General features: G+C 42.7%; 6 protein-coding genes across 14 annotated transcripts; 2 read left to right on the top strand and 4 right to left on the bottom strand.

Annotated features, from left to right (window-relative positions):
* Positions 1-7,182: 7,182 nt before the first annotated feature.
* Positions 7,183-29,047, bottom strand: YPEL2 (yippee like 2). The gene is made up of 4 exons (XM_050908761.1): positions 28,747-29,047; positions 10,003-10,046; positions 9,105-9,213; positions 7,183-7,659 (listed from the first exon to the last, which is right to left on the bottom strand). The coding sequence occupies exons 1-4, from the start codon at positions 28,861-28,863 to the stop codon at positions 7,570-7,572; spliced, it is 360 nt and encodes a 119-aa protein (XP_050764718.1). The 5' UTR covers positions 28,864-29,047; the 3' UTR covers positions 7,183-7,569.
* A 21,985-nt stretch (positions 29,048-51,032) lies between these two features.
* GDPD1 (glycerophosphodiester phosphodiesterase domain containing 1) lies at positions 51,033-67,729 on the bottom strand. The gene is made up of 10 exons (XM_050908758.1): positions 67,594-67,729; positions 62,946-62,988; positions 58,568-58,703; positions 57,834-57,879; positions 56,386-56,504; positions 55,645-55,734; positions 54,436-54,569; positions 53,686-53,745; positions 52,763-52,814; positions 51,033-52,128 (listed from the first exon to the last, which is right to left on the bottom strand). The coding sequence occupies exons 1-10, from the start codon at positions 67,727-67,729 to the stop codon at positions 52,006-52,008; spliced, it is 939 nt and encodes a 312-aa protein (XP_050764715.1). The 3' UTR covers positions 51,033-52,005.
* An 801-nt stretch (positions 67,730-68,530) lies between these two features.
* SMG8 (SMG8 nonsense mediated mRNA decay factor) lies at positions 68,531-75,120 on the bottom strand. Its single transcript, XM_050909212.1, has 4 exons — positions 73,272-75,120; positions 72,471-72,616; positions 71,184-72,059; positions 68,531-69,624 (listed from the first exon to the last, which is right to left on the bottom strand). The coding sequence occupies exons 1-4, from the start codon at positions 75,118-75,120 to the stop codon at positions 69,427-69,429; spliced, it is 3,069 nt and encodes a 1,022-aa protein (XP_050765169.1). The 3' UTR covers positions 68,531-69,426.
* Positions 75,121-75,329: 209 nt separating this feature from the next.
* On the bottom strand, positions 75,330-80,540 carry PRR11 (proline rich 11). Of its 2 annotated transcripts, none has more exons than XM_050908757.1 (11): positions 80,489-80,540; positions 79,743-79,854; positions 79,175-79,328; positions 78,470-78,592; positions 77,914-78,168; positions 77,674-77,772; positions 77,040-77,149; positions 76,867-76,926; positions 76,680-76,776; positions 76,128-76,192; positions 75,330-75,738 (listed from the first exon to the last, which is right to left on the bottom strand). In XM_050908757.1, the coding sequence occupies exons 2-11, from the start codon at positions 79,850-79,852 to the stop codon at positions 75,693-75,695; spliced, it is 1,119 nt and encodes a 372-aa protein (XP_050764714.1). In that variant the 5' UTR covers positions 79,853-79,854; positions 80,489-80,540; the 3' UTR covers positions 75,330-75,692. The 2 variants fall into 2 exon arrangements, with proteins under 2 accessions (XP_050764714.1, XP_050764713.1); XM_050908756.1 differs by lacking the exon at positions 80,489-80,540 and adding an exon at positions 80,257-80,303.
* Positions 80,541-81,212: 672 nt separating this feature from the next.
* On the top strand, positions 81,213-95,141 carry SKA2 (spindle and kinetochore associated complex subunit 2). 2 transcript variants are annotated; one of them, XM_050908759.1, is made up of 7 exons: positions 81,213-81,245; positions 88,844-88,933; positions 89,731-89,907; positions 91,228-91,314; positions 92,719-92,758; positions 93,655-93,787; positions 94,531-95,141. In XM_050908759.1, the coding sequence occupies exons 1-7, from the start codon at positions 81,213-81,215 to the stop codon at positions 94,655-94,657; spliced, it is 687 nt and encodes a 228-aa protein (XP_050764716.1). In that variant the 3' UTR covers positions 94,658-95,141. The 2 variants fall into 2 exon arrangements, with proteins under 2 accessions (XP_050764716.1, XP_050764717.1); XM_050908760.1 differs by lacking the exon at positions 81,213-81,245 and adding an exon at positions 81,741-81,759 and having other exon boundaries at positions 94,531-95,139.
* Positions 95,142-96,454: 1,313 nt separating this feature from the next.
* TRIM37 (tripartite motif containing 37) lies at positions 96,455-127,517 on the top strand. Of its 7 annotated transcripts, none has more exons than XM_050908749.1 (25): positions 96,455-96,594; positions 98,233-98,334; positions 99,696-99,736; positions 100,807-100,923; positions 102,177-102,264; positions 103,123-103,245; positions 104,605-104,728; positions 106,679-106,746; positions 108,954-109,078; positions 110,463-110,513; positions 110,950-111,031; positions 112,581-112,657; positions 113,133-113,312; positions 114,053-114,167; positions 114,396-114,608; positions 115,011-115,147; positions 115,854-115,951; positions 117,407-117,607; positions 119,731-120,042; positions 121,621-121,749; positions 122,738-122,924; positions 123,607-123,725; positions 125,430-125,543; positions 126,377-126,461; positions 126,898-127,517. In XM_050908749.1, the coding sequence occupies exons 1-25, from the start codon at positions 96,574-96,576 to the stop codon at positions 126,899-126,901; spliced, it is 2,913 nt and encodes a 970-aa protein (XP_050764706.1). In that variant the 5' UTR covers positions 96,455-96,573; the 3' UTR covers positions 126,902-127,517. The 7 variants fall into 7 exon arrangements, with proteins under 7 accessions (XP_050764706.1, XP_050764705.1, XP_050764712.1 ...); XM_050908748.1 differs by having other exon boundaries at positions 125,391-125,543; XM_050908755.1 differs by lacking the exon at positions 117,407-117,607 and having other exon boundaries at positions 125,391-125,543.
* The last annotated feature ends 749 nt before the right edge of the window (positions 127,518-128,266 follow it).

Genomic DNA, 128,266 nt, shown 5'->3' with positions numbered 1-128,266 from the left:
CCCCAGCAGGAAAAGGGGAAAGGCAGGGAAACAAGACAGAAATATTATTTTCCTCTCTAAATCACATAGAAGAATTCGAGTCAATGAAAAGGGCCGGAGCCCCACTCGCTCCATGCCTGGCTGTGTTGGGCTACAGCAGCAGCCGGCGCGGGTGGCCCGGGGGCAGGACGGCTGCGATGGGCTTCGACCCCGCCATTACCCGCTGCGCTTCGAGGCAGGGCGTGCGGCGAGAGGCACCAGCGCTGCCGTCGTGAGCTGGAGCACGCTGCCCACATCCTCGCCCCATCGGGAACAGCTGACTAGGGTGGAAACCAAATCCCTCTTCTTGTGCACGCATGCACGGCCACGGGACACGGGCGCTTGGTTAGCTGCCCTTTTAATGGAGTAATTGCTTGTCTTGACAACGCGAGATGGAAACGGGGTTAAAACCTTTGGGCTTTTTGAGTGACCCAGCAGCAGCTGTTGGTGTACAGCAGCTTCAGGGGATTGTAGGAACAAGCCCAGCGACCGGCACAGCGGCCAGGAGCCGCCCCGCGCCAGACCGTGCTCATCTTCAGGCACCACGGCATGCCCAAAGGACCGGCCTCGCATTTTTTGGAGATGTCATCATTCCCAAGACCTTCCTGCTGCGCAGGGCGGAGGCAGCGGGCGTCTCATCCTCCCATCTCCGACGGATGCCACCGGCAGCCTCCGGAGCACACGCCCAGCACGTCACACGCAGGCGCGGTGCCAACAACGGCAAATTAAGGTTTTGGCGAAACCAAGAACTCAAATTACCCTCAGCCTGTTGGGCAAGCAATTAATTGTGTCGGCTCTCCCATCAGCTGAACCTGTTCACCCACGCTACGAGCACACACGGGACGTCGGTTCGCAGTCGCATCTTCCTTGGCTCCTTACCCACCTCCCACGAACCCCCCAGCTCCTCCTCGCCTCCGACCTTTCAGGTGCAGCTTTTCTCGCTACGGCTTGAGCTACGCTTTGAGTTCAGGGCATTCAGCAGCTGGCACGATCAGTTCCTCTCCAAAGAGGGTTAAGTTGCTTTTTCAGACACATGGGGAATTAAGGGCGCTCAGCTGGCGTGCGGCGGCACGGTGAACTGCCGGGCACTGGCACAGGGCACGGGGACAGGGCCCAGCCGTCTTCAGCAGTGGGATGAAGAAGGATTGCATCAGCTCAGCCCAAACCACCTCAAATAAAGCACTGCTTTCAATCCGACCGCCGTTTCAAATGGATTTTTGAGCTGAAGGCGCCGGGAAGCAGAAACGTTGCACCCCACTCACCTGGGAGCAGAGAAGCAATTCTGGCATTTGAGTGAACACCGCCGGATGAGACGAGCAGTGGCAGGCTGCGGCTGCAGCTAGCAAAAGTGATTCCTAAAAATGTCACAGCGCGTATCCGAGATGGACAAGCTCCCTCCGTTATTCAAAGGAATTGCTCTGTATTTTAATATTGAAGGATCACCCTCCCTACGCGCCCTCTTTCCTTCCACAGCGCAAGCTCTGCTTCCCACGCACAGATTTTCTTTGCTTCAGGACTAGTGCATATCGAACGCAGGAAAATCTCGTTTGCTGAACTTCTGAAACGGACATTTGACTTGCAAATACCCGAACGCGCCAGACAGCTTTACCAATGCTTTGGTTCACCTGCGAGTAACAGGTATCTCCTACAGTCACCACAATACGACTTTACAAGACGCGGAGCTACACAGTGAATTCTACCAACAAGCAAAACTCGCAAACCCTGGGTCAGTTTTCTGGCCACTGGGAATTTCTTGACCCATTCTACCGTTGTAGGCACTGCTACGTAACGGTGCTGACAAAACCCTTCATCCACGGGAAAGGATTTAACGAGAATTAGGGGGTTTTATTTCATGGGTTTCTTGTTATTGTTGCTGCTTGAAAAAATACCTCAAACTGGTGTAATTCCTCACAAAACAAAGTACGTGCTTCCCTCGCTGGTCTGGTTTAGGGAAAGGCACTCGGTTACGGCACGATGGTGCCAGGCGGGTCAGCACTGTCTCCGGTCCATTTGTGGTTTCCTCTCGTACTAAATCCGAGACGTCAGGGGCTACGGATCATCTTTTCGCTCTGCCCGGTGGGATCCTTGCCCATGACTGCAGTCTCTAAGTGCTGAAGAGATTCAAGTGCACACCAGGTGTCTGCTCCGGACCGGCAGGTATTGGAAAAAGAGGATAATTTGACTATTTTCAAGCTAAACGTAACGTTTCTTGAACAACCATTTTTTGCTGCCTCCAATTTGCACAGTATAGGAGATTAAAACAGAAACACGGACCAGCAGTTTTAGTACTTGAAAATTTTATTTTCTCAAATGAGCACCAACACATATTGTAAATATGACAAACAATACGCCTCCCTCTAATACTGAAGAACTATATACAATGTACAAATACATGAAAAGGTGAAAACCAATTATTTGAAAACAAACAATTGCATTTATTACTGAAGCAAATGACCTGAAAGAATATGCCAAAAAATAAAATTAAAATAAGATCAAAGAAATAAAAGTATACACAATTTGTAAACACAAGAGCATCAACAGACAGGCTGGTATTGGAAATATTGTCCTTTAGTTTTGTCAGTGGGGAAAGTATTCCCATTTCCTTATGAAAAACAAAACAAAGGATACATACAGTTCGTAACTATGAGAATAGCTTATTTGTGGTTGTACCTTACACAATGCCATTCTGCTTGCATTTAAATATGTTGATTTTTTTTTTTTCTGAATTCAGGATGATTTTGTTTCCCCTCTTCTGCTTATTCTTTTTCAACAGGATTCTGCAAAATCTATGTCTAACGTAATTGTTTCTGAGCATTTAATTTCTGAGGCCTCTCACCTGATGAGAAGAGCTCCTTCCCACTGAGCTGAGCTCTGGTTCTCGCCAATCTGTTTACCCAACCGGGTGTTTGGGTGTCATCTCTTCATCCAAGAACTGGTTCACACGGAAACATGATGCTCCTCCCGAAACAAGGAAGTGCAGTGAAATGCATGATTAACACACTCTCACATACCAGTTAGAAAAATGCATACAGAGAAAATTCTCACTTGACCATCACAAGAACAACAGATTTCATTTGTAGGGTTTTTTTTTTTTTTCCTGTATATTTTTAAATCGTGTGCACCAAAAACAGAATTAAAGAGCGTGCAACAGTTATTCAGCACTGAAAACAGCTCCTTGCTCAGCAAAACACAGTCCAGTGGTTTGTGCTGTTGGTCCACTTTGGGATAAACAAGAGACCCAATGAATTAAAAACGAAGAAGGGGGAGAAGGGGGGAGGTTAAAGACAGAAAGGAAAACAAAAAAAATGAACTTTACTGCCAGAGAGGTAAACTTTTACTCTAATTTGTTATGTAGCAGCCTGGTTTAAAAAAAAAAAACAAACAGACAACAAAAAACCCTCAAACAGAAAACCAGGATCCATGTCCAAAGACTTATGTTTTAGTTTAAAAACAATGACTAGTTAGAAATCTCCATCCTCCATCCCTGCTGCCCCCAAGCAACTGGAAACAGCGATTCAGAGGTTGCAGCTTACACTCAATCCTGTTTTCTAAGTCTCGGTATCTACTTCACTCCAGCCAATACTGGTGCAAGAGAAAATTTCAGGCCCGGATCCTACAAACCAGATCTCCTCAGGAAAGTCGTGCCCAGACGGAGCCCCACCGGCTTTTCTGGGACTGGCCGTGGGAGCGTGAGCTGCCACGGGGCTCAGGCTGCCAGCCGGGACCTCTGGCACTGAGCGAAGGTGTTTCAGCATGTAACTCCAGACACCGGAGCACTCCCCGAGCGCCTGGAGCTACCTCCCGTCCCACACATCGGTACCTGCCCGGACGGCGGGCTGCTGTCCGTAACCTGGCCACCACCTGCGCCGGAGACCAATTCTGCCGGATGGAAGCGGGAGTGACTCCCCTCTCCTGCCACATCCAGAGGAAAAATGGATCGACTTAAGAGGACAACGTATATTATGATTTTTGTTTCCCTTTAAACATATTTTCCGACAAATACAGAAGGAAACAGTATCATTTATAAACAACAAAAAAGTGCTCTCAGGGAGGGGCTCTGAGAAAACAGCACCAAATATATTATTTTTTTTAAAAAATTAAATATTATTTACAAAAGTATATTTCACAAGATAATTTTTTTTTTTCTGCTTTGTATATATTATCATCTGACTATTTATTACAGGGATCAGGATTTCACACCAGATAATCCACCAGAGCAAAACAATTTAAAACTTACTCAAGTCTGAGCTTTGGGGTAGACGAAGGTGATGTAAACTCAAGGGTGCACGCAGCTTGCCAGAGGCGAGGCTGCCACGTTAAAAAAAAAGCAAAACTCGCTGCTGTTCGTGTTTTCTCGAGGATGTCACCCACGGAAAGCAGCACCACGGGCACTCGGTGCTCTGCGTTCAGGCATTGCCTGCCCAAGGAGGCCAGTTTCCATGGGCCACATCTCCAGCTCAGAAACAACGGTCCCACCTTGCTCACCCTAGTCGCTAACGAACTGGCTACAATCAACTCACAGGACCGGAGGGATGCAGATAGTGAGGTTCTTTGGTTATGCTCTGAATATATTACTCTACGAGTCATCAATTTAGCCTGCGCTGATTGTGGTAGCCACTAGCATACAGATCTGATCATCCTGTCTGGTCACCAGCTCCCAATACTGTCATGTGTCTTAATAGAGCAAGCCACAGACGAGTTAGCAGCGGACGAAGTACTTCATATTTAATGGACGCATACCAGAGAAGAAACGTCAATGAGCCTCACAAGCCCGTTTTTCCTTATCTCCCTGTACAGTGTATTGAAGTCACTCTATAAATAATTCTCCGGGTGCTGGGGACGTTCACAGGCACATATATTTTTTTCCTATCAGGGCTTGAGGCCAGATTCTCAGCAAGTGTGAATCTGTGGATGCTGATGGGACAAAACCAATTAAAACCAGATTAAGATCTTGCTGTATTCAAGCTTAGATTAGTTGCCATTAAAAGCGTAACCCCTGTGAACAGTTAAAAAGAGCCCGATCTGATGGATCATTGTCCTTTCTTGTACCAAATTATGGATAAAAACATTTACATCTGGTAGCTCTCTGTAGTAACTGTTCTTATTTCTCAGAGCAGTCCTCTAGACGAGCCTACCTTTTGTATCGCTTTTTTATAGGCAATCACTCTAAATACCGACATAAAACCAGGAGCCCCTGTGTGCTCTTTTTCTCAACCTCATATTAATGATTTGGGGTTATCCCTTACTTCTCCCAGCTCCAACCAGACCCCTTTAAAGGCTACGTATCTGGGGAGACTGAAGAGCTCTTCAAAGAACGCAAATCACTTCCCACTAGTCAAAACCCAATAAATTGTCATGGATCACCAACCAAAGGACAGGAAAATGGGACCAGGTCAGTGCCAAAGTCAACAAGATAGTGGGTACTGCAGAATTTTTGATTTCTGCTAGATTTTTATCACTGACGGGAATGTGGATGATGGAAGCAGAGACGATCAGAAACGAATGCTGAAGCAACTGTTACACAGCCACAGCAGAAAGGGTGAAGGCAGAAGCTGCCTCCTAACAGGCTAGCCACAAAGCAAGCCAACTCCATCCACTGCAGGAGCCGCAGCTAGCCTCCATCTCACTTCTCTCTCCAAGGTTGTAAAGAATAGTGGTTCAAGAGAAAAAACAGCCTTTGCTTAGATGGGCCATCAGGTTTGGGTTTCAGCACAAGGACCCAACACGTAAGTTCCACCCCGATCCATAAGTAGCATCTCTGCTCACATCCCCTTCGTTTAACAGCAAATTACTTTCTCACCACCAGCCCTCCGTCCTGATCCCCACAGCTAACTGAGAGTCTCTTGGGGGTGGGGGCAAGCGACAACAGATTACAGCTCCAAAGCTTCGGTTTCATAAGGAGTTACAAACCCCTGCACAATACTCTTTCCTTCTGGATTAAGAAAGATTTCCCCCAATGGATTAACCTACTTGAAAGAATTCCACAAACAAAAAGAAAATTCACTCAGAGAGATAAAACTAATTCGGTTAAATAGTCTTGAGTTATGCACCAGATACTGGCTGGACTGTTGCAGAGCAAACTTCACATTGTCATTTATGTCTAACGCAGCTCCCCTCTCACACATGACGCCCCTTCCCCACCAACCACCTCAGGAAGGTCCACAGTAATTAAAATGAAAAAATTAAAATGGGAAGGACTTGTCCCTTGCAGTTATGATGCCCACATCTACCCCTCCCCTTTAAACTCCAAGGCATAGACAATTCCAGGGGTAGGGGGAAGATGTTTAATTTCTTTTTTCTTTCCCATTCCCCCTGTGCCTGCAACAGGCTTCTCGGAGTGGGAAAAGGGGGGAAGGTTTTGGGGAGGATACCTCATGGCTTGAAATATCCACCTGTGCAATACTGCTACAACTGCCAGGCTCCTCTGCTCCCTCCTCTCCCCACTCTCGCACCATTTCTCTGCCAGGCTCCAAGAGCGGAGCTGCTGGCTGGGGCCTGGGACTTAAGAAAAAGATTCTGTAACAGCATTTTCCTACTCGCACTTGTGAAGGATTGGTTAAAGACCCCCAAGGACGCTCAGTGGAGGCCGGGAAACCAAGGGGTACCCTGCGTTACTAAGTTTGTCCCCATCCTCCTCTACGTAATTTCCTCTTTCTTGCCTAGCACGTGCCTTTTTTTTCCCCCTGTCGTATCTTCTAAGCTGCAGCTCCAGCCCCCTTGTGCCTTAAGTGGTTTTCTCCTCCTCTCTGAAGGGCTCAAGAGTCAGGATTTGGTTTCTCCAGCTGTGAGGATGCTCCCCACAGCTGTGCTCTGTTGGGATGTTTCGCCTACCTACCCTGAAACAGCAAGAAAAAGGAGAGGCAGGGAATCTCTCCAGCCTTCAGGTCCTTCCCCCCCCAAACAACAAGTTCATAAATGGCAAACAAAACACAGATTTGCGATTAGCTTGCGGGGGGAACTGGTTATGACTTGTGCTCAGCCGGCTTAGACTAAAGCTCCACCGATGGAGCAGCGGTTTTACGATTCGGAGAGAACGCAGCCGTGAGGTATTTTTCTGTCCATTTAGACAAGTAGATAGTTTCAAGCCTTGGTTAACCAGGACTTAAAGGAGAAGTACAGTTTCAACTTCTGATGACTTCCCTTCGGGCCCACTCCCCACCCCCTATCACCTTCTCCTGCCCAAAACTCGGGTCTTCCTCCCGCACCGAGACCTTCTGATAAAATGCCACCACAGAGCCAACTTCAGTTTGTACTTAAACATTCGTCAACATGGAATGGCTGTCGGGCATTCGGTGCATTCTCTTAGCCAACGCCAGAACAGAGAGAGAAGCAGCCAGGGTCAACTCACAAACAGATACAAAGCAAAGAGACAGAGAGACAGAAATTTAGAGGCCAGTCACCAATAAAGATGGAGAAGGGTGTGAAGATGCTCCCAAATTGCAGAGCCTCTAAATGCATGGAACCAAGCGTTCAGTCACTCTCTCACTCTTGGATATAATGTTCGGTTGGATGGCATTCTCTTACACGCTGGTAGGGCTGGGCTGTTTCCATTCAATCCCAGCCATTATCCTTGATCATGTGAGCTAGTTCAATGATGTATTTGCCTTCTTTATACTTCTGGCTGCTTTCAAAAGCGTGTTCCTAAAAAAAGAGGAGAAAGAATGAGATCAAGATGATATTTGAAGGTAAAGTCGCTGTTACAGATCAGATCTGGGAATGCCGGTACAAGCCTTAGCCTTGTCTACAGAGTAAAACAGTCAATCTGCAGGTCCTCCTGTTGGCTTTCAGGAAAATTACGTTGGAAGAATCTTAAATCCTGCTTCTAGCTGTCTTTACAGGCTGGAAAAAAAGAACAATCGGCACCATGTAAACATGCAGCTTTCTGTAGGCCAACGGCAACTGCTCCTTGAACTATGCTTTAGGAATCATCGGTGATAAAATCCACCTCCTCTCTCTAGGCTGATCTGAGAATTTATTAGTGTTTGTTAAGAATGCAGAGGTCCTCTGATGAAACGTGCTGTAAAAGCACTACCATCGGGAATCAGACGGATTATGGTAAACTTCATCTGGCAATGGAGCAAACAGGCACCAAGGGACGAGAAGGACCCACTCTACACAGATGCGTGCTTGCAGCTACAGAAACATGCAGTGCTTCAACACTGCAGAACTCAAAAATTAAGGAAATCTATGGGATCCCTAACCAGGAGGAACTCCTGTTATTGAGGTTGCATCCTCAAAAGCAGTTCAGCTCCACTCAGGTGTGCTGTTTGCATGCATGTAATGCATCCAAAAGAATGTTAATTCTATTGCTGGAGAGTCTTGGGCTTACTGCTATGTTTACGAAATTTTGTACTTTGTTTTAAAATAAACTCAATTTATGTACTTAGTGTCCTTCTCCATTTGTGAGATCCATGCTGTGTTTCTGCATGAACTCCTCCTGCATCAATTTTTGATGCTTTACTTTTTATAGCCTTTCAACTGATTTATTAAAGAATATTTCTGTCCAGAGGACACAGATACAATATATGTTTTGTTTAGACACTGGTCAAAATGTTTTGACAAACAAGTACGCTGCGTGCCTCCTGAAGCAGAAATTAGGATGTAGCATAAGCCTTTATTTGAAGGTAATTGAATTTATGAAGAGCAAGAGACAGCAAACAGATAAACTCATGTTCAATAGCATTTCCAGTGGGAAGAACACCGGATTAACAATATATGGATCATTCTATTATTCTGATATCGTCTGGGAAAAAAGACAATATGAACCACAAGACTGACTGAAGTTATCCTCATTTATGTTAAGTATCACTAAGGGACGCCCACCAAAACCAGGCCCACAGTGTATATTCTTAGTAAAAAAATACATTAGCCATAAAGAGCTCCTGCTCTGAATGGATGCAACAAACACAAGACAGGAGGGAAAATGGAAACACAGGAAGGAAAAAAGACATGGCTACAGACCAGAACCCATGTTTCTGGTTCCCAAGTCAACGGTCTTTCCATGAGAGCACGTTACCATACACACACCTTCAGAAAGGGCTGGAGCAAAGATGTCCACAGGAAAAACAAATGATACCGATACTCACATATTTCCAACCCAGTGTGGTTTTGCAGTTTTCACAGTAAATATCTGCAACCGCATGTAATCCTGTTAATAACACCCGCTCCTCTGCAGGGCCACAACCCACATTAACTCTGGGGAAAAAGGAGAGATGCTCCCTATTAGTGTGTCTTTCCACATCAAGACACTACAATGAAGCTGACAGCAATTTTATTGCAGTATTTGAAAACAGAAGCAGGAGGTTCAGGATACTGAGTACCACAGCTGTGCCCGAAACAAAGATCTCTGGCAGTTCCAGAACAGAATGAAAAGGTAAAATAGGATTTTTATTGAACTAAAAATTCCACGAAGCTTTGAACAGAAGATTAATAACATTATAGTAAATTGCACTAATTATGCATTTGAGAAAGATTTTCATTTTCAAATTGATAAAATGGTGCTTTTACTTTCCCAAATGGAAAATTGAAAAATGTAACTGAAATCAGCAGTTCTTCTGAAAGACATGCCAGCAGTGATCTCATCAAAACTATTTTCAGTTATTGGGAAAATTATACTTAATTTTTATGCTAGCTCTAAAAAGTAAGTTCATATTTAGATATCATGTATTCTCTACATCTACGAAACTCTGAGTCTTTGGTCCAACTACATTCTCTGAGAAGAAAATGACTCATCCGTTAGCTCTTATTTCTCAATCTGACGACGAAAAACCCGTCTTTTCCTAGCTGCTTATCTGAAACCTCAACATAAAACCAAATATGAATCAGTGCTATTTCCTGCCTCTTTCTCCAATCATTTTCAGCAAGGTCCCAAGTCTTAGGCAGAGGTTTTCTAAAGGAAGACTATCCTTTTGTTTCCTTCTTCACGAGGTTTTCTTAAATCTATCCTAAGAGATGCAGAAGTGACATGTACAAAGTTATACTCACACTGAATTGAAGAGGTATGCTCGTCCTTGGCTTCCTTGAAAAGACTGAAAGGCAAGAAAATAAAATTCAGTTGGCTGGTTGATAGAAATAGGGCTAAACCAGAACCTGCCCTCAACGACTGCATTAATGGTAGTTATAGCAACTGTTAGCCAGGGCCTGAGAAACACACATCGTTACAGTCTTTGAGATGGAAAGAGCACAAAGCGAAATGTCAGGAGGAGATGAGCACTGATGAAGAGAGGTCTCGTCCTGCGGACGGGAAGGGCACAGCTGCCTCTAGTTCTAATGCCTGCCCATTTCACAAGGCGTACTGGCAGCCCACTGGGAACTTCACCTGCTATTACCAGCACTTCCAGTGCCGTACAAACCCAATGTACTTTTCAAGAGTTAAACTGTTTTCTCTCTTATATCCCAGCAATGTCTATTTTCACCCTTTCAGTTCTGTTTATGAATTTCACACTACTGCCTCAACCTTACCTAATGCAGCCCTGCTGCCAAATATTGGTTTGAACCTCTTGTCTAAAAACAAGGTGCTCATGGAGGCTTCCCATTGCACTGCCACAGTTTTGAAACACCGCTGTTGCATTTGACGGCACGTGAATTCCCCTTAGGAAGACTGCAGAGATGGATGCTGAACCAAACCGAGAGATTGGGACCTATTTGTGCAAGGTGCCGTGCACACAAATACAACTTCTACTCTAGTGATTTTACAAAAGACCTTAACCTTGCTGAGGTGTCTGCAAGCCTTCATATTCCCACTGATGCCAGGGAGATCTTCAGGACTGGATCTAAACGTAGGACAAGATACAACTGGATAGAGAAGAACATGGACAAGAGAGAACCACATAGCAGCAAAAACACACCAGATAATCACCAGTCATGGCACATCCTCTCTGCCCCACATCTCCTCGGGATCTTAAAGCATCACCATGAAAAGGCAGCGTTTCGAAGAGAGCGGGGCAATGCCAGCCTGGCAGGACACTCCAGGTAGCCGGGACACTTCCAAGTGCCAGCAGGCTCCATTTGTGTCAAGTCTGTAACATTACCCCGTGACGGTGCCTCACTTACAAGAGCTGGCTCACACATAGCAAGTGCTACCTGCATTTTTAATGTACTTCGACAAGCACACACTGAATTAAACATTTGGTGCTTATGAGCAAGAGCACAGTTGCTCTCTGTACACAAGTTACCTTATGAGATACCTCAGGGAATGTATGCGCTGAGGGGCAAGGAGCTGGGAAAGTCAAAGAGCAGCTTTTCTGGACCATTTAATCCTTCACCTTGCACCTTACCAGGAACCTTGGAATATTTAACGTTTTTCTTAAAACATCAGCTTCTACAGATGAGCGATGATTTCAGACTAAACACCCTTAAAAGGGGGGAAACAGAGTTTTGAGAGAAAAGGGAAACGTTCAAGGTTTTACCTCCCTGGCCCACTAACACTGGTCATCTAGTTAAGAGCAACCTGACCCTGGGGCAGCACAAACGTGCTCTCTTCACATCACATAAAGCCATCTCTGGGGTGTCCCTGCCCTTCTCAGGTTGTCCCCTTCTGCCAGTCCAGCCCTAGGATGCACCCCTACACCTGCCCAACTGCTGCCTCACGGAGAAGCAAAGTCAAAGCCACGCCTGAGAACCAGCAAGCCTGCAGATGGATCTGGACCCCATTTCTTACATCCACATACATCTGCATTAATCAACTGCCTCCTGCATCCTCTGTGCTGGGAAGGCTGCTGCGTGTTTCCAGCTAATGGTCCTAATTCCCAGAGCTGGGGTACCAACCCATTACCTCCAGTGATTATTTCTTGGGTGCTGCCTGGGGTAATGGCTGGCAGTTCTGGAACAGCCTGTAAGATTTTCTCTCCATCATGAGTCCTATTCATGTGAAAGGCAGAGATGGAAAATTCACTCACCAGCAGGAGAGAACAAAACACATTAAAGGCATGATTTAAAACTGCCCTGACAAGAGAACAAGTACAGTCTGTCACGGTGTTTAGCCTGGTGCCCTTCTTGGTGTCAAGGTACTCTCCAGAAGTGGCAAAGGCCCACTGGAAGATCCCCAATTGCAAGAACATATGCAAAAGGCTCCCTACCACAGAGCAGAGGCACCTCTGTGGGCAAACACAATGCCATGGGGCATGCAGGCAGGGAGCCGCAGCCAGCAATGAAAGCTGCCTGTGAGGTCTGGATGGCAGCAAGGGCTCTGCCAGCTATAAAGTCACTGCCTGGCAAAAAAATTGACTCAGTCCTGGAGGAATAACTGTTCTTCAGAGGAATCTGAAACCCAATATTAGTTGCCACCCAGGGCACAGAAGAGCCACTCTGGATTCAGAGAGGACGCCTGAGGCACTTGGATATCTCTTTCACTCAGACAAAAGCAGTGCCCTGAGGAATGCCTCTTTTCTTGGGAAGGAATTAAATAGGACACATGGCTCAAGCATGTTTGTGTAATTGCATTTATTAGAGAAGCTTCTTTTAATCCTTCTGCAGCACTCAAGTTCTTTATTATTGTTATTGTCAGCTGGCTGATACCCCACATGCCAACTAGGTCTAGCCTGACTGCTACAAAACACACACTGCATTGTCTCGGCATCCTGTGTGGTAAAGTAGGAACCCACACACAGCTGATGCCCCCCAGGCCAGAAAGAAGAGTCCAAGGCAGACCCACGCAAATGCTTTACCTTGCTACAGCAAACAGCAGGGGCATTGGCTGTCCATGCTGCAGAAGAGGGATACCAGCCTGGAAGGATGGACTGTGGATGGGGTACAGGGATGAAACAGAAGGTCCCACAGCGACATGTGTGCCATCAAAGCAAAATGAAAGCAGATGAAGCTTGCTAACGATCCAGTCCTTCCCAGTAAATACTTTTCCATAAACACCAAAGTGGCTAAGTTTGCCAATAACAACAACCATGGGAGCAAAGTTTTTATTGGTACAGAAATAGGATTTTCCGTTACTGCTGTACAAAGGCCTGTCTTTAATAAACAACAAAACCAAACCCATCAGCTTTGTGTTCAGGGCTCACGGGACACTATTCCAGCCCACTCCCAGGGGACAGTAGCATCCTTTCAGAGGTGCCCTTCCTTCCAGCTCAAGCCAGTGCTTTAGGGTATATCTAAGGGCAGTCACTGCAACAAAATTACATTAATTATCTCCTGCCCAAGCAGAACTTTTCAACATACCAATGCTCAGCTTTCAGTGCTGCTGCCTGTCTTAATATTCACCCTCCAGTTAGATAAGGATTTGGCAAATCATATAAAAAGAAGTGAGAGAAGTCTGGCAACCACCTCAAGTTCACCAGTGCATTTGCTTTCTGCAAGACTAAGCTGACTGTATCTTTATAAAGGTAGCACAGGCAGGTTTTATCTGGGTTTTGTAACCTCAGCATTTTCTGGAAATGTTCCTTCTCTTTTGGCACTCCAGAAAAATTGGCACATGCTGCAATGAGCGCTATGAAATCAGAAGAAACAGGTATATTTATACACAAACAGATGTTCTTTTCTTTGGTTTTGTTTTGGGGTTTTTTTTAAGAAACACAAAGAGATTTCCACAACACGCTTGGTTTTCACTGAACAGTGACAGTCAGCAGTAACACCTACTTTCTATGCTATGCATTTTCTCTGTGTAGATTTTCTTGATATGCATTCAAAGGCGTATCTCACACACACGCTTATAAATCCAGACTTCTTATTCTCTAAAACAACAGCTCCTGGCATCACTTTCCAGCTGAAAGAAATGGAAAGGATTTTTTTGTTGTTGTTTCCCATTGAAAGCCCAAGCACATATTTTTCTCTGCACTGCTAACACTCAATGTCTGGCTGGAAACACATCTGTATATGCCAGCAACAAAACTCTCCCTCCCCATCCTGCCTGAGCCCTCTAAAAAACAACACACGCTTTTGAGATGTGCAAAGCACAACAGCTTACTCCTCCCGGCTACTCACGCTCAAAAACCTTCCCTGCTTCTGGGTGCTCCACTCAGCATGGAGGCATCTAAAAGCTGCAGAGCCTAAGGAGTGCTGATCTGAGTACCCAGGTGGGAAACCACAAGCCTGGAGTCAGCTATTTGGCTGCAGATCCTCACCTGCCAAGCTGTCTATCGTTACGGCAGAAGCTCCATGTTAAGATGCCTTTGGCAGCTGCTCTGGTTTAAGAAGTTCCTATCATCCAATTTACAGACACTCATTATGGCCCCTTCAGCTGTGCTGATTCCAAATTAGATCTGTGAAATCATTATTTTTAAAAACAAATACTTTGTGGGGGGTGGGTGGGTTTGAGGGAAATAGCTTTTTCTCCTTGTACCATATCATGGATCCAGTTTAAAGGGCAATCACACAGGCTACTTAAGAATCACAGTATGGTGGCAGCCACAAGTCATTCAGACTAGGAAGTTCTCAAACTAAATTTGCTGGCAAAGAACCACAGTGCAGAACCGCAGCTCTGGTGAGAGACAGTCTGCAGGATAGGGAGTTTGGGTTTCACAGACGCTGTTAAACCAGATCTGCTGCAGAAGGAAGCGTAACATGCAGCCAGCATCTAAGAAGTGCCAGCTCCTTTGCTGCAGACACATTTTGCTCGCTAGAGATGGACTCAGCCTGCAAGACACAAAGCTGAATCCTTATATATTCAACACCCATGATCTCGGGAGCTGTCATTTTGGTTTAGTCCATGTGTTATATTCTGGCCTCAATCCGCAGTGCTGAATCTACCACTCTGTTTGCTCTGAGCAAGATGCATGAGTCCTTCAGTGAAGCAACAGCACACAGACAACCAAACACGGATGCAGAGAAGGGCTATGCCCCTCCATCACTCCTGCCTGTTTCACATTCCACCTGCTTTCTCACGGCCATTAGACCTTTGCACTTGCACATTCCCGTTACTGGTGACTGCTGGAGACACAGAATGAAATTTTTACATTCAATCAGTACAGCCAGGGAAGGCAGGAATTCTGAATGTGCTCCAAACACGCCTACACACCATAGCCCTTTTCCCTAGTACCTACAGCTTCTCATTCACTGTGCAGCCCACTCAGCAGTTCCACACACTGAACAGATGACAGGATTAATACCCAAAGTCTTTGTGATGGCATTCGACAATAGGCTAAACACAAAAAGAGCTGGCTGGAATCATCTGGAAAAATAGGAAGCAGTTGCCAGGACTAAATGGCTACATACTGATGCTTGTTCTCTGCAGACTGCAGCAGAGAAAACCCCCACTTACCTATATCCAGCTGGCACCCTTTTAACGAACCAATGAAACAAAAACAAAAAAGGCAACTGGTCCCAAAGAGGTACAAGACGAAGAAGGAACAGAATGTGCCCCGCCATGCTACGCTCTTGAAAGCTACAAATAATTCTCACTGCAAGGATGCAAACAGGAACAGAGGGCCCAAAGCCACCGCCGGAGATCAACGGCAGTCGGCATGTCCTAGGCAATGCGAAATGGTAGCATCAGAAGCCAAATGACCACAGCCATCTGGACTCTTCAAAAAAAGGACACGTTTTCTGTGCTTGTGATATCCCCACTGGGACAGAGCAATTCAGTGAGTAAGAGAAACAGTATTACGAACTCCCGGGTTTAAGAGGCACTGAAGTCTGCGTGAGAAAAATTCACCCAATGATCTATTCAGAGATAGCTCTGTTATCACTTATTTCCCACCTACATGTACCACTTTTGTTTTTAAGTTACTACAGTCATTTGCACAACGCTGCCTGTAAGATTTATCTATTCTTGCTGCTGATTTAACCCTTAAGCATCTAAGGATGAGATGTTCTCATAAAATACAATTTGAATAGGGAGAGGAGACCTTTAAGTATGACCAAAGCACGATGTCAATCCAACTGGAGTGCACACGAGTTTGCATATAAAGTTATGCTCCAAAACACAGGCTCTCCTCACACTCATCCCGCTCCCTCTAGCGCTTAATTCCAATTCCTATCAGCTGCTATCCCACCTAACAACCAACATCACACAGAAAGCTCTACCTTAATGGCACCTTTCAAGCCCTATTAATTATGGCAATAATGATTTGATTAAAAAGATAAGTCCTGCAATGTGTTTAGAGGAACCACTATGCCTGGTAACAGCATTAGGTGTATGATGACTCTACAAGGAGGTTACTTGTGAGTCACTGTGCAGTGGAAAGAAAGTTGGGAAAATATAACTACGAAAATACCTGCTGCAGATTCTGGGGTCTGCCCTAGACAGCGCGAACCATTTCAACCATCTAGTTGCATCACACTCAAGTATTTCCCAAGGGAGCACGAGTTCAATTACTTGGTCCCTGTATCTGCACAGACTACAGACACCTCCTCAGGGTTCATTAATTCCACCTTATTCTTCTTCACAGAAGGGACAGTCAATGATCAGATTAAACTGAGATTCAATTTTCCTCCGATTATGCAAGATACAGACCCATGTCAAGGGAACCGGTTACATTATTCCACCTCATGCACAGATGTGACCTTACCCTGTTCAAACTGCATTCCTGAGTTTTAATTGAGTTTTAACACGGGTCCTTAATGCTATTTAAAGCCCAAAGTCGATACGGAATTAGTGGACCAAACTCATCTCTGAAGTAATTCAATTAATTCAGCACGGCCTTATTCCCCAGCAGTTCACATTGCTGTGTGACTACACAGTGAATAACTACAAGTCTGCTATGTTTTATCCTAGGAACAGCTACATCCGAGCAGTTTTACCCTGTGTTTATGTCTCAGATTATGTAGTCTGTGAGAAGGAAGGTGCACAGACTGGAAAGATGAAAGATGTTACTACATTTTTTTTTTATTCTGATGGGAGATGTTATTACAATTTTTTATTCTGCCTCCTGGCAGCAGCAGGTGTTCGTTCAACCCCCTCATTCCCTCCGTGTTTCTGATAAGAGGCTTTTGTCCTAACAGGAACCAACTCAGCACTTTCACCGCACAGGATAGGTGGGGAGAGACTGCAGGCAGACAGTGCAAAAGGTCTGAACACACACTCGGAAAAATACCAGCAGGCTACCCTGCTGGCATCGCCTCCGTCTCCCGTGAAATAAATTCTCTGCTGCTCGGAAAAGGCCATATGATGCTGTCAGGGAAAAGGTGAATTTAACAGAGCAAATTACCAGTGACTGAAGAACCTCACGCTTCTGCTATATCCCGCTTTTGTGGGAAAAGCATCAATTCCTGCTTTGTGTGCAGGAGGAGAACCTCACCCCTTGGAACTGTTTCACGTTGCAGAAGCAACGCTGCATGAGCTGGGTCCAAGTCCTCTATCCCCTGTGCCACAACCAGAAGGGACTGAAGGGCAGACTTCCCAAAGAGGTTGAAAGAAGTCAGCTGTCACTGCCAGCTGAAGCCATCTTCAGAGCTACTTGAACCTACAAGAGCCCTTTAGCGCTCACGCAGCTTTCACATCACGGACTCTGCTGTGCTCTGAAATCCAAGTGTTCCCGTGCCACATGCCAGCCTCCCCCCTCCCGGTCCTTAAAATACTCAGCTTGGCTCAAAATTCAGGAAAATTTTAGTAGTAGTTGATTTTTTTTTTTTTTTTTTTTAAATAAGGACTTTGGTTGGTTGGTTGGTTTTGTTTTTTTAAAGTGAGATTCTCTCATCTTTTCATGTGTCTAGGAGCTGAAACTAAGAAAAATCAGCACTGTTCACAAGACTTCCAAAAATGCTACGGAAAAAGTATCATGAATCACAAGAGGACATTCAGTGCATGCTCTGCAGCGTTATCTCAGTAATATCAACGCTGCTCAGGAAGACGGAAAACAAAACAGGACCATACAGATGCCCAATCCCATGAGAAGCGAGCCATGAAACGTTGCTCTGTCCTGTTCATCGGAGCGGTTCTCAAACACACGTCAGCACAACACGAAGGTGACACCAACGCTCCGACGGGGCTGTGTTGCTCCCAGGCAGACAGGCTGTACAAACTGATTTAAATGGGTCAGGATCCCAGAGCAAACTCCCAGTTATTAATTCATGTGTCAGTATGACTGTCCATTATCACCAGAGGGGAGAGCAAAAGATTTCTTTCAAAGGGAAATTTTATATTGCAATTGCAGAAGAGAGATCTCTTCTGAGGCTTCGCAATTAATGAAGATCAGTATTTAGGGAAATAAAAATTGCCTAAAATTGAGGTTTTTGTTTTTCCTCAAGTGCATAGATTTCTAACACAATTTAAGCCACCACTCTGCTAAGCTAAAGCCTGAGCAAAGCTCTATAAAGCACGTCAAAATTCAGAAAGTAGCTGCAAACTGCTCTGTCCCCTTCTCCCTCCAACATGCCTGGCAGGCTGCCCTGCAGACTTTGACTCAGCTCAAATGCAACGCTGTTAAGTTTCATCGTGTTATCATGAGTCCTGCGCTATTCAGGCTCCTTATTAAAGCCCTGGGCTCCTGGACTCTGCTCTTATTTATTTTTAAATGTGTTTCTAGCCCACAGACTTCAAAGTGAAATTTCAAAATGTGAATGCTATGCTAAAGGCACAAACAACTGAAGGCAAATAAAAAAATACACCAAATTTATTACTTCCATAAAACTTCACAATATTTTGGGGCTTCTCTTGTGATTTTGATGGTCTCTGGTTGCTGCTGCTGCTGTTGTGCTTCAAAACTTGACTTTAAGATGAAAAAGGATGGAAATACTGCGGGAAACAAAAAGTATTTACTTTTAAAAGCAATTACTCTGATTTATTTAGGGGGCACACAAAACGAGAGCAGCAGATCCCTCTCTTCTCTGCACCCCTAGCAGGGGGCATACATGCGTGTGACCAAGAGCCCTGCAGCACCATGAGAGTGGGGAGCACGGGCACTGCATCAGGGAGCGACTGCTCCCTCCCTCTCCTGTTCAGCTTCCCTCTGCCAAAGGAAAATCCATTCCTGCATTAACGCAGCACTGGGCAGACCAGAGGAAGAAGGGCAGCACAGCTTCTGCGAGTGTGAATGGCTGCCACATGCCCCCACTTCAGATCAAGAATTCAAGATCTACTGGAGCTCTTGCAGATTGGAAGGGAATTTAGCATCGAGTTCTTTGACCAGGTCCAGTCATCATCTTGTGGGGTATACACTTCTCCTCCATCTCTTGCACTGCTCCTTGCTGCCAGGGAACAAAGTGCTGTATAATACACATGCATAGTGCAGGTAAAACTCTCTTCTATCTCATGGGAAATCTACCTCTTTTGCGGGGAGAGTTAAAAGAGATCTAGGCTTTTCTAATGATCTCCACCAACTTCTGGAACTACACATGTATTGACATCAGACTGCTTAATCAGGCAAAAATAAGAGCAAGTGCATTGCCTAAGGAACATTTTTAACCCCATGGGAAGAGGGAGTGGGGAGAAAGGGTAGGCATGTGTCTTAGAGAGCTGCTTCATTTCCCACATAGAGCACGCCAAATGATAAGCCAAGACAGCCTGCGGAAGCAACACTGGATTAAAGAGAGGAAGCCACAAATTCATGTACACAGAAAGACCACAGGTTAATTCCTGCTGGACAATAAGTAGAAGACCACTTGCAACAGAAGACCGACATTTACCCAACATTAAAACAAAGAAAATTACCAAGGTATGCCAGCCGACAGAAATGATGTTTATTCATATGAAGTGCACCAAGCTCCTCCCAGGAACACTGCTGTGAGCCCCGGAGGAGGGCAGGCCATCTCCCACATGCAATGCCTGAAAGGAGATGGTAGGCTCCACATTCACTGATCTAGATGACATGGGATAGGAGGAAATAAAATACGCCTCTTCCAGGTCTTCATGCTAGGCCTCAGGCCATACTGCTGGTTAACCCTGATCCCTCCACCTCCACAGCCTCATTCCCAACAGACACCAGCATTCCCAGATCTGCAGGAAGTTCAAGGGAGTTGAGATGAGTTTGGCATCTCTGGCACTTAAGTCATCGGTGACACTCATTGAATGGAAGCCTTTACATTTTGGTATGTAGAAGGACAATATGGAGAGAAGCATTTTGTTATTTACTGTGGAAAAACTACAGAAGATGACAACAAAGCCCAGTGGTGTCTTTCTGGATACTGAGAGATGAAAAAATGCATTTTATTCTGGTGAATCTGCAATTGCTACAGCAGCAGCTGTGGGGTTTTTCCCCCATTTTTGAGCGCTGCTGTCTTCCTGTAAGTTGATGCTGGCTCAAAGCATCCAACAATCAAGTCATTTTAAAAAGGAGTGGCGGGGGTAGGGTAAAGCCCTTTCTTTCCACATTAGTTATTGCTACTGCATGGGTTTTAGAGATAAACACAAGACAGAGCTGGGATGGAAGATGGAAACTGCTAACGCAACAAGTTATTTAATTAGCAGCATAATAGTGACTGTCCATGTATCAGTGGAACACTGTATTCCATTAATACAGCTGCTAAGCTCACAATAGCACCAATGCAGACAATGAGAGCAGACTTGCTTTTCAGCAAAAGCAGATCTGCCCAGGGCAGCAGCTCTACTCTGTCCCTGGATAAGATCCACTGCAGTGAGATGAAGCCACCATACGTACACCTTACTGCTGAGACGGTTCATCAAAAGTTATCCTTCATTGTTTAATCTGCCGCCTAAATTCTGAATGTTCATCTCTACTATAAAACAAGTATTGCGGTACTGGAATTTATTTTATTACTGCGGATGTGCCCTCTATGGAAATTGAACAAAAATGTGTGCACCAGAGGACAGGTCCCCAGACACCGAGGTCTCTCAACCACACCAGAGCACAGGACAGTCCCAGCCTCTTACAGATCTGAAGCAGACCACACATGTACCCATGCCTGCACTTCTCCCCGGCCTTCCCTCAGAGCTGGGCTGGAATTGAAGTGTTCAGATTTGAGATACTCCATAAGCAGCTAAGCTTTATCTGATTTTCACTCATTCCTTCCATGGCAATCACTGCTGAAAGGAGAGAGATCACTGGAAATCTTCAAATTCCAGGTTTCAGGTAAAGACAGTCTCAGTTTCTACCTTTGTTATTGCTACTTACTCTAACAGTTGTGATTTCCATGCAAACACACTGTGTATTTTAAGAGAGGAGACTCTGGGTGGAGTTTCCTTGTGAGCTCGAGCTTCAATCCTTGCCCGTTTCAGTTCTGCTGGATGAGAAAAACTGTCAGGCCAAACACCTCTGACAGACGGATGCTGAGGCCCCTCTCCAGGAGAGGCCAGACTCCTAAAGAGATCTGCTTCTTGCTGGCAGACATATCAGCTCACCTAAAACAGATGTGAAGCCCTCTGATAGCATTTCCTGCTACTATAAAATGAGACTGCAACAGAAATCATCACAAGAGACTCCTCCTGAGAAGCCAGGGTCTTCTCCCCAAGAGGCAGTAGGTGAAAAAGCCCCTCCCGCCACATGGCCCCCACACTCATGTGCACGTGTGACTAAATCACAGATTAAACCAGAGGTCTCAGAGTTGAGAGACTCACATCTACATTTTTCCTGGGCTCATTCTTGCAACTATAAATCAGATTAGAAGTACACACTTGCATGGGAAGTTCATAGGGCAGCTCACCCCACCAGCAAGCCTTCGAGCATGCTGGCATTTCCTCCTCTTCCAAGGGCCAACAACTGAAACACCCAGCGAACCCAGGAAGGCTCAAACCTGATCAACTCCGTGCTCCAGTTGTTCAGCACTTGCAGCAGTTGCAGCAAAAACCCTGATGATTCACTGTCCTTCGTCCCTGGCAGTTCCCTGGATAATAAATGGGAACAGTATTTTATTTATGCCCAGGTCATCAATTCTAAGGCAGGGGAAGCAGCAGATGAAAGGAGAGTTATTTCCATAAAGAAAGTGATGGATTAGAAAAATCCATTTTTACCCTGCCCCTCCTCCTTGACAGGGAATTCTAAACCGTTTTGAATTATTACCTTTTTCTTTCTTTTTTGGAACAGAATGAAATATTTTAAAATCACATAGCAATTAATTGCTGTATAAACACAATTACACAAGGAGGTACAAATTACCCTGGGCTCGTTCTATTAAACGACCACATCCTGACTAAATAAGAGGCCTGATCCTGACTGTGTTCAGATCCCATTATGGACAGTAGGAACTGAGGGAGCACTGTGACTTGTAGGGTAAGCCCCAGAGGAAGCAATTACACAGGACAGAAAGATCTAATTTAGGTAGCTGTACTACGGAATAGGTACTACAAATACTCATTACACAGCTCAGATTTCATATCCTGACTTTTTCCTGCAAAGGGCATTTTTGTTTGTTTATTCCCTCTCAGATAAAGGCTGCTGAGAGCTGAGGAGAGGTACTCAAATGACAGCCTTCGAGATCCACTCCCCTCCTCCCTGCTGCAATATAGGCCAGCAACAGCAAGGACAGCAAACACCCATCTGTCTAGTAAAGGTCCTAGGGATGAGTTTGATTGCAAGAGCTCATCTCTGCATAATCAATGCTCAATCTCCTGGTCAAAACGCTGAAGGAAAAGGCTCCCATTTAACAACTTTGATGACACATTGTTCTACTGAGACCTGAAGTCCTCACAACCCACATTAATTTTAAACTGCATGGAAGCCAAGAACTACAAGCTACCTTACCACAAGTTCACAGCAGTGAAATGGGAAGCTAAAAAACTCCAATGACTTCTCACGGAACCGCTTTGCTGTTCATCACTTACAGCCTCAACTCTAGCAATATGTGCAATTAAAAGCAAGCTCTGAATAATACCTAAAAGCGACAATTCATTAGGGAACAAGAGCTGAAAAGCAGGATCCAAAAGCTACTGGACAGCTTCTAGAAATGTGCATAAAATTGATAAACCTGGTGCATAAAGAGCTAACAGTAAATAAATGAACAGAAGCTTACTGTGCGGTACTGAGCCAGTAAGACCAATACAATTACGAAATGTGTACGCTGTAAAGATGTTATTGCTGAGTCTGAGGCTGGAACAATGAGACCAGCCCTGTTTCCATTCCTAAAAAGATGCTGAAACACTAAAGATGTAGAAGAGAACCACAAAAATGATACGGAACTGGAAAAAATAACATTGCACCATGACAAAGTTGAATCTGTTCAGCCTATCAAAAAAGTGATCAAGAGTGACCTTGGCTACTGTATACCACAACCTTTTAGAGGGAGAAATAGTACATACTATAGATCTATTCCATTAGCAAAAGAAAGAAAATAATGGCCAATGACGGGAAGCACAAGCCAGACAAATCTAAATTCAAAGTCTCCGATTTTTAATAGTAAGGATGATTAACCACTGGAAAAAATGACCAAGGAGAGCAGTGAATTTTCCCTCTTGAAGTCTTCAAATCAAGACTAAATGCTTTTTCTGAAAGACATGCTGCAATCATGATGAAATCCGCTGGCCCATGCCCTAGAGGAGGTCAGATGTGATGATGCGATAGCTCCTCCTGGCCTTAAGAGTTCATTACCGTGAAGCTGGGAACTTAAATTCATATCTGGGAAGAAAAAAGATCTACTTTTAAAGAAAGAAGAAACCCCATGTAATGAAAAATAGTAAGAACTTTACCCATGAAAAGGGAATACTCGCCTCGCCCCACACAGTTTTTTCCTATGGTGGAAATGCAGGATTTTCACTTGACTAGTCTCGGACACTTACTAAATGCCTCTTTCTTTTTCCATTAGATTAAAGTTTTGGAACAACCACATCATAATTTTAGGATTATTGTTTTAGCTTGTGTGCATGCTTCCCCCACCCAGCGAACAACTTCATGTCTTCAAGGCAAACTGACGTACAAATACTAGCTGGTTCATGAGAAGTAAAGCACTGGAACATTACACGCTGCCTTGCCCACATACTCAGAAAGAAAAAAGAAAAAAAAACAACAAAAACCCAAAAAACCCAACAATTGCTGCTTACTTCACCTATACATGGTGCACCAAATGCCGCGAAGTAGCTGAATTCATCCACAACTTATCTGAAAGCCAGCACCAAAGTTTGAAATCCTTTTAAGATCCTCCAGTTGCAACATGGAGCAAAGTTTGATGCTTTCAACATGCCATAAAGGTCACTAAGAGGCTGTTGTGCCAACAAGCTCAGGCTCCAGCAGTCTGCTAGCCAGAGAAGCAGCTAGGCCACAATGATTGGGAGCGAGGTTTGCTTGTAAACCTTGCAACTCCTGTCTGAGAAGATAGAAAAAAAGAGAGCTTCTAAGTGTTCCCTAGCTAACAATCCAACCCCAATTGAGAAAGTCAGGCACACACAAGTTCTCCATTTTTTCTAAATTCTCTGTGCTGGAGGCGCTGCAGCCTTTTGTGTTGAAGGATTTCACAGTCATGTTCAGTAAGGGTCCCATGCAGACATCAAAGGAAAACATTAAACTTCCTCGGCAAGCCTTAGGCTAACTTCAGAGGATACATCACTGCATAATGTTTAGCAGTTGGATCACAGTAATTCATGAAAAAAAGAAACTGCAGGACGCCCACAAGACATTCTCTACATATTTCCATAATCAGGGACATTTCTGCTGAATTACTGTTCACATAGCAAAAAAAGTCAGCAACCAAGACACTAACGCGGCTGTGTTTGGCCTGTATCTTTCTGCTCTTGTTCCCATCCTTTTTTACTGGGCACCAGGTACATATGAATTCAAACAGAAAAGGCTGACAAAGAGTTTGAAGAGCACAGAGTAGGTAGAAACCAGCATCGCATCTGCCACTTTGAGAAAGAGAAAAGATGCTGTTTACGCTGTCGATTGTCTATTATGTTAGCTGTTCCCCCAGGCCCCACTAGAAAATGACGCGGAAGGCACAGTTCTCAAGAAAAGCCCCTCTGTCTCCTTCCTGGAGAGGTTTTGCCACCATTGATTATTGAATATATATTTTTCTTAAACATTCTAAAAACCATGGGATGTTGTGTCTGGGAAGGATAAATATAACAACAAGTATCCTTCACTTATTTTTTGGCAATTGGAAGGCATTGAAATATGCTTTTTAACTACAGTTGCCTGGCATGGTATTTTTGTTTTTACAGTAAAGCCAAAGAGGATTAGGACACACTGTACTAATTCATAAGAGCAGACAGTACCTGCTCCAAAGCTTTATCTTCCAAGCGGACTGCACAAAACAGCAGCATTTCAATTGTACAGGTGGGGAAAGGAGGAACAAAGACATTAAGTGACTTACTCAAGGTCACACAGGAATCTGTTGCAGGGCAAGGTTGAGTTCCCAAAGTCTCAGTCCACTTAGGCATTGGAAAAAGCAATGAAACAAGAGTATGTACTAAATTTGGCACAGATTTTTAAATGATGCATTGCTACAAGGGAACAAGAACCTCCACTCATGCTAACCCAGACACTAAAGGAACAAATAAAGGAAAACTAGTTACTCGCTCCACCCAATCTATCTGATCACCTTATATTTCCTAAGTCAATAAGACCTTTCTTGGCCAGACGATCCAACCCTCAGTTTAGATCTTATTACAAATCAGACATACTAAACCACTTTCTCCCTCCGGCTGCACAAGATAAAAGTCCAAGCAAGCAGGCAACATTTTGGTAACTGGCTTCATGTAACAGCTTTGGATTTTCTTAAAAGCCTCGACATCGATTATTTTCTTTAAATAGCAATGGCTTATTGAGAAACCTTCTACCCATTTTAATGCACAAGGTTTTCGTTAAGTAGAAAAGAAAGCAAAAACTGCCCTGCCAAGGCATATTTGTCAAAGAGTTTCGGATACCCAGTCCTGGCAAAACACTTTGAAGTCAGAGTAAGTTAACACTGGTGCTGAAGGGCTAAGAGGGGAAACTTGGAGATGAAGAGGAAATAAAGTATGGGCTGACACAGAACGATACTGGGATTCAGCTCCAGCTTGCGTGTCGGCCAACGGCATGAGCCAATGCTGCAATTTGTATGTATCCAAAGGAGCTAAAAGCTCATGGCATGCAAAGCAGCACAGCTCTCATGTGGTCTCTGCACAACTTGGGGCAAAAGGAATAGAGGAATTAATTTCATCAAGCCAAATCACCAACACCCTGCTGTTACATAAAAGCCTGTTTTCTGGGGAACATTTCCAAAGATGGTGTCATTTGGGCTGTTTTGATTAAAGTGACATAGTCAGGTTCAAGATGAGATACACTGCAGACTGAGAAACACTCAGGTTTGACAAAATCTCCCACTCCCTTTTCAATCCTCATGGCGCTTGTTTCTTCCTTCCGTTTGCCACATTTTCATATGGAAAACAAGCACGGCAATTGCACTGCCTGGTTCTCAGATGCTAATATAAAGCTGTGATGAAAGAACTGCAGAAGGCCTCAGGGAGATGTTTAAAACATAACTCAAACAGATAAAAAGATGACTATTTAGGTTTGCCTGGGAAAGTTTCTACACATATTGGAAATCCCTTGAGGCAGGGACTGCCCTTCTGTTCTCAGTTTAACAACCAGTTGTACAAATTTTGATTGCACAATTACTTTCATAAGGTTTTCAATTATATAAAGAATGTATCTTATTAAGGTTTATAACTCTGAGAAATAAAACCTAAAACCCCAAACCCTTTGCATTCAAGTTGCACGACCTGCTAGTGCTCCACCAGCAATGCAGTCCCAACACTATTACAAATTTACACCACAGTCTACAATGAACTTTTAGAACGAGCAGATACAAGCACCGCAGCACATTGTAGTTAATACTTCCATGATTCAATACACATAGCCTCATGTTGTGCTTTCCTACCTTCCCTCTTGTGTCTTTTAGCGGTCAGCATTCTTGGGCAGTTTCTGCATGCCTCGACGGCTAGAAGCTCAAATTCCAAGCAGTCTGCAGCACTGGCATTGCCCTGCTGGAAGCTACTGACCTGCAAAGCTGGCTGCATTGTACAGTGGACCAGAAGGAGCACGGACATGGAACAAGGAGGGGAAGGAAGTGTCAAAGGTGAAACCACTGGGCATGCATAGCCTTGTGTTTTCCCTGGCTGGGGACCAGCTATGTCAAAAAAAAAACCAACAGAGCACAAACTCTAACCTACCATAAAAACAGTAAGTAAAACAAGCCTCCTTCTTTATCCAGTAAAGCATCTTCTGTGTCCCAACACAAAATCCAGCTGGTAACAACTCTCCCAATGAAAAGGCAGGGGTGCAACTACCCCATTTTACAGATATCTCAACTGAGCACAGGAGCCTAAAGTCACATAGCTGATCCAACAGGCTGAATGTATTTCACATCCAGACCTGGGCACAGACTGCTGTTGACATTTACATTCCAAAACTTCTTTGAGCAAATGTACAACCTTCTCCTCTTTAAAAGCTTGAGGCTTTGCGGTCCTCAAGGACAGCTCTTCTAAGAACCACTGCAATTGTACCAGAATAAGAGAAGCCCCCATGAGGCCCAGAATGACTCAGAGGTGATAGCCTAATAGGAAGCCTGTCTATTCAGAAACTGCAAAAACCAAAATTGTAGCAGTCTGCAATCAGCGTTATTCATACTCGAATACTCAAATTCAATTGTTTGGCATGGAGACAACATCACAGAGGCAGGCATCAACCCGGCCCATGCAACAACCAAGAGAAAAAGGAAGGAGACAGCCTCCAATGGAACAAGACAGGTCTGAGAACCCAACACTGAGAATCCAAAAGGACCTCCACAGCTGCTAAGATGTCAGCCCTGTAAGGACGGATGCCCTTGGTGCAAGGTGACACGTTCTAATCTTTTCCGTGCAAACAGGAAGAGGGAAAGTACTACACACTTTCTAACGGGCAGAGCACCTCTATCCCTTGTGATCCTGGCCTTTCTCTCAAGGCTGCTCCAAAAAGCTGAACCAGTTTAAGTTGTGAGCGCACACACACGCACACAGCTCGCAGCACAACTTCCTCTCATCTCAGCTAGTAAATCTTACGGTGTGTCTGTTTTTTCTGAACACAAATTTTATAAGCTGAACAGACTTTATGGAACAGTTGATTGCCAAGGCAGCCAAAACCCAGAAACTTGATGCCTGACCACAGCCAGGCACTGCAGGCTCCACTAGACACTCTGAGAAAGTTTACTTTTCACACTTCAGAGAGAGATCCTCTTACTGGCCTGCTCCCTCTGCATCAAAGGCCCCTGACTTATTGGCTCTGAAAGCTTTTAATTTAGCTTATCCTCAAGACCCTTCCCCTTGTGATCAACAGATCAGAAGACAGGACAGAATCCTTCCACCCTCCCCAGCTCAGAGCACATCCTACCATCCATCCCTTGCTTCTTCACTGCAAAGTGTCTTGTTAGCAGACTGGCAAAAAGACGAGGGTTTGAGCAACAACTCATCAGTCTTTGGAAAGCAGTCTTACATTTCGGTAGAAGCATCAGAGAATCTTCCCTTAAGTAGCAGCTTTAGTGTAGTCGCTTGGTACAGCTCAGAGTTTAACAGAGAGAACATCTCCAGACACTTTGCCTCCAAATCATGATCCTGCAACAACCCTTTGGCTACGCTGACAAGCATGCACACGAACAAGAAGTATCGGGAAGGTAATTTACGCAGTCCATCAGTTAGTGCAGTTTTACAGCTGGAAATGAGAAGGAGGCGGCGGTATCATGGGAAGAGACAGATCACCTGTAAGCACTCCAGAGGCCCGAATTTGGAAACCTGTCCCCTACAGCTATTTTCAAGATCACTTAAAACAAGAACGGCAGCTCACAAATAGATCCTTTAGGCTGAGAGCCCATTTTCCAAGCAAAAACTGTGGTACCGGTTAAGGCCAGGCGCCTCCACAGCAACTGACCTGCAGTGCGAGCAAACGCACCCTTCCGCTCCCTGGGGAGGAGGCGTCCACCCAGCACCTGCGGGTGAGGTCATGCACGTACCTTAGAAATGAGCTCATCGTGGTTGGCAAGATGAGCCCTGCAGTGAATGCAGCTGTAGGTCCTGTGGCACGAAGGCAGATATGCCTGGAAAGTCTTGGACCTTGTCATCTTCACCATTGGAGCCACTGAGCGCTGCGTGAACTCTGGGGTGGCCCAGGAGGCACTCCCGCAGGATGGGTCGCACGGGAAACACCGGAAGACACAGGTAAAGGCCGTGGTTTGGCAGGTGATGGGTGTGGGGCAGGCTCCACACGCTGGTGACCGCTTCAGAGGAAGAGATTTGGGCAGAGCGAATGGGGTACTTCACACAAACCTAAGTTCGAAAAAGAACAGAGACAGAACACTCAGCTTACAAAGGCGGCCACGGTCTCCTAGCCCACAGGATGATCTAGGGTTTGATCCAGAGAGCAGGGAAGAGTCAGAGCAGCCAGGAGACAGCTGTGATGTCTGCGGATTAGATCAAGGAGGACAGATTTTTATTCACAGCTCAGCCACTGACTTGCTGACAGCCCTCGCATCTTCCTGCTTCTGTTATCTACCATCTTCCTATCACTCCAATGCTCGCAATCTCTATTCATTCTTCCAACACTTAATGGATTTGGAAATGACGACAGAGGTGCAAAGACGCTAAGAAGAGGATTTTCATCAAGCCTAGTCTCCCAAACACCTCTGGGGAACTGCACACGTCAAGGTCCAACTCTGCACCACCCCTTGGAGAAGCTGGGCTCTGTTAGCTAGAGAGAAAGTCAGGACTCAGAGTCAGCCCTGCCAGCTGCTGTCCTGCGTGACTCACTGGTGCGACACCCCAGAAGCCCACAGGAAAGCTGGGAGCTGGACATGGGTTTCCTCAGCCACCGTGAAAGTACACAAGTCACCAAACCAGTTCTTCTCTCCATTCTGCCCTAGTTTCCACATGGGAAATGGAGGATTACTTCATTACGCTCTCCTTTATAACTCCCTGCAAGCTCTGAGGTAGAAGCTACTCTATAAACTGCGCTCTAGTATTTTTTTTTTTTTTTTCCACTGACAACATCTGACAGCAGTCAAAGCAAGGAGCAGCCTCTGAAGACTATTCTTGGTAGCAAGACACAGTTAAAAATCCTGTTCAGGATGGAAACACCTTCTTACAATCCAACAGAACCTGCAAGGAAGCTCAAGTCCGGGTCTCTTTTTGTTGGCAGAAATCAGTTTTTCAGATCCCATATCTATAAGCCTTACCAGCTACAAATGTTTCTTTTGAGGATGGAAGAAGCATAAAGGATAAAGGAAGCAGCTCCCCTCCCTCCCCTGATACATAGCGTGCATGCATGCTCTAGAAATTAATCATGAACTCTGGCTGCTCCTCCCATGAGGATTTTCCTTTCCATAAAACATGTGATTCTGTTCAGTTTCTGAGTCTGCACTTTGTGTATCAAATACTGGAACAATACCACCCCCATCCCCCCCAAATAAGAAAACCAAGAAATAAAAACCCCACACCTGACCTGCAATGGAAATTTCTGAAGTGGACAAAACAGAAAAGTACAAGAGCTTAAGAGCTGGTCTCTAAGCTGGTATGAGTAACTTGCCTGAACCATAGCTGATAATCTTCCAGGTTAGAATAAAGCCAGCCCAGGTCACTACGCTGCTACACTGCTAAAATAGCTCCCTGGAGTTTGCATGCTAAGCTGGCTCTGCTGCTGCTCAGTAGGATGCACCTTCCCAGAAAAAAAAAAAAAAAAGCACCAGTCACACACCTGGCTCAAGGTATGCTGCAGAGAACGGCTGGACTGGAGCTATTCTAAGCAAATACATCTCTCTGGCTTGCTAAAGGGGAAACTGTCAAAACAGCGGGATGGAAATCAGAAAGTCAATCGGGGAACTGAAGGCACGGCCCCAGAAAATTGTTGTAGGAGGCAGTCCTGCAGAACTCATAAGCATCCCATTTAGACGATCTCTTCTGCCCAGTGTTAGCATTGGTCACAACTATCTCACCGTGACAAAACTGTCCAAGTCATACGTGAAAACCACAACAAAAATCAGAATGTGAATCCATTACACTGTTTGCTGGAAAGCCTCATGCGTGATCTCTGTCAGACAGCGAGATCTGCAAAAACCCTCATCACTTAGGTACCAAAGTGCCATTTATGGAAACCTGTGTCTTCAACACTTCTGCTCCTAAGCCTTCTTGTCTTTGTTGAAAAAGAAGATTCAAAGTATCCAAGTTGCTTTAGCTTTTCTGAAAGCATTACTGTCTGCCAGCTGGACAATCCTCGAAAGCCAGGCACGCTATCTGCAAGCTTTCCAGTAAACAGTTCCTACAAGCACTATACTGGAAGGTTGTCATAGGCTCACATGGGCATCATTTGGTGCAGTTAAAGGTTCGTTATATTATGACCATGCATAGTGCTCAACAGGAGGCAGACACCAGTCAGACAACAGGATACCCATTTTTTCCTTTTTCTGAAATATTTTTCTTCTGCTCTCCAGAAGGCAGCTCCCTTACAGTCAAATGGGAAAAAACAGTCTTACTCATCCAGCAAACTGCTGATAAAGCATATCAATCATGATCATAATAGTCAGCACTTACATAGCACTTTTCATCCTTAGAGGTCTTTGCAAACACTAACTAATCAGATTAACCTTTTCCAATTAAAGTTACGGCGAGAGCTTTGGAAGACCCATCCTGACACAGAAGGGCTGACTTCCCAGCTTGTTAGGAACTAAACCTCCTCTTCAGTCAAAAGGGGTCTTGCCAGGAATTTATCTGGCCAACCTGTAGCTAAGCAGACTGCCTCTGCGCAATTTGGTACACAGCTGCATTTCTGGATTTCAGCAAGATTTGTCTTTTACACTAATTGGAGAAGCAAGAGAAATCAGGCAGTCTTCACCTGTACCCTGCCCCAGTTCTCCATATGCACCAGAATTTTGTCAAAACTGAGTTAGTTTTGCATTAGATAGCATTGTTTTCTTCTCCAAGGTGAGGAGCACTTTGAGGACTGAACCCTAAGTTTGCAACAGGGCAGAAACAAGATGCAAAACAAAGCAGAATCCTTCCTTATTTTCTGCTGATTAGATGTAAGTAAAAGCAACACATCCCAGCCTTCCTGAACTAACCAACTGCCAACCTTTACAGTCACAAGACAACAGAACCATCCCCAAATTCCAAGCCCCTGATTCAGCAGCTGATATGCTACATCCTAGCCGTAACACATCTCAGAACCTGGAATTTGTGAGCCATGTGCCTTGTCCTCCAAGTGCACGGAAGCAGGAGACTAAGTGTGCTCTTTCTGGGGCCAAATGCAATTGGATGCCAAGGCAAAGCACCAAGCCCTGTCTGAAAGAAGCGTATTACGTTGGACAGACCATCTGGAGGAAAGTACAAGGAAGGACTGGCAATCACTTTTCCCAATTTCTGAATGAGAAAACAGACTGCGTCTAAATCTTAGATTTCATTGATTTCTAATGAAATGGTGCAATCCCCTCTCTCTCCTTTTCTTCAGCACGGATAGGTAAATATACCAACCACCAGTTTTACTACTTCCCTCCCATATTGTCATGCCAAACATTTCTTTTCTGATCAGCTGCCTAGCACTGCAGCACAACAGCTGGAGAAAGCAGTCCACAGGCATCCTCAAAGCCAAATAGAGACATAAATGATACCCAACCAGAATAATATAAGAGCAATCCCTTAATTTGTTGTTTGCTGACCCCTATATCCAGGCCACCTAAGCATCAATGCTCTAGAACAATGAGTAAAACAGGAAATACTACAACTGTGTTTATCTAACAGAGAAATGAACACACACGCACACAGAAATTATCTGCTGCATGCAGCTTTCTGCAAAAGCATTTCATGAGCATTCATTTATTTGACCTCATAACACATTTAACGCCAGCAAAAACATTTGACCTTTTAGAAGTGGACAAAAAAAAAAAAAAAAAAATTCAAGTGAGATGATATCAGAGCACAGATTAAGATTAATTGCAATTCCTGTTCTCAGTACCGTGCTGAGAAGGCAAACCAAATTGATCTCTCTGCTTAAGGCAGGGGAAAGAATAAAGACTTGTGAGCTAAGATCTTGGTGGGAAACCTAGATAAGAAACTGCCTTGAAAAAAACTTCAGATAAACTCATATATGGCAGCCATACTTTATAAAGGCACTACCTTCATACCGCATTCAGCTGGACAGTCTGATCGCTTGCGTGCACTATCTACCAAGAGCTCTGTCCTCACCATAGTAAGGGAGAGGAGGGAAAAACAATAGGAAATGCATTCTTATTTCCTATGAGCACAGCTTGTAAGGACCCATTTCTGTCTTGAATATCATCTCGAAATGTATTAAATGGGATCCATGGCTCTCAGCAACGCAAAAGCCAACCTCCTGTTTTTTTTTTCTGTCCTAGTAACAAACACATTTGAATTAAAATACATTTAACAGCTAACGGTGCATTCATTCTACTGTAGAACAAAGGCATGGGGATGATTTTAGGCTGTGCCTCTGTTTTTTCACAATGATGAGTTAATGTTCATCAGCCTCACTGACAGTGGGCATTAGTAAAGTCATTCCAGTCACTTTACAAAAAAACCAAAAAACCAAAAACCACTTTGATTACTTTATCATCGTGCTCAATACTGTTAGAGAGATAAGTATCTGTCATCAGCAACATAATCCAGTATTTTTGTTTTATCATTCTTCAAGAGAAATTTATCTCTGGGATGGACACACTCAAGGCGATGGAACAGAAATCTGTGCATATTAATTAGTTCACGAGAAGTCAGAAAACTAGTTTAGACAAAAGGAAAGAATTCTAGGGGAAAAGCTTATCAGCATTGTTTATTGTGGTTATCGGTGAGAGAATCAGCTGAAAGTACTGCTTGCATGCACTGTTGGGGCGGCCCTGCTTAATCCTGCTAAGTTTTAAGCAGATGCTACCTCCATGAAGGAGAAACCATGACACACATTTTGCCATTCAAACAACTTTTTGGTTCAGTATTCACCCTCCACCTGTCCAACAGCCACTTTTCACATGAAGCTGATAGCAATTCAGGAAACACAAAAAAGGAGAAATGCCAAGTCTGTGCCAAACACTGGCTAGACAAGGCTACTGCTTGTACAAGTCCATATGCCACAATGGCAGAGAACAAAAACTATCACACAGAAGTCTAATTTTGCATAAAACCCATGTGCAGTGCAGCTCAGATGCAAATGTTCCTGTTCCTTCTGGCAGGACAAACAACAGGTTTGTTGGGTCTGAGGGTTTGTTTTATGGATTATTTGATTAAGATAAACTTTAGTCCGTTAAATACTTATTAGAATATAGCAAATGCTATAGAAAGCTGCCTGTAGTAGCTCTGAAAAAATCCATCTATTTGGAAACCCAACCTTTCTTCTTTGGTGTCTCTTCTCATTAATATAGAAAGAGCTAGAGATGTACTTATGCCGAGCACAATGAAAGCACAGGAAGAATCGGGTTTGGAGAGTTTTCCATTTCTACAAGGTCACAAACTGTAGCAGCCTGCGTTGCTCCAGGGTCTTAGCATGATTCTAAGAAAATGCTTGAGGTAAGCACACTTACCAGGGTTTTCTTGACATGGAAACTACCTTAATGTTGCTTAACACATTGCAGTTTGAAAGAAGAAGGCTGGTCTCTAAGGTGATACGCTGAAATTGGAGCCTGGGTTTAATGCCCAGTTTTGACGATCTTCCCTATTGAATAAAAGTTAACGTCAGAATTTCAGGTGCTGAACCCTCACAGACACCCGGCACAGCTAAGAAGCTTTCATACTCTGATGATGTAGTACCGCAACAGGAGATCCTGGTTTGGGGCAGCTCTGGAGATCCTCACTACCACAAAGAACTGCAACAGCTTTGAAAAAGATGAAGCCAGATCATCTGAAGGTAGAAGGGTAGGATGTACATTGTGAAAGGCCCTGAAAGAAAGGATGACCATTCTGAATTTAAACATGGAACACAAAGGAAAACCAAGAAAGGTGTTTAAATAGCATATGGGTGTACACAATGTACCTTTCCTCCTTCAGTATCAAGTTTCTGAAATGCACCAATTTCAAGCACTTGCTAAGATGACACTGCATGCAGCTCAGCAGTACCAGCACGATCAACAAAAGTCATTACTGATACATGAACCGTTAAGTGTCCTTCTCTAACACCCGCACTCCTTCAGCTCATTCTCCAAACCTTGCAAGCCCTTGGAGACAGGAAAACAAAAGAAATGGTGGAAGATGGCCGGCAGGAATCCTCTGCATTTACTTTTATCAAATACACGGACACAATTGCAATAAAAATAATAGTATGGAGTAGGTTTCTCACTTAGACCGCCTTCAACTAGAAATATATTTAACTCCCTTTATTCCTCTGGATATCTCCTAGCAAGCCACTTCATTTCTGCGGGCCCTAGTTCTCTCTTCTGCATACTGCAGACAGCACCCTTCACCGCTGCGAAGTACTTTGTGGTTCTGGGAAAAAGGACCTGGATGGATGGATGGATGCAAAAAGGCGATACTGATGGCAAACAGTATTGCAAACAATTGCCAGGTAACCACTAGAGGGCATAAAAAAAGAGATTCAGCAAGAAGCAATTAAAGACTATCTGGCCATAGTCAATCAGGGACAGGCACGACGCCAACCGTGCTGCACCTGCCATGCTCCACGTACCACAGCCAGCCTGTCAGGAAAACCATCAGAGTTATTATTCTGCTGAATAGCTATCAATACTGAACCTGTCAAAACTGTCACGGCAATTATATTAATCACATTTTAAAGGCTGGGGGGGGGGGAATGGATTTTTTTTTTTTTTTTTCCCTTTTTTAAAAAACGGCAATATGTCAGTCTATGGTCTACCACAACTCTTCTCATCAAAAATAGACTGAGCACCCCCACAACAAACTTCCTGGTCTCTCTCTGATGAAGAGGCTTTCTATGAAGAAGACGTGGAAGGTACATAAAAATGAGTTGAAACTTAAAAGGAACAAACAGTAAACCTTTAAAACTCACTTTGGGTTGGAATTTAAGTCCGTCTAACTTTGTCACTGTATACACTATTAATCCATAACTTATTAAAAACAAAGTAATTCTTAAAAACCTTTAAAAAAATTGTTCTTTACATAGTTGATTTACCGTCTGTCAATTTGGAGATTAAATCAAATTTAAAAGTTTTACTTATTATTTTTTTAAATAGGTAACATCCACACCAGTGCATTTTCACATTCTCAAGTGCAACCATGTGGTGAGAAGCAAGTCCAGAGGACTCCTGCGTTCAAAGCAAAAGCTTTCTTGTATTGAACTACAGCGCACAACTGACTGGAAAGTGAAGGAACAGGTTAAAGTAACTCGGTGAAGATGGTGCAGAGATGCTTCTTTCCTGGCTGCAGACTGCAGAGACCAGATGACCATGAGAACTTTCTGACTTTATTTACAGATCTAAGGCTGGACTCGGACCACTCAGTGTCAGAACTGCTAACTCATCTCTCCCTGCAATTCAGAACAAAGCACACTGTTCAAAACAATCCACTCAGACACAGCACAGACACTGCTGGGAGGCCGGGAAGAGAAATCATTCTGGAAATTTTAATCAAATTCTTCCTTTTATGATTTCATCTCAAAAGGCACAGGACAGCTAGGACAGACATCACCTCACAGGGCTGGCTTCAAAATTTGTTACCTTTTCTGGGCCCATCTCCGAAGCCACATGAACATGGACTGCAAGATTCAGCCTCTACCGAAGAATGACTGACACCTCTGGCTGAATTCTCTTCCCACTCTCCTACGAGTTGCCTGGCAGCAATATCTTTGCAACGCAGAAGAGCCTGCGCTGCTGATAAGAAGCAGCATGGCAAGTATTATAGCTGCAAGCTGCCCACCTTTGCTTTGCAGGTACACTCCATCACAGCTGAATTCAACAACCAGTTACAATAGATGCCAGTGTGAGTTACCAAATGCAGGAGGAAACATACATGCAGAAAAGCATCACGGCTGGCCAGGAGAAATCTGAAACAAGGCAGCACTTACTTTTGCTCCTACCATCAAATCCCACTTGTGCCACAAATAAACAAAAACTGCAAGCTGAACTAATTTAAAACACAAATGACTCCATTTCCTCCTTTACATTTTGCAAAAACTCATGCCAGTATCCCCCGCAATGGGATAACAGTCCTTCATCTGAATTGGCCAAGTAGATAAGATGCACTCAAGTGAGATAACAGCAATAGCTCAAACACACTGTAAGATGTAGCTCTTCAATTCATACCCACCCTTCTGCTGAAGAAAGCTACATGTTCAATGCGATGGTCACATTTGGAGCCATAGATAAAGGACATCATACTTTGCCAGTATTATGCATATACAGTGTTCTACAAAATGAAAGACAACCCTCGCCTTGCTATTCTAGTACCAACCTGAACTAAAGACATCAAGGAAGAGCTCTTCCCATCCAACTGACCAATTACTGACAAAATGGAAACACTCTTCATCTTCCCAACTTCTCTTCCTCATTTGTTTTAATTGTAGAACAGTCTATCTATCCAAATCATCTTATATCATTACATTTCTTTTGTATTCCTTACATTGCTCTATTATCTTCCTTTTTGGCAAATATAGGTATGACTAGGATTCAATTAATTTGGTCTGCTGGATGGATCACCTGTTTCCCTGATAAAGGCTGGGTACTGACAGGGAACAGAGTGAGAACGTTTATCTATTGCTAGTATCCTTCCAATATCCTTAAAGTCATTTGTAGCTGAAAGAAGGATCTGCCATAGCTGCCTGTCAGGACTTACTATTTGCAAGCTCCCCTTGTCAAATCCTGTAAGTTTTCATCTGCTCATGAAACCCATCTGCTCAGAGGGTTCTTCCCAGGAGCATCTTTTAACTAGCCTTGCACTGCCCAGAACCACATCTGTCACGGGAGAGACAGTGAATTTATTTTCTATTCTGGTACGTCTGTCTTTTTCCGAGTAAAGCTAAGGATAAGATGTCGAATTCTGACCAATCTCTGCCAGTAACACTTTTTATGCAACAGTTACTATATTAATGAGCTACATACTTTCCGTGGCAGTTCAGTCATCATCCTTCTAGCTTTCATTTAGCAAGCCATATGTCAAGGGGGCAAAGTCAGGTGAAGATTTATAGCTTGAATCTTCACATGACAGATACTTTATAACTGAATCTAGTTACAGATGGGTCAAGTCAGCTGTTACCTTGCCAGTTTCTGTCATTAGTTCCTCCTGGATATCCTCACTAGCCTGCAAGTTACTGCCAAGGTATGTGAACTGACTCACCTCTTACAGTTCTGTGCCTACTGACGCATGCTTGAGCTGGGAGTTCCTGTGATTCCTGTTAAGATTTCCCCCCCACACACACATAATAAGAAACTCCATCTTTTTTTGTGATGCTGGACAATCTGTCTTTAATAACATATTGCTCGAGCCATTCTTTAGCAATATTTAATCAGTGAAGCTTCAATCTTCCAGAGTTCTGTGGCTGAGCTATACAACACCTAGGTCATACCACGCTATGTTTCTGTCCTCATAATGAAGTCACGGCCAATGTGAAACAGGAGAAGTGAGAGTGCAGCTTTGACACCACTCTGCCTTCCCTCTCAGTGGATCAAAAAGTTCTCTGAAGGGCAAATTCAAAGCATCCTCGGCTTTTGAAACTTTTAATAGCCTCTGCTCGACCTCAGGAGTTTAGTTCTGTACAAGTCACAATGGCAGTAGAAAAAGAGTCAAAAAGCTACGTATTTTTGTGAGTCAGCAAAACATCACACCTTTTAACATGCTGTACCAACACCTGAAGAGGTGTAAAAGAAACGATCTCTAGCTGGACATGTAAGCCTGCGCAAAGAGACCGGAAGGCAGCTCTTACGGTTGCATTCCCATAACTTCCAATGACTCACATTGCCTGGCACTATCATTTGTTAAAGCAAGAGTGAAGCAGGGATAATAGCTATTTACTAAAAACAGAGGAGCGTGATTAGCTTTAATTAGCATTGTCAAGTGACTTGAGATTGTCAGGTACAAGATGTGGGACAACTAAGTCTCATTAATTGTGTTATTTCCCGCAGCCTTAAGTGGCTTGGCCAGTCCAGTGACGCTTCCGGAGACGGAGCTGCTCCCGACGTCCAACACATCCCGCATCAGCGGGTGAAAAAGCTCTCAGACAGGCCTGGCAGACGTGGCTATCGAGTAGAGGGTCGCAAAGCCAGAACGCAAGAACAATCAGCTTACGTACCGCAAGACAATTAACTGTCCTGACAAACGAGGAACAAAAAAGCAAATAAGACGTGGCAGAAAACAGACTCAGAGAGAGAAGCGACTGCCAAATGTCATGGAGGATGAAGAGCAGGGACCGATGGGGGCAACAGGGAGCGTGATTCAGGCCCAGGACCCAGCACTCCTGAGCAGCAGCCCCCTCAGAACACCGTATTTTCTTCCCCCCAAAGACAACAAACTATAAAATGCCTTTGTTTCGGGAAAAAGAGATCCAGATCCCCAACTGGCATCACACCACCAACAGACATGCTGATTTACCAGCTAAAGATCTGTTCTAAAGAACTGAAAAATCCTTGAGTCAGAATAGTCCATCTTTTCTACGGACTCACCTTGGCTTCTGGAACGAAATGGAAACCTATCCTTAGCCTTTAGTTACTGTGATTAGATCTAGAAGACAAGACCTCCGAATTAACAAGCACAGAAAAGAGGCAACATCCTGAAGGACCAACTTACAGGTCTCTGTCAAGGAGGGGAAAAAAAGGAAGCTGTATATTTTGCTATGGTTTCAAAGCAATAAATACACTCTGCTACACCATTCTGCCTTGAACATCACTGATCAGCTTCAAGGCAGCTAAGAGAACCAAACTCTCAATTTCTCCATTCCAGACTCCACTTTGTGACCCTCTTGAAGCCCACTACTCTAGCACTGCACAGCTGACCTCTAATGAAGACTCTGCTTAAGTTCAAGCAAACAAAAGTTTGCCAGTAAATGACCAAAGCCCAATGAAAGCCCAGCTTTATTGACATTTCTTCAAGAGGCTTCCACGCACATGGTCAAAGGCAAGGCCATGATGCAAGAACAAGAAATAAATGGGTTTTACTCCTCTGCAATCCTTGCAATGCTTGTGTAGTACCACACTAGATCAAGGAGCTCCCACTTTCTAAACTGCTAGCCAGGACCTACACCAGAGTGACCAGTTCCTTAATTAAATTCTCTCTCAGCAACAGGTATGCAATCTGTGAGTCAAGGAGCCTTTGAGGGAATGTGGATTTACAGGTAGTGATGCTGTCTTCCTCAATACAACCCTGACTCAACTACCCAGACCAAACAGCAAAGAAAGGAAATCACTTATTCAAAATCTGTGGATCCAGAGGACACAAGGGAGCTCAATGACTGATACAGTTTTGCCAGTTGTTCTGATCCTGGCACCGTGAAAGAGACACCTGCAAAGAAAGCTTTTTAAAAAAAAAAAAAAAAAAGAGAGAGAGAGAGAGAGAGAGAGAGAAGCACTTGACATCTTCATCAGATGAAAGCAATGTCTCTGCCCTCCCTACAGCATTTCCAACTTTAGCTTCAAAGCACTAGGCTCACTTCTAAATGGTCTTTCAGCAGGAAACAAGAATTAGGGATCTAGTGAGAAAAGGAGAACATCTTAATTCTCTATGCAAGCACTGCCGTTACACAGCAAACGATGTTTACAAGAAACCAGAGGCGTGGATCCCAACGCGATGAGATCTTAAACAAAATCAATGGGAGGGCTCTGCAAGAATGAAGTCACCAAATACATCCTCTCCAGGCAGAATCCTCTCATGGATTGTGAGTAGAGCTCTCTCAGTATCTGCTTGTTTACAACCGCCTAACTCAGAAAAGGCCTCTCTCTGCTACCCAGCATAAGCTTTAAGTAACTGTAAACGCATTAGCAGAAAATCCTTATCTGGAGCATGTAGCAGGCCCTGAGGAAGGCCATGTCAGGAAGGCAGGTGTACCGTCCCGCCCCTTGCTTAACTGCTGTCTGCAAGCTAAGAACACTAGTTCGATGGGCCTTCCTCCTTCTGTATTTTAAGACAGAGGCCAGAATAAAGTGGGGACAGATTCACTCCAGTAAATTGTGGGGGAAGGGGGTGAGGATTCAACTTCTTTTTCCACACCATTAAAATCACATTTTAAACTGGAACATTTCAAATTCTTTTGGCTTCAAAAATCAGCATTAGAATCTGAAGCTATGGACCCATAGCTCACTCCATGGCTACTTCTGTCATCTCAAACTTCTCTGGATCAAACCCAGAAGTTTCTGTGGAGAAGCACAAGACAAAGGACCCTTGACATTTCACCTTCTGACCATGGACCTCAGCATAGTGCTCCGCAGAAGAGGAAGCTGCTACACCCTTAACCAGAGGCTAAAGCAACAACACAGACCAGCCAAGTTACCCCTGCTCCCTGTGGGGGACTGGTTTCAATGCACCATGTGCAGAAACTGCCTGCCTTTAACGCCAAGCATCACGTAGGGCTGAGGATGCCCTCTCCACAGGCTGATCCAGGCGCCCTGCAACCTCTCTTTTGCCACACCAAGCATGATGTCACTTCTGTAGCACAGAGCCACAGCCTGCAGCCTGGTCTCCTGGGACTCCAGCAGCAGTGTTGGTAAATAGAGCAGCGGCAGGGCACTTCTCCCTGGTCAGCAGCCAGCCTTCTGGGCCGTGCTGGCAACGGTTCAGGAGCTGCCCCCAGAACCCGGGTGAAGATGCTGTACCTCTCCCTGGAGTTACAAGCCTAAGCCTCCGGCACACCTTTGTGTCAGGCAGGGATCTCACCTGGGGTTTCCGGCTTTTATTATGCATTTATTTAGTTACGAAGGACAATCCCCTGCTCCTCCTCCTCCGGCGGTTACCTGGCACCGCCGGCCAGCCCCTGCCCCGCTCCCGCAGGTCCCTCCTGTTGATCTCCTCCCTCGCTGGAAGCGTCCGGGGAAAGGCAAACCCCTCTCGCCTCGCCTGCGCGCTGCCCCTTGGACGCTCTCCCGGGCTCGGACCTGTTGCCCTCCCCGCCTCCAGCCCCTCGCCCGGCCCCGCAGACAAAGGCCGCCGCTCGCAGAGCCCGGCTCACCCGCTGCCAGCCCCAGGGGAGCCGCAGGCCCCCGGCCCCCTCCCCCGAGGCGACACGGCTCCCCTGAGGAGAGGCCGCCTCACCGAGGGGCCGCGCCGCGGGGCAGGCGGCCCTGAGGAAACGACCCCTCACCACCACCCGCGCAACCGCCCCCGCTGCCCCACCGCGGGGCTGGGGGGGGGGGGGAGTCGGGAGGGCGGAACGCGGCCGTGGCGCAGCTCCGCACGGCGGCCCAGCCCCGGCCCTGAGCCTTCCCCCCCCCCCCCCCGGGCCTCGCCGCAGCGCCCCGCCGCCCAGGCCCTCGCCCCCCGCCGCACTCACTCGCCGCGGCGCGGCCGCCTCAAGCCCGTCCCCGGCGCTAGACGGAGCGCGGCGGCCGACGCTCACCAGGCAGCCCCGCAGCGCCCTCCCCCTCCCGCCGGTTCCCTCCCCTTATAGGCGCTCCCCGCGAGCCTGCTCGTCCTGAGCGGCACCGCCGCGCGCCAATCGCCGCCCGCTGGCACATAGCAACACCCCGGCGGTTGGCTGCGGCCAGCCGCAGCCCATTTTTTCGAGACCAATCAGGACACGAGGCCGGCAGGGGCGCTCCCGCCCCTCCCGGCGCTCGCACACACACACACACACACACACACACACACACGCACACACACACACGGGCGCACGCCTCGGCCCCCCCCCCCCCCCCCCGCCCTCCCCGCGGCCTGCCTCGCGCAGACAGCAGCTGGGGAGGCGGCAGCCAATGGGAGCGGCCCTGGCGCTGCCGGCGTGCAGCGCGGGGGGGGGGGAATAACAAACAGATGCGTTTCCTCTTAAAGGCGCAGGCGCCGCTCCCGCGGGTGGGGAGACCGCGGGGGGGCGGCCGCGCCTGCCTCCGGCACCGCCGTGGCACCGGCGCTCCCCCACGGAGCAGGCCCCAGTAACGGTCCCGGGCAGCGGTAGCAGCCGGTGGATGCTCTGTACTCGCGGATGCGCAGGGGATGCGCGGAGGATGCGCGGGGGGCGGGCGAGGGGCACTGCGCCAAGCCTGCCGCATCGCGCCGGGGCTCCGGCCCGCGCCCCGGGGGAAACCGCAGCCCAAAACCTTCGGGGCAAAATTTTAATAAGTGACCAGTTTTGGTTCCTGAAACCTATAAACCCTGAAGTGCCCCAGTTTGTCAGAAGGCGCTTTGAATTTCCCGAAGCTCTCTAATTACAGCTCCTCAGCCCTCCGCCACTGCCACCCCGCACCTACAACAAGGGGGAGCGCCCAGCTTCGGCAAGCGCTGGGAAGCCCTTGGCCAAGGCCAAGGCGGAGGACGGAGGGCTGTGGGAAGAGGAGGTAGCCGCAGTCACTAACAGACTGCGCTTTACTTCGGTCTTTAAACGCCAAGGCAATTAGTCCACATGAAGTAGACAGAAGGTAATGACTGCTACCTGCTTTACGCAGAGGTTGTTGGGGCTCTCCCCGAGGCCGAAGCTCACTGCTGTTTGAACAGCACCGAGGTACAGCACCGCTCCGACGGCCTGCCTGCCTCCCCCGGCCTTCGCAGCCAGCCCTCAGCTGGCTAATGAACTTCCACCAGCATTAACCCGACTTCTTAAACACGCCATAGCATGAGGACTAACGGCAAATGAAGATATTACGTATTTCTCCTGGAAATCTCCATTAGCTTCATGCCACTTGCTTACCGTGATTTTTTTCAGTGGTGATCTTGCCAATCTTCTACCCAAGCACCCGCAGGCGCGCTCAGCGCAGACCTAGTATGTACACGCACACACCTATATGCACGCATACGGCAGCGCACGTGCACGCAGCTAAGCCAGAAAAAAAGTGCAAGGGCAAAATGAAATGCCATCGCCTCAAAAGCACTGGAAGGAAGAGACAAACAGCATGCAGCTCCGAACAAGCTAATTCGGAGGCTTCTCGCTGCGCGTTTTTTTGTTTCAGCTCACGACAGCGCGCACGGCACTCCACCTTGGGAGCGCTGCTAACGGGAATTCATCACGGCGCACGGTACAGTTTCAATAGTGGTTTCTATCTGTCCCTTTCTCTCATCAAGGGGTAAAAGTTATGTATCTTATTGGCTGAAATATATTTGCTTTATGAGTTTATTCTTGCTCTAACACTCTACTGCTTTAGCAAATTCTTAAGAATATTTTAAGCAATTCTCTAGTAATTGGCAATTACTGGTAACTGCAAGGGCAATGTTCTGTTCCATATGTTAAACATACAGACTCTAATACACACTAAGTAAGGGGCAATACAAGGTAATATTTCTATTAGTTGTGATATCCTTTTTTTTTTTTTATTTCACGTGGGTAGAAAAATAACCTTCTACCTCGTGATATAAAGTAAATATAGTTTTCTTCCACACAAGCAAAATACACCCCTCTGATCGCATTGCTAAAACAGATGCCAGCTAGCTAAGGGATTCTATAGACCAGATTTTAAAACACAAAATGACATTTTTTTCCCCGTAAACTAGTGGTACTACTGAGTACAATTTAAATATGCTGTTAACGAAGATCCAATCACCATGGTAGTTACTAGCTACTAAATACACTCAAATGAAGAAGGAAATCACTGTGTTATCTTTAGACGGCTACAAGAGCAACAGGAGCCTACTCTGAAGGCTTACTTTAAGCTTCTTCTTTTCTTAGATAACCTCCTTCCTCTTCAAGCCCAGCAGCAAGAGCTAACACATCAGGTTTTTACACCATCTCACCAGTGCGAAATGAAGCCATATTTAACAGAGCTAAACAAGGTTGTGTGCAGGAAGTGGTGAAAAAATTTGCTTGAACTTTAAATCATCGAGACTTCTGAAAAGCAACCACAAGTACCCAGAGTTGAAACCATCATCAAAATAAATTTACACATCATCAAGAGGCTGCTGCATAACAGTGAATTTTTTTTTTTTCATCCAGAAGTGAGTTGTGCAGCAGAATTTTCGGTTTGCTAATAAAAACAATTATTTACAAGGAGAGCATCAAGATTCTTTACATGTATACAAAGCGCTCTGCTGTAATAAGCTTGCTTTAGGATGGTGGTTAATTGGAAATACATTGATATAAGTTCAGCATCACCATGGAAGTCTAGGGCTTCACACAGCTTTGAAGTCATAGAAAAATAAGACCATAAAAAGGCCAAAATTTCTTCTTTAATCTATGTGCTAATCCCTATGATTTATGAAAACTGCAAGCTTTTTAGGGGTAACAGTGCTTCATTAGCAGTATTTCACTCACTTTTGAAAAATAAAATGCTAGTTGAGTCCTAGTTACGTTCTCATTGAAGCTTCAAGTCACGTTTTCACATTTGATTCTGCGTTACAGAGTTTGGTTGCAAACTTTGCGAGCATCAGCATCATGAATACTTTTACTGGGCTAAGCTTTTGGGAAATTTATTCATGTAAAAAAAAAAATCTGAATTTTGGATCTAACCTATTTGACAGCTTAGCTTTCAACTGAACAGCTAAGCAGGATTTTTAATTTATTTGCAAACATCCATTTTTTGGAGCCTGAACAGCACAGCTAGTGTTTCCCTGCTCAGTGTCTGACATCAGTTTCAACTTTTATTATCATTTAGACTAGAAAAGCCTAATTGATAAAGCATCACTGACTGGGGCTAACTTTTGCCACAGCAATATTGAGAGGGGAGAAAATACCGGATCACTTATTGAGATATTGCCTCAACATTTTTATTGCTGCATTAGAATTAAGTGGTACTTAAAATCTGCTAAAAATCTGTTTCTTAGCACTCCTAAATCTTATTTGTAGCTGGTGTTACTGGCCTTGAAATCAAGATACCTTGCCTAATATTGCCTTTACTTCTTTATTTGTAAAGTGGGGATACTTCAAACTTTTTCAGAGACATCAGGAAACAGCACCTTCAAGTACTTCCGATCAAAGAAAGGTGCTTTCATCTATTAACAGCAGTAGGTTTTTTTTCCCCACTTGCAGCATCACTGTTTTAGGTCCAACAACAAAACAGCAAGTGTTCCGCAGTGCTTCATCTTGTCCCCCCAAATCACCAAGATATCTGACTGTGAAGCTGTAAAACCCTCACTCTCCACAGCGTGCTGATCACCCGTCTTACTTCCCATAGCAATATTCCGTATCTTACAATGAGGAACTAGACCGCCCGTAAATCCACTGTCCAGCTTAACTAGCCCCAGAACGGTGGCAAAACTCAGAATCTGTAACTGAACGAGCACCTACTTTTACTCCAGCTCTGCACTGCAGTTTCCCCACCAGCTCTCACTGCTGGGAAGAGAGCCCTCCACTGACAATCAGCAGAAATTAGCAGGGCTGTGGCGGCCTCCGGCGGTAACTGGGAGGAGGACAGGCAGGAACCGGCCCAGTTGCCATTCTGCTTTTGTTAAGGTTTTGTGTTTTTGTTTTCTACACGCTTTCAGTAGAGCATTTCACGCAGGCAGGAAAACAATCCATTCTCCACGCAGGCAGGAAATTCCAAGGACAAACCAGGATCTCCGAGATTTCTATCAACACCAATGATCTCGCTCATCAATGTACAAAAGTACACCCTGAAAATACCTGAAAACAGCTGCACCTCAAGCCTTCTTGCTTTGGATAACCTGTTAAGTTCTTCTGAATATTCTGAGTACCAAGTCTTAGTACTGCAGATTTATGATAGGTTACACAACCTGAAGTGATCACAGACAAATACTTTCCATGTTAAAAGACATGTGAACATTCATTAATGCTTCCCAACTCCCTATTCTGATTTACTAACCACGTAGAATGTGTAGTAAGAAATAAAATACTGCCCAGAGCAATCTGGGGAATCCTCTCATCAGCCTGCCAAAATCCTTTAAAAGTTACTAAATACTGTTACATACAAAAACCCCACTTCACCTCTCTTACCTAATATGAAGCCTCAAGGTTTTAAAATTACACTTGACCTTAAAACCTAGTATTTAATGTAATTTAATGGAAATCCAGTAGGAAAGCTGGAAATTTACCTCTAGGACTAGAGGAAACGTTAACCTGCTCATCATCAGAAAAAGCAAGTGCTGTATTTATAGCAAACTATCACCCAACACAGGACAACAGAACACTGTACAGAAACTTGCTACAAGTGGAGTATCTGTTAATATGAACATATTCAAAACACAGCTAGTTTGCTGTCCCCAATTCAGAAGCAGATACCTGTCAACTGTCAAAGGCTTTTTATACCCCATAATCCATTGATCATCCACAATCTTTTGTGTAAGTCTTCTACAAAAGTGAGCAGGCAGAAGACGCACTGTGTGTGGGAGATAGTTAATTAGAACAAGTGTTCTTAGGACATTACAGAAAGGTGTTTCAGGATAATTTAAAGGCCACAGTAAAATAATTTTTAACATGAAGTCTAAATTACCAGCTATTTACCATTTCAACAGAGACCAAATAGAAAATTATGATTACTAACCAAGTGAAAAAAAGCAGATAAAGCCCTTTTACAACGAAGGCTCTCATTTCAGTCTCGGGCCAGTTCCTCTGCTACCGTATCTTACATGCAGAGATAACGGAGCGTTTTCATTTCCCCCATTCAATTCAGGTATGATATACATACATAGATAGGATACGATATCCTCCACATCTGTGAACTGCTACATTCTGTAATTAAACTAACGAGCTTGATTATAGGTCAGAGCTGATGTGTAGAACCAGGCTACGTAAGATGATTTTGTCAGTGTTTTCAAAACCTGACCTGTAATATTATAAATGTGCACATACAATCTTATAAATACTGCCAGAATCGGGCCAACAATCATCAAACTGGATAAACACCAAACAGTATACTTAAAAATAAGAAGACGTCCCCCAACCAAAAAACCTGGTATTTACTTAGGCATTCATTACTGTGCTTAGGAATTAAGGTTCATGATTTCTAAAAATAAATAATTAGAAAGCAGCTCTGATGCAGACAGACATTTTTACACTGAGGTGCAAAGCAAAGGCCAATGCTCTTATGCTTACACAATTACTTTTAAGCATGGCTATCCAAAACACTAGCATATGTAATACTTCTCAAAATATTAAAATAAGAAGCATTTCTTGGCTCATTTCACCTTGCTGTTTTCATCCATACAGAAATACAGACTCCATTTTAAGTTAAAGGTGCTACAATCCTAAACAAGTAGACAGAATTTGCCAGTTCTTTACATTGAAAGATGCTGATGGCAAAAACATATACACAGAATCAGCCCTCCTGCCATGCTGTTATAGTTAAGACACTTGGGATCTTCATCCTTGTTTCTCCCCCTACCATTACCCAAGACCCATCTACTTCAAGCTGAATAACATACAGTAAAATTTCAAGAGTTTATTATCTAATTTGTACACCTTCCCACTCTTCTCTGATCTTAAATTTTGATTATTTGAATTTTCATGTGCACAGAGAGGGTGCTTGCTTTGAAGCATGCGATGCCTGTTCTGCAGACAGACCTTTGTTTGGAAGCAATGAAGCAACAGCACATACTGCATTGCTGAACCAGCAGAATTCTCTACACTGTTTTCTAGCATCGCATATGGAGACCACTTCTGATCAAATTTATCTACTACTGTTTCTGTCTTACAATAAGTTATAGAAAAATCAAATTGGAATTGACTTCAAAAGTTTTACTTAAAAGCTCATTTGCACATGGAGAAGGCAGGCTGAAGTCCTCTGCAGGCTTCATTTAGCTGCACATAGTTGCAGATACTACGATCACTACGAGAAAACCAATGTCATTGCCAAAGATTTCTTAAAAGTTCAGAGTACATAAGATACCCCCTTCTTTTCAGCAACCCTATCCACATAAAAAGACCACCATTAAAAGCTCAATGTTTACTACACTATAAATATAATACCATAATCTCAGAAATTATACTTTTAGGCAAAGAAGTCACAATTAGTAAGTATTTAGTTTTAGATCTTTTATGAGCAAAGATGTTTTAATGTGTCACATTTCAAGAGCATCAATCTTTCTTTACAAGAAAAGAAAAATCACTTCATAGATTTGGAGCTAGAGAGGTCCACAAGACTTTCTGCAAATTAAAAGTGCATGAAATACATGCATCACCCTTCATACATAAAATATTTTGCAATAGGGTTGAGAACACAGTAAGTGTTAAACAATACTTAGAGTTAAAAGTACCTGAAAAGAATCTCTCCTTGGAGAGAGAGATTAACTGAACATCCTCCTGGACAGCTGTGCAAGTTCTCAACAAATGCGTTTCTGTACAAGTGGTTTAAAAATCACACAGCAAGTTCTGGAATATTCAAAACAATGATTTGATAGAACAAACATTCTACAGTTACCTCAATTCCATGTTATTTTGTTACAAACAGTTATCATGGCCTAAGCCCTGTGCATTGGTGCTCAGATTCACGGCCTCATCCATGCAACATTACCTGTCTCAAGAGATCAAACTTTAGCTCTTCCATTAAAGCCCAAATGGGTGACTGAATAAATTCAGCAGCTTTTCCAGCACTGAACCCCTTCTCTCCCATGTAACTTGACTCATTCAAACTTCAGATATCAAGTAGCAGACTTATCAAAGAGAGGTCATGTATAAACAGCACAGTCAAAAGCTACATCAGATGTAGGAAGACTAGTGGTTGAAAAATGTGTTGAGCATCTTTGAAGGCAGAAGTTTCCAACACCACTGCTAGAGAGAAAGAGGAAAAGATTAAAATGAAATTAAAAAATTAAGTTGGTCATTTCAATAACTATGTTTTGTCATTCAATATAGAATAAAGCAAAATAGTTTATTTATGCAGTGATGAGGGAAACTTGAGAGAGAAACTGTCATCACCTGTCCCTTGAGAGACCAAGTCCAGAAATCAAGACTGGTATTTTAAAACTTAGCTTTTCCTAATCTAAAATAAAAATTCTAACGTGTAAGTGCTATTTGGTTGTATTCTCTAAAACCAGAATTTTATTTGCATCTTAGTAAAGGTGTGCGTGTTGGAAATTAGATAGCAATTAAATTAAGTTGAAGAAAACCACACAGCACAAAAACTATCTGGAGCTACACACTGGCTAGTAAACCCAATTAAGACAGAAAGGGTGGAAGTTTTTCATTTACCTATTGAGCTGCATATGGAGCCTATTCTATAACTATTCTGTGACTACTAGAAAGCAGGCAGAAATATAACTAGACTGATCACTAGCAGTTATCTGACCAGGCATAACTGGTCTGAAAGGGAAACAAGAAGCTTAGCACATAATAAATAATTTCATCCTTTTTCCTATGAACAGTTAGGAAGTTACATTTTCCTCTCTTCCATTCAACGTGCAACAAGCCTGATTAAATTAAGAGGAAATTGAATCTACAGCCACCTTAACCAGGCAGATATTTAGAAGGACACCATTAACTCATTTGCCACCATCATCACATGTTCACTTAAATTGTGAATGCAGTAGTTTCTTCCACTTCATCCATGTAGAAGTATTCCTCAGAAAGGAATTATAATGCACAAATGAATACTAGCCATCCAGATGGACTTGACATTCTAACACTGACAGCCTACTGACAGACATAATGAAATAGCAAAGATGCTCCATGATTACAAGTATGGCACAGCAGCCAGTGGAGTGACACAAGAGCCCTTCCAAAGCTGAGCTAGCAAGGGAAAAAAATTACTTTAAAAGTTTTTATAACAGTGAGTATACCTTGCAGTAAATATACTCTTGCATCTGGCTACTATATTTATTATTACGATCCATGATTTTCACATAAAGTTCCTTAAAGAAGTAGATACTGTCACTAAACAATAGTTTTGTTCCAGCAGTATCTGATGATTAGATGACTGAGCTTTATACAGGTCATTGTGTATAACTAAGCTAGAGTAATCAAACTCCTTCTGAAAACCCCTACCACTAACATGACAACACCAAAACACACCGGCATTGCAGGCTCAAATCTGTTTGACACACGTATAACACCTGTTCACAATGACAGAACAGCATGTAAGCTTCCAGAAATACCTTCCTATCTAACCCCATTCCATCACACTTGGGGTTTCCCGGCTTTTGCCAGTAAAGTTACTTCCATGTCCATGCACATAGACTTAACAATTATTGAATGTACTTTTGTGGAGAGAAAAGACTAAAATTTACACACATCCTAGACTGACACTTGCTCCTTTTATAATTATGCATATAAATCTGCTTTGGGTGAATTCATTGAATAGGAACATTTTAGTTTGTTCCTGAAACTCCTGACCAAACTTAGTCTTCTTTGGTCCCTCACCCTAAAAACAACTTCCCATTCACCAAGCCAACAGATGTTAGAACTACAAATGTGCAAAAGACTTCTAAAACATTGGCTTCCTTTGTGAAAAGACTCTTTCAAAAGTAAGTGTAATCTATAATAAGTGCAATCTTCCTTTCTGGAAAGCTAGCTACTGCCATGCCATGGTAGCCTGACAGGCAGGTCAGAACCAGGGGCAAACCTAGACCCTTGCAGTGGAACTCAGTATCAAACCCAGAACCTGGCTTAAATACTGTATCTAGACCTGGATGAATAAGTCACAGGATTACCATCACATCAGAAAGGGGTCTAAATACAGCTGCAACTCAAGCTCAACATTCTTATCAGTAAGAATAACGGAATAAATCTATACTGACCAAGTGAGTTAATTTTGGTAAAAAAGCGACCACCTTTACTGACTACGCTTCACAGGCTAAACTATCTGGCTAGCCACAGATTCTGCTTTCTATTTCTCCTGTGCGTTGTTTTTCTTTTTTGCCCTACAAGTTACCTGAAAACTAAAAGCAACACAAGAAATGCATACACACAGGGTACACTTTCAGAAATTATTTAGTTTCTGCCCACTAGAATATAACTGGAATAACTGACATGGCTTCACATCTGCTTAGGAACACTTGTGACAGGTAAAATAACGCTTAGTATCTACAGGTACCCTATCCAGCAACTTTCTTCCTAGTCATCACTATTCGTGAGATGTGCCGTTGCTAAATGAGATATTTACAAATGTAAACTATGTAATTACAGTTTTAAAATAAATAGACAACCTTTACATTAGGTAGCAACTTGACAACAAGGTAATAGATCATCCCATTACATCTTTCAAACAAAATGATCTGTGTATGCTGCTCAATTTTTTTTTTTTTTTTGATGAAGAAAATCCTTGGCTCACAATCTATTCTGCAAGAACTTCCTTGGTTTTCTTCCTTTATGCTGGATAATTGTGTAAAAACTCCTTAAGTTTTGTTGGATAGTCTGTCATCACTCCAGTTGCTCCCAGATCAAATGCCCTCTTGTATTCTTGTTCTTCATTCAGTACCCAAATATACACCTGTAAGATGGGATAGAAAGACAAATTATTACAGGAAATACTCAAATTAAAAAAAAAAAAAAAAAAGGTGACTTTTGACCTAAATTGTTTCATGTGAGAGAGATTATGTTGTATATATTTAAAATGATAAATGATTACACCGTGATGCCAAAGGCATGCACACAAACATATCCAACTTCTTCCCCCTTGCCCTCCAAAAGGGGACATTTTCTAGTGGTGACTCCAACTCCATTTCGTTATCTGAGACTTCAGATATTTCTAAAAGTCAAAATATTATTTTGTGAAAAGCCCAAAATAGGTAAGCAGGCTTAAGTTTGGAAGGGGGGGGGGAGAGAGAAACCACCTTAAAGGGATTTAAATTAAAGAGTCTTTTTCCAAGCATACAATTCTTCCTTTGCAACTACAGAACTGCAAATGTAACTGCATAAGCTATTGCTCAGGAACCAAAAACCATCTGATAATCTTAGCAACACAACAGAACATGTTGTGCTCAGGAACCAAAAACCATCTGATAATTCTAGCAACACAACAGAACATGTTGGGGAGAACCTGAAAGCATCTTAAGGCCATATATGGCTGGTTCAAATTCTCACTGGGTTAAAAGCACATTTCCTTTAGCTTTGCCACACTGTACCTGAATGCCCCGAGCAGTGAGGTGGTCAAAAAGTGCTTTCCGCATTAGCAATCTGCGGAAAGGAGAAAGATATTATTTAAGAACTTGAAGTATATATGAAATTTTCAATGTCTGTTGATGTTCTGTAATAAATTTTCCATAGAGTATTTAGATTCAATGTTTTCCACAAGAAAGTGATTAGAAACCTTATTATAGAAAACTTTTAGTTCAAGCAACTCAAGACTGGTTAACACAGATACAAATATCCATAGCTAATGCAAATTTCTAGGTATCAACTCTTCTGAAGATAACTGCAGCAGACTCCTCCTTCATCGTACAGATACCCTGTACCACGACCGATGAATCAATCTCTTCGCTTTCAGAAGGGATTTTATCCTTCACACCAGAAGACATGAAAACTCCACTGGCCACTCAAGAAATCAAACTAACAGATGTCAGACACAGAAGCAAGAGCCAGAAGACACTCGTTGCAATCACATTCAACCTCTGAAAGCATATACTAAGCTTCCTCTGAAGCACAGATATTCTTAAACTGCAAAGTGTTCCATGTAAGCCAAACCGCATCTCCTCCAACAACATTATGAAACAGTCACAATCCCATGAAATGTGAAAGCTGCATTCTGAATCTACTTGCATGCTAATTAGCTGAACATACTTAACGACAGAAACTAAATAGACTAAATTGGAATAATGCCCACTGTTACTGCACCTCAGTATGTTTCAGTGTATGAAAAATAAAAACATACGGGAACACCTACATAACACTTGAACACGATTTATGCTGCACTGACGAAAAAGTTAGAAGAAATTGAAAAAAATACAACATAACAAGTAGCTATACCAATAGCTAGTCTCAGTTGCTTGAGCCAACTGTTAATGTATAGGCAAAACATAAAAAAAATTTCATCAGATTAAAATCTTACGTGTCAGCTAGCCAGATAATAAATTTCTGGCTTCTTGTCATCTTCTGTGGTTCTTTCAGCCTGTTGAGGAAGAGGAAACAAAAAATTACCAGAGCACAGATTAAAATATTATTTGATATGTTCCTGCAAAAGGAACACGATGAATTAATCTTGCAGTTTCTCAAATTAGAGCAGTAATTTCACTGCCTCAGACAGTGACTTACAATTGGGTTACACAAGAGAAATGTACTACATTTAAGAGAAGCAGCAGAGATGGGTATTCAGCAGCATTTTGAGTAAAGTATGAGAAATAAAGAGCATGTGAAATCTCATATCCGCACTATTACTGACTTGCCTCTTGACCTTATTCAGACCACTTTGTTCTCAAGAAAGAGGGAGAAAAGTGCAAGAATTAGTTATTTGTACAGCACTGCTACATACTACTATCTAGATGGCATCAGCACAAGCTGCATTGTAAAGGCAGCTGCATGAAGGCGGTATTTACAGGAGATGCTGTAAACAGGGAACACTGATATACACAGGCACCCCACACTAACAGCCAAGTAACTCAGAGCTGGCTAGAGACGGGTTAAATACAGAGGAGCAGAAGATTTCCACAGCTTTCTCTTAGGAATATACAAAAGTGCCTGAACTAAGAAAACAGTATCCTCAGCCCGAGGATACTGACTAAACCAATGCTCAAGCTGGCATTATCGTTCGCTTGCTTTACTATCATTTCAGTGCAGCACCCACCGACGGACTCTAACTCACTTGAGGATGATTGAAGGCATGGGAATTTCCAAGAATTCTTCCTTGAAAGGAATGAATGGCAGCAGACCAGTGTAGAACAGGCCAAGAAGCAGGAGGACACGTTGCAAACAGAAGATGATGGGAATGTCAGCATTCTGCAGGAACCAGGAAAGGAAGATTCTAAATTATCTTGGTAGATTGTTGAGTCTGTTGCAATTAAATTTACTTATCAATGCACATTTAAAGTTTAGCACTTGCACCTAAAGATTAGGCTGCCAACCGTTTATGATGCGCCTGCCACTGAATTTAAGTTACTCTTTCTGGTAGCTTGTAATCCAAGCAAAAGTTTTACACAATTTGAAGGGGCATTGGGACCTGAAAAGGTAAAGTTTCACTGGTTGCAGTACTGCTTTTGTTACCTGTCTTCATCATCTTTCCAGACTGCATGACACTGTGCAGCGTTTTGTCTTAGACTAGTATTACTGCAAAGAACAAGCTGTGCTTTAGCACAGGACTTGTTACAGTTTGATATCACATCAACTCGCTTCACAACAGTTTTTTAAAGATGCTGGTTTATGAACCAAAATATTTGGGCATTGATGCTATGAAAATGAACAAATATAACTGCTGTTCAGGTAGGAAATGGTGTGTTATCCTGCACAGATAAATCAGAACAATATCTGTACTCTCAACTAGATTCAATTTCACTCAGGTGCATGACTCCCTCAAACTAAGCACAATTTTAATTTAATTCTAAATTGTACAATTCCTCAGCACAAAAAGGAATAGAATCTGTAGCTGTAAAACAGCTTTATATACCAATATAACTGTGTGTCAACTAGTGGCCACATCCATTATTTTCATAAAAAGAAACACACAATAAGCAATCCTTAGAAAAATTGCTTTTGTACCAGATGAATGATGTGCAAAACAGGCTCTAAGACTTCCTGGCATAAAATCATAACACCTTATATTTTATAGAACAAGAATAAAACATGATTAAGCTTAATTCCTCAAGTATTTTATTGAAGAGTATATGGGTTTTCACTGTGCTTGACTTACTGTAACAGTGTAGTAAGCAGAATACAATCTAAGCACAAAATTTCTCATCGCATCTAAAAGTCTGGCATAGCTGGCTACATCTTGATTTACAGGGTGCTTTTCTGTACATTTTGTCACCACAGTAACAAGCAGGCAAGAAGAACGAAGCTTAGCTGGACTCATTCTTACCTCCTTAAGACACTTTGATACAACCTCGTAATTGACATTCCCCCATACTGTCAAATGTTCTCGCTTATACTGACTCACCAGCTCTGAAACCTGCAATATAAAAAAGCAGAATCCTAACATGTACTCATTGAAAATTATGTGCAACATTCTTTAACTGGAACTCTGCTTGCTACTTTTCAACTACATAAGCCATTACAGAACAGAAAATTCTTCTAGACTCTCTCCCATCTTCAGATGATTGTGCTGCTTTGACTGGAAAGAAACAGGTGATCAGGTCAAAAGATAAAAGGAAAGACCGTTATACCTACAAAAAACCCTAGAGAATTTAAGAAAACTAGATGGCAAAATAGTATCTGATGGAAAGCAGGTTTCCTTTTCTGTGATGAACACTTATATTCACACTGACATCGTATTTTTATGCTGCTTTGGCAGGCAGCTGTCCATAAGAAGACCCTTCATATGAAGTACAAACCAAACATGTCTCTAGCAGTGTAGCATCAGTTTCATGCCAAGATAAAGGGTCAGTAAAGAGCTGTTTGCTGAATATCTTGCACCAGATCACTTCTCTGTCCTCTGTATTACCTCGTACATGAAGCAAGATCTAACACGTGAAGGATGAAGCAGTCCAACAACACAGATTTTAGTATCACAGACTGCTATCAACTCCAAGAAACTTTTCTTTTGGAATTTCAACATCATTACATGACATTCACTCTCAGTTGAGCACAGATTTTCACGTACCTTTTTGATCAACACATTGTTGTTCACTTTGATGTCAATGTTGACAGGAGTTTGTGGAAATGCCTCAAACACCTCTTTCAGGAGTGGAATACGGTTATCTTTTCCCTCACAGTGACATTCTGGGGAAACAAGAAAGTTGTCACTGCTGTGGCCATTTTTAATGTACCGTAGATAAAAGCTGAGATGTCAGAGCGCTTATTATCTTAAAATTTAAAAGAGTACATAGTTCCTAGAATTAGCACGTTTTTAAACTTAAAAAAAAAAATTTTTACTTCACTCAGATAGTTGTAATTAATTATGACAAGCTCATTTCCGTAATGAAAATGCCCTGAGCATATTGCATATTTAAGTTTTAACTTCATGAAATTCAGTCATTATTTAGCAACAGTAGGAGTGCAGGCATCATTAAAATCCTGAAATAGCAAACATGGGCTCAGTTACCACGTACCAAATGCAATGAGATTAATATGCAACAAGACCAAATGAGAAAAACTTTTCCTTCTAGGAAAATTTACTGGAGAAGCATAATGAGTAAAGGGAACAGAAGGCAAAATCTCCAAATTTTATTGTCTGAAACTGCTTGTGGCTCTAAGGAATTAACTGAAGGCTCTCGCCATTTCTTTGTATTATTGTACATAAACAAAAGATATCTAAGTGTGAAAATAACATGTCATGGAACTCATCTTTTTTTAGTGCATTTTAAGTATTTTGCAATTTTGAACAGAAAAGTTTAACACTAAATTTGCTTGCTGGGCAACTGAAATATGGAAAGGCTACACAGATAGTCATAAAGCCCCTCAAGCAAACACGTCCGATATCATCTCTGGTAGCCTCTTCTGGAAGTTCTCTCAGTTTTAGCCTGTATGCTTTATTCAAATTACAGTCCCATGAATCACAGTTTTCACCAGAAAACAGGTTAGTCTTCTAGGTTTTCCTCTCTTGCAGCGATATTGGTACTGAACTTAAGTCATACATAGAGTAACTACTACTCTTTTCATTCACCCTTCTGAAAATGTCTGTACTGTCTGACATCTTGTAGTACTTCAAGCCCAGAGCGGACCAGCACAATGGCATTTGAGTTGTAAAGAAACTCTCTTCTGCCTTCTCTTCGTTTTTCGGAACAACAAATTTTCAATCAGCGCCCTCTGAAGAGCTCCCAAGGGAACTGGAAAGCAGTTGTAAGAAGTAGACAAGCAAACAATTGAAATGTTTACTTGGAAAAAGTATCTTACATCTTAAACTTAGTCACTGCCAACTGGTATGAAAGAAATATATTTTGGTTTCTAAAGCTAGGATTATATTTTCCTTTTAAGACTTCTCTTATCAAGACCCTGATAGAAGCAAATCCACTTTTCTATTCCCTTTGCCAAAATAAGAAATTGCCACACTACTACAATAATGGAAAATTAGTTACTGTAAATTTAGACAGCAAGAGACAAAAAACTTACCTTTCTGAAATGTCACATCCAACTTGCACAGATATGGTGGAAGTTCCTTAAAAATAAAGGGAAATGGAACACTAATTCAAGTGCAGGGATATAATAATGACGTCTCTTGAAAAAGACAAAAAAAAAATTATAATTCATAAACCATGTAAGTTATCTTTAAAGACAAAAATCATGGTTTTTTTAAATCTTCTTGCCCAAAGTGATTTAGAAGCACTGCGTTCATTCTTACTTGAACTATTTGGCATTCTTAGACTTATGTTACCTGTAGCTGAATAAGGCAAAACATTTCCAGACGCCTGTCTGAAAATTCTGAGAATTCTACTTAAATATCAGATGGAAAGACAGTTCTGTAAAACAGGCTTGTAAAACTGTCAATGCAGGTGGGATTCATCTACCAGTTTCCCCATTAAAAAGCTGGTCACACAAGAAGGAGCTTGCTGATTAAGCTTCCTCTGTCATCAGTATGGCAAAACAGGCCCACCTCCAGAAACCTATTCATCCAACCTATTATTGGAGGGAGTTAATCACCCTCTGGGAATGTGCCGGTTTTTCTCCCTTGACTACACAGGGACCCTAGATAACTTTTTTTCCCAAGTCAGACAAGATGAATCCTCTCCTTAGATTTTGGATACCAGACATACACACACATGCAGACAACTTTCCTGCCCACCCCAGCCACTCTACAAATGCATTTTTAAACATCATCTAGCACTAACATTTTTTCTTCAACTTACAGAGTATTTGAGGTCGGATATGTTGACATCAACTCCTGTTGATCTCTTCAGGTTCTCATCATGGGACACAACCACTTGCTCATCTTTCGTCAGGTGACAATCTAGCTCCAACATGTCTGTTCCTATATTAACCGCACTGGAAGCAAAGAAGTCTGCCTTGGACCACACTTGTATTTTGTACAGGTCCAAACCTAACACATGTACGTTATTCAAGTAAACTAATCCCACTGGAAGTACTTTAGATGCTTTATGATGCAATGAATCCTCACAATCTTGCTGCAAAGTAAGAAGCAAATAACTCTGTTGCAGTGGGAAAGCTGATGCAAGAATAAACAACGTATCATGAATCAGAGATGGGATTTGAACTCGGGAGCTTTGGCTCCGTCTTCCATAGAAATCAAGTAGCACACCTGTCGATTGCAGCCTACCACCTCAGTATTGAGAAACCTACTTCTAAAGTATTGTTTCAGAATCTTGAGTGTGATGTTTATTAGTATCAGCACATGTACCACTGGAAGAAGTGAGCTCTTTTAAAGAAGTAATCTATTTTGTGGTAAGCATAAACAACAAATGATAGGGATGTGAAAGCCTTTTTTTACTTGATTTAAGCTAATCAGGAATGGATGGATCAGGAAACTAGCAATGGAGCTTTCAGGCTTTTGGCTTTTTCGGCTAGCAAAACTACATTATTTAAAAATTATTATTACTTTAATGAAAAAGTTTTAATCTTAAATAAAAAAAAAATAAACCACTAAAACACCCAGTCATATTTTTCAAAGAAAAATAGCTATTCCTGTTGCAATCCACTGCTTTGAAAAGTTCTAATCCAATCCCAAATCCACTCTATAGAAGCTTAGCTCATAGGACAAGGAGTAAAGAAAGCACAAAGTAGTAATAATATTGATGAAAAATAAGTACAAGAAACCTCACACCAGAACAGAAAAACTAAGCTTTACTCCAACGAGAAGTGAATTGCTCATTTCACTAGAAAAGATACTCAGAAGGTATCATTCCAGCAGACAGCTAGAAGTCCCAGCCTGAAGTCTGAACACTTCCTTCAAAACACTGAGCTGTTCTTTTTATCTACCTATGAACAAACCTGTAACATCTGAGTACAGTCTATATGGGACCCAAAGCTCTGCGACTTTAGAAACAGCCTTTTCCTTAAGAAAAGGGCTTCATTGACTGCTGAAGTACATACATGCCATAAACATTCACGAATGCAATAACAAAACAAAAAAGATTAGAACATACTCTCCCTAAAGTGTTTAACACAATTTGTGGTCCAGCTGGGATAATGATCAAGAAGAGGGCTGTCAAATTAAAACCAACTTGTTAACTGTTTTCCAGTGCCACTAATTAAAAATTAGGAGAGGAACAAAATCCTATTACACATGGAAGATACACAGCCTGTTCTGTGTAATTTTTCCTCCTGAGGAAAAGCATCTCCAAATATGCTGCAGGAGATTTGCCAAATTTGTAGAAGACGTTCCCATCTAGTACCATGTATTACCATTTAACCAGCAAAATTTATTAGAAATATTACTGCTTAAAAAATTCAGGACTGATGCTGCATGGAAAAAGGAGAACAACAACTTTCCTTGTTAACAAATTTGAGAATGTGCCAGGCACTTACTAGCAGCTTGCTGCTAAATAAGCTTCCTTAAAGTGCTGAGTTTTTTCAGCTGGAAATCAGTTTGTTCTGCAGCTCTGTAATAACACATCAAATCTACGTTGCTCCAGAGAAGACTCCAGATGCTCTCCAGATTCCGAAGAGTGTGTTGGTTTCAGATCCAACTGCTCCAGAACTCAAATTGTGAAGCAGGCTCACATTTGCAAATTAGGATGATAGAGCTCTTTGCTTATGTTTAACTCCAACTATTTTCAAGTAAAAGGACATACCAGGAAATATGCAAGAAAAGCCTTACCTTGGAAACTAAGTTCCATTAGGCAAGGCCTAATTTAGCACAATGTATAGAGTTTATAAATACTAAGTTGACCACGTACTTTTATCACTGTAACTACAGTGTTTAAAGCTTTCTCTCCAAACCAAGTACATTCATAAAAGAAAAGGAAATACAATAAGAAAATATCTGGAGAGTTTACTTAGCAGCTTCATGTCAAGACAATGCTAAAGTACGTGGCTGTGTTAGGGACAATTAAACTGGTAGTTGAATTCTTACAATATCTTTTATGCCAGATCCTCAAATACTTTAAGACACTACAAGTGTCTCTCTTAGCTGAAAATCAATTATTTTAAAATCTAAAACCACCACAGAAGCATTTAAATACAGTATAACATGATTACAGCCCAAAAAATCTACTAAGCATTTTACCATGCAAAACCAAAAAAATACAGTCTGTGGTACAAAAAGCTTATAATTGCTTTCCAGAATATTTATAAGTTAAGCTAGTATAGAACGTGAAATTACCAATAAGGCCGCCTCCTCCTCCCATACACTTTGTTTATATGTTACTATAATAATGTCTTCATTATCATGCAACAGTAGTAAATATTCTCCAATCACTGTTAAAGTGTAAATAGCATAAATAAAACTACTTGTTTGTCAATACTTAGGTTACTGTCAACAAGGCAAAACGAAGGTCTTACGCTGCAGACAAGCCTTCTCTTTTGGATTCAACTACATCAATGGTCAAATATGCCTGCTTATCCAAACCTGCAGAAACAGCTCTTGCAGGCATGCCCTATTTGGCTTCATGCAAAATCTGATGGATTATAAATTGATTAGTTCATACAAGTCATCTGAGCCAATCCAGGTAATTTTTCACCATGCAGATCGCCAATTTTCTACCCAATTCCTTTTGCTAGCTTACCAGTGGAGTTGGGAATGAGCAGATGGGAAGGACAAAGCCTTTACCCTTTCACAGAGGAAGCCAGACGACTTTCTACTGCCTAATGCAAGGTAATTGCTCTGACTCTGCTTTCTGCAGAAGTAATATGCCTTTATTATTCAACCAAGACAATCTCAAACCAAGTTACTGAACTTTGCTATTGGCAGTTGTGATGAGTTCAAAAAGTGGATCTCAACGCATTTGTTACACTATAGTTGTAAAATAATTAAAATGGTCAGAAGAGAGTCAGACAAATGTCTGCATTATCACAAAACATTATTTGACTCCTAGTACAGTCCTTACTCTAAGTACTACAGCTTACTTCTGGGAATGAAATAAAAATAGGTTAGGGTGTAACTTTCTTTGCAAGAGCCCTATACATATAAAACCAGGATGATACTAAATGAAAATTAAGAAAAGTTTAAAAAAAAGAAGCACTTTGCAGAAAGTGTGGTAGCAGACTTGAAAAAAGGCAGGCCAGCAGGAAAAAAACCACAAAACTATGCTAAGCTTCCATGGAGATAGAAAATACTGAGTACTTTGAATAGCACTGTTCGGTTGGGAAAGCTGGCACTCCTCAGTCTGCAAGGAAATGTGCAAACTGATGAGGCTACTTAGCACAAAGCAAACTAAAAAAACCCAAACAAACCAAAGACAAGCCTACATAATTTGGTCACTTCTCATTGGCAGCTGGAGTTTTAGATACACTTCTTTTTCAAATGCCTTTGAGAACCTTGTTAGAATTCACTACTTAAATGCTGGAGGCCTAAAAGGCTTTCCAGTACCAACTCCATTTTAAACCCCTAGATAAGAGGCTTTCACACATTGTGCCAATGAAGTATGGGTATGAAAGGGAAAAACATAACACAAACATTTTTAACAGCTTTACAGATGGTATATTAAAAGTTAGTTAACATTAGGATTTCAGTCACAATAATTCTAGAAGACAAATTATTAACCTTCTATATAGAGGAGGGAACTGAATACCATGAAACTGTGGAACATCTAAGGGAATTGCTTACAGCCATAATAGCAGTCAACTGATTCAGACTTCCCGAAATCCAGCCTTCTATGCTAATTAGCATATTGGTATAGGCTGTAATTGAAATACCTTTTGAGAAACATCAATGTATCTAGAAAAAAGTGTGTGATATTAGTTACGAAAAGTAGCCTTATAACGATAAATAAATTAATGGAAGTAATCACCATTAAACATGGAAGCAGTATTGTTTATGTTTTATTAGCTAGCACAGGAGGAATCAGGCCTCACGAGTTTTATTTCCAATTGCCAGTCTACCACATTATTGTGTACAAATTATAGTTTGTGGTATCCCAATTCCTTCCTGTTTAAATTGGAGTGATGTTTAGCAATCCACAGAAGTCATCCAAAGGAGAGATGACTTTCAGAAATAGGACACTCTACTCCAAACAACTGATGGAAGTCCTATCTTTCTTGATTGCTTCACTCACTAAAGACAATGAGAACACTGCTAATTTAGGCATTATTGGTTCCATTTGTACTCACTGGTGAAAGGCTGCCATCGTGTTTTCCAGGTTCTCTCCAGCACCTACAAAAAAACCAAAAACTAAAACATGTACGATACCCTTTTCCTCCCCTCAATCCCAGTGGAAATAAATAGAAAATAATAGATTAAAAAATTTACATATTTTGAGGAAATATTTGGAGGAATGAGTATGAAGCTAGAGTCAGAAATCTGTTGCTCTAACTACTGGGAACAAGAGACAGACTTTCTCAAGGTAAACAATTGGGGCGGGGGGGAAGAGACTTATCTTGGATTTGTATAACACTTTGAATATACAAAACAAAGTGTTTATTTTACCAGAGGTTGGGTGCCCTGTTTTTCCTTAAAGGCATTGTATTTGGCTATGACAACATGCTCCACAGACATAGGAACAGTATATACAAAAAGCCTATTTCAGAGTTAGTGGGAGGAGTAATAAGGGGAAAGGTAACTAAAGGGGAAAAAAAAACCAAGGAAAAAAGTGCCCAAGACTCTCTAAAGCTGATATTCTCTAAACACATAACCCAGTTGATGCTCAAAGAGGTAACAAACTCTTTTTTCAGTGCAAGGATACTTCCTGAAACAGCACAAATGTGTCAATAAAGGTTTATGCTGCTGGCAAAGGGAGGTGTCATACACAAGGAATGAAAGACACATCAACTCCAGTTAAGAAATGAAAGGACACACAAATTAAATTTTCTCTCAGGCAGGAGTAAACTCTGCAACTCTTAAGCCATCACAATCTACATAAAAATCTTTGAAAATCAGCCTGGTTAGGGACTGGAAAAGGTTGTGCCTTCTCCCTCCCTCAGAAAATAGGCAATATTATATACTGAAGAACAAAACAACTTCAGGAAGATACATGTACTGATAAGGATAGCTATGCAAATTTTAACTACTCTTTGACAGCAATGAATGACAGACTTTGTAAATAGCAATTATAAAAGCTCCAATTAAGGCCTTGCCTATTAACAAGACCTCACCAGTACATACTTATCTAAGCCTGTGTTTAGTTACTTAATGAAAGCAACGCAATTCTATGCACGTGCAACTAGCAATTTAAAGTTACCAGGTTAGCTTGCATTGGTAAGTTTACAAAATGAAAGACTTAACTGACTTAGAATCATAATGACAAAATCTGCATGGTTTAACGTAAACCAATACGGTAAGTCCACAGCAGCTTCTGTGATTAGACATTCACCAATATTTTATGGAATTTGATTGCAGAACTAGGAATAGACTGAGTGGCAAAAGTGACCGAGGGATAGAGGAAAGCATGAGAATCTCATCGTATACTTCTGACGATTACCTAACAGATGGGAAAAACCTGCGCAAGACCTGGATGATTAGTTATAAGTTAACTGCAATAAAAACTGAAGTTTTAGATAACTTATCAACTGTGACAATACAGCCCATACATCCTTAATGGTAAGAGAGGTCAAAAAAACCTGAGTCAGTCTTCAATTTGTGAACAAAACAACAGTATCCTAACATTTCTGGGCAGAAATTTCCAAAAATAAAACTTTAAGCGACTGATCTAACAAGTCACATGTTAGGGAGGTAGGTACGGTGAGTCAAACCAGTTAGCAACAAAACGTCTGACTTGTAGTGTTTTGGGGAAATGAGGAAAAGAGTTGAGAGATCAGCTGAAACAGGAATTCTAAATCAGCAACATGGCTTTCACAAACCACACTCAGAAAAGGGAACAACGACAAGCAAGTGATTTGATGTACTAAATAATTTTCCCTCCTTAAAAATGAAAAGCCTGGGCTGACTGAAAGGCTTCTGACATTTACTTAAATGTACCTGCAGATTCACATGGTGTCCATTTGCATTGTTGCATTTCCCATGCAGAAATTACCTTCCCCAGCACACTTTAGCATGCTGTGAGCCAAAACGGCCATATCCAAACATTATGATTGCATACGCTAACTTGGAAAGCACCACCATGGGACAAGAGGGAGTCAATGTCAAGCACTGGCTCCAGAAGATGACCCTTAGAAGTTCTGTTGGTTTGGGTTTTCCCCCCCGCAACGTAAGCAAAGAAGCCTTTTAGGAAGAATGCTGCCAGCACGTGAAGGGGAGGTGATTGTTCCCCTCTACTCAGCACTGGTGAAACCACATCTGGAGTGCCGTGTCCAGTTCTGGGCTCCAAAGTACAAGACAGACGTAGATCTACTGGAACAAGTCCAGAGAAGGGCTGTGAAAATTAAGGGATGAAAGATTCTTGCATACAATGAGAGGCTGAGGGTGCTGGAATTGTTTAGCCTGGAGAAGAGAGGCTCAGGAGGATCTTACCAACATGTATAAATACCAGATGGGAGGGGGTAAAGAAGACTGAGCCAAAGCCTTCTCAGTGGTGCCCAGTGAAAGGACAAGAGGCAACAGGAACAAACTGAAATACAGGAAATGCAGTTTATAAGCGTAAGAAAAAAACCTTTTTTTATTGTAAGAGTGATCAAACTCTGGAACAGGCTGCCTGGAAAGGTTGTGGAGCCTCCATCCTTGGATGTATTCAAAACTTAACTAGACAAGGTCCTGATCAACCTGCTCTAGTTGCCCCTGCTCTGGTCAGACGAGATGATCTTCAGAGGTCCCTTCCAATCTCAACTATTCTCTGATTCTGTAAAAATCACATGCTACCCTGTCTCAAAGACCCTGCAATCCAGTCCATGCAGCTAGCATTGACAGAGGACTCTAACACAGAATATCAAGACTTAATTACTGATCTCAGAAATGACCAATTTTAAAATTATGCAGAAGTGAAGAAATAATTCAGGGATGCTTCCATTGACAAGCTATAAACTGAGGTAAGAAAATTCTTGCATGAAGAAAGAAGCAAAATCAAAACCCACAGACTTAAAAAACTTCACACTCAAGGCTTCATCTCAGAGAGGAAAAAGCCAAACAAGTTAAGTGTTACCTTGATCTCCGAAGTTAATAGGAGTAATGCAATAGGAAACATGACACTAAGTCTAAAGCTACAGCATGACTAAAGCCTGATGAGAATTTAAGTCCCACAGGAATTTAAGTTACAAGGTAAACACTACAGAGAGTAAAGAGTAAGTGATCTTCAGTCTCACGGTACCCGATGAGCAAAAAGCTGCTGAGATGTTGTTTAAGTGTTGTACTTCTACGGTAGGTGCATTTCACAGTATACTTGCGGACACAGAACAATTCAAAGACTGTGACTTTCTGAACATGTAATGAGTAATCCTCCATTGAGTAAGGCTTTCCTGTTGTTCTAATGGTGCTTAGCGCAACTGGCCGAAACACTTGCATTCTAGGCTTAGGGCTGTATATGTTAACTAACGTCACTGCAAAGAAGCGAGAACAAAAGAAGATTAAGGAGATCATACCAAGTTCCAACAAAGTCATCCGCAAGTTTTTAATAGCTTGCAAATTAACAAACAGGTAACAACCAAAATTGAGAACCTTTGTTCGTTGAATGAAAATACCCACCTACCAGGAAATGGCTAATATACACATTCCAAACCAAAAGGTGCATTTTATGCTATACTTAAGACTATAAAGAAACTTAAATCTGTCGTATAAACAAAAGAAATGCAAGTAATAAAACCTGTAAGAGATCAGCTCTAGTTTTTGTATTTTAATAATTCAAGGCAGTAGCAGTAGTTAAGGACCATTGGCTAGAACTGTGATCAAACACTGCGTAAAATGGCACTAGATACGACATTGAAAACTGTTTAAACTCAGCATCTGACATATCTCCCACAGAATTTTGGGAAAAATATTTACTAGAAAACTGACTATTTTCACGAATTGAATGAGGCAGCAGGGAAAAGCGCAAAACTGATCTTCACAGAACAGGAAAATACAATTTTCTGTATTTTTTTTTTCCTCCCAATGCTTTGGAGAAGGTAGAAGAAACTTTAAAAGCATCTTTTAGCTATTTCAGACAGAAGCAACCTGCCTACCCACAAGGCCTTGGCACAAGGTGTACGGAGGGGACAAGACTCTCAAAATGGGATCGGTTTTAACACGGCACTGAACCATCAACTGCCTCCAACAGCAAGGGGAGCAAGAACAAAGTCACAGCAAACTGCATTTCTCCTGAAACCAGAAAGCAAAGCAAATAGGCAGTCAGAGGCAAGAAGATTGATCTTTTGTACCTGATCTAAGCAACAGTCAGCCACCTCTCTCGTTAGAAACACCGTAATACGGAATCATTAGTAAGAAAAAAATACATCCGTTTGAGAGGGAAAACCATCACGACCCACGTAAAACAAGCTGATTTCGGCTGACGCGTTTTGAGTTCGGAGATTAATTCAAGCTTTGAAATCAAGCACTGGTCAGCAGGTGGCACCTAAAATTAGGTTGCGGGAGGAAGGTTTAAAGGAAGCCCGCTGCGAGCGACGGGCACCGCGCAGCAGCCCCTCAAAACCCTCCCGACAGGGCTCTGGCAGCGCCCGCCCGCACCGGGCGTCAGGGAGAGAAGCGTCCTGAGGGAGCGGGGAGGCATCGCCCCGCGGGGGCGAGGGGAGCCCCTCTCCGCCGGGAGCCGGGGAGGCTGCAGCCCTCAGGAGCGGCGGGCGGCCGCAGCCTTCGCCTGCCTGAAGGGAGGGCGGGAAGCGGCGCCCCCGGAGCCGCGGCGAGCAGGGTCCCCCCCCCCCAAACCCCCTCACTCACCGCCGCGGTGGGAAATGTGCCGGCAGCGGAAGCGCTGCCGCTTGGGCCGGTGGAGCAACCCCGGACACTTGAGGAGAAGCGCCGAGGTGAGGACGTATCCGCCCAGCGTGGAGAGCAGGTACAGCGTCGCCGACATCCTGTCCCTCTCGCCTGCTACCCGGCTCCCCGCCCGGCTTCGCCCGTCCTGTCCCACCCCTCGCCCGGCCCGGCCCGCAGCCGGCTCCCAGCGAAGCGGCGGCGCTGCGGGAGCCGCTGCCACTGCGGCCGCGCAGCCGCACCGCCTCCCCTCCGCCCCCGAGCCGGGGAGAGTGCGCAGGCGCGGGGGGACCCCCGCCCTTCCCGCCAAGGGCTCGGCCGTGAGGCGGTCTCCCCTCAGAGGGGCTCGGCCGCCCCGCCGAGGCGGGGGGGGAAGATCGGCTCGTCCCTCAGCCGGGCCCTCGCACCTCCCCGCGCCTGTCACGGCTTAGCGCTTTTTTAAAGTAGTTAACAAATGCTGCGAGCGATTTCCAATTACACACTTGAATTTCCCATTTCGCTTTCCCCGCTGCCTGTGGCACGGCTGTCTGCCTCAGAGATAACTGTTCTCCGTAGTACTTTTCATTTTATTGATTGCGCTCGGGAATCGCTAAGTGCTTGGTAAATCTAAATTCATTAAGGCGCGCAGAGGGAGATACTGTCGTCTTCACAGACAGAGGGAGGTGTTTTCCACACCCAGCTGATCAGAGATGTCATAGCCAAAGAGAATCTAGGTCTCAACTCTGGTCCTGCCATGTAATTACTGTATTAAATTGGCAAATTAAATTTTGTGTGCATGCTAATTAAAAACAAATATTCCAGAAATTAAGTTAGGTCTCAGCATACAGCCACTATCACTAATACATCTTACCTCAACAAAAAGTTAGAAGTTGATTTACTGTGTCTAATTTTTTTGGCACCAACAGCCACATGTGAAGCTCGCAGGATTTAAGCTACCTTTCAGTACATCATGTAGCACGTCTTGTGGAAAGTGCAGTATAATTACCCCAAATACCTCAATTGGAGATTAAAACTGGGCCAAAACCATCCTTTTAGCAACCAAAAGACTGTTTAATCACTACAAGTCAAGCTATACTGACAATTAAGCTGCAGTTGCTTATAATGAACAAGCTCATACAGCACTGTTTTCCATAAATTTACCGGCAGGTTTAGTTTCCAGAAGAGATGTCATTCCAAAATATGAAATTAAGTCAGCCTTTTAACAAAATCTGATCTATGAATACAAATACCGTAAAATATTTCAACTTGATATAGGTAACCACAGTTTCTGGCTATGGTGTTAATACAAATCAGAACTGCAATGCCTCTTTTTTTTGAAAGACAAGATCAAAGACACACGATTTCTCACATCACCACATTAAAAGCATCTATTGTTTGCATACAAATAGCTTGTTTAGAAAAAGAGAAAAGATTCTGCCCATCATTGCCTCAATATGACAGAGGAAACTCTTGATTTCAGGTAATCCTAATTTTTAAATATTCCTAAATATATATGTAGAAAGATATGATGGGGAAAAGCACTATCAAAACATCTAGTAATACAGGCTCAGCATATTGCAATAACCAGCTTTTATTTTTTACATATGAAAATTTAATAAACGGAAAATTTACATGTCTCCTGGATTCCTTATCCACTTTGATATCAGACCTTATTTTCAATCTGACTGTGTTCCAGTGAAATACAGTGGGCTTCACTAGATCACAGTGATAGCTGTTGGGTAACAGACATGAATCAAAATCCATGATTTGGATTGAAGATAGTCTTTTTAAACTAAAATCAATCTACCAGAATAATTCTTATTGGGTAATCGCTTTCAGTATTCCTCGGAGAACTTTGTAACTCATTAATTGTTGGCTTTCTTTGGGAGGAAAGCAGGGTCCACGTTCTGTCACGTATGCGTAAGGAAATCTAAGCACCCACAGTCCATCAGATGGAAGGGTTATTTCCTGCTTCTCAGGGTAAAATACAGGACAAGGTGGTGGCCCTGGCTGAACCTGAAAACAAAAGGAAATATGAGTAGATAATCAAACATCATTAGAATAAAAAAATCCCCAAAACTTAAAAGCAAACTGAATCCAAGGAAGTCTCTTAAGTCTTGCCTACAACCAGTTTCTTATCCACTTGAGCACATCCCAGGAAACTAGTGTGCCGTTACTGTGAGACATCCATAAATTCCCAATTTTATCACAGTAAAGATGCTGAATTTAAGGCTGCAGATTAGGTCCTACCAAAGAGATCCACAATACAAACACAAGCCATTCGCCTCTCGGGCAGTAGGTAAACACTGCATTAACAGCGGATTTCAACACTGTAGCACAGATATCCCTGAGCTGGTACCTTGCTCTAATCCAATGTGAGTTTTCAAGGATTTCAGCAACATTTAATAGGGCTCTTGTATAATTTATATTAAAAGATTCAGAAAGTCTTATTCTGGTGAGGAACTGATGCGTGGAACCCACACCACATAGCGTAACGGATTTTCCAAATAAAAACACACCCTTAGGAGTCAAAAGCTGTGACACAGATGTAAGCTGGGAATGAAGAGCAAAATAAGTATCTGCACAAACTGAACCTTCAGTTCTTGCCTCAGTTTCAAACAATAACACGATAAATTGCAAATTGCATTGAAATTTCGGTGTTGGTGTCAGGTTTCAGTCAGTATTCTTCCTTTAACTTCTAAAACAAAGCAGGTTCATATCTGAATAGTTGAAGGTGTCCCATAAAAGACGCCAACTCCATTGTTCTGCGATTCAGTATTAAGGATCTTGTGGCACTTCACAAACAGCTCGAAGGGTTACAAAATGTCCCAAATCTGCCTCCCCCCCCCCCCGCACTCATATGGATGCGTCCTGTGCTGACTTGTTATTTAGTGACACTACTATACAATGAACGCCAATTTTCTTGCCATAGTCTAACAAATAATAAGCACTTATGTGCACACAGTATTTCATATAGCAGTAATTGAAGGAAGACACACTTGTTCATATTTTACTACCTTAAAAAGTAAGAAAGTGTAAATGGAGCTTTTTCTCCATTTTTTTTAATACACATTTGAAAACGGGGAAAAATCTCCAATTAAAAAAACAACACCTTTTCACCTCCTAAATTCAAAGGGTAACTAATAATAATCTCAGCAATGAGTCACTGCTTTTCTCTACGACATTTAAAATGATACATCCATTCTTACACAGTCATTACTCACTTGTTATCTTTTTAAAAAGAAGCAGTTATTACAGTATAGAACGCTATTAATTCATCCGTGATAAAATATTTTTTAAAACTTGCTTTATACAAAGTATAAAGCTGGCATAAGCCACTCTTGAAGTTTAAAAAAAAAAAAAAAAACAAAAACCAACCTGTTTATAAACCAGATACTTTTGGCGACTACTGCCTTAGAGAACTTGACTGAAGTTGGTTTGAGTTGGAAAGAGTTTCTTGTAGCATCCCTCTGACACCCTTTGCCTATCACCCTCCTGCCTTCGGGTCCTGCAATTAATGTTGCAACAAACAACGCTGTCTCTGCAGTTACCGGATTCCCTCTTCCATTTCTTACCTGAGGCGTTAACGTGATCTGCAGCGGAGCATCAGGAACCACCACAAAGAGTCTCATGAACTGAGCGTAATGTGGCTTGAGTCCTCGTCCCTGAGTCGATGACAGGATGTACAGCGGCATGTCAGAATTGAGGGCTTTGATGGCGGATTCCTTTGGCCCCCCGCCCATCACTTTCATGACTTTATCAGGCCCTGAACACATGAACCTCCTACCACGTGCGTCTTCATATTCAAATCCTACAAAAGCTCGAGCTATGTCATCTCTCCGTCTTCCTCTTCCCATCACAACCGCACTTCTTTTTCCAGGAACAGCCTTGTTAGGTGCAGGCCAGGAATTGGTATCTAGGTCTCCTTCATCTTCAGTTCTTGTCCGGATGACAATGTCCCAAGGCATTAGATAGTTTGTTCCCGGGATAAAGCCTTGTTGATCTAAGCCTGTGTGGAAGTTATAAGCCTTAGCAGGCCCCAGCTTAACCAGTGACCAACTGGAGAATTTGGGCAAAAGGCCTTTAGGGCAATTAGAATGGAGCATCCCGGGGAGGTACTCGACAGTGGATGCCTGGCGATCTACCAGGCTCGGCCTTTTCTCACTTTTGGAGTCCCCACTCTGCCCATGACTTTCCGCGTTGTCCCCTCCGCCCTGGGTGTCAGGCGGGTAAGTGCCCAAGCTGCCCGTCGACTGACCCAGGCTGAGGGCTAAGCTCAGGCCTGTGCTTTCTCCCTGAGTCTGAGGTTCTTTTTCTTTAAGTTTCTCAATCTCGCCTTCCGGAGGGGCAGGCGATGACTCGTCTCGAGCAGGTGCCGGATCAGGTGTGCTTGGCTGAAATATGGGAAAGTTGATGTGCTCCAGTTTCCCACAGCATTTTTCTTCCAGCAGCTATGAGAAAGAAAACGTGGTTAACTTCCCATCTTCCACCTCTGAGATGAGGGAGTTCAGAGTCATAATATTCAGCAGCTACAATTAAGATTCAAGAGGTTTGCGCTACAGGAGAACCAAAGCAGCGATGGGAATACAGCCCACAGACACGACGGATTTAAAATTCACATGAACCAACACGCTTGAAGTGTAAATAGATGCTCCTGTGTGCATGCATTGGTGAAGACTGGAACTGCCCACTCTGGTCAGCCCATCGTGCAAACAATTCCTGCTCCCAGAAATACCTTCCCCAAGCAATGTTTACAAGTTGGTAAGGTTAAGAGGGAACTTACTTGTGGTCACTTCAGAGTGCAGACTTTGTTGATAAAGCAAAAGCACTGCTTGAAGCAAAAAGAGAGACCTAATAGTTACCTGGTAAAAGTCATAATTAGCTGCTTTGATATCAAAGGGGTCATCCCGAGGAGCTTGTTTCCTTCCACAATTACAGGCACCAGTGGAACGAGCCCGGCTGTTGTGGTACAGAACTGGAGGATTTCTGTCTGCTTCTGGCTTTTCCCCTAAAAGCAAAAATCAATCAAACCCTAGATAAATTGCTCACCATTTCTAGAGATTCTTTAATTCCCTTCATCCACTGCTTCCTCCTTGCTATATACATATGCAAAATTATTTGCCAGCAATGCCAGTTTGTCAAGCAACTCCTCCCTTTCCTGCTTTTAATATAAAGTTCCAGCGTAGGTTATACCACTAAACTGAATCTTCTTTGGTTTTACCACCTCTTCCTAAAAGGCATAAATAGTTCTTCTGCCTGCAATAAGTGTGTATCAGGCAGTTTCTATTCCTTGATTGACATCAATCAAGATATATTAAAAAAGGGGGGAGGCACTTATGTTTCCTAGAGAACTTTTGTTCTCTTACACATCTGTTGTTAGGAGGACTCCAGTGTAATGCTTCTAATTAGCAAAATGGAATCAGAGTTACTACTAAAATCAAAGTTACTACAAACAGTGGACTTGCTCCTAAACATTACTCAACATAAAGGAAACCTGCGCAACAGCTCTGCTGTAATTAATCCCACTGTACAAAGATGAAGCTTTAAAGCTGCCAAGCTTTCATCTTCCATAAATGTGCAAGAGTTGGTATTTTCAGCCTAAGACGTTTTAAAGCAGATATAAAATAAAACCGTGAAACCCAGTTACAAGTGAGCTGCTTTACCTGCTTTTGGGAGCAGATGGAACTTATGCACGCAGTGCTGGTCAGTTAAACTTCGCTCTTCGCAAAGCTGATGCCCATTGCTCCAGAACTTGTAACAGTCCTCGTTAAGCTGCATGGCGTACTTATGAAAGGCTGGTCCACGGGCGTGCTGACTGTACACACGCAAGGCCTGTGCCAGTTGGTTCTTATGGACCGTCATGGTGTAATTGTGGGGCAGGTTGGATTGATAGGCGCTGTGGGCCATGGGGAGAGCTTTCTGGCAACGGTTTTCTGAGAACTTGGTGTCTATATCTAAATAGCCTTCCAAGACTTTGATGCTGCCCATGATTTTTGAGCTCAGTTCCCCAGTGAGAGAGGTCGGGTCATCATCTTTGCCTTCAATGGTCACTTCATACAGTTTTAAAGCTGCAGCAACCCACTTCTGGTAGGTTGGGAGCTCGAAGTGAGAGGGCTGCGGGTTCCTCCCCACGCTGTCATCGAAGCCCTTCTTGCTGAGCACCAGCTCCACATGCTGCCACAAGAACTCCTTGAGGGTGCAGTCCACAAGCTGTCCAGAGGAGCTGGAGCTGCTGCTGCTGCTCTCTGCGTGGAAGGACAGCTGCTGCCTGCCGTGCCGCATCATCTGATACCTCCTGGGCCCCGACAGGGTGGGAGCCAGCAGCGAGTCAGTCTCTCTCATGGTGCAGTTGCTCCTGAGTTGATCAAGAAGCATGGCCACTGGATCATCTCCATCCTGGGCCCCACCAGCCACAATGTACACAAAAGCCTGGTTAGCAGGCACGGTGAACAGGCAGTTGATGCTCTGGTTGGTTAACACCCTGCTCTTGCGGAAGATGCGGTAGATCTGATCCTCCAGAGCATGCTGCAACCTCCTCTTGGGGGAGTGCTTCTTGGGGGGTGGCTTTTCCAGGTGACCGCAGGGGTCCTGGCCTCTGCCTGGGAGGGGATCCACCTTCAGGGCCCCGTTGAGCTGGAAGAGGAAGAGGAGGCGCGGAGGGCATGGCCTGCAGTTGAGCTTCCACTCCTTGCCGACCGGGCAGTCTTTGATGGCAGCCTTCAGGGAGGGCAGGACCTTCTGCCGCAGCCCATCCAGCGCCCTGAAGACACGGTCGTAGGTGATGTCAAAGGAGCAGGTGGGATGCACCAGCAGCAGGATGTGGCAGACAGAGAAGAGGTAGAGGAGGCTCAGGCAGTGCAGCTTCTCCTGGTGCTTCCAGAACTCGTGGGCCTCGGCGTGAGGCAGCGGGGCCGGGCCGCCGGAGGGGTGGCCGGGCCTGTTCTCCCTGCTCTCGGCCGCTGCCAGGTCCCCGCAGGCCCGCAGCAGCTGCGGCGTGTCGCAGATGGAGGTGAGCACCAGGTACAGCACCCGGCTTTCCTGGCTGTAGTAGGCCTGCAACTGGTTGTAGTCCTTAGCCGCCAGCTCGCCCTCTTGCCCCGGGGCGCCGTCCGCCAGCTCGGGGTCCTCCTGCTCGAAGAGGGGGAAGACCTGCCGGTCGCACACGGTGCTCACCAGGGCCGCCTTCTCCGAGCACAGCTGCAGCGCCGTCTTCCCGAAGATGCCCACCACGCACACCTCCTCATCGCCGGCCGCCGCCGCGGCCGGCCCCGCCGCCGCGCCGCCCCCCTCGGCGGCGGCCGTGGCGGTCAGCAGCAGCTCCCGCAAGCTCATGGGCCCCACCGCCGCCGCCATGCCTCCCGCCGCCGCCATCCCTCCGGGCAGCCCGGCCGGCAGCGGCATGGCACCGCTCCGCCAGCACCGCGCCCGCCCGGAAGCGGCGGCGCCCCGGTCCCCGCGCATGCGCAGCCCCGCCCCGGGGGGAGACGGCTTACGGTGAAAAGCGGGCGTCATGGCCGCGGCCTGGAGCCGGGATGCGACGGTGACCGCCGCTTCCAGCTAGAGACGGGGTGCGCACAGACACGGCGAGAGGGAGCGGGGGGTGCAAGAGACGAACCGCGGCAACACTTTGCAATAAAGCAGGAGCAGTGAGACAGTGTAGTAGCCGAGTGCTGGACAGCAGGGCGACAGTCGCGGAAAGCTCTCGTCTCGGAGCAGCGGAGGTTTGCAGTTCGGCAGTGCCGCCGTTCCCTCCGAGGGTCCTGCTCCGGGAGGCGATGCCGGGTCATTGCCGTGCCACGAAAAGTCCACGCTCCAATGTCATCTCTCTGGAAAACGGCTTCAGCGGCTGGTGAAAGCAGGTCCTGGTCCCGACCGGGAGCCGCGGCACGGGGACGTCGCCTCTCCGGCACTGTAGCTCTCGGTGAACTCGACTGTACACTCGAGGAGGCTCCAGTTACCTGCCTCAGCGGTGCCGTCTTTTAACGTGATAGGTGATCTGGCACCAGCCAGAAGCGATGCGTGCTGCAATTGCATCATACGTTCTTACCCACATAATGGAATTGCTTGTGGAAGCTTGCAGCCTTTCACTTAAATGACACTAGAGTGCTGAACTGCTGCTTTTCTTTGAACCTGTATAATTACCGTCAAGATCTTTTTTGTTAAAAAAAACCCCAAACCCATAAAAACAATACTGAATTTCAGCAAACACACACATGTTTATATTACAAGCAGCACCAGTGCTGGGAACATAGTAGTCCCTGCTTCAGCAGCAGCCAGGTAGCAAAAGACTCGGGGAATGTCATGGTTTTTTTTCCATTAACAGAGAAGATGCAACCAGATTCAGACACATTAGAAAGACGCTGCCTTTAAAAAGCAGAAGTGTGCTAAAGGGGTTTCGTAATGCCCCGTTCTCGTATGCACTAGATTTACGTACAAACACATATGCTTGAGTGAGATAAAAAGGTGATTTAAGTGGCTTCCGGACCACAAATGAAAAATACAGTGTTCCATAAACCTACTTTTGTTCATCAAAGCTGTTAGCCGCGCTTAACCGGGCAGGCGAGGGACTCTTTGGATGAGCCATCTGTCAAAATAAGAAAAGGGTCAGATCTTGAAAGATGAGCTTAGTACTAATTATGACCAAGACAAAATATACTGCAATTCTTAACTGACACCATAAAAGACAACAGACACGGCAAATCCTTAAAAGACATTATTAACCCTCAGATTTTGTTCTCCTGCAGACAGGAACTATGAAGTTAGAGATCGCATGGAGGCACTACAACGGCCATCAAAAAAGCAACTTTTCCTCTTAGCATTGTCAAATAACCTCCTGAAAGACAGGCAATGGCATTTCCAGTCTGCAGTTTCCCTGCCATTAAAATGGGAATCAGTAAAACAAGCGCCCTTATTTGTGGGTACTTAGCGCTTTTGGATGAGGATTATGGAGACTGTAACTTATGTAATACATACCAATGGTGCTGCACTGTAGGGGAAAAAAAAATCAGTATGAAATTCTATGGATTTTAAAGCCAGCTTATCGTTCCAAAAAGAGAGACACCATGACTTGCCTGAAATTTGCGCCGTAGTGCCTGTGTCATTATTGGTGTCAACCCAGACCCACATTCAATGTTTTCTTTACTATTTAGCGGAGTGCCACCGGGACTTCTGAAAAGATTGGAAACAAGGGGAATTACGATTAGTTCTCTATTTTTTTCCCTAGAAAAAACAAAACCAAGAGAATAGAAAGGAACTTACCTTTGTATATTGACTTTCTTTAGATGTTTTCGAAGATCTAGCTGATTTTTAGGAGGGGTACTGAAAGAACAAAACTAATTGTTAAAATGAAATATTTTCCACTCTGTAAACAATGTTAATCACTGTTTAGAACAGACAAATCTAATATCAAAGAAAGGAAGAAAGCATCTTACATTAAGGAGTTTTTAATGTGAGCTAATGGCTTGGATTTAGGTCTCAGACTAACACTCTGTAAATCTGAGGCTGTAATTAATGCCCTGCGTGTCTTCACTGGTGATTCTGCCTAAAGTGAGAAAAGAAATGTTACCACAAATAAAACTTTAGAAGGCCTCACTGACCTTTAAATATATTTAATATTTATACTCTGAAAGACTTCTGTGGTTTATGGCTTTTATGCTTTTTTGAATCATTAAGACTTTCAGGTGCCTTGGACAAAAATAGATTTATTAAAAAAAAAAAAATTTTGCAAACAAGATTTCAGCCAGGCAAAAGAAATCCCCAAATCTATTGATAACACAAAGACATAAAGCTACATGAAAGCTACGTGCTTTCTCTAAAATCAGGAGAACTGTCCTGCATGCCAGCTGAGATTGGAGTTAGTCACTTAATTTCTTCACTTCAAATGTCGAGGTGCAGAATTAGAAGGATTACTTACAGCTGATCGCTGGGTTTTTGGAAGAGAAGAATTAATTTATTGAAAAAATTCTCTGAGGGGCTAAGACAAGCATTGCAGGAAATACACCAGTTCCAGCGTGGAGTGTGCCCCAATACACCATCATCCATTTATCCCTGTGTCCTCCGGTTTACCTTGTCCATTCTTAGGTTGCTGTTAATCTTCTTCAGTTTAACATTCAGGAGATCTTTGAGAGTGATCTGCATCGGCCCATCTTTTTTCAGTGATGGTGCCTGAAAACAAAGGTGGTTGGAAGGGAAATTAGGATCGGCAAGTGACTGAGCATTCACAAAGACACACGTTCCTGATGAAACCAGGTCCAAAGAACCCAGCCATGAGAGAAAAAAAAATAGAGGAACCTTCTTACTCCCTACCAGAAGGGCTTTAGAGCCATTGCCCCGTTTGAGGAGGAGAGGTGCTGGAGGCAGCTTTGGTGGCGGTAGTGGTGGTGGTGGTGGCGGAGGAGGAGGAGGTGGAGGGGGCGCAGATACAGGCTGCAGCTGTATTGCGGAAGGCCCAGATACTGATGACGGCGGGCCCATCTGCATTTGTCCAGGAGCACCCAGAACTGGTTTATTACACCTTTGACAAAGAGAATTTTCTGAAGACAAGGCTGCAATTCCATTCATCTGAAAACAATATAAATAAGAGAATATTAAATCCACTGGCAAAAGTGGATGGCATTTCAGAGAACAAAGGTTCTGGCTTCAGTTGATGCAGAAAAACATAAAAAGCCTCTTACGAGGCTCGCCAGCAAACCAGTTCCCTCTAGCTATGAAGTAACTGCAGTTTAGTAATGCTGAATGCGAAGAAGAGGTGAAACACTGCCCAATGAGAAGCTCTTAAGATTTCAGTTATCTGCACTGACCACAGTTCCTTACGTGCTTACACAAGCAAACGTTACCCTGCCCCGCTGGGACTGAGACTCACCTGGAGCGTTCCTTGCAGACTGGCAAATTCAGTTTCCAACTTTTCCAGCTGCTCTCTGAATGTATTTAGCTCCCTTAAGTAGATTTGTGATGGAAATATGGTGTCTTTAACCACCTTAAAACTCTAAGCATAAAAAGAAACTAGATAAGTGTTTTCACCAAGTTATGTTTCCAGAGACAGGGCTATGATTACTATTGAAAGTTCTGTCACAAGGTCTTCTCGTTGTAGTCAATGGAAAGGCACAACACGAAGATACAAAATTTCACCAAATATTTCCTTGGCAGGAACCCAAGGATTGACTTTCTTAAAAAAAAAAAAAAAAAAAAAAAAAAACCAACAAAAAACAACAAAAAAAACCCCCAAACTTGAACTTCATCTACGAATTCTAAAGTACAATTCACAGTTGACCTGAAAAATTCATACAATCATTTCTGCTATGAAAGAAACACTGCACCCTCTGTCACTGCATATCTCCTGATATTCCAATAAAAAAGCTACAATTGCACTTATGCCTTTAGTGTCCACAGTTGCCTTGACACTCTTCTCATATTTATTCCTTCAACAGTCAACACTAAATATACTTTAGATGTTTCAATATACATAACTAAATTTACAGCTTAGTTCTCAAATCTGACTGTATATCCTGCATCTGAGCACTAAGAACAACCTCACACACTGGCAAAAACAGAGAAGTAGAAAACTTACCTGTGCAACCGTGTTCTGGCACCAACAATACAAAAGTGATGCTGTTGTTGTAAAGGGTTTTACCACATTTTTTACACTGGGCAAGGCTAATGACCAGAGTGAGGACAGATGGCTTGGGACTGATGATGTGTTCAGAGGAAGATCACCTGCTGACCTGGGACAGAATATTTCAGAATGAGGCCATAGTTATATTTATCATTTCAGCCTTTAAAAAAGTTAACTGCAACCAATCATCTGGAAGTTACAAGGACCAGCAACAGCAGGTGACAAGAGAGTAAACACAAGCACAGAAAACAGGAAAGACCAAGATACATTTTGATAAAGGAGGTGGGGTGGGGGGAATCGTATTTGCAATATGTTTTTATCCAAATTGCTTTTCCTGCATATTAAAGTTAATGATAGATAGAGTACTAGAAGATATACAAGATGAAAGAATTCCACAGCATCCATGCCAGGATGTAGATAGGCTTCAAACACAATTCTATTACCTCAGTTCCATGAACCATCGGGAACAAACAGAGGACCCAGAAATTGAGTTAAAAGGAAAGGTTCAAACTGAGCCTCTTACCGTGGAGAAGGACAACCCGAGCCCTGGGGGTTTGCAGCATCTCCTTTTTTTTCCAGTAGAAATTTTTCTCGGGCTCTCCGTTTTCGTCTGCATTTCTTATACTTTGCCATTACTGTGAAAAAAGACACATTTAAAATTAATGTATAGAAATATACCCACTTTCACGGGGGGACAGAGCTATCACCAAATAGGTAGGGAAGAACATGGACTGCATCTCAAAAATTCAGTCAGAAGTTACTCACAGTTGTCTTGCTAGAAGCATTACATACAACTGATAAAAAATATATCCTTAAGTTGCCATGATCCACGAGGATGTATTTGTACACGAGAGAGAGTGAACAACATAAAAAGTACCATTTTATATGGGCTTTTATTGACACTTTTTCTTTATCCTGAAGCGACAAATACTGCATTTGGGGAAAACGTTTGTGGAGAACGCAGACAAAAGGCACGAAGAAGCCCCAGACAGAGGGCCCGGGACTGCCCTGACCGTAGGCGCTTGCTCAAGCATTACCTGAACCGCCGCCCCTCATCCCCGCGGCGCAAGCTCCGCCGCGCCCAGGCGGCCCCTCTGCTCCTGCGTGGGGCCAGCCCCGCTCTCTGGGGAAGCCCACCCCGAGGAGCGGCCGGTTCCTCACACACAATTACCCCACCAGAGACCGGGGGGGAATGTCACGGGTGACCGCGGACGCGGGGCCGCCTTGCCCGTCCCCCCCGCCCCTCAGCGCCCCTCAGCCGCCGCTCACCTCCCCGCCCGGCGCCGCCGATTCAAACCGCTCCCCGCGCCGCGCGTAGCCAATGGGAGCGCCGCTCTCTGCCGTCCCCGTCCGTCCCCCCCCCCGCGGCCCGTGCTAGCCGCCCGCTGATTGGCCGCTGGACGAACGCGGGCCCGAGCTCGACGGGAGCGGCGAAGGGCCAATCGCGGGCCTAGCGCTGCTCCGCCCCGTCCTGGGGGGCACTGAGGAGATCCGCCCCGCCATTGGATAAAGGCTTTTCAGCCCCGCCAATCAGCTGCGGGACACCGCTCGGCTGGGAAAGGCCAATGGGGTTGAAAGGCGGGGGAGCACCGGCCCGCCGGAGGGAACCGGTGGAGGTGACCAGCACTCCCTCGCCCCGCCAGAGACGGACCGCAGCTAATAGATGGCTCCACTTCCCGCCAATCGCAGCGCTGCGCTCCCTACTCCAGCCAATCGCCGCTAGATTCCACTCTGGACCAATAGCGGCTCGCGGCGCCCCCCCACCTAGCCAATCACTGCCTGCTGCTTTTCTACCAACCAATGGGCTCCTCCCTACCTCGGAGAGGGTTTACATTCTTTCCGGCCCAATGGCGAGCGCCCTCTGTCAGCGTCGAGCCAATGGGAGACGAACGGCGAGTGACAGCTGCCCAATGGGGACCGCCGACTCTCCCATCCTGCGGAGCGGGGGGTGGGTATCTCCCCGCCGCCGCCTGAGGAATGTCAACTATTCAACATGGAGACGGCGGTTACCAGGCTCGAGACCATGGTGAGTCCGGGCGGCGCGGGCGGCGGCCGAGCTGAGGGGCGGCCGGGCCGGAGTCCGGCGGAGGGAAGGCGGGAGCGCCTCGGAGGGCACTGGGCTGCCGGTTGAGGGAGGGAGAGGAGGGGGGGAGGCGCGGGCGCGGCTGGGGGCGCGAGGGGAGAGCGGCCGCTCTCCCCTCGCGCCCCCAGCCGCGCCCGCGCCCCATCCGGGCCCTGAGCGGAGCCCGCGCGGCCCTCGACGGGGCGACCGCCGCTCGCCGTTCGGGTCAGACGAGTTCGGCCGGGCCGGTCCATTCTGTTCCCCCCCCCCCCCCGCACCCCCTCCCCCTCCGCCTCCCCGAGGGGGGCGGGGCTTGATGGTGCCGCTCCATTCACCCCCTCAGCGCGGGGGCAGGGCCCGGCCATTTCCCTCTCACCTGGGGGGGGGGGGGGGAAAGGCGGGTTCCGCGCAGTCCCGGGCGCGTTTATTGCTCTCCGTGGCGGGAGAAACGGTGCCGTTGAGGGGCGCGACCGGACCGGTCCGTTTCATTTCGCCGTCGCGGTGGGGGAGGGCGGGGGGGGGGGGGGAGCGCGGCGTAGAGCAGAGCGCTCTCGGACTAGTCCATTTTCTGTCAGCGGGGGGTGAGGGTGGCGCTCTCACCTGGGCTGGACCATTTTCCCTGCGGGTGTGTCCGGGGAGGAGAGGCCGGCTGGGCTGTTTCATTCGCTCTGGGGCGGGGGGGGGGGGGAAAGCGGGGCGATGCAGCGGGATGGCTTCCCGCCCGGGATGGCTTCCTGCCGGGAAGTCTTTCGGACTCCGCTCCTTCTCTGCCTGGGAGGACGGGGCAGGTAGAGCGGGGCAGGTCCGCGGGGCTGGCAGCGGGAGTAAGAACCGGGGAGCCTTTCCCCCATCGCCTCGCCGCGGGTGGGCGCTGCGGGGCCGGGCCGCTCGCCCTGAGGAGAGGGGCGTGTGGGGGGCCGGGGCGGCAGCGCGACCCTCGAGTGGGCCGCCCGCCCGCCGGCGCTGCAGGAGGAGCGCGGCGGCCTTTTCAGTCCTTCTTTCTTCGCGGGGTCTCGGCTGTAGCCAGTCCTGAGGAGAGGCTGGCTTTTCCTTCAGCCATTCAAGTTCGCGTAGTTCTTCACAGCGTTTAACTTGGTTTTCGGCACTCTTTGAGGCAGCCCCTGCAGGCAAGACTGAGCTACCTTATGTAATAGTCGCCTTTCTGCCTGCCCCGCTCATGGAAAAGCGAAAAAAAAAAGGGAAAAAAAAAAAAAAAGAGCTATGCTGTGCTTTCACATATCGAGAGGCACTGGAAAACTCTTCAAACGGCCAAGTTCCTTGTGGCATCCTTCAAATTTTGATGTTCATTTTTGCTTCTATATAATGTAATCTTTTTTACATTTTTTTTCGTTAAAATGCTTTGGAAATATTTTATGTGTTCAAATGCTTAATAGATAATACAATTTCTATTCCTAAGTCCTTTCATAAAGTAAAATGCTAGTACTGACATAGTTCTCCAAAATATGATGCTTCTTTGGTTTTTGCTTGGAAACTTCCAGAAGTTTTTTGTAATTTTAATTGTCCTAGCAGCAGTGTTAGGTACCTTAATGGATAAACTACAAGTGTCCTCATGGAGAAAAAAAGTACATTATTCAATACAGAGACAAATAATACAATAGATTCATCTTTGGGTTTTTTTTCTCCTCTGGCAATCTTGGTTTCAAGTTCTCATTAAGAAATAAATAAAAATGAGTTTAGTAGTCTCCTAGTTCTTATTTGTACACAGCAACATCACCAAAGTGAAATATTCAAGAGAAATTAAGACTAGGAGGAACAGTGGGAGAACGGGAATGTTGTATATCCTCCTTATTCCTTAACCTAATGAGTGCTAGACTTCAATACACAAAATTGGTGTGTTGCTTAATGCCCTGTGTTTAAACTTGTTTAGTTTACTTACTTTATTGCTCCTTCAGTCACTTCAGCACCAGCATAATGTGCCCCTTAAAGCATTAGGAACAGTGGGCAAGGGAGCCTGTGTTGTCTGAAAAGAAGCAACTGGCTGAAAGTTGTCTAAATGTGAGCTTGTTCTGCTAACGTGCCTTTGTCACCTCACTGAGTGACCTCCATGTCATTGCAATAGTAAGACACTTCTGAGTGAATATTTTAAGCTACAATACTATTTCTGTTAAGAAATAAAAAGTAAGAATTTGAATAAATGCATTAGTTGAAAGATCAGAGAATTCAAATTATCTTCCCTAATTCTCGGTTTTACTTTAAAAACAAGGTGGTGTGTTTTGTGGTTTGTTTTTTTCTTTGAATAAACCATGCTTTTGAGGAGGTGTTTGTTCTCCTTTAGCATCTCAACTGCAGTCATCATACTGAATACCTAGAATGGTAATAATATACAGTATTTGAATTCATTGACATACTACGTTCTTGTCAGAGCTCTGAAGTTGTTCTAATTTCAAATTCAAAACCTCAGCCTTGCCCATAGTGTAAGCTTGATCTCCCCATACCTTTTGTCAGTATTCTTTTTTTTTTGGTAAAACCTAGTTTGTTGAGCAATTTATTTTTTCCTTGTAACATGTTTTTCTCTCTGTGTAAATCTGTTTAGAAATGCTCAGGTTAGATGTTGATTATTTTTATGTTATGGTTTATTTCTGTGTTTTATTGAAAGTCTTAAAGTCTGCCCATTAGTGACTCTCATTTTAGGACATGTAAATAATTGGAGAGGTATTTTGGCCCCCTTAAAGTTAAAAGGGGCTTTTATATATGGTAGTGGAAGAAGACAGTAATGGGACACAGTCTTATGATCTACTTTATGAGTAGACCAAAATGATCATTGCACAAATAATTTCAAGGTGGAGAGCTCGTTCGGGTCAATTATCCGCACAGATGGCGCGTAACAACTTCCAAAGGTTTTGAGATTATAGCTTGGTCTTTCACCCCATTCTAACTACCCCAAATCTTTGGGTAATCCATTTGAAAACTGAATTGACTTTGATTTCACCCTGTTAGTCTTACATTTTTCTGTTTGATTCTTCTGTTAATTTCTTCTAGCAGAAGATGGAAGATGGTATGCCTGGCTGCCTTCTTCCATTAAAACTGCTGGGTGGCACACGGCAGTTGCATCTTTATCTGTTTTTTTGGTTTTGGGTTTTTTTTTAAGAAAAGGGTGTTTTCTTAAATACACCTCGAACAATTTCACTTGTTAATTGCCTATATACAAACCTCATTCAAAAGTGCAATATTTCTCTTTGTCATTAAGTTAATCAGAATATGTACATTGGCAACCGTGTCTCACATATCGCAGCTTTGTGTCTCTTGCTTTTCCTTCTGCTTATTGTTTTTTCTTCCTGGATTTCCTGTGAAGTCAGCTCTCTCCACAGAAGTGTGATAAAATAACACTTCTTATTTCCCCAGAGGTTTTGACATGCATTTCATGGAAAGCTTCATTTTAGTCTCATGGAACCAGGGATAAACTAGTTTGTAGGAGCTTAAAAAGAACAATGTGTATGAAAATACCAGATACTTGATGGTTATTTGAGACTATTGCTCAAGGTACAGTAACAAGAAGAATGAACCATAACATCTACAATATAAGATGAGATTCATTATGCAAAAGATTGTAAAGCTGACTTATTAAGAATTTAAGTAAGAATACTGGGTGCTGTATTTTAGGATTTAGGCACCTGAGACTGTGCTGTACGAGCGTTCATTGAAGTCAGCTGGGACTGGAGATCTTTCCAACAGCTTCAACAGGCACAGAGTCAGGCCTCTAATGAAAATACAGTACATGGTAGTTGCTGGTGATAAATGTATCCTTCTGTACAACAACCATTTCGTTAACCTTTAATGCTGAGGACTTCACATACTGAGCTAGTGCCTTCCAGTATGCATTTCAGCACTCTGCACTGAAAGAAATTTTGTGGACATCCATTTAGTAAAATTTGATAACAAATGGATAAACTGTCAGATGAGTTGAGAGTGCTTCATTCAGAGCAATTTAGTTAATTTCTGTCACCGTATTTTTGGTATAATGGACCTTTTTTTCTTTGAGTGGTGTCTGTCCAGTGCCCTTTTTATGTTGTACTACTAGTGATCACGCACAAAAAGCAGTGCAATGTTAAAAGGGCATTGGCCAGCAATACTATCTACGTTACTCATTCTTCTTCTTATAGTCACAAGTCAAAAGTTGCTGGCTGAGACCAGAAGGTGATTTGCAAAACAACTGTAAAAAGGGATTGCCACTAATTTATTTTTTTGCATTCATTGTCTTCTAGTTATTTGCCAAGAAGAAATGTTAACTGGTCTTTTAATGACAAATACCATCAGCTCTACGTGTGTGTTTCCTTAGAAATAAGTGCCCTACAAAGAGGACAGATCACTGTATAGCATTCTTATTTCCTACAGTGTGTTCTAGAGAAATGTTGCAGGTGTGGAGTTGACTCAGGTTGTTGCTCTGTGTGTATCAGCAATCATCCGTCTCTCCACTCCATTCCTCTGTTACTTTGCATTTTGTAGTTAAGAATCTTAGCGCCTTCAAACCCTAAGAGTTCTCAAACTTTTCATATGAAGTTACTGGTTTTGTTAAAAAGAAACGCATTTATTGAGATTTATGAAATACACCCCCACTTTGATGGTGCTCTAACATCCATGTGGTAACCCCAGTGGTAATGTACATCCACAATGTTGGGAAATGAGTGTGCATTTAAGTTTATTTTGTAAGTGATTCAGCACCTGCAAATGAGAAGAATAAACTCTGGTGTCCAGAAAATGTTCCCTGTAATGCAGTTTAAGAACATCTGTCTGAAAGCAGTTTAGAATCTTTGCTTGCTATGAGGCAAATCTAATAAATAAATAAATTTGGAAATTTAGTTTCCAGTTAAAAGAGCACCAAATTGTTTGAAATTGAATTTCTGACAGATCTGTTGAGCATTTTGTTGGGTGTTTTCCTCCTTTTTTTTCCCCCTTCTTGGTCAGTGGGATGACAGGGATTATGAATAATAATAATAATGTCTTGAAATATGTGAGTTCTTGTGTGTCTGTATCAGGACGTGGTGAACATTAACCTTATCCAATTCTCCATGATCCACAGAAACCACTATCTGAGTCGACCTATTTTTTCTAATACATATTTTGTGTATTGATTACTTGTACAGAATTCTTGCTGCTAACGAATGCTCTGACTTTATTGCACTACTGTACTTTACAGCTAGCAGTGCAATAGTATTGTCAAAGCATCTGAAAGCAGAGTACGCAGCAATGGCTTGAGTCTTGCCTCACAGTTTCTAACACTTTCTTCTAAGCCTGTGAGTAAATTACAAATTTACATTTCACAAACTGCATCTTCTGTGTGATTGTTGTACAATAGTCATCATATGAATGGTCCTAATCTGTAATATTAAGGTGAGATTTTTGCAGGTGTATGTTTCTTGAAATACAGCAAGAAATAAATACTTATAAAATAAAGGAAAAATGGATCATACTGGAGGAACTTATGGCCGTGCTTATAAACGTGCTTTGAAATTGCTGATAATAAATTTTGTTTCTTTTAGGGTTAGCATACTTTCAGAAAAAAGCAGTGAGACTGAACTGTGTTAATACTTTCATTGAGCACAAATCTTAAAATTATAGCCACGCGACGGATAAGGATTCAGCTTCGCATTCAATTTTTAATGTCTTGAATCATTATAGTAGCGTGGTATTAGTGGCTTACTGTCGTTCTGTAAATCTCAAATTATCAATATTGAATATTTAGCACCAGTGCTTCATGGATAATTTTAAAAGCCACCCATGTTCATTTTCTGCTTTCCCAATAATTAATAATCAGATGGAGGAGTTGGAGAAAAGCAAAAAATTATCTTTTTGGCGTGCCTGCCTCTAGGAATGAAAACCTAAAAATGTTTGCTAGTGGAGAAGAACAGAAATGATTGAGCAGTTAGGAGAAAATCCTCATGAACTCTTTAAAAATACATAGTGTAATAAAAAGTATTTTATTCTTGCATTTTATCATGACTGGTTTCTGGGGTAGATGTGGGAAGGAGTTTTGTTGGGCCGATGGTAAGTTATGGGAGTAACGGGTAAAAGCTTTCCGTTTGATTTATAGATGCTCAAGGTCTTTACTAGATTTATTTTCTTTTTCTTAAGCTATTATTTGAAAATTTACTGAAGGTGTGTATGTGTATGAAACATCATACATTTTCACTGCATCAGAAAGGGGATTTTACTTGTAGAATATCTTGGATCGAACACTACTCCCTTAGGCCATCTGAAGTTCCAGATCCTCAAAGGTATTAATGGCAGTTCCTGAAGGTGGATCCCAAGGCTGATGTTTAAAACATAAACATCCTTTCGGTATTCAGGCCTGACTACAGGCTACATCCACAGACTACGGAAGTTTGTCACTTCAGCTACCATTATAGCACTGCCAGTTAGTACTTTGGGATACAGTTAACAAATGTAGCCTTATTTTGATCCTTAAAAAAGTTGTAATGGTTACTTCAGGCTTAACCTCAATATAAATAGTGAAAATCAAATTACGTAAGTTATGAGCATTTTTAACTTGCTTTCATCGTTGTCTCTCCTGTGACTGTAAAATCACCAAATTATTACATTAAAAAATTCATGAGTTGTTTGTGAACTGGGAAAACTGCCTTTCTTTAAAGCAGAAGTCCTTAATAGATATTAAAATTGCAGACTAAAATTAATTAAGTAATAATGCTATCAGCAGACTGTTTTACAAGGCAATTAGATAATTCTCTGGTGGCTTATTTATCCCAAGGAAAGAAATGTGATGTCGTTGATTTTATTATCTATTTGTCAGTCTGGTTTATTGGGGAATAATAAAATGTATTATGGGTATTATAACCATCTAAGAGAATGCATTCCTAATATAATTAATAATAAAATCTCTGTTGATATGCTTGGATCCTGAACACTTATTCATAATCTCTGCGGTGTAAATAACTGAGTGTTGCAGTTTTGCTAACAGAACTTTTAATGTTTGAAAAGAAAAACAATTAGCCAAGAAAAAGCTCTAAAAATTGATGGAAAATATGTTAATATCTCAGGAGAAAAAAACCAAAACACCTCCTGCATCCAGTGAAGATCAGTGTTCTTTTCTATTGATATAGCTTTCCTCTTTGGTGTACTACTAAAAAACTTCATCTTGAGAGGTTTGGCATAGCAAAAGCATATAACATAGGAAGAGATGGAAGTGTTTTCATGTACTTTGGGGGAGCTGCAGGAAAAAGGTACTAATGGCAATCTGCAAAGAGAACAATTGGGTAATTTGGGTTAGACAAATGGAAAGAGGGTAAAATTAATAGAAGTGTGTGTGTGTACACACACATAATTCTTACATGTGAGAGGAAAATGGTTATGTTAAGTCTGAAAGTTTATTGCTTTATATTTTTCAGGCTAGAAGTGTGTCAGCATAATTGGCAAACATTAGCCAATGGAATAGATTGGAGGAATAGAAACTTACTTTTATAGTACATGAGCCTTTAAAATGGAGGCATCTGGCTTCTGCTTTCCTGAAATACAGGAAACGCAAATGGTTGGGTTTTGTCTGCAGTTTTTGTTTTTTAATATACTGTGGCTGACCTTAAATATTTTAGTTCCAGAAGGCAGAATCTGATCTGGATTATATTCAACACAGACTGGAGTTTGAAATAATGAAAAGTCTTCCTGATAATCCAGCAGCAGAGGTAGTATTTTCAGATTAAATTAATAGATTTTATTGCATTTTGCATGAAGTTGGTAATAAATGGGTAATTTTCTTTAAACCTAAAATATATGTGGCTATTCTTTTATCCAGTTGTTAGGTTTTTATTATTATTATTATGAAGTATTTCTTGCATCATATATCAAGGTAACTGGCCTAATATGAATTCAGTGCAGAAACCAACAAAACCCCCTTGATTTCTTGGTATAGTCGAAAGTCTCCCATGTTCTGCTTTGAGAAATGAGTAGTAGTGTTAACACCTAAATTTAAGAGACAGATTCCAATCTGAGCTAAAAGCACCCTTGCTCTGAGATCAAAAGATAAACTTGCTAATAAGCAATGACTTAAATTCAGATTTGGGGGAGAGATGAGAGCAAGAGGAAAACAATAAATGGCAGCATGTAAAGGATTTTATAAGTAAGTCCTTGTCTCCATGTATATTGTACCATATAGTGGAAAAATAATCTTTTTAGTTCGAAGTCCCTAACTTATTCCAACTCAGAAAAGCCATTAAAATTCACCAACACAATAAATTCATCCTCCTGTATTTGTTGTGGAACCACAGAGTTATGCTGTTTTATTAACACTATCTATCATTTTTGCTTATGAAAAATTAAGTGAATAATAGATGAAACAGATGCTCACAGCTACACTTTTCATTGTAAAGGGTCATTTCATGGTCTATTTTAGTGTCTCTAACGCATACACTTTTAATTGGTATGTAGCCACATTAATTTTCTCTTTTTAAATAGATTAAATGTACTTTTAATTTCTACATAGGAAAATCCAGTTGCTCTCTTGGAAGAACTCTCAGTGGTAAAATCTCGTTATAAAACGTTATGTATGCAGCTGGAAAAAGTTTCCATAGAGCAGAGGGAATCCATGAAGGGCATCCGTGCTGCTCTAGAGAACACAATGAAGATGGTTCAGGCATTACAGCAACATACTGATCTTGAGGTAGTATTTTCATTTTAATCACTCGGGTCTCACTCCTGTAAATGAACATGTATTTGTGTAACCTTTACGTAGATGTGAGTAGTTCCACTGGAAACTGTTATACATGCAGACTCTTAGAAGACTCTTAGAAGATAAGACGACTGTTTACCAGAAGAAATGCTTGCAAGATTGGAGCTCTTTTTGTAAATCAGAAGCCTGACTCATCACTCAACAGTTAAGCTAGTGGTATTCAGTTTTGGAGTTGAAGTAATACCATAATAGTGTGAATAGTGTGACACATGTTTGAATAGCTTCATAGAAATTGATGCCTCTGTGCACAGCTGTGTCCCAGTTCTGTACTGACATTTTTTTAAAAGTAGCCACCTTAAAGAAATTAGAAAGTGAAACCAATTTTAAAAGGCAGAAAAGCTTTTAAATGGCAAATGTATTTTCACTGTCTAAAGTGAGTAAGTTAAAACCAATGCATTGTAACATAAGCGCTGGAATTGCTGTTAGTGCAAAGAAGTCAGTTTTTCTCAGTATGATAATACCTATCTATCTATTAAACAAACCCAACAACAAACAACGCATTTTTTTAAGTGGTCTTCAGACACTGCTTCATTACAGTTTTGAAGAGGTTGTGAAAGCATTGATTTTGTCCCTTTACAAATAAGGTGATTTAGATCAAAAAAGCTAATTGATAGTCTAGTGGCCAGTCTAGAACTGGTGTGACTAAAACATATTCCCAGATCTCCGCTCTCACTTTAATGTTCTAATGACAGTGCCCCGAGATTGTGTTTAATCTGTCAACAGCTCTAGACAAGTTACTGGTAAGTCTTTATAGATAAAATATACTGTATAATGATTTAAAAGACAGTAGTTGTATGTCGCAGAAAGGAAAAAATATTTTCTCTCCCTGTGTTCCAAGGATATGCTGCCAAGAATAATTTCATATTTGGATTTTGTTGAAGTGGAAGACTCTTGTCTCTTGAGTTATATTTAGACTTTTTAGATAAAGATTTTCTTGTACTTTGTGTATTTCCTAAACCAAAGATGGATTAAACTGTTATGGAGATATGTAAGTCTTTAAGTGAAATACTTCTTTTTATTGAATAATTTATCTTCTTTACGTTGAATCATTTATAGTATTGATGTTAAAGGAATATTATGGTTGGATTTTTCAGAAATACTTTGCTTGTAAATTTGCTTTCATTTGAAGGAAAGTAGGAGTCTACTATTAATTTCCATGAGAAAAGGGCTACACAAACATTGAGTTCTTCTGTAAATATCATCACCCTAGGAACTGAAAGTATCAGAGTTCTCTGTGTTTTTTTTTTCTAGCGCTTACCTCTGTCAGGAGAAGAACAGACTGCAGCACAGCAGTTAGCCTGCCAAACTGTTAAAGAAATGGAATCACTAGTGGAAGAGGTAATTAGGCCACAGTATGTCAGTATTCCAGAAACCATTAATCCTGAGTATAGCTCAGCTGAAGTCAGAAGGGCTGTGTTTGTGACTTAATACCTCTCAAATGAATGGAATTTTTCAGAAATGGGACTAAAGTTTCTAACAAACCTTTTCTTTTTTATTGTATACTGATTAAGTTTATGATTTGTTCCAATTCAATTGTCCAGGAAGGAAAACTTTGCTTTGATGGAAGACTTTGTTCCCCTTATTTTTTAACTGGGATATGTTTATGTTCCTTTTCAGAGATGCAGTTGGTTGATCTTGTTGATCCTATTGTTCTGTTAACGCATTATATAAGAAGCCTTTGGGCGGAGTGAAGAATGTAGTTGATTCAAACCAATGTATATCAAAATGGGGAGAAATTTAATTTCCTGTAAAATATTAAATAAATTTTGGAATATGAGTAACGATAAGTATATTCTAACTGTAATGCAGCAGAACATAGATCTAAACTAATACTTGTTAAAAAGTCAGATATTCTCCCATAGCTACTCAAAGCACAAACTTCTAATATAATTATCTGCAAAGATTTGGTCTGGGTCTCATATTAAGAGCAAAATATTAAGGAAGGTTAATCGAGTGTAATTATCTTATTGACTTTATCTTTTTCTTTATGTCTTCTCACTGCCCACTACTCTTCTGTCAAAGGATGCCTCGTTTTCTGTCCCTTTATTGCCACGGTTGGTTTGCATGAAAGCCATCCAGTATCTTGCACCTTCATTCACTCTTTGTTTGCAAATATCTTCTCCTACCTTGATAAATGCTCTCAATTTCTGTCTTTCCATTATTTAATTCTAAAGCACTTAACATACAGCTGGCATAAACCAGGCCCGATGCAAAATGTAGCTACATCCTTCAGCTACTGAGGCCAGTTTAATTGGTATCAGTCCCTATGTTGTCATTGAGTGTGTTTTGAAGATGTTCTCTGAAAGGCAGAAAGAATGGAAAGATGTCACAAAGGCCCTGGGATTTTTTCGTTAGTGCTGTATTTCTGGCTGAGGAGAGTGAGATGTAGCTACCTTCAGCTTGTCAGAACTGTCAGCCTCTGAAGGTTGCCTGAGAATAGGAACGCCATCTTTTTCCTTTGCTGCATGTGCAGTGCTTTCAGCTAGATCCATACCGGAATGCAAAGGAGAAAGCTGAAGAGGCTCATCTGACTTGCATATAAATCTTTCTGTATCCATTTTAAACTTATTTTTTGAAACCAGGATTTGTTCAATGCCTAAGATTTTGCTGTTGACATCAGTTGCTGCAAGATCCTTGGTTATCCAACGGTGAAATGTAGTTACTAATGCAGAAATGAAATTGTAAAAAATAATTTCTGAAGAAAATTCCAACAAATCCTGACATTATCTTGTTTATTTTTAGCCATTTTGTTCAGGATCTACAGTCCCTAGCTCAACTGAAGGTAAGTGCTGAAAGAATAATCTTCCCACTGTTTCCCCCCCCAGACTGATCTCCCCCCCCACATCCTCAGCCCCAGTAAGCTTTGTGAATAGTATCAACCTCTCAAGACTTCCATCTCTAATATTGAACTCTAATAGTTCTGTGCTATTCAAACATATCAAGTTACTGTCTAGAATTCAGAGAGTAATGAATTAAACTGTTTTACTTTCTGAAAAAGGCAGATATTGTATATAACTTCAGCTGACAAATAAGGGCTGTTTTACCCCTAGTACAATAGGGCCAAATCTCACTGTAAGTAGGAATAGGCTGAGACCTAGGTATGGTTTCTGAGCTCTTTTATTTAAAAAACACAGAGCCTATGATGCACAGTAAATTCACTGTTTTCACTCTCAAGCACTAGTAACTACTGCTTTTATATGAAGAATTTTGACTTTAATATAAGCAAGTGAGCCCTTACTTATATTCCACATATAGTTCCCATGTCTCTGGGAGTTTTTCTTGCTTTTGATGATATTGAAGTGGATAGTGGTGTGTTTATGGTCTGGAAGAAATGATGTACTAGTCTTACCATAGAAATAGCTCGTTTAATCCATTTCTCCCTACTTATAGAAAGGAATTTTCCTAGTTCCTTTAAAAAAAAAAAAAGAAAAAAGAAAAAAAACTAGTCACTGACAGACCAAATTTATTAATCCCCCTCAGATCTCAAATTAAATGATTTTTCACGGGGCCTGTAGATACAATGATAGTTTGGAGGGAGGATCTTCTGTCTCTCCTTCCTCCTGCTGGAAAATCTTCCTTTAGACCCATTTAGGGCGTTTCTTAAAAAGTAATGAAAGTACTTTGTATCTTTGGCCTAATTTCTGAAGAAACAAATATCTTCTATTTCCAATTTTTTAGAATCGCAGTTCAAACCATTGACTGAGGAAATACTCATGACTGTACCAAGGAGTATCAGAAGTACTGTTAAACTAGCAGACTTGAACAATTTGTACAGGGAGCTCTTTAACCACTTCATTGTAAATAAGAACAGGTAAGACTTAAAGCCATTCATTAGTAAGAATTTTATAAGCTGTAAAGAAATTCAGCCTTTTCAAATTAAACAGAAACAGCTAGTTAACCATTCGCTGCTGTATTACAACTTCATGATTTGATTTTGCTCCCCTACACTCTTCTTGGTTAGGTACATACCCCAAAGTGTTAGGCCAGCATACAAACCCCTCTAAATTCATTTGTATAAAAATGGCTTGTATGATTTGATAATTTTCAAAACTGAATGTCAGGTTCTTCAGAAACAGATTTGTTCACTTTGGTTTCACTGTACAGATGCCCAAAACTGGGTCTGTTCAGGAAAGTTTTGCTGACAGAGTCATTCTGCCAAACCCTTTTAGCTTTCAGAATCTGCGTCCAGACTGGAAAGGCAAAGCCCTGATGCTAAACCGTGACCCTGAGCCCTGCGCTCCCCGCACCAACCCCTCCCGCCTCCCCGAGCCCTGACCCCTGTCTGGGATGTGCGCTGCGCATTTTTTGCAGGCTGATGTTAAAAATGAGGAAGTTTTTAACTCGGGAATTCTCTTTAACCCTAAGGCTAGATTAGCAAATGACTGTTCTCAGTTTGAAGTAGCACAGAAAAGTTAATGACAATCTGAATAAGCATGAGATTTACAGAGCACTCGCAAAAATCGTTCATTAAACAGTATGCGCTTTTTAGCCTTTTTCTGCCAGACCCGATGTTTGATACCCTCTTTTGCTAAATAGTTTGCTTTTGTCTTACAGAGCAGCATTGAGTGTTTCGCAGATGAACAAGATGAGTATGAAAGCCACTGACTCCAGAATACGAATCTTGAAAGAACTTGCTATTGTGGAACTTGACAAACAAGGAAATGTTAAATTAGTTGTGTAAATGTAAGCTTGGTCCATTCTTATTTGACACACAAGCGTCTTGGTCATAGCTCCTGGATTATTAACAAGCAAGTATTTCTCTGGCGTCGAGGAGTTAAGTCCACTGTTGGAAAGCTGTTAATGTTTCTGTATACAAATTCTATTTATAATACTTAAAATCGGAGAGTTAAAAAACACTGAGGCTGGTATTTTATCTTGGATATTTATAGGTTGATGCATTTTTGAAGAGTATTGTTAGCCATGTGACACTTCCATATTCTTGCTTACATTCCTGAGTGGGTTTTGAAGACAAATAACCCAAGCCACTTAATTGTACTTACATTCCTGAATAAATGATGAAAGCTAAGGAGATGAGGCCGTAGATTTATTATGCTTTTGTTTATGTGACTCCTGACCCTGAGCCCTGCCCTAACCCCTGAACCTGGTCCCTGACCCTTTTAATTTTCCTTTGATGTCAACTGTCTTGGTTTTTTTACAGTCCAGCAAAATTGCAGACTCACAGAATAGCTGAGGTTGGAAGGGACCTCTGGAGATTGTCCAGTCCAACCCCCTGCTCGGAGCAGGGCCAACTACAGCAGGTTGCTCAGGGCGGTGTCCTGAAAAACTCCGAGGATAGAGACTTCACAACCTCTCCGGGCAACCTGTCGCAGTGTTTGACCACCCTCGTAGTAAAAAAAAAAAAAAAAAAAAAAAAGGATTTTTTTTCTTATTTATTTCAACCTAATTTGAGAGAGTAAGGTATCTGAAGTTTATTAAGTTCCTACAGTTTTTGTGAAAAATGATGGCTGTCGAAGGAAATTGAAATTAGTGCCCTTAGGATGAGAAAGGCTGATTTCTGAACTCATGGATGAACTGGTTGGTCTATTTAGGGTCTGTTGGGAAGAGGAACAGGTTGTATATCGAAGAAAGGGGAGGAAAGGACAGGGATAACTTGATTTTATGATGTCTGCTGCTGAGTGTGCCCTTTTACCTGCAAGGTTGCTATCACTTCACAAACTGATTTAGGCATTTAGACTTAATCATATTGCTCCATTTTCAATGCAGGACTCGATCCTTACTCTCACTACCTTCAACGGTGTTAAATATTTATTAGTGAAATCTGGCTAAAACAATTAAAGATACCCATTAGTGGGAAAACAACTGCCACCTAAGTGTGCTGCATGTAATTTCACTGCAACTGCAGCCCTGAGGACAGTTACCTTGTCCGTTTCTAAAGCCACGCGAGGTGTGGAAATCCATCCCCGCAGCTACATCTCGTTTAGCTGCTGCTTGCTACTCCTGAGATCTGTCGTCAGCACAGAGTAACTGAGGGCAAAGCTTTTTGTCTTGAAACCCAACAGCTGCAAATTCCTCTGAGAAAGCAACGCTGTCTCTCACGTTGATCTGCGTTCCGCGCTGCGATGCTGCTGCTGCCGCAACAACGGCGGGGAGCCGGCGCGGACCCCACCCGCCCGCGGGCGGAGGCTCCGCGGCTGCGCTGCCGCCTCGGCACCTCTCGCTTGCTTTCCGGGCCGGGAGCGCTGCTGATCGTGGATGAGCCTCCAGCTCACCCGGCCTTCAGAGCCGCGCTGACAGCCCGCGGTGCCACCGGGCCGCTGCGGGCGCTTCCCGCCGGCTTCGGCTGCCGTTACCGAGCGGGCGGGAAGCGACACCCCGCCCCCTGACGGCGGGCGGGTGGCACCGCGCGTGCGCAGTGCGGTGCGGCGGTTAGGCCCCACCTCCCCTCAGCGGCCGCAGGGCGGGTTCGCGGAGGGCGGAGCGGCCCCGCTCCCCGCCAACATGGCCGGGGCCGGGGCGCAGCCTCTGCCCGGCGGCTCTTAAATCCGCCCCCCCCTGCGCCTTACGCTTTTCACCCCCGAGCAGTGCGGTAGGGAGAGGGGCCGGGGAGAGCCTTCCCCCGCCGTCGGAGCCGCGGCCATGGACGAGCAGAGCGTGGAGGTGAGCGGTTGGGCGGCGGTTGCGCTGGCGCTCCCTCAGGGAGGCGGGAAGGGCGGTGTGGGGGAAGCGCTGCCTCGCCCGGGGGCGCATCCCCGAGGCCGCGGGGGAGCAGGCGGGGCGGCTGCACCTTCTCCGCGGGAGATGGCGAGCGGTGGGGCCGGGCCTCTCCAGCGGGAGTCTGGGACAGGGCATCCTGACCTGCTTACGGGTGAGGGGAGGGCTGGCGGGTTGGCGCCGGGGCCGCAGAGCCCTCGACGGGTCCCTCTCCCGTGTGTGAGGGGAAAGAGGCCAAGCGGCACCGAGCTATGGGCGGCCCGAGAGGCGGAAAACAGATTGCAGCTCTGCGGCGGGCAGGGATGCGCATAGCAGGGAGCTTGGCTCGTATGGGCACCGATGAGCTGGGTGGAAAGGAAGCAAGGTGTAAAGAGGTGGCTTTTCTAGGTGACGTGCAGTTATTTTACGTAGTCAGGGTTAGAAAATAAACTGGTGGAGCATCGGAGGTGCCTGTTGTGGAGGTGGATGGAGACCTGGCGCTGACAGAACCTGTCTTGGCATGCGTGAAGGCACAGTATTCGGTGTCTGTCTGTAACCTGGGCAGCTTCCACGCATTGCTGTGGTCTGTATTAATATAAGTCAAACAGAGAAGAATTTAAAAGACCTTGTGTGATAACTTCCTGTAAATTTAGTATTGCATTTTAATGGTTTGCAACTGTTAAAGAAGACACTAATGTATGAGAGATACTGTGGTATCTGTAAATTGAAGATATGCCTCACTTTTGTGCTGATCTGTAATTTCAACTATGTGGGGAAAAAATTAGCCCATCTGAAGAATCTTTCAAAGTTCCATAGTTAAAGCCAGAAGGGGTCTAACTCCTGTACAATACAGAATGTAAAACTTCTTTATCAGTGAAAAAGCTACCGATATGGAAAGCAAACATCGCTTGGCATTTCAAAATACATTTCTCATTTTGGGAATGGAGAGAGATGAGGTGGTTGTACTCTAGAACAAAATGCTTCCCGCTTCAAATGGGTATAGTAAAAAAAATACATTAAACTATATTTTTATTGCCCAAGATTAATTAAATGGGGTGTGAGGGGATGTAGAAATTGTGGAGCTAGTGCTAACGGTAAACCTTAAAAGAATGTAAGTCTTATAAAAGTCAAAAAAATGCACTGTCCAATTCAACCCCTCTCGTTAGCATTCTGTATAATACATACATGCACTTCCCATGCTTTTGAATTAGTTTAGTGCCAGTACCTTGAAACTCGTGGCTTCAGAATCTGCAGGTACAGCACGGTTTCTTCGGGCAACTGTTCAATCCCACGTGAACGCAAGCAGGAATAATATCTTGGCTACAGAAAGCCCCACTTGGAAAAAGATAAGCCAAACAAAGAAACTGTTCCCTGAAGAAGCAGCATAGTGTTATAAAATGGATGCTAAGAGCTGGTGTAGTGTAGGAGAAAGTGGGGAGGAGACCCAAGGTGTTTGACTCAGTATCTTGCTCTGAGATGCGCTATCCATAGCTGTTTGGAATGGGACTGCATTTATGAAACCTGGCGCTCTGCCTGGAAAATAAATGCAACTCTGATATGTTTGAAGTGTGTGGCTTAACAATAGCGATAATCTACCCTTTGCAGAGCATTGCTGAAGTATTCCGATGTTTTATTTGTATGGAGAAATTGCGTGATGCACGTCTGTGTCCTCATTGTTCCAAGCTGTGCTGTTTCAGTTGTATTCGGGTGAGTTTGCTTATAGTTTATTCTTGCAAATGTATGAACTTAAAAACTGCTGCTCTTATGAATACATTCTTCCTTCTTTCTTGCCCCTTTTCCTGGAGTTCCAAGGATTCCTTTTTCCTGCTCTGTGCTCTTTAGTTTCCCTTTCAAAATCTTTTACGACACCCTGAGGAAGAGCTAGGCAGGCTGTGCATTGCGTTCAGTAGTGCTAATTATAGGGACTATCTGGAATAATTGCTTTTAAGAAACAGACATGTAATGATCCCTTCTTTAGCATCTTTTGAGAGTCAGTGATGCCTGTATGGAAGACAAAAGTTGAGACAGGAATCAAATGCTGCCTGTGCATCTGTCAGTATGGAGCACTGGAGGGTCATGACATCATCTCTTGTCATCTTGGAGATGTTTTAAAATGCTTACCAAACAAGTATGATGTGATCAGATACGGGTAAATCTTTCTCAAAGGAGTCTAGTATAGCAGGCTAAAGCAGCATCTGAAGTGCCTCAATTCATTTATTAAGGTCATGGTTACCAATGTATAAGACTTCAGTTCCAACTCCAGACACTGTTAAGTGTTAGTGTAGTGGGAAGGGGCTCAGCTGAGGTTTTCAGACCTCTGGTAGTATTTCCAGAAATCAGAACAATCATCATTTGCTTTGAAAGCTCTGACAAGAACTATAGGTGAAGAATTCATGTTGCATATTAAGAATGTTAGATGGCATACTGTTGCTGAGTGGTGAGAGAGATTTAAAGATTCCTGAGAATCTTTAAATGTAGTAGTGAGCTGACAAATATAAGCACTTCAACTGCTGAGCTTTTACACTTGTAAGTTGTAGTGGGCAGGTGAAGTTCTTTCCTCAGCTACTCTGGAGCTTTCTGGAAGAGAAACATTCAAAGGGTCCTTGTGGATTAGATCATTGAACTGCAGGTATCTAACTTGCATATAAATAGCTCAAGAGGAAGAAATCAGTTACCTTGAAGACTAATAATTTAGACTCTGAAAAATATGCTGCTTGTATCTTTTGCTTTCTTTTGTTGAAACGTGCTCTTCAGTCTATGATTATGGGAGTCTGTGCCAGGTCTGTGGTTTCTAATGGAATATTTGGTACCTCAGAATTCTCTGTATAATTTTAACTGCAGTGTCTTTGACATCTAAAGAAAAGTGGTTGCTTTGTTACTAAGATACAAATAGCAGCTTCTTCTGTGACTAAGCGGTTGAACAGTTAAATTACAAATCTGTAAAAAAAGGAAAAAATATAGGAAGACTGTAATAAAAAGAAGTAACTCCTAATTAACGATAGAATGTACTTGCTTGCAGTTCTTTTTTCACAGTCTCTTTAAAAATGTTTTTCCTTTTTCCTTCATAGCGTTGGCTGACTGAACAAAGAGCTCAGTGCCCTCATTGTAGGTAAGATATTTTTAATATCAGAAATAAATTACAGGAATTAGGTGTACTGTCCTGTTATGATCGATCTTTTTTCATTGCAGGTTGCACTAAATTTGTAGGCTTGATTTTTGAGACCTGCCTGCTGTTACTATAAAAATTTACCCTGGTATAATACTTATTCTAAAATATGTTCTGGTTTTGTGACAAGATAATCAAGATCTCTGTTCTTCCCCTATTACACTGCTGTTTTCAGTTCATGCAGTTGGTGTAATAAGAGTAACTAGATGGTATTCCCCTTAGAACTCTTTATATTCTTGCAAGTATCAGAGACCAGAAACTTCAGTTTTCAGACTGAAATGTGTACTTTTTTATACCTACAATTTGTGTGACTTACCTTTTATGTGTTGCAGATTTGTCTGAGAGGTAGCTGCAATGTGTTGTTTGTTTTGGGTTTTCTTTAATGCAATGCCCCGCCCCGTCCCCCCAAGCCCTGGCACCCCTTAGCACTTCTAGTTCTTGAGTACGTAGCAATTCTAGCTCTTGATAGACCAAAAATTGGAAGGTGGCGTATTTTTTCTGCTAAGGGAAGGCAGGTATTTAAAAACAACTAACCAGCCATTTCTGCGGAACTTTTTTAATATTCAGCTTTTAAAGTATTTGATCAATAGCTCTAAAATCCTTGTAAGGAGGTAAATATATCTACATTTTACAAAGGGGGTAATTGAAGCAGTGCAATGGGCATAGTTGAATAATGGGAGAAATTGAAGAAGCACTGAGAAATGAAATTATTTGTCCAGCGTTATCCGGGAGCCTATCAAGAGATCTGGAAATAGTTCTTGGGTTCCCTGTGTAGCTACTCTGTATGTCATTGTGGGGTGGTTCGTTGTGGTTCCCGCCTCCCCCCAGCCCCCAAATGAGCAAATTGACTTAAAACATTACTTCCCCCCCACCCCCCGAAATAACTACAGCTTCAGCTTTTTGCCCGTGACTTTTCCGATAGTGTAGAATTGATGAACTGAATTCACTTCAATGCTTCTCTTTTAGCTCCTGGAGCTGAGTTCTTGCTCTAACTCTAGCAATGCTTCTTGCAGAGCCCCGCTGCAGCTACGAGAGCTCGTAAACTGTCGTTGGGCAGAAGAGGTCACACAACAGCTTGATACACTTCAACTGTGCAATCTTACAAAGCACGAAGAAAATGAAAAAGACAAGTAAATGGAGCATTGTTCACATAAAGCATTTTGCAGTTTGCCTTATATGAGCGGGCTTTTAATTTCGGCTCATTATTAAAATCAGGGAACAAACTGATAACTCTTACTGAAAAGCTGAATTGTGCTCACTGTCTGACTAAAAGTTGGAGTTCATTTTTGTTATACTTAATGGAATGAGAAAAGCTCTTCGGTGTCTTTGCCTAGAAAACCAGTGCTATTTCTAGTTTGACTCAATATAGTTAAAATGAGAGATATGGGAAATGTGAAGGGTAGTAATACTTCTTAAGGCTCTTAGCCCTTCTTAGTGACCATACGTCTGAAATAAAAGTCTTCTCTCAATGGCTTGCTCATTTGGCAGTCCCATTAAGACGGTGTGTGCTGATATGGTATGTCGGCAGATAAAAGGAGAGAAGCTGTTCTGAGAAGATGTCTTCTAGTCTCTTGCGAAAATGTAATTGATAAACCCAGTTTGAGATCAAAGAAAATATATGAAGTCCCACAGAAAGCACTACTATTGCTATATCTGTCACGTTACTGCTGTTCATTCTCCTTTCTTGTCTTTGGAGCCTCCTGTATCTTCTAATATTCTCTTCCTAGGAGCAACTTCAGTACCTTCTCAGCAGGCTTTTCTCCTGGTTTTATCCCATTACCAGTGCTATTATGTGTTTTAAGATATATTCTGGAGATTTGGAGGAGAAAAGTGTGAGAAGAAGCATTGAAAAATGGACAGGGACTAATTATGTGTTCTATGCCTGCCTCCTCCCCAAGTTCCTGAGCACTAATGGAGGGGGAAGGGAGAGGCATGTATTTTAGGTCTGGCCTGGTCTGTGCTCAGTTTGTTGATTGATGCTGTTCCTGAAATTTTAAGAAATGACAAAGATCAGTTTGTACAAAAAGTTTATGTGCCATTGCTCTGTGGTTTCTTTAGGTAGCATATGATTAGGATTTTAATAATGTGAAGTATTAACTTCTAGAATTCTGAGCTTGATTGATTGATGATATCCTTTATCTGCTGGGTAGAAATCCAATTTTAGTAATGTACTTTATCTCTGAAGTACTTCCTGAGAGAATACTAAGAGCAACATCTATTTTACAAAAGGTTTTTACTGAGTATAAGTATTCTTCTTGCAAAACGATGCTGATGTTATGTGTTTTACTCTGAGTATTGAGTAGCAAAACAAGTGAAAATGTTAAATTGAGTTTGCAGAAAATTCATAGCTATTTTCTGTTGATACGTGCATTTTTTGTTTAAGGTGTGAAAATCATCATGAAAAGCTTAGTGTGTTCTGCTGGACCTGTAAGAAGTGTATCTGCCACCAGTGTGCGCTTTGGGGAGGAATGGTAAGAAGAGACTTGCTTGCTTATATGCACATGGTATGCTATGATAAGAGACTGCAAGCATTATGTTTGGCAGCAGTTTGAAGAAATAGAAATGCTATGAAACTGTTGTTATGGCTGTTGAATTGCCATGCAAATACTGTAGTCATGTGTATTTATAATTAATGTGGATGTTGGTTGTGAAAGGCGATACCTCCTGTTTATAATTAGAGAAGCAAACTGAATTTTTGCAGAAAGGAGGTCAGAATTACCTGCCTTGTTATTAACTTCATGATGTCTTGGACAAACTTTAGATGGTGGTGAGAATTTTATGGGCAAAGGAAGAAGTCTTTCTCAGAAAATATAGCAAACACGTTATTTAAATGTCCTGGCCTGTAATCTTGAATATCTTCAAAGCTGTATTAGCAGCACAATTCACCACACTGTTTATTATCCTTTCAATTGAGTATTTCAAGGAGAGACTGCTGTCATTGTTTGGCATATAAGTGGTTAACAGTGCACTGCCTTTGTTTGGGAAGGGTGTTTTGGTAATAATAAAAATAAAATAACCCTTCTATTGTTATTTGATTTGTTAGAGAATTGCACAGTGAATGAAGCAGCTTATTTTTGGAGGACTGTTGAGACTCCAGATAACTCTTGACAGGAAGCTTTGATGGTATGAAAGCCAAATTCATGACTTCTTAGGAAGAGAAGTGAAAGACAGACTTCCTACATGCAATCTGCTTTGGAACTTTTCCAAAATGAATGATACACTAGGAGGCTTTTGTCCCCTCTTTCAGTAATTTAATAGGAGTGGAATAAAGTTAAAATGAGATGCTCTATTATTCTCCACCTCTTCCCCCCCTTTTTCTTTTTTAACAGCATGGAGGACATACTTTTAAGCCACTGGCAGAAATCTATGAGCAACATGTCACAAAAGTAAATGAAGAAGTGGCAAAGCTTAGGAGAAGACTCATGGAATTGATCAGTTTGGTGCAAGAAGTGGTAAGAAATCCATCCCAGATAATGTTAAGTTTTCCTGTAGTACGCCATTGTCAAAGGATAACTGTAAAGTGGGAAATGGAAATAGTACACCATTTCATATACTCTTGATGTTTTCAGTACCTGTTCAGAAGCTGCTGCTTCTGTGAAGGTAATCAGATTATCCCATAGAGAGAAGTTTTTACTTATACTCTTTTTATAAAATGTGGAAAGATCAACATATTCTCAATACTGGTTTTGTAGTTGCCAGACAGAAAAGGATGTTAGTTACCTAACAGGGAATTTTTCTTTTGGTGTATGCTATTTAAAAGCTAGAGTTGCACAGATCTCTGAAAGATATATTTTTGTCAACAGTTATAAAAGTGCAGTCTGCAGTGCTAAACAAGTATAAAAATGCTTTATTCTAATAGAGCTTATTTTCCTTTCCTTAGGAGAATAAACTGTAAGTATATTTGAGCCTACAGGATGGGCTGTAAAGCAGCTCACCAGTTAGAGAATTGAAGTTTGTGTATGTCCTTGTTCTTCCCCATAGGGGTAAATGCATTAGACATCCAAATAGTGACATGTTCAGCTTTGGCAGTTTCAGTGGGAATTGCAACAATTCAATACAGTTTCTTGTATTCTAGGAAGGATTATTTTTGTATTTTGCTGAATGCCGTTACTTTTATTGTGTAGTCTTTGTGCAAATAAAATAAGTTTTTTTTTTTTTAAACAAGTTTCTGTATGGTTTTTGTCTGTGCTATTATTCAGGTAGTTGTTTGCCACATGCAGTGGTAGGTTAGCTCTGCTTCAGCTCAGATGTGTCTGTTGTATCACCAAGTGGGCTACTTGTAAGTATTTGTAAAATGTTGAGAGGATTGCAGCCTTCACCTTCCAGGATGAAGGGTGCAATTTTTATCAAATTATTCTTGTTACCAAGAAGGTAACTTTTCTGTGCTGCTCAAGTTACAGAAGAGAAACTGGCAGCTGTATTTACAAATTTTGATACTAAAGAATCCCCGTGTGACAAATCTCTATGTAATGAGAAAATGTTGCTCAACTTTACTGTTAACCTTTGGTCACCCACCAGAGGGCACGCTTATGTATTCAGTAAAAGTCAAAGGATATTTACAACTGGCAACAGGAATAGCCTGTAATACAGCTCATTGAAAAACGTATTCCTATTTTCTTATTCTAAACATGCATTCAGTAAGACCAGGATTATTTTTTTTTCCTCATAGAACAATAGGGCTAGAGAGGACTCTAGCGAGGCCTAGGCATTTCTGGGATCTGAGAGAGTGGGGTCAACGTGTCAATGAGTGAAACATGCAAAAGTGTGAAGACTTGCTTTTTGTGCATGTTTTTTCCTGAACCCTGTTTTAGGAGAGGAATGTGGAGGCAGTGCGTAGTGCGAAGGATGAACGAGTTCGGGAAATCAGGAATGCAGTGGAGATGATGATTGCCCGGTTAGACACTCAGCTGAAGAATAAGCTTATAACATTAATGGGTAGGTATTTGCCTGATCTATTATGAGTAGGAGCAGTACATTAACAATGTGTAAATCTATTGAGAAACTTTCTTGCCCTGGGAGTATGACTCCTTACACACTTTATGGTGTTAAGCAGATTAACTTCTGACAGAAAACTTCTACCTACAGCAAAGCTTTTAGTTAATTATGTAGTTAGTGTGATACAGTTCTAAGTTGTTAGATGTAATCTGGTTATGTTCTGTTAGAAACTCCTGTATAATAACTTGGAGAACATTTCCATCTAACTGGAAGATGTTTAGTATGTTTCAGCTAAAGTGTTTTTTACAGCATCATTTGTGTTAGCCAAGAAGTCCATCTTTGTAACTTGACATCTTTGTAATATATACTCCTTTTAGTGTAATTTAAAAAAATCAGAAGTCTAAATGAAACATCTGGTGAGCAGCAGTTCAGATCCAGACATACAGGCAGCCTTGTCTGCCAAAGAAGAACATGGCATCTGGAATCAGAGCTGCTAGTTTGGTTCCTGACACTTTTGCTGACCAGGAACTGGTCACTTTAGCTCTCCTTTGGTATAAATAGAGGTGAGAAGGCAGGTGGTATACTTACAGGTATTGAAGCTTACAGAAGCAACACTACTAAAACACTACTAAAAATTAAGTGTAGCTTTCAATGAGAAGGACGGAATATTCCTCAGTTGACTGTAACTCTGTGCATGCTTTGCTCACCTAATTTTGCATCTGAGCCTTGGTTATTCCATGTGCGCTTTCATTTCCGTAATGCGTTGATAGGAGCACATACTAAAGGTGACATCTTCTTGGGGTATTGGCTTCTTTAGACACTCTTGAAATGTTATACTTATGACCTTAGTTTTGCAAGGTACACAACCAGTAGCTCAAAGTACACAGACAAATAGATGCTTGACCTTGTATCTGTACTTGTCTCAGAAGGAAAAGGCAATAAAATAGCTGTGCTGAAAATGTATTTCTGATGCTTGAAACCTTCAAACATAGAGACACGCCCACCCCTCTCCCCACCACCCACCCAAAGAAAATCTGAAATGTTCATGTTTGGAAAATGTCCTTAGCTTTGATAATGCTTGTGTTTATTCTCTTAGTTCATTTCCATTAAAAACAAAACAACATAATAAGTGTATATTAGCTATGTTTCAAGTTCCTCTTCAAATTCATGTCAGTACTTTAAAATGTTTGCTTTAAGTTAAATCCAGGATTCGTACATTCATACATATTTTATGCCCATATCGAATACAGTAATCAGTCACAAGGTTTGTTTTAGTGTGTACTGATTAAAGATCATTCTTAAAGCTGTGGTAGAATGTCTTAATTATTTGTATGTACAGGTTAACATTTTGTCCATGTAACACCTTTTTTTTTTCCTAACAACTGCCAAACACTCTTCAGGTATGTAATGTATGATGGAGACAAAGTAAATCCCCATGATAGAAAACAGACAAATATGACTTAGGTTTTTATTCTTTCTCGTCCTGGTCTTCATGCTAGTTGAAATGCACAAACACATTTAAACATTGTTTGTTCTTTTTTATAAAGAAAACACTTAAACTTCAAAGTCAGGAGAAATGGTGGCTTTTAGGAGAAAAGTGTCAGCTAATAATAGGAGAGAGAGGCTTGTCTGGATGAGAGAGAATTCAGTGAAGTCAAACCTGCTTTTTTTTGTCCAAAAAAGCACCCCAAAACAACAAACCTGCCATTTCTGGGACACAGAATGCTTCATTACTGTCTTAACCTCAAGTGAGTTCTTCACTACAGCTCTAATTAAAAACGTAGGCTTGCTTTTAAAATGCTTTCTCAATCAACCTTGGTATATTTAGAAATCCTTTACCTTAGTAGGTTCTGGGGCAGCTTCCAGGAAAAAAAAAAAAAAAGTTCAGTTTCTTAAAATCCAGTGAGTATGTGTCTCTCTCTTTAAACATGTCTTCTTTTCTTTAAACAGGTCAAAAGACATCGCTTACTCAAGAAACTGAACTTCTGGAATCCCTGCTTCAAGAAGTAGAACATCAGGTGATTATGAGAAGAGTTGAAATGTGTTACATAGATCCCTCCTCAGTCTGCCTTTCTTATTATTTTATTTATTTTTAAACTATTGATGGATATTTCTTGAGGGTATGTTTTCATTTAAGTGGCCTTAGGTTGCACAATTTCTTCTTAAAAACAAGTATGTCTTCTAGAAGTAATGAAAGGTGTTCTCTTCCGTTGCTTGAAAAACTAGTGTGGGGGTTAATAGCAATATCATGTGAAACTACAGAGTTATGTGTGTGGTTAAGGTAACTTAGCATTTAGAGGGTGTGGGTAGATTCTGTTAGTTGTGCTGCCGCCAACCGCATATGAATAGCGGTGGCTGTAAATGGAGAATAAACAAAAATGTTCTGTTTCTCTTGTGCTTTTGAGGAAAACTGAACTGGTTCTAGTTCTTTTATTCCCGTCCACATGTCTTTCCAAGAAGATGACGTGGTGTCACTTTTTTCATCTTGCTTCTGGCTATACTAGTTCAGCTTTTGTAAATGAAATATTCAAGTTCTGCAGAGCTTGATTGTACTTGCCTTGAACAATTTCTGCTTGCTCTGAGGAAATGGAAGGCTTTTCTTCCTTCAAGCATTACTGCATCCAGTAATTATCTTTCAGCAGAGCTTGACATTTTGGGTTGGGGATGGGGATTAAGCTTCTTTGTGAGTGATGCCTCTTGTCCTGTATTCTTTTTTTTTCATTCCCTGCACTGCTTTTGATTCAGTAAGAATGCTAAGCTGGCTTTATCACCTGATCAGCAATTATCATGTTCTCTGTGCACTTAAGTTAATTATTTCATACCTAAAACATATTTCATGTTTGGTCGTCTGTCCGTGTCCCCCCCTCCCTGATTTTGAAAAGACCTGTGTTATTACACTGGTTTTGTAAGATATCTCGAATGGAGTGGATTGAAGTGGGGGTTTTGGCTTGCTGTTTAAGATAATACAGGCTTTGTTTTGTTCAAATTTGGATGAACAAAAAAAAGTACAGTGCTTGGCAATATAGCGGTAAAGGAATAACTAAAATATAAAAGAACTATCTAATGTCACGGGAGCTTGTATCTTTGTGTTGTGATGTATTTAAGCAAATTATCTGAATGTCTAATTAAGTATCCTTTCTGATTGATTTACTTTGTTATTGTTGCCTAAACACAGTAATAGATGTGACTTGGTATTAAGCAGACTTCTTATATATAAATTAGTTTAACCTAAGGAAATGTTGTGGTTTAACCCCAGCCGGCAACTAAAGCACCACACAGCTGCTCACTCACTCCCCCTGCAGTGGGATGGGGGAGAGAATCGGAAGGGCAAAAGTGAGAAAACTCACGGGTTGAGATCAAGACAGTTTAATAGGTAAAGCAAAAGCCGCACGCGCCAGCAAAGCAAAACAAGGAATTCATTCACCACTTCCCATCAGCAGGCAGATGTTCAGCCATCTACAGGAAAGCAGGGCTCCATCACACGTAACGGTTACTTGGGAAGACAAATGCCGTCACTCCGAACGTCCTCCCCTTCCTCCTTCTTCCCTCAGCTTTATATGCTGAGCATGATGTCGTATGGTATGGAATATCCCTTTGGTCAGTTGGGGTCAGCTGTCCCGGCTGTGTCCCCTCCCGGCTTCCTGTGCACCCCCAGCCTCCTTGCTGGTGGGTCTGTACGAGAAGCAGAAAAGGCCTCGACTCTGTGTAAGCACTGCTCAGCAATAATGAAAACATCCCTGTGTTATTAAAACTGTTTTCAGCACAGATCCAAAACATAACATTATACCAGCTACTAGGAAGAAAATTAACTCTATCCCAGCTGAAAGCAGGACAGTGAAGTACATAATAGTTGCTGTAACTTTCATTGTAGAATTTCAGAGTCTTAAATATTCAGGACTTCCCAAATGGGTTGCACAGGCTTTGGAGTGAGACAGAATTAGAATATCTATTTTAATTTCCTAACAGAAATTTCAGAACACATGACCATCAGCTATCATAGGCAAATTCTTAGTCTTAAGAGCTGACAGTTTCAAGGGAAATAAAACCCAAACAAATGGAAAAAAAACCAAAACAAAACCTGCAAGCTTCATTTTACGTTGCATTATGGGTAATCTTTCTGAAGCTGTGACAGACATGCAATTTATTTAAAAACAAAAGTGATCAAAACCTGTGGTTTCTACTAATGACATAAGGATTTTTTTCCTTCTTGTTTTTTCCCATATAGTTACGATCGTGCAGTAAGAGTGAGTTGATATCCAAAAGTTCAGAGATCCTGATGATGTTCCAGCAGGTTCATCGGAAGCCTATGGCCTCGTTTGTCACTACTCCTGTCCCCCCAGACTTCACAAGGTAAGCATTGCATTTCCTTTCTGTTGTAGTTTGAACTTGAAAGCTATCTTACAAAGGTTTGGTTTGCTTGTTAAAAAATGTTTCAGGTAACTTAGAGAGTATCTCTTTCACATTTTACTGTATCACTGTATGGAGGAGGATGTTCCAGTGAGTCTGGGAGGTAGATATATTCTTATGTATGTCAGCCTTTTGTAAAACTAGGACAGGAGAGTACCACTGTATTTTAACATGGGAGTTTGAAAGAGTGGATGGTAGGCAGCTGATGGATATAGGTTGCTGGAGAGGTTGCCTGATACCCACCTCTAGCGAAGGGGAGTCATACTTATCCGCTGTATGAGCTATGGCAATGGTAATCTGTGGGGTAATGTGATTTGGTCCATTTCTGTGTTAAACTTGATATCTCTGACTGAATTTGGGTCCAGGCTTATGCACTGAAAATGATAAACTGCTTAACTGACTCCTCTTAGTAACCTATGCCGCAAGTAGGCTTTTCTGTTCCAGCAGGGCTTATTTTATGTCTGTGGTCCCTGCTGGGGAGTCAGGAGAGTGGGTTCCCGCTGACAATTTTTTTTCTCTTTTACACTTAGTTTACTGATTTGTCCTTTTTCTCTTATTATTGGGTCATTCAGTATATAATTGCAAGGCTCTCATGAGATGCCTCTGCAGGTCACCTTAATTCAGAATATATAGCCAAAATCACTTCATAGCACAATTCTTCATAGAGTGCTGCTAGTGCTGGGTTCTGAGGAAGTCTGTTGAGAGTTTAGGCTAGCTGGCTGAAAAGCATCTCTGAAAAATTGAAAGTAGGAGAAGTCTTAAAAGAATTCCTCAAATAATTTTGTGTTCTCTAGCAAAAATCTGTTTGGCTTGCTTTTAAGTGCAATCTCAAAACTATTTTCCTGACATGTTTTCTGAAAAGAATAATTAAATGCCTCTCTGAGGAGAGTTTAAATCTGAATGTTTGTTTTCCAATGGCAGTAAGGTATCTCCTGCTCTGAAACACAAACCATTTCAGGTTTGTGCTTTCAGCCATGTTTCATCCTTTCTAGAACTACCAAGGAGTCTTACATTAAAAATTGACCATATTAAGAGATTATTAGCCATCACAGGTAAAAGGGCAAATCCTCTTAAATACTTTTGGTTGCTCTTCCCTTCATAACATAAAATACTTGTTTTATTTTGTGATATCACAGGGAGAGGTACGGGGGAGAAGGCTTATAAATGGAATTTTCAGAAGTACTGAAATAACCCGGTGTAGTCCTAGTGAATTTCAGTGGCTCTGGTGACCTAAATCATCTTAAATGCTGCTGAAGATTCCAAAAGTTGGGATTTTTAATGTCATGTTATTCAACTCTAATATATTTATTTCCCCCTCCCTCCCCAGTGAATTGGTTCCAGCCTATGACTCAACTACGTTTGTCTTGGAAAACTTCAGGTAAGAATGTATCTTAAATTACTGTGAATATTGGGAAGCTCTTTATGTTTCTTACGTACATGAGTAGTATTCTTTAAAACACAGAATAGTCTCTACAGAAAACTGTTAGATATGAACTAAGCTATAGGAATTCAATGAAAAATCTCTTGTTTACCAGGTGAACTATTAACCCTAGCTAAACTGTTAAGCTAAAAAGATTTTCCGTGATAACGGCAAACTACTTATCTTTTTTTAAAAAAGATTGGATAATTTTGCAAGGAATACATATATTTGTATGGACACTTAACATTTTGCATGGGCCTCATGCTGCTACACGCTCTGTGCAGCAAGAAGGATGGCTCTAGAGTGTAAGACTGCAAGCGTATAAGCAGCTTACTATTTCATGGAGGGTTTTGCTTTGTCCCAATAGCAAATGTTTTTTCTCCTTTCTCAATAGTACGTTGCGTCAGCGAGCAGATCCTGTTTACAGTCCACCTCTTCAAGTGTCAGGACTTTGCTGGAGATTAAAAGTTTATCCAGTGAGTTATATTTTCAACTAGAGTTGTTATCCCATCCAAAACACTTAACCAGCATCCATATGCTTCTCTTTTAAGGAAACATCAGTTAGTCTCTTCTCATGTTGTATATAAAAAGCTGTATGAAAAGAATGTAATACGGTTGTAGAGTTGATCACCAACCATTGGAGTATTCCCCCTCTGCCTCCGGATACCCAGCATGAACATTCTCAGTATAGTTAATCTGGTTAATTTAAAAGCAATTAAAAATGGGTCTTACCAATATGCCATAGGAACTTTAATAGATATTTTTACCCTTTTTGACTGAGTGGTTTTTGCAGATGTTTCTTGCAGAACTGAGGTATAGAATAACTTACCATGTTAATGAATAATACTTATTTGTGAAGTTCGGAGAAGGACAAGGTATTAGTTGAAGGGGAGTCTGTTTTACTATGCATCCAGTTCTCGAATGCTGACATTAAAACGTGTGTATTGTACTAATGTCCTTTCAGTGGGCTGAATATTCAGATTTCTGAAGCAATATCTGTGTCAATGTTGGAATGTTAACCCACAAGGTGTGATCTTTTTACAGTCCGGTAGTCTGGTCAGTGCTTCCAGGAAGCTCTGGCTGCTACTATAGCTGTGTTTGGAGAAATACGTGTTTAGTGGAGGAGTACAAGTTTTCTTTGTTAGTAATTTACATGGCAGCTTCAGAGAACTGGATTAATCTGGTAAGCCCACATATGCATAGAGTTGTATTCTTGCAATGCGGAGGTGGAGCCCTGTGTGAGTTTTCAGAGTATTGTAAATTGAGGATTGACTACATAAGGTGTGCTGTCAGAAGGCATTAAAATTTATTTTTTAAATGGTAAGTTGAAATGTTTCTTCAACCTAGAGGATTCAAGTTGAGCCATTCTTCATCCTTGATTAAGGTGAGTGTGATGGAGGTTTTGCCATATTTTTTCTTGATTTCTGGCGATTCTAATACTGTTTCTCAGTTAACTGACCTAACTTTTTCACGCTGCATGTTTTTTCTAAAGAAATTGCTCTTCTTTCAAAAATTAAGTAGCTTTGAAATGCAGGTGTATGTAAAATATTTCAGAACTAATGTTTAACCTGAGCTGTTTTCGTGTTGAGAATTTGAGAAGAATTGGACTGTAATAAACTGCTGAGTAGATTTTATGAGCTTTTTTACTGCTTTTTCTGTATGTTAAGTAAATGTTTTTCCAATACATTGACAAGTGTTTGTCTATTCAGTCTTCCACTTAATTGAACCCCTAATAGAGTAATTAAAGCTCTGTTTTGAGATTTATATCTGAGATACCAATACTAGACTGCATGTGTGCTTTCAGATGCAAACTCCATGTTGATTCAAGTTACAGTAAGAGTTCTAGGTCACAGAAGACTAAAAATCAAAACTGTAGCATACAAAGTAGACTACTGCTGCAAATTCTGTATTGATTGAAGCTGTTTTCTAAACTGCAAGGGTATATCAAGGTGTTCTGTTTTGGTTTTTCTGGTTTTTGCTTTCTTTTTTCAATCAATTTATCTCTCAATTTTATTTTATTTCAAGGATGGAAATGGAGTAGTACGGGGCTACTACCTGTCTGTGTTCTTGGAGCTGTCTGCTGGATTGCCAGAGACATCCAAGTAAGCAAACCTGTAGTAAGAGCAGCTGTTTTTTTTCTATTGGCAAAGCATCTGGAGAGGTTTGCAAAAAATTACCTCAAGTTCTGTAGCGCTGCTAGGGACTGATGCGGAGCCCTCTTGAGAAGAATAGTGAGACTTCTGTTGTCCATTGAGCTTTGAATCGTGCCCAAAGATAATATTTTAAAGTTGCTACTCAGTGGCTTTCTTGAGATAAAGAGCAAGCTGGCAAAACAGCCAATAAGAGTATCTGTCTCCTAGTATTCAGTCCTAGAGTTGGTTTACCGCTCTACTCCTATTACTACTTTCTTCCCCCTTGTACTGTTTATGTAAGTGTTCAGTAAAATTTTAAGACTGAATCACCTCTTCAGCTGGGCACGCAAGCCTCCCAGGAAGTGCAATTCTGTTAAACTTGACGCATTCAGCAATTCTGACATCTTTATTTTGGTATTAATACCTGTAATCTTCTCCTGTGTAGGTATGAGTACCGTGTAGAAATGGTTCACCAGTCCACCAACGATCCCACCAAAAACATAATTCGAGAGTTTGCCTCTGATTTTGAAGTTGGAGAATGCTGGGGTTACAACAGGTTCTTCCGTTTAGACTTGCTAGCCAACGAAGGCTATTTAAACAGGCAAAATGACACTGTGATCCTAAGGTAAGGAAGACAACTTAGTGGGACTCTTTTCTGCTATCACTTCACAAAGTATCACACCTACTACTGAAATAGGAAATAATTAAGTAGTTGAATTTAAAGTAATTGTGACATGTTTTGTCATAAATGGATTTCACTGTCATAAGCTTTAGAGAACAGAATGTGCTGAAGGGAGTTGTGGAAACTTTAAGTATATCTCTTTCTTTGAGAAGTAGCTACACTTGACGCTAATAAGCCCGGGTTAGAGATCTGTAGCCAACTGAAATAAAGGAAAAGGGTGTTTTCTCCCCCTCTTCAGAAACAGTTGTAGTGAGCATAGGAGAACTTTGGGAATAAAGGAAGTCTGTAATTAAAGAGAACTAATGCTGTCAATGGGAATTGCAATGTTATGACAAAATATAGAAACTTTATCCATCTACTTCAAATATTCTCTGTACAGTCCTACTCTCGTGCCTGTTAAATGCTCTGCAGTGTGTTCATTTTGTTAGTGTTGGTTTGTGAAGATAACCACCTCTCATATAACTGCCTCTCCTACAAAAGACTTACTGTTGCCATTCAGTGCGTTCAGGATACTGAGTATAGAAGTACAAGTTGTCTGCTAAGTTTATTTCATCGCTAGGTTTCAGGTTGTATGACGTTCTTACGCAGGGCTCTTTGGATTTTTTGGACGGGGGGAACAAAAACAAAAAACAAAACAAACAAAAAAAAAAAACCAAAAAGCCTTTTCAAATGTTCCTCTGAAGGTTCCAAGTGCGCTCACCGACCTTCTTCCAAAAGTGCCGAGATCAACACTGGTACATTGCTCAACTGGAAGCAGCTCAGACGAGTTACATCCAACAAATAAATAATCTTAAAGAAGTAAGTGGGATGTATATTCATGTAAAATCACCTTTTACTGACCAGTAATTACCTGTTTTAGGCTACAATGTTCATGTTTGACAACTGCGTTTATTTGGGTTGCTATTCGTAGTTTGATACTGGAGTTATTAAAATAGTATATATGCAAGTCAGCAAACTTACTTGATTTGATGATGGTGCTCCATTGTCGTCTTCTGTATACTTTTGTGTATCCTTCTAATATTTAAGAGGCTTGCGATTGAACTTTCCCGGACTCAGAAATCACGAGGCATTTCACCTCCAGACACTCATCTTAGTCCCCAGAATGACGATGGTCCAGAAACAAGATCAAAGAAATCTGGACAAAGCACTGAAGTACTACTTGAAAATGTTGCTGCTCCAGGATTAGTGCGAGATAGCAAGGAAGAAGAGGAAGAGAAGATCCAGCATGAAGACTTTAATGTAGGAATTGTCTTTTTCCTGCCTCTTTGTTTATGTGTGGCTTTTTATGATTGGATAGCAGTAGAAACATAGGTGAACTTCTGAATTGTAAATGAGATTTATTATCCTCTGTATGGCAATAGGAGATAACACACTGGAGAGCTAGCAGTGAGAGATGACACTAGAGAGATGTTCCAGAACAGAGCTGATAGATCCCACCACAAAAGAGTTTCCAAGTTGCAGCTGAAAAAACAACTCCTCTGTTTGTTACCAGCCTTTATTGTGCTTTGAGACCCTCCTAACTCCTGTACGATAGTGTGACACTCTGGGGGGAGAGAGTTTCTGTTCATAGCTGTTGGTGAATGCATCAAAATGCAACTGCAATGTTTCTTTTTATGAAGACTCGTTCTGTTTTTCCTGTAGCACGAGCTCTCCGATGGTGACTTGGATATAGATCTTGCTGGAGAAGATGAGGTGAACCACCTTGATGGTAGCAGCTCTTCAGCTAGTTCGACGGCAACTAGTAACACTGAAGAAAATGATATTGATGAAGAAACTATGTAAGTAACTTAAAATGCCTTTCAGATCATCACCTTGTCTCCCAGGGTAATCCTCCTAATTCCAACGCAGACTGATTCATTTGCTATATCACAATTAGGGCTGTGGGGGATTCCAGTGCAACGTGAGGGGTGTTTCCTATACTGGAAACAACATGAACCGATATAGTTAACGCTAAATGTTGAATTTTCGGTCGGCTAGTTACTATCTTTCCGGTCTCTTTGTTTATGTTAGTGTTGTATTCTGTCTTTGACAAGTGATAGTCTGTGAAGATTCTTTCCCAAAACACTATTAAGAAATCTATTTCTACACTGTAATGAAAGAGAGGTTTGGTATTAGGAAGTGTGGTAGTAGTAGGAGAGTGATAAGGACAGTTACTTAAACTAGAGAATTTAAGGTTCTTGGCTGAGACGATGTCAAATCCTAGAATCTTCATTAAAACATGAGAACATGTTGTAACACATACAAATATAGAAGTTTGCAGGATCAGATTTTACAGTCTAGATACGTATGGCACTCTTGGACTCTTGGTTAGTGAGTCAGTCATTTAATTAACACACTTTGATTTGTTCAGATTGTGTAGCTTGGAATGCAGAAGATACTATTTACAGTGCTTCATGGTGTTTTCAAGGTATGTGCCATAACGTTTAACAAGAGCTGAAAAAAGCTAATAGTTGTATTCTTTTTCCACCCCAATCATGTCCTAAGGTCTGGAGAAAATGACGTGGAATATAGCAGTAATATGGAGTTGGAAGAAGGAGATCTCATGGAGGATGCAGCAGCCGCTGCTACTCCTGGAGCATCAGGTATGAAAAACAGCCTTCAGAATTCCCATATATGTGAAATGCTGCTGGATTCCTTCCCCTGTTCTTCTTGGAAGCAACACCAAGCTGTGTGTTCTGCAGGCATTTCTATTTTTGGAAATGCTGCATCATGTGGTTTGTACTGATTATTGCAGTGTAGCAGAAACATTTCACTGGTTCAGTAAAAAAAAAGGGGGGGGAAATTTTCTGAATCTGCTTGTTTAAAAATGATGCATAAGTTTGGAGGGAGGCTTTTCTGCCTCTTTGAAACCCCTTCCATTCCAATCAAAAGTAGACTGACAAGCAATTTTTACTGATGTCTGTGTGGCCTCTGAATGCGTGACACATTCACTTAGGTTTTACTGCACTGTAAAACCTGAAGTACGTGGAGGGAATGAACTAAAGAATCCTTACAAGTCAAGCAGACATACATTTTAAATGTGATAATGAAAAGGCGCTCTTAAGATTTCGTGCAGCCTAGAGATGATTGTAGCCCAAATTAGCCATAGGTTAATAAGATTCTGAAAGAAAGATATGCATATGGAATCTAAGTATATTTATTTATGGCAAAGATACCAGAAGTGGCATTCACTGGAAGTGGTATTTATGCTGCTGTGGAAGTCTGCTAGTGCTTGAAAGACAGAATTCCTTAACTGTCCTGCTTTTAGCTGCTATTTCAAAACGACTTGAAAATTTCTTGAGCTAGGAAGTTGAGGGACATGTCTGTTTCCTCCTGAAAGGATGGCCTTTAGAGTAGGAGCACAGTGGCTCTAGAAAACAGCATTTATTTAGGAGCTTTTAGAAAGTAATTTTTAACAGCACTTGTAAAAGCTGACACATTCTCTTCACTTGAGCTTCTTGCATTTACCTGCTTGCAGTTTTCCAGTCTGAATGTTAGTAGTGTCACCTGTCTGTTGGAAGGGAGTTCTACTAAACTGTACAATTTTAACCTGACAGATCTAACTATTTTCTCTGAAGACTTCATCTTTTGAGTGCCTTGGCCACTGTGTAGTGGGAACATCGTAACATAGAGCAGAACTTAACTGAAGATCCCTACCCCCTTAATCTAATTGAAGGGGGGGACACACGGGGACACCTAGAAAGTTTATGTGCATGTCGCCAGAATAAATGCTCTTTGTATTGATTTGTTTACCAGTCTATTTATTAAGAGATTTACATAAAAGGTATGAAGTGAAATACTCTTTTTTTTTTCTTTTTTTCTTTTTTTCTCCCCTTCTTCTTTCTCTCTGGTGCTTTTTAGCTTAAACTTTTAGTTAGAACCATATCCGATTGGTTTCAGAATCCATAAATCCATGACATAATACTGATGTCTTGTTAAGTTCCTTGGAATGTTTTCATTCCTAATCTGCTTGTAGAACTCTGTCTCTTTATTTTTACAGGGAATAATGCATCACCTGTGTCACGTGTACGCACAGTCTTTCTCTAACTCTTCCTTAGGTTCTAGCCATGGCTACACCAGTGCAAGTGGAAGACCTTCAAGGCGGGGAGGAAGTGCCCTAGGCTCAACAGCCAGTAGCAGTTTACTAGATATAGATCCCTTAATTTTAATCCACTTGTTGGATCTGAAAGACCGAAATGGTATGGAGAACCTTTGGGGCCTTCAGCCACGTCCACCTGCCTCTCTTTTGCAGAATAGAGGTAACTGTACATCACATACCAGATGATTTAATTCCAACCTGGAAATGTCTCTGAGAATGCAGTCCCAGAGTTAGAAGCAGATTTGAGGAGGGGAGGGGGAAAAGAGGATGGCAGGCGGTCCTTTTCATTGATAGCTAGACTTCATCTCCTCATCTGTGCTCATCAGCGTGCTGCATCTTACTGCCTGCTCTAACACATTCTTTGTCTTAATGGTTGACCTCAGCTTGAGAATGCGGATGACTCGACTAAAGCCAGAAGGGTGTATCAAGGAGGGTCTTCTCATCTTTTCTTGGGGGATGTGACTGAACCGGCTGGCTGTTTTGTGTAGCAACGTTGTAGAGATACAGTTCATGCGCTGTCTTTGTCTGCAACTGTGGGAGATGAATGAAAGGCCCGTTTCTAGAAGGGGTTAGCATTGAAAGACAACACAAAACAGCTGTCTGCTGAGGAAGCAGTTACACCTCTCACTTCACACAGTTTGTAAACTTAGTGGCTGAGAGTACTAGGAGCACAGTGTATACTAACTAGAAAATAAATCCTGGAATTTACTTTTGTATGAAAAAGGCATTTAAAACAGAACTAGAAAAATGTGCATAGTAGTAGGGCTGGAAAAGCACATGTAAGCACTTGTGGAAGAAAAACGGATCAAAATGTCAGGATCCAAAAATAGCGATGGTATTTAAATAATTGAAGACTTCAAAGAGTATTTGTGGTTCAGTTAGGACCCTTCAACTGAAAACAGCAATTAACTTCATGTGCAGCAAAAGCGAGAGAGCTGGCAATTCTGGCACCCGTGGCAATTACTAAAGGTTGCTCATTTCTCTTGTTTTGTTAGTGAAGAATTGAAATTAAATCAAACCTCACTAATACATTTATCATGATTAACACTTGTTCGGAGCTAGCTGGCCCACTACCGCAACATCTTATTTCAGGTCATTCTGAAACAACCATTTGGTGACTTAACAGAACAGAAGAGAAATAATGGTCCATTTGCTACAAAAAAATGCTTGCTTTTGCTGCAACAATGACATCGGTGTTATTGAATCTAAAAGCTAGCTCAAACGATTTGTTCCTTTGATTAGCTTTTTAAATGTAGTCACATAAACAGTCAGATGAATTTTCAGCTGAATGTAATCCATATTTCCAAAAATGGAAGTCACTTCCGTAAGTACGAAAAGGGGAGGCAGCACGTGAACTGTAAGTCTCAGCTCTGTTTTGCCTGGAAAAAGGCCTAGACAAGAGGACCTTAAGAGAGAGGATTGCACTTTGTGCTGTACTACTCAAGCAAGATTAATCTCTCCTGTTGTGTTGAATGGCTTCCTGGTCATCTTTAGCTACTGGCTACAGAGCTGAAATTACCTGTTTTGCTGCTGTTCCCTTAAGGTTTGACTGTTCCCAGAGCTTATTCAAGTCAGTCAGCTAAGAGAAAGCTGCTCTTACATTTGGAATTTGCCAGACTTCACCTCCTAAGGTGAAGGTTTCGAAGAGCCGCTTGGCTTTATGGTTTTGAACAGCTGAATTTGCAGTGAAACGCAGAATTTATAATGTTTCAAATAGACATCAAAGTTGATCTAATTCTGGCTGCGCAGCATGTAGCCTTAGTCAGGTATTAGCTCTTCGACCTGATCTTCTGGTTTTAGGTACTTAAGGGAATTCCTTCCCTAGCTTCAGATTTCTTTGAGTTCTGTATGTTAATATGATATGTTGGTGGTATGAGAATCTTATACACACACTCAACAAATTTTATAAAAACACGTAAGAAATTTGACATAAACTGGCAACCAGGCTTGTGAACTCAAGCTTGTCTGGCAGTATAGAGTAGTAGCTCAGTTGTCATCAGAATTCATGCAGCAGTATTGGGAGCCTTGCTTCTTCCAGTGAGCCGGTTTTTGGGGCCTTCTTCCGTGGCAGGCAGGGAATGAAAATCTGCTGTCTCCGTAGCTCTGCAGTGCTTGCAACCTAAATATTATGGTGCCGTACCAGTACAGAAGAATGTCTCTGTCCCTCATTTTTACAGCAGGGCAAAAGGTAGAATTCTTATAGCTGTTAAAAATAGATGTCTATTTTTATTTGAGAACAGTTTTACTTACCTGTTGTGTTCTTCAACTTTTCCTTTGGTAAAGCGTCATCTTATTCTCTGAAAGATCGAGATCAGCGGAGACACCAGGCAATGTGGCGTGTGCCACCTGACTTGAAGATGCTGAAAAGACTTAAAACTCAGATGGCTGAAGTTCGAAGCAAAATGTCTGATGTAAAAAACCAACTATCAGAAGTGAGAAGCAGCAATGCTGGCTCGTGTGATGGACAGCCCAGCTTCTTCTCCATTGAGCAAGGTGCTTTAGCTGCCTGTGGAACAGAAAGCTGCAGCAAGCTGCAAGAAATAGGAATGGAACTACTGACAAAGTCTTCAGTTACCAGTTGTTACATAAGGAATTGTAAGTGCATAGAAAAGGGGGGATTTAAATGTCACCCTTACAGATGTCAGTTGTATAGGTGGTTTATATATTCAGGCATCTGGAAGTAGACCTTTTAGAGTTACTCGTACTCAAGTTCAGCTGTAAGAACCTAGAAACGTAAAACCTGCACTGCCTTTGAGTAAGTAAATGTTACTGAAACTGGTTTCAGCCCTACTCTGTAAAAGCACCAAAACTTCTGATCCACAACCAGTAATGCACCTAATGCAGTGAGAATGTTCTGAAGTTTAATCCGGTATCGAACTGGTCCTAGCTGAAGGTCGTTTCTTGTTGACTGCTGCTCTGCGTCTGGCCCATCTGTGAACCTGAGGATGTTTCACCATGCTTGCCAGTGAACAAAATTAAAGAATTCTAGACTTTTTATACTTTAGTAACTTGAAATCTTGTTAAAATTCAAGTAAGCCCAGGTTCTCTCTGGAGAGACTTTGCCTTTTGAAAGGTGGCTTCTTTCAAAGAGGTGCCTGTGTATCAGTCTGTTCAGGTGCTGTTGCTGAGTCCTAGTGGCAGCACTGGTAAGCCAGTGTGGAATCTTTTGGCTACCAGCATGAAGGCTGTGCAAGTGCTTTGTTGCTTCTGATCCTGAATAAAAGTACTGATTGTTAATCCTTTCTCACTTCCCTCTTGCCTGGGAGAGATGAGTTTCTGGCCTTCTGGGTTTTGATTCAAGTTACTGCTTGCATTTTGAAGCCAAGATGAGTAAGAAATATATTATAAACGAGTGGACTAAAGAACTGGTAGAATAGTTCTATTCCTCTCCATCCCTTTCAATACTGACCTGCAAAACGGGGCTTTTGCAACTCCAGCAGCAGTCTGTTTTGCATTTCATCACTCCCACAGAGCAGAGAATTTCTTCCCCGATGGTGCACTTTAAGAGAAAGAGTTTTATTAAAGTTTGCAGCCCTGAATTGTGCCATCAATAAGCCACAGAAGGATCAAGCCACTTTACAGTACTCTGTAAAACAGGAGCAGTCTTCTGACTTGCATTGAAGCCTAGTTTCCCCCACCTTTATGGGGTGTGGTGACAGGAGAACTTGGTGTTTTGCTGTTCCAGTTACCACTCCTCCATTCCTCTACCTAGAGGAGTTTCTGTAGCAGGATCCACACTGACGCATGCTTGGAGAATGGTTAATTTGGGAAGTGGTAAACAGCGTGAGTCCCATGACCTGCCTTTCACTCTTGCTTTTGAGGTCCTTTGTTACATTGGACTTTGAATTTAAGAGCTGAAGGGATGGTTTTGGCTATCCTTATCCTTTATACTTTCATGATGGCTGATGGACTCTGGATGACGGCTTTCTGAAGGATGTCTTAGAGTAAGGCAAGGGAATGTTACTTGTGTAGTCTTGGCCACATCCATAATGAGCTAAGCTTCCCTCCAGCCCACATCTTTGACAGGAAGGGTGTGGAAGGAGTTTTGTGCAGGTTGGGAGTTAATGAGCAATGAGACTAATATGGAGCTTAACTTCACTTAAAACAAGCATAAAGACAGAATACTGCAGCAGTTTGACTGAACACTTGTCGCATCTTAAAATATTTTTGCAGCCGCAAGTAAGAAAAGCAATTCACCCAAACCTATTCGCTCTGGAGCAGCAGGTAGTCTGTCTTTACGAAGAGCTATGGACTGTGGGGATAGCAATCTTCGTTTAAAGGGAGACAGTCAAACTTCTGAAGGTAAACAAGGTTATCTTTACTTGTGTGGTGGGATGCATCTTGCATCTGTTGTACCAAAGCTTTTCAAGAAGTCTTTTACTTGGCAACTGAAGTTTCCCTGAAACTTGACTGGATCCTTTCTCAAATCTAGTTGACGTTATTGTACCTTTGATAGCTGATCTGCTGTGAAACAGTGCCGCACAGCTGACTTACCGGAATGTAAATATATGTGTTACATGTTATGTGTGGTCTCTCTGAAGATGTTTCAGGAGCGAACTTTATAGTGAAAATCGTAGATCAAAAAGTGCTGACCCAGGCTTAAATTGTGATTTGACTTAAAGGGAATTCAGGAAAACTCCAGATACTTGTGATGAAAGAATTGTATGATATTGCTGCTCCTGAGTTTTATGATGGCCTTTCTTAAGTGGTAATGAAACGAAGTACCTAACTCGGGAATTGGTATTTTGCCCCTCTCACGTGTTCACAGGAGGAACGGAGTATCGCAGTTTTCTTATAATGCTAAAGAGATACAGAAGGTTTGGGTGAGAAACTGGAAAATACCGCAAAGTCACTACACAGCGTGACTGTGACCTTTGTGCCCAGTTTCACCCTTGTCCACGACTAGAAAGGCTGCATTACTGCAGCCAAACGGCTTTGCATCTATAGCTGGGAAGATGACAGTGACGAGGGTGTCTGTGTTACGAGAAGATAAGTAGAAGATAAGTTCTAACTACACAAGATGGGAAAGGATTAATCTGTACGTACCTGAGTCTCCCATCAGAAAGGGCAGCTGAAACAGAAGCTCTACGTGTTCAGAGAGTGGATGTCAAATGATACGTGTTGCGCATACATTGACTTGAAAACGTAAGGTTTTGAGAGTGAGGGTGGGGAAGGTGCGCTTGTGCATACACGTGTTTGGAACCAAACTGGTGACGTAAAACAACGGGATGTTTAGTTTTTTTTGAAATAAAGCTCGCTGTGCTTTGAGTTTCTCTCCTTCTTTTCTCAGGTGGCATCGGGAGTTCCAAGTTGAGCGGTCGGCATCACTCTGCCAGGCCCCTGGCTAACAGCGGTGCTGCTGAGGCCCTGCCGAAGCCAGAGGACAGACCTTGTGAAGGTTCAGATTCCGATGTGGGAGTTCCTGGCCTAAATGGCTTAGCTGCTGTAGAGAAGACCAGAAAAGTTGGTGCTCTAGGGTAAGGGTTTTATTCTTTTTTTCCTCTTGTTATCTCCTCCCCCACCCTCCCTTGATCTAGAAAAAAAAAATACCAATCTACTAAAAGCAGGTGCTTGTAGCATGGAGGAATTACTTTGAAGTTTACTTGGTTGCTGCTGTTCCCTCTGGGTATCAATTTTTGGTTTTATAACTAGGTTACAAGTCGTCTTTTCTTTTTTTTTTTATTTTTTCTTTTATTTTGATCAGCTGTGGATGTAGTCTGACACTTTGATTTGAAATGCAGGCCCAGTCTGTTTTCCCACTATTCCTTGCAAAATGTCCTCTAACTGAAATTTATCACTTTTGATTTCCTCATTTGAGACAGTATTTTTCACTGTAACTCTACTTTTCAGCAATTTCATAATAACTCCCTGTTGGCTAACTAAGCGAAGTGCAATGGAGTACTCAGTTGCTTGGTTTTTTTTTCTAAATAGCAAGCGTCACGATTTTTGAAAAATACTCATCATAGACTTTTCCAGGTTTATTTTCTTCAGATTTTAAATGCTTCTGAATCAATCAAAGCTGGAAGTTTAAGTGGATATGCAAGAGCTTTAAACAATGAGTAGAAGTAGAAATGGCACTAAAAGGATTTGTTTCCATAGCTGGGTTAAAGCTGAATTTCTAACATGGGTTTTTGTATTTCTCTTAAATTCTTTCTTAAGATCAAATTCTAAAGGATGTCGTACAGAAGGAGCGCAGTCAGGCGGTCTGGAAAACAACTCTGAAACTGGTGAACTGCAGGGTATGCTTTCTGACGGTGCTTCTGCAGGGCCAGAAGAAGGTAAATGGGATGTTGTAGAGGGCAAATGCAGTGTGACAGCACTCTGGTCTGTGATGATCCATTTCTGTCATGGAAGTAGCTTGAGGGGGAAAGAAAAAGAGGCGGGGGGAAAAAACCCAACAAAATCCAAACCCTGTTTTCATGGCTGTTGAACTTTGCTGTAATATTTGGCAGCTGTGGTATAAATCTGAATGAGAACATCTCTGTGTCTCTGCTGTCTGGGGAGAAATAGCAATGTTGTGGTGCAAGAGGAATGTGAAGACCGGGCAGATAACGTTATATGGTGCAGCCTGTTTCTCTGGGCTACTAGTTGCTTTTTGTACCTCTTGATACGTCTCCAGGTCTTTGCTTTGGTGTTCAGTTGCATGGCCTTGAAAATAACTTCTTATCTAATTAAAATAGTAGTCAGTGACCTCGGCTTTTAAGTCTTCTGCCTTCAGGGACAAACCACATTGGTAACTACCTCCACGTCCGCACTAGAATCTCTCCAACACTTCATTCGTGTCGGGTGTTGTGGTACGTAAGCCAGTTTCCTTAGAGACTTGGAGGAAACTTTTCCCCCTCCCTTCCTGCATCCTTTCCATGCTGGAAAAAAATATTACTGCCTTCTTTTTTGAAAGTCCATGTAGAAGAGTTTTTTCTTATCTTGCTAAAACTCTCCTGCCTTCCACCCCTGCACTAATTTGAATTTCAATGACTGAATTGTAGCGCAAAGCCTATATTAAGGTGCCAGCATCCATCTCTATCTGCAGTGTGCAATATTGTGTAGGAGTTGGCATTTACAGAAGGTCTCTCAGTGACAAAACTGAATTTCTGCTCTTAGTCACTGCAGCGTGATCGTGATGCGCTCCCGCAGCTCTCCTATTATAGCAGAGAGCCTAATAGGAAAATGTTTTAAAAACTGAAATACTTCATTGTTAAAAACCCCAGGAAACAAATATTACCATTTTTTTCCTTTCAGAGGAAAAACTACAGTAGACTTGGCACCTCGCTTAACTACTTGCTTTTTCTTAGCAATGAGTATCGGCTCTTAAGAAGTAAAAGAACAGAGCAAACCCCTTTTGTCACCTGCAAAACTGTACAAAAGGGAGAGTTTTGACTGCTGTCAATGCACACTCAAGGTCTGGCAAAACAACAGAAGCCGCCTTGATTATCAACAGCTACGGTTCTTTTCTGTAGGAAAAGCACGGGTTTTGTGTCTCAGACTTGAGTAGAGTATTGCTGCTTGAAGGGTCTGGTAGGTACATCTGCTCCACGGCTCCTACTGCCTCTTCACTGTTAAAAAAAGCAGCCTTTATTTTCTGTCCTAATCGTAGAGGTAGGCTGAGCAGCTGGCGGGGGAGTGCAGCTCCGACAGGAAGGAGCTGTGGACACCTGAGTCTGCGCTCAGCCGGCGGCACGTTGGAACTGCTCCTCTTGAGCTGAGCTGCACAGCAAAAGCAGGCTGTTTTCAAAGCTGGCACCCACTGTTCTGTCAGATTCCTTAGCGCTTTGGTAAATACATTTAGCTTTGAACGTGCTCCTTCTCTCTTGTTCTGCTGCCAGCTCTTGGTATTTGATATGGGTAACTCTTACGTGTGAAAAAAGTTGAATGCTCCAGCTACATAGATCTTACTGCTGTCATTTTTGCCTTGTGGTTTTTGGTTTTTTGGGTTTTTTTTGCAGCTGGGGTATGTCAGAAGCATGTCCTTCATCTCCTACCAGGAATGAGCAGTGACAGTGACATTGAATGTGACACAGAAAACGAAGAGCAGGAGGATGCCACCTCTACCTCGGAGGGGTTTAACCATGCCTTCTCTGTCCAGTCCTCAAGCGAAGGTAGAACTGACTGTGTAGCCCACCTTCCCAAACGCTCCTGCGCCTCTGCCTCAGAGCTCCTGTGGTACAGAACGCTGCAGAAGCAGAGATCCCTGACGGTGCTGTAGAGGCATTAAAGCTCCAGCCAGCGCCAGTAAGATTTGGAACTCCTCTCTTGGGATCCTAATTAAAACCAGATCAAAACAGGAGAGGGGAACTCTTTCTAGCCTTGAGAATTCAGTTGAGGTGAGTCTCCCGGGGAAGTGTTGGAAAACCCATAGCTCTGCCTCTTCTGAATTGGAACTCCCTGTGTACCAGGATCCGCACTGGAAGCAGGCTAATTTCAGGGAGGTAACCACTGCCTTAGACACGGATTTGCATCTTAATTGGCAGGAATGTGCTTTGAGCAGTTCGGTGCAGTTTCAAAAACTCATCTCGTATTTCTTTGAAAAGCTTTAACCTTCTGATCAAATGAAAAGCTGTGAGGTGACAGCTGACGCTAGGTGAAGTCGACTTTTGCCCTGAATAAGCATCCCACACCGCATCAGCAGCACGGCCTAACAGCTCGGCTCAGTAGTTGGAGTTTCCTGCTTTGCTGTGTGTCTGTAGCAGGCACTAAAACCTCACAACTCATCAGAAGAATTAAAACATCGCTCATATCTGTGCTTGACTTGGAGGTATCTTAACTTTAAAACCTTGTGGCAGTCTTAACTCTGGGTCAAGCACGTCATGTACCGGTATGTTAGGGATGAAGTACAACACAGCGGGCCTCGCAGGTGATGGAGCATTAACTTGCTGTGTTCCGATTGCTCATCTGGTAAAGGTTACGGGGTTTTTGTTTGGTTTGTTTTCAGCCTCGGAGCGGTGCTCAGTGTTCCCAGAGGGTGATCCAGTCGGTCCTGATGATCTCAGCTTTGTTACTGGAGAAGACAGCACCAGGTAACTGTAACTGCTTGCCGTAGCTAGCCGGTGAGGTGGCTGTAGCCTCTCCCGTAGTGCTCCTCGAGCTGCAGAGGTCAGAGGCAGCGCTCATCTCCTTGCGAGTAGACAGGCGGGCGTTTGTGCGGTCCGTCGTGCTGCCGTCTGCCACCGGGAGACCAGGAGCAGGCAGGTGAGCCCCGATCTGCTTCTCCGTGGCTACCCGGCCTCCCGGGGCCGCGCAGCCACCCGTGTTTTTAAGGCAGTCTTTAGGAGTGGTGCAGTGCGGAGGGAGGGCTGGCTGAGTTTCGCGTGCTTTTGTAATCGTCAATAGAAAACTCTGATTGGACTGAAGTACCTGGCATAAAATTTTGCCTTGTAAGATTGTGTTTGCTTGAAGCCTTCAGACTGTCCCAGCGTGGGGGTTTTTGATGAAAGCTGACTTTCTTTGGAGCAGATAGAGAACGGGCTTGGGGCCTGAAGACCTGCCGGCTCGTCTCCCTGGGAAGAGGTACGTTTGTTCACTGGAGCTTAGGCCGAGGCTGCTGTTACGGCTGTGTGCGCACTCCCTTCTGTCCGATACCCTTGTGTGGTTCTTCTACAGTCGTCTTAAACCTGTGACTGGGGCCAAACGACCTTTGAAGGCCTTACGCTAAAGATTGCGTTCCTGCTGGCTCTGCCAGCTTCAGACGCTCTGAAAAAAACGTCCAGAAGGCGCTGGAGCCCTGTTTCAGGCTGCGTGTCCCAGCGTGGCATTGGCGTAACCGCGGGTGTGTGAGTGTCCTCATTTTAAACGGTTAGGGACTGCGTGTGGGAGACTGCCCCATCCCGCAGACGCGATGGATCCGGAGGTGGGGTAAAATGGCTGGCGCGGAAGTTGTTTTCCTCCGCCTGTGGTGTGGACCAGCTGACCCCATTGCCAAACTCTTTGCCACTGTGCGTTGCGTTTTGAGCTGCTAAACTATTTGTGAAGCTATGACGAAAGCTGGATACCTGGTTAGTGACAGAGCATGAGTAACTGTAACCGATAGTTGTCCTTGTCTCGGCTGGCTGTACTGATGTTCATTTCTGTATGAATGTTCCACAGTGTAAGTAAGTGCTGTACAACTCCTAGTTTAAAACTGTTTGCACTTTGTTAATAAAATGAATGTTGAAATCTGGTGTGAAGTTGTTGATGTTTGTGTGTAAGTAAGTAAAATGGTACTTGCCCTGCCTGCTAGGGTAAGTAAGTAAGTAGTGCACTGGTGCCAAGCCTGACTTGCCCTTTAGTACCGAGTTGCTGTAATGCCTGGCGGCTTATTGAAGAACTTTTTCCTGCTGTACACCTGTCACTTTTTTCCTGAATTATTCAAGGAAAAGCACTTAAATCTCAGATTTTTAAAGCCACGTTTGTAGAAGCCAGACCAACTGCTTGAATCTCCTGTATTCAGATAGGACCTGAGGAGGATCCATGGTTTTTACCCCAACCTGGTTTTGTATTTCCCAGCCCCAGGAAGGCGGTGCAGCCCCGAGCTGCCTCGTGCGCAGCCTGTTCAGGTGCGGAGCACTGAAGGTGGCCCCCGCCGAGCTGCACGCTATGGTGGTGTGTTGTGAGTGTTTACTGTTGTACGGGGCTGCATGTTGATTATTATACAGGGCTCAATTAGCAGTAATCACGGAGCTCTGCCTCTTCAACACTCGCAGATGCTTCCCTCTTTGTAAGAGGCCCAAGCTGAAGAAAATTATTTTGATTAGCCACATGATCCGTTCTGGAGTTAGTGTCCGGCCTTTGCTGGGACAAGGAAGGAGCCGGCGCCATCATGCTTTGCTCACCTTAGGGGGAACTT

The sequence above is a fragment of the Gymnogyps californianus genome, chromosome 20 (genome assembly GCF_018139145.2).
Source record: "Gymnogyps californianus isolate 813 chromosome 20, ASM1813914v2, whole genome shotgun sequence".
Taxonomy (NCBI): Eukaryota; Metazoa; Chordata; class Aves; order Accipitriformes; family Cathartidae; genus Gymnogyps; species Gymnogyps californianus.
This window is presented reverse-complemented; position numbering and strand designations above follow the sequence as displayed.

Bases quoted from the DNA above. Each gene is read 5' to 3' on its own strand.
- YPEL2 (XM_050908761.1), bottom strand. From the start codon at position 28,863: ATGGTGAAGATGACAAGGTCCAAGACTTTCCAGGCATATCTGCCTTCG. The intron at 9,214-10,002 runs GTGAGTATAACT...CTTTTTCCCCAG, and splicing joins GCATACCTCTTCAATTCAGT to AGTTAATGTGGGTTGTGGCC. The intron at 7,660-9,104 runs GTGAGTATCGGT...CTCTTTTTTTAG, and splicing joins CCACACTGGGTTGGAAATAT to GAACACGCTTTTGAAAGCAG.
- GDPD1 (XM_050908758.1), bottom strand. From the start codon at position 67,729: ATGTCGGCGACGCTGTACCTGCTCTCCACGCTGGGCGGATACGTCCTC. The intron at 57,880-58,567 runs GTAAGTTGAAGA...TTTATTTTTAAG, and splicing joins TATCCGACCTCAAATACTCT to GAACTTCCACCATATCTGTG. The intron at 52,129-52,762 runs GTACAGTGTGGC...CCCATCTTACAG, and splicing joins TCACTGCTCGGGGCATTCAG to GTGTATATTTGGGTACTGAA.
- SMG8 (XM_050909212.1), bottom strand. From the start codon at position 75,120: ATGACGCCCGCTTTTCACCGTAAGCCGTCTCCCCCCGGGGCGGGGCTG. The intron at 72,060-72,470 runs GTAACTATTAGG...TCTTTCTCATAG, and splicing joins CTAATTATGACTTTTACCAG to CTGCTGGAAGAAAAATGCTG. The intron at 69,625-71,183 runs GTAAGAAATGGA...TTTTGTTTTCAG, and splicing joins AGATCACGTTAACGCCTCAG to GTTCAGCCAGGGCCACCACC.
- PRR11 (XM_050908756.1), bottom strand. The intron at 76,927-77,039 runs GTAAGATGCTTT...TTGTTCTTTCAG, and splicing joins CACATTAAAAACTCCTTAAT to TACCCCTCCTAAAAATCAGC. The intron at 75,739-76,127 runs GTAGGTTTATGG...GTAATTATACAG, and splicing joins AACAGCTTTGATGAACAAAA to GTTCAAAGAAAAGCAGCAGT.
- SKA2 (XM_050908759.1), top strand. From the start codon at position 81,213: ATGGAGACGGCGGTTACCAGGCTCGAGACCATG. The intron at 89,908-91,227 runs GTAGTATTTTCA...TTTTTTTTCTAG, and splicing joins AGCAACATACTGATCTTGAG to CGCTTACCTCTGTCAGGAGA. The intron at 92,759-93,654 runs GTAAGTGCTGAA...CCAATTTTTTAG, and splicing joins AGTCCCTAGCTCAACTGAAG to AATCGCAGTTCAAACCATTG.
- TRIM37 (XM_050908748.1), top strand. From the start codon at position 96,574: ATGGACGAGCAGAGCGTGGAG. The intron at 106,747-108,953 runs GTGATTATGAGA...TTTCCCATATAG, and splicing joins TTCAAGAAGTAGAACATCAG to TTACGATCGTGCAGTAAGAG. The intron at 111,032-112,580 runs GTGAGTTATATT...TTTTATTTCAAG, and splicing joins GGAGATTAAAAGTTTATCCA to GATGGAAATGGAGTAGTACG.